The sequence below is a fragment of the Leptodactylus fuscus genome, chromosome 9 (genome assembly GCF_031893055.1).
Source record: "Leptodactylus fuscus isolate aLepFus1 chromosome 9, aLepFus1.hap2, whole genome shotgun sequence".
In the NCBI taxonomy this organism is placed as follows: domain Eukaryota; kingdom Metazoa; phylum Chordata; class Amphibia; order Anura; family Leptodactylidae; genus Leptodactylus; species Leptodactylus fuscus.
The window spans coordinates 11,263,486-11,407,664 of record NC_134273.1 but is presented as its reverse complement, the minus strand read 5'-3'; the positions used below and the strand labels follow the sequence as shown (position 1 = coordinate 11,407,664).

Genomic DNA, 144,179 nt, shown 5'->3' with positions numbered 1-144,179 from the left:
TATTACTACTATAATACTGTCCTCTATGTACAAGAATATAACTACTATAATACTGCTCCTATGTACAAGAATATAACTACTATAATACTACTCCTATGTACAAGAATATAACTACTATAATACTACTCCTATGTACAAGAATATAACTACAATAATACTGCTCCTATGTACAAGAATATAACTACTATAATACTACCTCCTATGTACAAGAATATAACTACTATAATACTACTCCTATGTACAAGAATATAACTACTATAATACTGCTCCTATGCAAAAGAATATAACTACTATAATACTACTCCTATGTACAAGAATCTAACTACTATAATACTGCTCCTATGTACAAGAATATAACTACTATAATACTACTCCTAAGTACAAGAATATAACTACTATAATACTACTCCTATGTACAGGAATATAACTACTATAATACTGCTCCTATGTACAAGAATATAACTACTATAATACTACCTCCTATGTATAAGAATATAACTACTATAATACTACTCCTATGTACAAGAATATAACTACTATAATACTACTCCTATGTACAAGAATATAACTACTATAATACTACTCCTATGTACAAGAATATAACTACTATAATACTACTCCTATGTACAAGAATATAACTACTATAATACTACCTCCTATGTACAAGAATATAACTACTATAATACTACTCCTATGTACAAAAATATAACTACTATAATACTACTCCTATGTACAAGAATATAACTACTATAATACTCCTCCTATGTAAAAGAATATAACTACTATAATACTGCCCCTATGTACAAGAATATAACTACTATAATACTACCTCCTATGTACAAGAATATAACTACTATAATACTACTCCTATGTACAAGAATATAACTACTATAATACTACTCCTATGTACAAGAATATAACTACTATAATACTACTCCTATGTACAAGAATATAACTATTATAATACTGCTCCTATGTAAAAAGAATATAACTACTATAATACTGCCCCCTATGTACAAGAATATAACTACTATAATACTACCTCCTATGTACAAGAATATAACTACTATAATACTGCTCCTATGTACAAGAATATAACTACTATAATACTGCTCCTATGTACAAGAATATAACTACTATAATACTGCCCCCTATGTACAAGAATATAACTACTATAATACTACCCCCTATGTACAAGAATATAACTACTATAATACTGCTCCTATGTACAAGAATATAACTACTATAATACTACCTCCTATGTACAAGAATATAACTACTATAATACTGCCCCCTATGTACAAGAATATAACTACTATAATACTACCTCCTATGTACAAGAATATAACTACTAGAATACTACTCCTATGTACAAGAATATAACTACTATAATACTGCTCCTATGTACAAGAATATAACTACTATAATACTGCTCCTATGTACAAGAATATAACTACTATAATACTACCTCCTATGTACAAGAATATAACTACTATAATACTACTCCTATGTACAAGAATATAACTACTATAATACTGATCTGGACTTGTTCCTATGTGACAGGAGTTACACTTGAGTATAACACGTATCTCGCACCTTGTATACTCTGTATACTCTGTACCGATCACTTTATCTCTGGCGGTTATTACACATTTTATCGCTACGTTACATGTGCTAAATGTTTATGTTGTACGGATAAATCCTCGGTCAATTTGACTCAATTATTTATAACTTTTACAAATAAATCTGAGGACCAAATCTCATTTCATCCCGGAGCCAAAACTATTTTTCTTCCTTTTTATAAAATCTGCAAAAAGTTTACAAAGTATCAAAGCAATGAAATGTTCTAACTGGAGCCGGAGCTATAAAGTCCACGCGCGGTTCTGTGACCTGACTTCATCTGTTACATGTGAGGGGTTATTGTTTTTGGCACTGGGCTCTCACCCATCTGTTCACTGAAGTGCTAAGGCTCTAGAACTGAAGATAAATATACATCCCGAGCGTGCGATACAATTGGATATCGCTGTTATGTGACAATCACAAGCACATTCTCTATAAACAATTTACTAAAAACAATTCCGAATCCCGGGCCGTGTCACTTTCTGTCTGCAAATCGGAATTGCTCTAGTTCGTGTGTCAAAATGTATATGGCTACTTACAGTACATAAGAGCTGAATTAAGTGGAAGTGGCAGTCCCCCGAGGTGAGGTCAGCTGTGGAGAGAGGGGAGGAGAATGAAGAGTCAAAATGCAAAAATAGGAAAAAAAAAAATTGCAACAAATTTGGGTAAAATTTACAATTAAAACTAAATACTTTGCTTTCTATCAGTCTTCCTTTGGTCCTTGTCAGTGTTGGACGAGGTTTCTTCGGACCACTAGATAAAGTGATTCAGGGACCCAACCTCCAAAATCCTTGGGAACTAGATTATAGCACCCCCCCCCCCCCCCCCAGCTGAGGGCACCTGCTGTTGTGTTAGATCCTGGGCCCACTGAGGGATCCTCTCCTACTCTGGTGGGTCAGTCCAAAACTGGTCCTTGTGGATTTTCTTCAGGATTAATGGACTATACTTTGGACTGAACATTGGCATAGAGGATAGATACGTTACAATAGGTGGCACTAGAGGAATAGTTATTTCCAGTTAGGAGAACACATATGCAACTATACATTCCCAAAATTCTCAGGGAAGAATTGCATGAGCTTTAAAGAGAGTCTGTCACCAGACCCAGCATATCACCCCAGTCCTGCAGATAGATAGGTTACTGTCACCAGAACCAGCATATCACCCCAGTCCTGCAGATAGATAGGTTAGTGTCACCAGAACCAGCATATCACCCCAGCCCTGCAGATAGATAGGTTACTGTCACTAGACCCAGCATATCACCCCAGCCCTGCAGATAGATAGGTTAGTGTCACCAGACCCAGCATATCACCCCAGTCCTGCAGATAGATAGGTTACTGTCACCAGACCAGCATATCACCCCAGCCCTGCAGATACATAGGTTAGTGTCACCAGAACCAGCATATCACCCCAGCCCTGCAGATAGATAGGTTACTGTCACCAGAACCAGCATATCACCCCAGCCCTGCAGATAGATAGGTTACTGTCACCAGAACCAGCATATCACCCCAGTCCTGCAGATAGATAGGTTAGTGTCACCAGACCCAGCATATCACCCCAGTCCTGCAGATAGATAGGTTAGTGTCACCAGAACCAGCATATCACCCCAGCCCTGCAGATAGATAGGTTAGTGTCACCAGACCCAGCATATCACCCCAGTCCTGCAGATAGATAGGTTACTGTCACCAGAACCAGCATATCACCCCAGCCCTGCAGATAGATAGGTTACTGTCACCAGAACCAGCATATCACCCCAGCCCTGCAGATAGATAGGTTAGTGTCACTACAAACAGCATATCACCCCAGCCCTGCAGATAGATAGGTTACTGTCACCAGAACCAGCATATCACCCCAGCCCTGCAGATAGATAGGCTACTGTCACCAGACCCAGCATATCACCCCAGCCCTGCAGATAGATAGGTTACTGTCACTACAAACAGAATATCACCCCAGCCCTGCAGATAGATAGGTTACTGTCACCAGACCCAGTATATCACCCCAGCCCTGCAGATAGATAGGTTACTGTCACTAGACCCAGCATATCACCCCAGCCCTGCAGATAGGTAGGTTACTGTCACCAGAACCAGCATATCACCCCAGCCCTGCAGATAGATAGGCTACTGTCACCAGACCAGTATATCACCCCAGCCCTGCAGATAGATAGGTTAGTGTCACCAGACCCAGTATATCACCCCAGCCCTGCAGATAGATAGGTTACTGTCACCAGACCAGCATATCACCCCAGCCCTGCAGATACATAGGTTACTGTCACCAGAACCAGCATATCACCCCAGCCCTGCAGATAGATAGGTTACTGTCACCAGAACCAGCATATCACCCCAGCCCTACAGATAGATAGGTTACTGTCACCACAACCAGCATATCACCCACAAACAGTGTTGTCCCAGCTCACAGGTTGTCTCTGGTATTACAAATCCTTTGTAATGAACAGGGTGGAACTACAATACCATAACTATCCAGTGGACAGGTGTGGAGCTCTTTTGGAGGAAAGCAGCCAATTTTTTTTTTTATTCTGTACAATCCCTTTAAGATAAGAGGTTCTCATAATAGTGTATATACTTAATATTGTAAAAGACTTGTAGACGTCAGAAATCTGTCTGTGTCCTAAGATACTTTATTGTGGTGAAAGAGAACTGATACAGCTGTTTGGCCGGAGCTACCAAATGGTTGAAACTCCTCCAGTTTGGTCATCTATATCTTTTGCTGTCAATTCTAACATTCAATTTTTTTGCTCAAAAATTTGGATATAAATTATTGAAAGTGATTAAAATTTTAAACACTATAATTAGAATACTAAAAGATAATAATACCGCAATAATAATCATAATGAATAAGGTAATAATAATAATAATAAATAATCCACCCATAGAGAAATGTCAAATTGCTGTAAAACTCATCCACCGATTCTGTCTCACATATATGTACAGGGTTTTGCCACAAGAGGGCGTAAAAGTACTTTGCCTTCTGTCCTATAAAAAGGTTCTCAGAGGCTACTTTTGGGTAGTGTACCTCTTTGTAAGAAATCATGGATTGTTAGACATGTCTCTACCATACACATGAAACCATTTTGCCCACTGAACAGACTTTGAGAGGGGACATATCAGAAGCTGGGCGAGTAGCAGGATGTTTGTTGCAACAAAGTGTCCGCAATCTAGGACATTGTTGCCCAGCTGTTAGAACCAAAAGATGCAAGTGGCAATGCAACCACAGTGAACAGGATCTGGATAGTCCGGACAGACCACCAGTAAAGAGGATTGTTTGATCCTCCAACAAGTACGAGCAGCTCCTGCAGTTTCTTTGACCACCTTCCGCACGTAGGGGGCACCTTCATTACTCCGCCTGTCTCTGCCAACACCATTTCCAGGCACTTTGCAAAAGGAAATTTTGTGTCATGGCCCATTACATGTCCTGCCATTAATGGAAAGCCACCATTGTCTTAGTTTGCACAAAACCTGGACTACTACAGACTGGGAGTGTATCATATTTAGTGAGGAAAATGGATTTTGTTTGGGATCTGATGATGGCTGAGTTGGTATATGGAGGTCTCGTGGTGTGGTGTCTATCCTGCCTTTGCTGTGTCGCACACACTGCCCCCTGCTGGTGTGATGATCTGGGGGACCATTGCGTATAACAGTCAGTCACCCCTAGTAGTGATATGAGGACACTAAGAGCTCAGTGATATGTACAGGACATTTTGTAACCACATGATGCCCCTTCCTGGCACGGCAGACAACTGGCATTTTTCAGCAGGATAATGCTCACCCACACACAAGGGTTTTCCAGGAATGCCCAGGAACCAGATTTATCTGCAATTGAGCCATTTATGGGACCAGCTGGGTTGTAGCTTCACCTGCTGGACGTGCGTAAGATCCATAGGCCCAGCTGTAACATATGTAGGACAAATGTGCTGCAGGATACCATAGAGAATCTGTATACCGCCATGTCTACGTCCTCAACTTGTAGGGGCAACCAACAAGGTCCTAGAACCCCGTTCAACTGTATAGTTTTCCCCAATAAACTTCCTATTTGGTTGTAATATTGGGATCTCTTCCATATATATATATATATATATATATACACTATATATATATATATATATATATATATATATATATATATATATATATATGTGTGTATCCAAATAATCAAATGTGCCCTTAAAGCTACAGAGGATATTATAAGACTGTCGTCGTCTAGCCAGAAAGTCAACATTTACAGAGCAGCTGTTGTTGATTTCTAGACCTTTCCGCAATGATTGACATGTTTTAAGATATTTACTGTACACCGTACTTTTGTGACTAGAACCGCACAGCCCAACTGTCAAAATAAGTCAACACAATGATTTTTTTTTTTTCCCCCTTAAGTCTAGGATTCGTTTTCTGAAAACATTCCCTGATGTGTGGCGGTGGGTGAGATCACCATTGTTCCCCAGGTATGCGAGAGCCACATTGATAGCATGTGTGCAACTCCTAAAACTTACATATTGAAGGGGAAGTCTCAGACCTACACCGGAGAAAAAAATCTCCTTCCCTTACATGAGCCGTCATCATGAGACGTCTTAATGAATCATCTTAGAATATCGCAACTTTTTTTTTGCAACTCTGTGTAAAATTGTGTCAAAAATAAACACATAAAAACTGTCGTACAATGATGTTTCGTGGCCGTGTTTGTTGGTTGGAAATTGGCTTGGGTTTCCCAAGAAGATAGTACTAGCCAGAGATGTCCCCTTGAAGTTAGGGCTGGGGTGGTGGGTAGTAGGTGTCCTCCACAAAAGGGAATATTTTTGTAAGGGTTTTTTAGGTTAAAAGATTGGAGATTACTGATCCTAAAGATGTTTTATAGGTGAAAAAAATTAAAATTCAAGATGGAGCACAAATAGGTTCAGTCTACATCGGCTTAGTGGCTTGTGTTTAGGACAGAGACCATGAGCCAGTGCTGGATCTTTCAGAAGGAATCCTATGGTCAGCCTCTCCATAATTCAGGGGCGCTCCCATGCTCCAGTTAGGATCTAGTGGGAGATATGGTAAATTTGTAGGGCCAAAGCGTCCTTGACCCAGCCCACTGTGGTGTGCGTGCCTCCCTCAATTTGCACATGTCCCCCATTGTCATTGTTCCCTCACTCAGGTATCCTCTTTGGCTGGATACAATTGGTTGGGGCTTGGACATGGAAATTTTTACTATTAGTTGCATTGACCTATGCCCTCCCTGTGTTACATGGGGATTTTTGCCTTAATTTATTGGAAAAATGATAATACATTTAAGTGGCAAGTGGGCGCAGAAGGAACAATGCGGAGCACCTCTGACCCAAGAAAGGGCCATGCAACGAAGATGTGCCACACTTCTACCCATCTAGATAAGTTAGGAAATTCTCCCTATTTTCTGTTTATTGCCACAAAAAGACAAGAAGGCAACTGGATGTTCCAACCATTAAAACAATAAAAACTCTCCTTGGATATTTTTTTGTCGAATAACCATTCAATTGTCTTCTAGAAACTTCTTACACTTATTTATTGAGTAAACACATCTTACCTTAAGAACTATCTAGACGTAGATGCAGAATTTTCAGCAGATCCAGACCTAATTTCCGAATTGTAACTTCATTCCAAAAAGTCATCAGCACCAAGTCATGTGATGACAAAAATTAGCACTTCGTTTCCCCAGTCGTAGCCCAGTTTTGGGTCACCACATTTCAAAGATTGTGCTTTACTTCATCTGGTTCTCCACATCATCTCTAGAACATTAAACCACGTAGAAGATGGTCAAAAGGAACAACAAGTTAGACTTCAAAAATAATAGGTAGTGGAGTGTCCCACCAGAAGATCATTGGCCTTAGGTTGTGACCCCCAAAAATGAGGTCCTGACCAAATTGGGCTGATGAAGTCCAGAAGAAGACAACCCAACGTGAAGATGATGTTGGCTCAGATGGTTTTCCACAATGGTCATCTCTTCACAAATCACTTAGTCCTAGTGTCTAGGTTCAATGCCTTGAAAAGAAATCTGTAATGATCGAACCACCTGTGCCACGGTACACAATGGCATCGCTTTGTAAAGAAAGTAACAAAATTGAACGGGTATGGCTCTGCCCAAACACATTGCTGTTGCCATCCTCCATTATAACACCATAACCCATGCATTTTTTTTTTTTTTTTTTAGGTGCATCTTATTCGGTCTTCGATCCCCTGGCAGGAGATCTCAAAAACTCAAACAATTTCTAGATGATCCAGTATGACTTGTATATGGTTGATGACAGTAGGTGATGGATGACAAGTTCATTCCCTCAATGGTTTCTCAACTATATTGGTCTGTGATCTGATATGCCCGATATAGGGTTGTCAGGTAAATAACTGGCCTACCCCATAGTTGATACCAGTGGGCCAATGCCAGTGTTACCAATGGAGCTGGATTTTGACTTCTTCAACGTACTAGACCATCTAGGATGTTGGCACTGGTTCTTTAGTCACCATAGACCACCAGGATTGCTGGTATAAACCCTTTCATTACGTTAGATCCCACCTTTTACCTGACTGGTAATTGTAAGGTGGTAACCCTAGATGGATAGCTTAAATATTTCAGGAGACAACATAAACGGAATGGAGGGCTTCAAGTCGGTTCTCCACTATGTGGCTTGGTGGTTAGCAATAAGGCATCGAAATACTGGGCTCATGTGTCTGAATCTGACCAGGATCACGTCACCAATAAGTAAGACAATATTCACTGCTCTTCTTTCAAGTACGACTTGTGAAATTGTGTCTAGTCCTTAAAGTCGGCCATACAATAGAGATGATCGTCAGTATGTGTGTACGAGGAGGAAGAGTAACAATCATACCCTCTAGGGAGATGTTGAGTAAAAGAAGGATTGAGCACATTTATATAAACATTCTTGGTTCCCGTGAGAGATAAGCTGGTGTCAGAGGGGTCAGATTAGTTACCTCTCTTCCTTTGAACAAATGTGCATGCTCTTCCAGCCAAGAGTGCATGTTTGAGATGAACAGACAGCTATTGCTTGTGCCCTATTGGCATACACCATGGCGGTTGGTATCATTATATTGTAATGCATCATTCCATAGCCGTCCCTCTATGGATTCTTACGCAGTTGGAAACTTTTCTCTAGCCCCTACCATTCCTGAGCTAGCGGTGCTGTTTTACCTTCCAATATGTTAATTAGGCTGTTTACTGTCAAGTGGGCGGTCCTACACATTTGTTACAGGACAGGACTGCCCACATGACATCGGAGAACCTAATTAGCATATAGAGTGCCAAATTTAACAGCCCTGATTGCTCAGGAATGGAGAGGAATAAAGAAATAATTCCAGCTGCTTTGGAATTGCTGGAGCGGTGTCTATTAAATGATGCAAAGAAATGGAAATAATGGAGGTGGTGAAAGGTCCAGGTGAACAGTGCAAGCAGTGTGAACAGACCCAGAGGTGTAACTAAAAGGCGCAAACTTTAACTGGAACCCCCCCTACCCCATCCCTACAGGGTAACCTTCATAGCAATGACTATGGATGCTGCAATGGTGTCCCACACATGATGGGGATACAACTATAGTGTAACCTCTGTTATCAAGACTACAAGGAGTAAGCAGCACAGTGTCTGGCATATAATCAATGCTGGGAGCTGCGTGCTGTGGGAAACAGCTGATCTGTGGAGGTCTTAAGAGCTGGACCCTCGCCGATCTACAATTGATGGCCTATCTTAATGGTAAGCCATTCATTTTTAAAAGGTGGATCATCCTTTGAAGGGTTATTCTAGATCTTTAGTGTTCATGATCTATCCTCAGGATAGGTCATCAATAAGAGATCAGTGAAGGTGCAACAGCCGGGACCCTTACTGATCAGCTGCTTGTGCCAGCAATGTGACCCCTTCTCTATGCAAGGTAATAACATCCTGTTCACATCTACCAGATGAGGCTGCTAATATATCACACAGCCACTATAGAATAGGCTCTGTAAATGGTGAAGGGGTCACAGCACTCACACAAGTGTTGTGGTCCCTTCAAACCGCTGATCAGCAGGGGTTGGGTGTTGGACCTCCAGTGACCTCTTACTGATGATTTATCTTGAGGACAGAACATCAATACCAGCTAAATGGAAAAACCTTTTAGAGGGGGTTATTTACTGAGGGGTCGCCACTCCAGCTCCATGACAGCAATTGGGGAAAGCCTTATACCCTGGGGCTGACATCTTTGTAAAGACAATACATCTCCGGCAGCAGGGATCGGCACACTTCCATGGAAAGAGTCACAGGCAGCAGAAGTGAGTGCCGATCTCCGCAGCCGGGGTGTACTATCTTTACAAGGGAGACGGTGGTTGGGCTATCAGGCTTTCCCCGACTGCTGTCATGATACTGTGGGGTCCTGGTCATCTCCAGTTGGCTGCCGGCCACCTACACCTCCAGGTCCAGTTGTGGCCATACCCCCTATGACTGCCATCATGAACAGACCATATCCACATTTTGTGTTACTTGGCCAAGAATTTGGCCTTGTTTCCCATAGCCATCAATCAGAGCTCAGATTGTTAGAATGTTTCACTGGATGGTTTTGATACATGATAACTAATGGTTGGAGCTCCACTAAAGGCCAGCAAGGTGCCATAGTCAAGTGCTGTGAGCGACAAGTCAATATCAGAATACACAGCAAATAAATAAAAGCCAATTAATATCAGATTTACCTAAAAAATAAAATATAATATACAATTTATTTCTTCCACGTAGATTGTAGGAAAGACATTGGAAAAACCAGATCTCTAGATCATCAATTGCTCACTTCATCTACACCTTAGCAATTATCGCTCTGTAATGTAGACGCTTAACCCCGTGACACCCATTTCCTTGCATTCTGTATTCAAATTACTCTCTGGGTAATTGAAATCAAAAAGTGACAGGAACCGTCCTCTCAAAAAGTTATGCAAATCAGTCCTCCCAGATGACATATTATTTGTCTCTGCGTTCTTACTATCTGTTATCATTTCCTTGATTTATCTAATGAGAAGATCACATATTAAACATCCGATAAAAAGCATTTAAAAAAAATCAATTAAAGGAACAGGTGTTTCTTTTTTTTATTTTTTTTAAATTTAGAGATAAAGAAATAAACAGTTTTTGTTTGGATTCCAAATAATATTTTTTATCATGTCATTTTTTAATTATTAATAAAAATGACACACTAATCTGGATATATTACATCATCAATTACATTTTTAAAAACATTTTGACATTAAGAAGCACGATAAGCTTTATCGTCATGTAAATGATTAATATTATTTTTTGATGATTTAGATACACATAAGATTATTTTTTAAGCTTTAGTTTAAGCTTGTAAATAATATTAATAGTAATTTGGATAAAGTATTGTATTATGTAAATGTGTTACGTCATTATTAATTTTATATAAATTTTGAATGATATAATTAAGCCGAAAATTCAATAATACTTTATAATATGTTCCTGAAATATGGTATGAAATTAATGGTTTTATTTGAATTTTTAATGATATAATTAAGACACAAATTTAATAATGAGTTATAATACGTATCTCAAATATGGTATGTAATTAATAATTTTCTTAGAATTTTTAATGATATAATTAAGCCACAAATGTAATGATACGTTCCTTAAATATGTTATGTAATTAATAATTTTATTAGAATTTTTAATTATGTACTTAAGCCACAAATTTAAAAATACCTTATAACTAGAGATGAGCGAATAGTATTCGAAACTCTAGTTTCGAATACCTCGCTCCCATAGGAATGAATGGAAGCGGCCGAACACCAAGGGGTTAAGCGCCGGCCGCCGCTTCCATTCATTCCTATGGGAGTGAGGTATTCGAAACACGAGTTTTGAATACTATTCGCTCATCTCCAGTTATAATACGTTCCTTAAATATGTTAGGTAAACAATAATTTTATTAGAATTTTTAATTTGAAAATTAAGCCACAAATGTAATAATACGTTCTTTAAACATATTATGCAATCAATAATTTTATTACAATGTTAATGATAAAATTAAGACACAAGTGGCATTAAAGCATCTCATAAATAATATATATATATATATATATATATATATATATATATATATATATATATATATATATATATATATATATATAATTGTCTAAATGTATATAGTATCTACTAAGTTGACCACCATGTTATTTATGCTATTTATGCTCTAATTTTATTGGTACAAATAAATTCTATAATATATATATATATATTATTATACTATATATATATATATATATATATATATATATATATATATATATATATATATATATATAGTATAATAATAATAATAATAATTATAACAACAACAATTTGCATGACATATTTGAATTAATAAATTGATAATATAATCATACAATAGCATAAACCCTATAATATTCTGTATTTTATTATTAAGAATAAGAATAACAATAATAAAATATATCGTTATTAATAATAATAATAATAATAATAATAATAAAATAATAATCAAATATATAATATCAGTAATAATAATACAAATAATAAAATAATAAAATATTTATCAGTAATAATAATAATCAAATATATAATATCAGCAATAATAATAATAATAATAAAATAATCAAATATATAATATCAGTAATAATAATAATAATAATAACAATAATCAAAATAATAAAAATCAAATACATAACATCAGTAATAATAATAATAATTAATAATATTAAAATAATAATAATATATAATAAATATTATTTGAAATATTTATCTCAATTAGTTTTGTGGCCGGATATATGAAAGTAAGCTATCCCTAAACAGGGTTACTACGTATCAGGGCAAACAAATAAAAAGAACACAGACCTCCCTCCCAAGCATCAGTCACCACTCTGCGTGAGAGCAATTACTCAGCCGATATCTACATTTCATTTGCCATAGTTAATTCATCAATATTCAGGCTAGTGAATTGTAACGCATATTGCTCCATAAAGAAAACAAAGGCCGCCCTTTTAAAATGTATTTAATGATAGGAGTTGAAAGGTGGCAGCTGCAAAACTAAGTAGTGGACCCTAAACCGTTAAGTAGGAGAAATAGTGAGGAAATCACTGATTGCTTAGAATACAGTAGTGAATATGTTCTCTCGACTGCAAATCAAGCCCCGGCTAAAAAAAGACACAATCAAGACTATAATGGCCTCCACTTCACAATCAGACAAGTGATTCTTACTTTAAAAATCCTACCATTGAAGGCTGATTGCTAACCCTGGCCCCATTTCTAATCTGAAGGGCGAGTAATAATTTGGAGAAGGAATTATAACAACTTCCCAACAATTTAGCAAATGGTTATTATTTTATGGGGCAGAGAGATGCCGTTTTCTGCTTGTGCGGCATTTCTCTCCCTATTCCTTCACATCCCGACCTTCATTTTTAGATCATGGCGTAATAAAGAGAAATTCAGGTAGGTGCTAAGAAAAAGTAGGAAAGGAATCCGATTCAATCTAGAAAAGTCTAAATCGTAAATTGGTAATTTTTACAAAATTTGAGTTTTTTTCAATTTGCATTCTTTGTATTCTGTTATTCAAAAATTGCAATTATTACAATCTTTTATGTTTTTCAGGGAGAAGAAGCTAAATGGTTATGAATCTACACAATGGTAGATTTTTTTTTTTTTTTTTAATAGGGGGTAGTTTTTGAAAAAAAAAAATAAAAAAATTCTTCTTTTTTGCAAAAATGTATTATATTCTTGGTAAAATGGGAGAATTTGCCTGAACCCCGAAGCCTATGTGTTATTTCACTTGAAATATTTTTGTTAAAAACAAAAGAAACAAAAATAAATAAAATAAACGATAAAAAAATAAGTTTTAATTTTATTTAACTAACCAGATATAATTTAGATAATCAAAGTCATTACAATTGACAATATAATTGTTTCTTCTTTAGATTCTGGAAATTTTAAATCCTAAAATAAATAAAAATCTATAGTAAAAATAAAAAAAAAAAAATACAATTTTTAATATGGTCATTGGATTGAACCAAAATTGTTCGTGTTTTTCCTTTTACTGGGGTTAAGTAAAGGAAGCCATCGAAATGAGACCATTATTAGGAAGCCTTGTGTGACCTTGTTCGCGTGTCTCGGCCTCTGACCTTCCTTCCATCCCTTTATAGATTTGTGCCAGTAGTACTTAAAATGAACATTTAGTTTGAAAAAAAAAACCCTATGCCAAATTGCTAAACTCTTTTACTGAAATCTTTTGTTTTATAAAAGACCGATAAGATCGATTTTTATGCTCGAATGTAAAATTTCAAAAATTTCAAAAATAACAGCCGTCTAATACATTTTGTGAAAAATTTGAAAAAGGAAAAAAAATTGGAAAAATTATTTACAATTAATACAATATGTGAATATATTAGTAAGTAATAATGATGAAGCCGGCCAGGTGGTCACTGTTACCACTGGGGGAAGGCGCATTTACAAGAATGCCCACGTGCATGCAATGTGTGGACAGTCTGGGTTTGCTACTCTTCCTACTGTATTTGGTCTCATAAATGGGTTCCCCAATCAAGATCATCTAAAGGGGTTGTCTAGTAGACCATTTTTTGGCTACAGGTGTCAAGTCAAATAGTATGATGTCAAGATCATACTGTTGAGTGGATCAACAGCGTCGAAATTGTGAAGAACGGGACTGAGCAAATTTTTCCAAGGAGCCACTTTTTGGGGGCCATAATGTATTGGACTACTTCATTTGCCATGTTAGAGATTTGCTTTTCCAGAGTTAAAGAGAATAATTGTCTACAGTTTTCTATAGCAGGCTATTTGCGGCTATATACAGTGGGAGAAATTTACTATTCCCACTATGGCAATGAAACAACGTTGATGGGAACAGTTGAGGGGTACCTTTGGTGCCAAAGATGCATCACTTCTCTCTTTCTACACCTTGCTTGCCACTGTTTAGAAAAGTGGGCCCGAGTCGGTGGAAGTTAAGTTGGACCAAGCATGGTTATGTCCAAGCGCGAGATCCATGCAGACTGTTCAGTGACTAGTTTTACGTTACCCATTCTCTTCTCGGCCTCCTCCTCATCCCACTTTCTTGGATGAAGTTACTGTAGATTCCCTTTAATCATGGATATCCTAATTTTACTGCTATGGAAAAAGATTCAAAGACTGGTGAAGTGTAGACACAAAGGACTGTCATCTGGAACGCTCCATGACCTCAGGCTTTTTTACAAACCAGTGTCCTAATATATCAATGGGTTCTTCTTTGTTGGGTCAAGGGTTTCTGTCAAATATTGAAGTTTTAGTAAAGTGGTAATACGGAATATGTTTGTAGTCCATATTGATGTCTATGGGTCCGCATACGGATCAGTCTCCCTAGTATGATGTTGTCAGATTTCTTCCAGTTAGCAGTATAGACAGATGAAGCATCAGAAACAATGAAAATGGAGTTGTTACCCTCGAGGTCATGTACATAGCCAATCTGTATGGAGGTCTAACAGAGCCGAGGTGCCTGAGGTCTCTATTGTAACCCCATGGGACTCTTATTCCCTATGAATGTTCCATTGGACGCCATGTGTATGGAGGCATAAAAGTTGGTCATGGAAGAGAATATCAATGTACATGTGTCATGGCCTGTACACCAGTGACTGGTGGCTCTCAAGCCTTCTGACGCCGTCTCCACCATTACAGACCACTTAACCAACAAAACTTTATTGATGAAAACAGTGCAACAACTGCTGTAGAAATATTACACATTCTTCACATTGCTAATAGACAGCTCTATGTCCTATATTATGCCCAGCCGCTCTATGTTGAAGGCAGGATCCAACGTATAGCAGAACCAAGATGGCTTAGGGGCAACCTAAATACAATGTACTAATATATGAATGGGCAGTACTGAGATCTTTCCAATGATCTCTTCATATGGAAGACTAAAACTGTGACAAGGGGGCGTCCTCGACTTCTAGAGGAATTTTTTTTACCATAGTCATAGATGGGGGAGCGGGGAAACTGTGAAACTTACTGCCACAAGACGTGGTGATGGCTGATAATTTGGACAAGTTAAAAATTTCCCAAAAGTGTAAATATCAGAAATTAATTGGTGTTCACACTACCGCCGCTGTCCGCCCCGGGGTTTAGGATGGAAACTGGACAGGGTGCGGCTTGGCGGCGGTCAGCTTTGAAACCCATTAATTTGAATGGGTTTTTAAAGGTGACCGCCAGTGTCCTTAGGCAGCCTCTCTGCCTGGAAATCATTTTTTTTGTATGGATACAAAGTCGGACATGTAGGACTTTGTGTATGTTCAAAAAAAATGGTTTCCAGACGGGGAGGCTGCATAAGGACACCGGGAGTCACCTTTAAAAACCCATTCAAATGACTGGGTATTAAAACGGACGTCGGCAAGCCGTTCCCTGTCCAGCTTCCCTGGGATTTAGGATGGAAAACCGGGGGCAGAAAGTGGCGGCAGAGTGAACGCCCCCTTATGGGAGCCCAAAATTTTTGGTATGGGATGTTGATCAAGGAGTTTAGCTCAATTTACATATTTGGAGTTAAGAAGGAATTTTTTTCCCCTAAAAAATTGGCATTCACCTCATGAATTTTATTTTGCCTTCTTCTGGATCAACTTGGTAGGTTTATAGGTTGGACTTGATAGACTTGACCCACATTTCATTCTGTATTGTGACTGTGTGTAACAGGTAAGGCTGTGGTCACACTTGCATTGGGTGACTCTTCAGGGACTCCATTCCCTTTTTCTGCTTAGGCACAGAAACCAGGAGAACCCCATTATAGTCCATGGGGTCCACAGGTTTCCACTTTTTAAGAAGTAAAAATGAAGTTATACTCACCTACCCCAGTCCTCTGTGTGTGAGGCATGTCCCCTTTTTCCCCTGGGGCTGGACCAGGACTAGAGGGAAGTGCTGACACTCTGGTGACTGTTGAGGTCCATCATTGGCCTCGGCAGTCATATGTGGGGTACCAGTGAGGTATCAGCAATGGTCTTGGGAGCCTCAGCACTTGTGGCTGGGACTGGCACTAGAGGAAACCGGGGACTCGCTACCTGAAAGGAGTAATGGAACGTAATCTCTTTTTATTTAATTTTTTACATTTTGTTTTTCCAACTAGAATGTCAGCTGTAAGAGTTTATCCACACCGGACAATAAAAATTTCTATAGTGGATCTTGCTGCAGACTTGGCTACAGATTTACAATTGCAAAGAGTGAAATCCACGGTGAAAATCTGCAAAAACAATTCAATGCTACAGATTTAAATCCACACTGTATGTGAATTTCTGTGCAGATTTTTTTTTTTTTTTTACAATCTTCTTCACATCAGTTTAACATTCTACAATTTGCAACCATGAAATCCAGACTGAACATGTCCTAGACATCCAAAAGTTCTCTAACACCAACTACGTGTGCCCAAATAGTCCAACCTTATACATATCAACTTTTTGACAAGGTTCCGCAACTTTCCTCAACTCCAGTTCTTTGCAAGCTTTAATAGGTGCTGCTCCACTGGCAAAGTTGGAATTTTTTTTCTCTAATTCACACCGCTCCTGAGCAATCAGAGTAGTTAGTTTTGGTGCCTGCTAAGCTGTTGGGTGGACGATCCCAAAGTCTCTGCTCCAGCCCAGGACAGGAGAGAACCTAATTAGTATATTGAAGCGAACGGATTGCTCAGCAACGGTGGGGGCTAGAGAAAAATCCCAAGTGAGACAGAATCGGAGGAATGAAAAAGAAGGTATTGGAGCTCACCGTGAATGGTAATCAGTCCTGGGCGGGGTGCACGATAAGTTTGTGGACCAACAAACGAAGGTATAGGATCAAGAAAAAGAGAAATCGGCATCACTCCGCGGACGTAGATAAAAAAAGTCCTTTATTCCATCTGATATAAACTTACAAAAACATCAAAAACAAAGACAAAAAAAGAATGAAAAACATTTAAAAAACGCCAACACGTTTCGGGACGCACAGTCCCTTAGTCATGGCATCACAGAATCGGAGGAAGGAAAGAGTTGGGGATGGTGGAGGTGGTAAACAAATTCTCTAATGAAACAGCTTAGATACAGTAGCTCATCTCTATGTATGTCAATAAAGAAATGCTCCATTTCCATATAGACATGCTCTAAGAATACGGTAACCCTTGTACTCTCTCCATGTGCATGTTTTTCCACAGCCTCCCCTCCTTGAGTATACGGTATATTGTCCTATTTCTACTACTTTTAGCAGAAAAAGGTTAAGGATCTACTGAAGAGGGAAGGAAGAACAAGAGGGAAGAAGAGGGACATATGGGACAGCCCGGGTATCATAAATCTCAGTAAAGAGAGCAGAGGAGAAGGTTTTAGGATACATGAGCTTCCAAAGAAGTACAAAGATCCTTAGGAAGGTGAGAGGGGCCTTTGAGCCCCAATGTACTATTGCTTTGAGACATTATTGTACACCAGAGTTTCCCAACCTCTTGAGACTTGGGTCACCCTAAGGACGCCAATGGAGTTGAAAGAGGACTGTCACGGCGCCCAGGTTGGGAATCACTGCTCTAGACCCATAACTTAAGTCCCCTGAAACATACAATAGCCAATGGTGATATCTGCGAATGATGGCTCTATCCTATCACACCAATAGACAGTATTCCAGTTTTGGTGGGATGTGAATATAAACATCACTAACCTTTATAAAACCCCTAAATCCTATTATTAGAGTTACAGAAATATCGAAGGTCTCGAATGCCAGTAGACAACACAGACAGCCTGCTCATAATCTAAACCAATGCGATTAAGAATGCAACCTCAGTGACTTGGCTGGGTCTGGTAAGAAAACAACAGCAACTTCCCCCAAAAAGGATATTAAGTTTATTGAAATAAATCCTCATAATTGAAATAGGACATTTGCCCGAAACTGGCTGCCGAAGCCTCGAAAGGAAACCGCTACAAGTATTAGAGGTACATGGTTGCTGAAAGGGTTGAGATCTTCATCTCCATGCATTGCCATCGCATTGTCTGGATCTTGGAACCTCTAGCGATCAGCTGTGATCAAGAAGGAAAAACTTATCTCAGCCATGCAATTCCGCTGCAGTGGCCACTACAGGAGAATAAGTGAATTACGAGTTGGCCATTCAAATAAGTGGTCAACAGGAGCCCGTGTCACTCAGCAGCTCCCTGATCTAGCACATAGTAGGACGACCCCTCTATGACAACCATACATCCTAACAGGGTGTGCGGACAGCGGTTCTCTTTATGAAGTAGGCCCTTTAAGGAATATTTGCATTAGCACAATCTGTAAGCCAAATGGAACCTGTAGTGTGTTATTGAGCTTTAAACATATGTATCATCGATTTACAGATGTGTCCACCCTTAATGGAGTTCCAATTTGGTTAAAGACACCAATTTAACATAAAACCAATCTAATCTAATATCAATATGTGTTAACAAAACCCTCGAAAGGCTGTATTTGTCAATATAACCACTAGTGGCCACACAAAGACTCGTACAGGATCTCAGTTTGTGACATAATGTAATGAAACAATATTGTCTTGAAAAGCTGGTCATCTTGTGACACACATATCTGCACATGGCCCGCCAAGAAGTAAAGTAAGGAAAGACACATATCTATGTACAGTATCTATCTAATATCTATCTATCTCCTATCTATCTATCTATCTATCTATCTATCTAATATCTATCTATCTATCTATCTATCTATCGAATATCTATCCATTTCATGGCTATCTATCCATCCATCCATTTCTCCTATATCTATCTATTGATCCATCTCATATCTCTCTATCTATCTAATATCAACAGTATCGATCTAATTTCTATCTATCCATCCATCCATTTCTCCCATATCTATCTATCTATTGACCCCATATCTCTCTAATATCTATCTACAGTATCTATCTATCTATCTATCTATCTATCTATCTATCTATCTATCCATCCCATATCTCTCTATCCATCATCTATCTCCTATCTATCTATCTATCTATCTATCTATCTATCTATCTATCTATCTATCTATCTATCTATTTCATATCTATCATCTATCTATCAATCTATCTATCCATCCCATATCTATCTATCTATCTATCTATCTATCTATCTATCTATCTATCCATCCCATATCTCTCTATCTATACATCATATACAGTCCTATGAAAAAGTTTGGGCACCCCTATTAATCTTAATCATTTTTTGTTCTAAATATTTTGGTGTTTGCAACAGCCATTTCAGTTTGATATATCTAATAACTGATGGACACAGTAATATTTCAGGATTGAAATGAGGTTTATTGTACTAACAGAAAATGCGCAATATGCATTAAACCAAAATTTGACCGGTGCAAAAGTATGGGCACCCTTATCATTTTATTGATTTGCATACTCCTAACTACTTTTTACTGACTTACTGAAGCACAAAATTGGTTTTGTAACCTCAGTGAGCTTTGAACTTCATAGCCAGATGTATCCAATCATGAGAAAAGGTATTTAAGGTGGCCAATTGCAAGTTGTTCTCCTATTTGAATCTCCTCTGAAGAGTGGCATCATGGGCTACTCAAAACAACTCTCAAATGATCTGAAAACAAAGATTGTTCAACATAGTTGTTCAGCGGAAGGATACAAAAAGCTGTCTCAGAGATTTAACCTGTCAGTTTCCACTGTGAGGAACATAGTAAGGAAATGGAAGACCACAGGGACAGTTCTTGTTAAGCCCAGAAGTGGCAGGCCAAGAAAAATATCAGAAAGGCAGAGAAGAAAAATGGTGAGAACAGTCAAGGACAATCCACAGACCACCTCCAAAGAGCTGCAGCATCATCTTGCTGCAGATGGTGTCACTGTGCATCGGTCAACTATACAGCGCACTTTGCACAAATAGAAGCTGTATGGGAGAGTGATGAGAAAGAAGCCGTTTCTGCACGTACGCCACAAATAGAATTGCCTGAGGTATGAAAAAGCACATTTGGACAAGGCAGCTTCATTTTGGAAACAAAAATTGAGTTGTTTGGTTATAAAAAAAGGCGTTATGCATGGCGTCCAAAAAGAAACAGCATTCCAAGAAAAACACATGCTACCCACTGTAAAATTTGGTGGAGGTTCCATCATGCTTTGGGGCTGTGTGGCCAATGCCGGCATCGGGAATCTTGTTAAAGTTGAGGGTCGCATGGATTCCACTCAGTATCAGCAGATTCTTGAGAATAATGTTCAAGAATCAGTGACGAAGTTGAAGTTACGCCGGGGATGGATATTTCAGCAAGACAATGATCCAAAACACCGCTCCAAATCCTCAGGCATTCATGCAGAGGAACAATTACAATGTTCTGGAATGGCCATCCCAGTCCCCAGACCTGAATATCATTGAACATCTGTGGGATGATTTGAAGCGGGCTGTCCATGCTCGGCGACCATCTAACTTAACTGAACTTGAATTGTTTGTCCAAAATACCTTTATCCAGGATCCAGGAACTGATTAAAAGCTACAGGAAGCGACTAGAGGCTGTTATCTTTGCAAAAGGAGGATCTACTAAATATTAATGTCACTTTTCTGTTGAGGTGCCCATACTTTTGCACCGGTCAAATTTTGGTTTAATGCATATTGCGCATTTTCTGTTAGTACAATAAACCTCATTTCAATCCTGAAATATTACTGTGTCCATCAGTTATTAGATATATCAAACTGAAATGGCTGCTGCAAACACCAAAATATTTAGAACTAAAAATGATTAAGATTAATAGGGGTGCCCAAACTTTTTCATAGGACTGTATCTCCTATCTATCTATCTATCTATCTATCTATCTATCCATAAAATATCTCAGAATGTGGCAAACTCGGCAATTGCCCTGGGATCCCATTCACTGGAAGTTTTCAAGGATAAGAAAGCTGCAATAAACAAAATCTACCTGCAATATTCTATGGGCTCTTAAAGGGGAATTATTTATCGACTACCACTGGTTTGGCATTGGTTGTATTATATATTATATTGCAGTCTTCTCTTATGACATATAGTCCAAGATTCCAATGGTAATTCTCATCATAGAAGGAATTGATTTCCAATGTTTAGTTATTTACCATTAGCCATAATGAAATAATTAGTATTTTTGGTAAAACATATATTTATACAAATTTACCCCCAAACCATTGCATCATGGAATGGACTTTGGAATAATATTCTGTAGACACCTCATGAAGGCTATACCATAGTTTAGGCAATCGCAATTTTCTTTCTTACCTACAGAACAAATTAGCTTTGTATATCCCTAAAAACAACACAACCATTTTTTGTTGGAGGTTTAATGAGTCAGGTGTTAGATCTTGACCCCCTTACCCAACGGATTTGCCCAATTAGAAGTCAAATTGGAGAAAATCTAAACATTTGGAAAGTCAGTTCCTGAAAAATTAGTATCATAATGTCTTTATAATTGCCTAGGAAAAGAATAGAGAAAAAAAATAGTTCCACAATTACAGTAAAGTTTTCAATCCATTCAAATAAAATAAAAATTTTAAAATTGGCCATTTTTCATAATTAGAAAAAAAAAAAAAATTTTTGTTCTACTAGCGTTGATGGGGAACTTGAATCTAATACTGGAAGATAACAGCAGCCTTGTGTTCTTAGGGATGAAAGTATTAGGGATGTTTGTTTTACATTATTTTATTGCGCTATCCCCCAGTGTTTTGTCATCACGTGTTTTATACTCTCGATGGTAAATTGGATGAGACAAAATAGAAGCAAAGAAAGTAACCGTACTAAATAAATTCAGCGTAGGGAGCGCGGCAGCCGACAGCGCAGGCTGTCACTAATCAGACCCGACTGAAATTAAGTGCAGCCGTTAAATGTTGGTGACAAATAAATTGTGTAAACTGCGACAGCTCATCTGCTCGCGCAGGAATAGACCAACGCCGAGTATTTATCCTAAACGCTTCCAATTGTCTATAATAACTCAATGTGCCAGCAATAGGCTGCCGAGCTCAGAGGAGGGAGAGTCGCTGCTAAATTCAGTCGCTGGGTGACGACTATAAATAGAATAAAAGTAAAAAAAAATTATAGGAAATAATAAATTGCTTAATAAAAACCTGCGTAAGTATTTTTATCAACTTTGATTAAATCGGAGTTATTGGGCAACCTGTAGACTTCAAGGTTTGGGGGGAGAACTCATGGCCACTGAGTGGATGGTCATATAGAAGGCTGGATGATGTAAATGGATACATTTTTGGAATTTTTTTTTTACGTTTTGGTGCGATGTTTTGAAATGGATTTTACAGTTGAAAAATTATATATCATGTTGTATATTTTTTCTTATAAGGATACATATAAATATTCTATATAGTGTTATATTTTTTTTTATAATAATACATATAAATATTCTATATATCATAATATACAATAATAATACATATATATAAACAATATAATAAAACATAAATATTCTATGATGAAGATGAATGAAGAGAGACGATCTGCGGACACTCCTCGAGCCTTAAAACATTTGTAGCTTTATTCCATATAAGTTAAAAAATAGTATACACAAAGTGTCCAAAAGAAAATACACACAGTGCGTTAAAAGAAGACGCTTACGCGTTTCGGGGTTACCCCCTTAATCATAGCTATGATTAAGGGGGTAACCCCGAAACGCGTAAGCGTCTTCTTTTAACGCACTGTGTGTATTTTCTTTTGGACACTTTGTGTATACTATTTTTTAACTTATATGGAATAAAGCTACAAATGTTTTAAGGCTCGAGGAGTGTCCGCAGATCGTCTCTCTTCATTCATCTTCATCAGCTGATTTCCTCTCCGGTCCGGAGGCAAGATCTTGCACCTCCATAGAAGCCACAGGTAGTGGTAAGACGCAGCTCCTTTACTTCATATATCATAAATATTCTATGTATCATAATATACATATACAATAATACATATAAATATTCTATTCTATTATGTTATATATTTCTATAATAATGCATATAAAAATTCTATATGTTATATATTTTTATAATAATACATATAAATATTCTATATATCAGTATATAATAATAATAATAATAATAATAATAATAATAATACTACATATAAACATTAATATATATAATAATACATATAATTATTCTATATATCATGATATTTAATAATAATAATAATAATAATAATAATAATAATAATAATAAAATATTAATATAATTAATTGTATAATTAATATAAATTCTAGATCTATATTTTTACAGTTCTGTTTATTAGCTCAATTTTTTTAAAAAAAGTTTTATTAAATTATTATATAAAAACCTAGGCAGCATCTGATACAGACTTTCAACCAGCAGCAAAAAACCCTGAAAAAACAGATTAAAGTTTTCTTGCAAAATAACATCTTCCCATTTAATTGGCGATTTACGTTCTTCGAGGCAGGCAGAAATTAATTTGCAATACAAGTGTTTTGCTCAAGTTAAAAAAAAAAAAAATTCAGGAATTAATTACTTAAATTTGCATAAATCAATGCACGTTATAGCATTTATGGATTTCAAGTTTCGCACATGGCGCCTAGGTTTATTCCGTTGAATTTTTTTGGGGTTATTTTTTTAACAAATATAAGGCATATGAAAGTAAGTTAGAAAAATAATAAACCTACCTGAGAAGCCGACGAGTAAACACGATGTCGAAAACAGAAATCTTCTAAAAATTCCGCTAAAATCTAAAAATTTAAAAAAAATTGAAAAAATACAAAGTTAAAAAAAATATTCAATAGAAAGCTGCAGCAGATCCATCTTCTTGGAAGACGCAGTTGTTCTTGGCTCTAGAACAGAAGATCTCGCTGGAGGTTTTATCAGAGATTAGCGCGTTGCGGGGACATCAGGGAGATAAAATATGTTTTTCCCGAGCGCGCTCCTTTTTATACATTTAACTATATATTTAAAATACTTCCCAATTCAAACTTGTGAAGGACCTGCTTAAAATCCCAGAGCTCAGCTGGAGACCGGCTCAGAGATAACTCAATTTCACTTTTCATATTTTTTTGCATTTTTTTTTTTTTTACTTTGAGATGTCTGCGAATCCTACTGTTAACCCATTAAAGCTCAGAATAAAAAAAAAAACAAACCCCCTAAAATAATAATAATCAGAAACCGAATCAGATCAATACAAACAATTCTTAGCCAAAGTCTATTTGGGTTTACTTATTATCCAAAGGGCTTATTTTTTGTGAAAGGTGGTCAAATTTTTAAGGGTTTCCTTTAATAATCATATTGGTGATTAATCCCATAGGTAATGAGTTGTCTATGACATAGAGAAGATATAGGGGTCTATTCACATGCAGTAGTTTTGTTGCAATTTTTTTTTTTATTACAGATCGGTCTCACATATATGAATGGAGAGGGGCAACACGGTGGCTCAGTGGTTAGCACTGCAGTCTTGCAGTGCTGGAGTCCTGGGTTCGAATCCCGCCAAGGGCAAAAAACCATCTGCAAGGAGTTTGTATGTTCTCCCTGTGTTTGCATGGATTTTCATCCCATATTCCACCCAAAAAAACCCCATAATGATGGGAATGGGGCCGATTCTGAGCCCCTTTTAGATAAATGGGCCAGACACCAAAATTTTTGAAACCAATCTGCCGCATCTGAATACGTCCTAATAGTAACCCTAACCCTAATATAGGCACTCGCTCACAATTTTAGTCCCTGTTCCCGGGGTAACACGTCTCACTAAAATAGTTTAAAAAGCCCAAAAAACTTTAGGTGCAAAAACCGTTGAACAATGTGATATAGATAATAGACCAATACAATATACAGTATGACAGTATGTAAATTTACTGGGCGTTGTGTGGCGAAGAGTGACCTGACTTCATATTTCATTAAAAAAAAATTCAATTTTTTTTTTAAATTTCTTTGCTTTTTTGTTTCATAATTTTTTTTTTTTTAATCGTGTGTAAAAGTTCCAAACTTTTTTTTTTGACGAACTTACAATTTCGAAGTCATTTCTCAAAAAAATATTGAATTTTTTTTTTACGACAAAATGTTTGAAAAAAATCTGTATATAAAAAATATAATTGAAAAATAATACAGTGTCGAGATCAGACCAATTTCCTTTACTTCTACCAGTTATAAGGTTATAATCCGGGTCCCTCAGGGAAAATTAGGTAAATTTCCAAGTCTCTGTCGGCCTAGTTGTAATTTTTGGCTCCTACTAGAGATGAGCCAATAGTATTCGAAACTGCAGTTTCGAATACCTCGCTCCATAGGAATGAATGGGGGCGCTGGCGCTTAACCCCTTGCAGTTCACCCGCTCCCATTCATTCCTATGGGAGCAAGATATTCGAAACTAGAGTTTCGAATAGTATTCGCTCATCTCTAGCTCCTACATCTAACGGGATCAAGTCCAATGATAACCTTATACTATGGACCATTTATATAAGGGCAGACCCCCAAAAAGGGCTGGGCCAGCAATAAATTTTTGATCCATAAAATTTCATTGGAAAATAAGAAATTTTTGTAGCGGAAAATGTAACCAATCATCATTCCCCCCCACCTAAAATGAACAGGAGCAAACATGGACAACTATCTTCCCCCCCTCCCTCTCCCGCCAACCCGACGCATTTCTTGCTTCGTTACGTTTTTATGTATTATTTTTACTTAATGGCCCCTATCTAAGCTTTCCGAACCTGGCAGTGTCCTGTTCCTTCAGACGGGAGGAGGCTGCAACCAGTAAAAAAAAAAAAAAAAAAAACCATAAAAAAAAAAAAAAAATGAAAAAAAATTCTACGTTAACCAGGGAGCCCTTAACTAAACCGAGAAAGACGAAGCAAAATAAACAAGTTGAACAGACCACGAAACTAATCTGCAAACACTAAATAAATGTTAGTGTTCTGGGAATTTATTGTACGAAAAACGGCTGCTAAACAAAAAATATAGAAATATACACAATCTATACGGGCCCGGCTTTAGTGGTTCCAGATACCGCCACGGAGGAAATCTACTGATGCATATTTCGGGACGTCGACTGCACCAGTATCCAAACACACATGCAACTTATTACACGCTCTTAAAGTAACCGTCGTCTTCTGTACTCCGACAGCAGATTACGGCCAACGCTAATTGAACATGTTAATCAAATGTTGAGTTATTAGATTTCATAAGTTCCACTTCAGAAGGGTCAGGACGGGCCCTCTCGCTCTCCGCAGACAGCCGTAGAGGAACACACGTGACGTATATGATTAGGTCCATACATACATATGGCGCTCGCATTCCTGGCCTATCATTTAGATCCAACATGCCGGCTATATTTAAGCTAAACACTTTCCCTCTGTAACTCGACACTGCGGGCTTGTATACGCATTCCGAATCTTTAATTTCATCAGTATACGCCATAATACAAACAAGGCTGCCATTAAACATTTATTACGGGCAGCAAATGAACACAACAGCAACGGTTAATTGCAGCCGCAGGCCGAAAACGTGTTGTAGTGTGCCACCTAGTGGTAGACGGAGGGACTCCAGCTTGTGTTTTTGAACTTTTTGCATTCGATGAGTGGGCTTTCTCGAGTTTGCATGTAGTCGGTTTATGTTTTTTGTTATGTTTTGCACCTGCACCGTTGACCGACATGCATAATGCAAAAAGGATCCTGCGGCGAGTTGCTTTTTTTCCCCACCTGCACGGCATGTGTTTACCGCATCTCATAGTTTAATCAAGACCATGCCTTTAGGGACATCCCCCTCCCCTAGGAGATGTGCTGGTCATCCCCCGTTTTTGGAGATGCCCACCACATAAAGTGCCCAAGTCATTCCTGAAAGGTCAGGGCCCAGAGATTTGTCAGGTCTTCTAACCCTGAGTTCAGATGGAGTTTTTTCAGTCGGGAATTTGAGGCGGAGGCCGCCTCAGATTCCGGACAAAAAATCAGTAGCCGTGACTGAATGCTGGTTCAGTGCAGCGGCATCCAGTCACGGCACTTTTGATCCGGATTAGGCCCAAATGAATGGGCCTAGCCGGGAGTGTCTTGAAGCGGACGTCTGAGGCTGAACCAGTCGCGGCATCCGCCTGAAGAATGAGCATGTTGCTTCTTTTTTCTAGGAGTCGGAACAAACAGCTCGCGGAAAAAAGAACTGACCGGCCCCCGTTGATTTCAATGGGAGCCCTTTATTTGGTTAGGATTTTGAGGCGGATACGGCCTCAAAATCCTGACCAAAATCTCTTACCCTAAGAGTCCAGCAGGTCATCCTTCTTATCCAGGACCCTCTCAGAATTTCTGGGAGACTTGGTAAGTATGGGTACCTTCCTGGAGTGACCATTATGTTTGGGGTCTGATGACGGGGTCATAGGCTCTACTTGGGCATTGGTCTAGGGGCAGTTTAGTAGGCCTGGCCTATACAAAGGAGTTTCATTTTACATCTACTGGCGAGCGCTGTTTTATCCTCGACCCAATCCCTTGAGGAAGTCGGTCCATTACATACCAGTATCCTACGTCCCTGTGGCGTCTACAGCTGCTGCCTCCGCTGCCTTACATGCTATTCTTAATGCACTAAAGGTTGTTGTGTCATTCACACAACCTTTCCAGGTGAGAGGCCAATTGTTTCTTCTTACCTACCAAGTGTTATTGATTAATGCACAAGGATCCGCTCGGTGTGGCCTTCTCTCTTTTTCTTGGCCTATACAAAGGGGTGGGCCACATCTATGCAAAAGTTTTTGCCATCTTTGGGCTCAGTATTATTCTACGATCACACTAGTGCTGGCTCTCTGTTATTCGTGTCTGTCGGACTACGGAGAGGCCACTAAAACAGCCACTAGACGTTTGCATTGCCTATAAGGGTGTCCATTGCTTTTATACTGAAAGCGCTAAGGGCAGGACTTTTTCCTCTGACAATTTTTGATGGACTCTGTTGAAAACAGATATAAACTTAGCCTCAAACTTGTCAACCATTGTTGTGACCGCCAATAGCTGCCCACTCAAGTGACGTCACTATGGTTGACACAACGACCAAACATGCCAAAAACTTATACCAAAAAACGATACGATACAACCCTATGGGTAATCTAAGTTTACTTTAGTAGACGTTCGGTGGGTTGGGATATTGGGCTTGTAAACTATAAGCTAAGGCCATGTTATGACCATGTGAGACCGTACTTACAAGCAATTACGCAGCAGTTTTACATGATGGCGGCAGCGCCCGGGGAGAGTGGAGGAAGTGAACGGCGTCTCCATAGGGCTCCGAGTTATTTCAGATGACTGTGGGCTGTAATCGCTGCGGCTACTTTTCTCCTCCAGTGAACTGCTGTAGATGAAACACTCAGGTGCTTCCAGCTTGTCCAAATTTTGTTGGTGGGGGTCCAGGTACTGAGACCGCCCCCGGCTTAACAATATCAGATCATTTGGAGGAGTGTTGTGCCCCTTTACTTTTGCAGACCTCCTCATTGAGCCGAGATAGGGGTGTACAGACTCATGGGGGGTGTAACTAAGCAGTTATGCCACTTTTGAGCCGAAAACTGTGACTTCTGGCGCCCTGCACGCCTCTTCTCCAATACGTGGGCTTGGTATGACCTCCCACTGGCCGCCAGGATTATTATAATGGACATTACTGCTCAATTTTATGCAAGCTCTAGCTGACAAGGGCTTGTTAAATTAGGCAGATCTCTACCCCAGGACAAAGGAGATCAAAACTGGATTAGGAAAGTTCATCGAAACTTTCATCTCCCCCCCCCCCCCCACCAATAGTCTTTCAATGGATATTTACAACACATGCCTTACTCCGAGAACCGATCACAGCCAAACGGACAAAGAGCTGCCCCTTAAAGGGGTTGTTCAGGAATTGGTCAAATTACAGAGGGGCCAGGACGGGTGTAACTATTAAAAAAAAAAAAAAACTTCTGTTGTCAGCCGCCATAGTCAGTTGGGTCAAAGGCTGCGGTCACTTTAGAGACTGCTTAGGCCATTGCTTGGTCTTATTGGTCACGTGGGGCGCAGGGTATTCAAGGATTGCGGCACGTCATGCGACCGAACTGACTGCAGCAGCAGATAATGGAGCACCGAGGACAGATGACTATGCTCATTATGGTTTTTTGGTTGTTACACCTACCCCAGGCCCCTCTGCAGTTTGTCCCAATTCCTGGATGACCCCTTTACTTTTCACAATTGGCGGGAGTCTCAGTACCCAGACCCATGCCATTCAAAACTTTTAACTTTTCCCTAAGATATGCCAATTTAACTTGTTCGATCTCTGATGCCCCAGACATGTCCTTGTAGTGGACCCCTGATGGCCTAGGGTAGATTTTCAATATTGCAAAGGTGGATAACCCTTTTAATAAGACTTATTGGACATAAGAAAGTGACCGCAGGATCAGACTACACACAAGGTTCCTTTGTAGTCTGTAATCATGGAGACACATAGATTTGTAAAGGACTCAGTTGCTAATATTGGGTCGGCCAGATTATGATACGACTTTAGCTTTTGACCTCCTCAGTGATGTCACCGTCATCGAACACCGGGCAAGGATATTGTATAACATGATGGCTGCTACACCTTTGTGACAAGGGACCGGGCTTGAGGCTCGCCACCAATGTCATCCTGTGTTCTTGTATTTTTTACGTAGTGATGAAAGTAAGCCTGTCATTCCTAATGGGTTTAACTGCATGGATATCTGATCCTCGTGTCCGTGCAATCAGTAGATTAAGGTGACCTAATCTCCCGTGCACACACAATGAAGTCTGCTATTATTTATTCTACACAAATGCAATTAGCGTGCTTGGAAAAAGTAAGTGAACCCCTGGCATTATCATCTCCTAACCTGATTAAGATTTACATCAGGTGCACCCAAACAGGTGGAAACAATTTGCAAATCATCTGAGATTAGACGAAAGGACCCGGCGGTACAGGGGGGATGAAGAACACGACCTTAGATACAGCTGCACTACACAATGTCATGGCGAGATCAACAGAGAAACATAGAGCCATTGATGCCCCGTGGAGGGGAAGGATTATGGGGCTGTTGTGGAGGATTTTCAAGGTAAACACCCCAGTAATATGAGATACACACAAGTATATAGCATGCATAGGTAAGGGTCTCGTAACTGGTTCAGGCACAGCAGCTACTGGAGGAATTGGGAATGCAGCTGCCTAAGGGAGCCTTCACACGGAGTAAACGCGCGTGTATTTTTGCAACATACACGTGTAAAAATAAGACTCCCAATGACTTCAATGATATTTTTTACACGTGTAAAAATAGGCCTGTAAAAAGTCATTGAAGTCAATGGGAGTCTTATTTTTACACGTGTACTTTGCAAAAATATATGCGCGTTTACTCCGTGTGAAGGCTCCTTAAGGCTCTGTTCACATGTAGTCAGCTGCTTTGCTATCCGTACTAATAATCCCAACAAATAGGATAAAAGAAGCCGCTATAAGCCTGTTGGCGAATCCAGCAAAGCATTGTGCAGAATGAACAAACCGTACGTAACCTTACAGACACGGAGGGGAGCAGCGCCACCGTGTGGACACAGAATGGAAGTTGGATTGGAAAGAATTTGATCGTATCTAAGCCCAGGATATTTAGGATTTTTTTTTTCATAGAAAAAAATATTTATTGGAATTAAAAAAAAAAATATATATATATATTTTTAAAAATAGTAATAAAACTATCACCCTAGAAGAGTATACAGTTGTACAGTGGGCGGCATCATACACAGTTCCTGACACTGTCTGAGAGGGGTTTTATTTGTTTTTTTGCTCCTATATACAGATGTAGCAGAGCTGAATTTGTTATTTGCATGTTTATAGTGTGCACCAAGGCAAAACGATCGGCTTAACCTGAAGTCCTTTGTAAAACTGCAGAAAACCAGGGCTGTGGAGAGGGTAGGCCGAACCAGCGACCACAACTCCTCTCTATCCACAACCTGACTCCTTCATAAGTGGTCAGAGAGGTGCAGCCAAGTTCCTCTACTTCCAGTAAAAAAAAGTGATTGTGACGACAAAAAAGAGCCCTGAGATGAAAGAGTCCGAACAAGGCCCTGAGAAGTCATCTAATAATATCAATAATTGTATAGTATAATAATTAAGAATTTTATATTCCACCCACAAATGGCCCTGACTCCGACTCCATGACTGATACAGCTCTGCTGAATACACACTGATATCAGAACGACGACCCGACAACGTCAGCGCTGCTACATCTGGACATACATAAGCAGTCATGTCATTAACCTCAGGTCGGCCTTATCCAGTGTCACGGCGCCCCCTTCTGGAGATGATACAGAATGTAAGGCTATGTGCATGATTCCTGCGCTTCACGCTCATCCTTTTATGATCTATTACCGTCTTAGTCACACTAAGGTTATAGCGCCATATCCTGAAATAATGAGATACTGGACTCTACATCGTCCACAGAGCCCTCACACCGGTCACTGTCTTGTCTCTTGTCCACGCCCTGTCTCCTCCGGCGAGTATATACCGTACGCACAGGCTTCCCATCACTGTCTGGGTCTTGTACGTGATTTCTCTTGTGTAAAGCAGCCTGGAGGCCACTGTAATACCTGCAGAGAGACAAGATGGCGGCTCAGTGATGTTCAAGGCTTACAGTCTTGTTTGTCCTAGACATACCCCTGCCCCATCATCTCTCATATAGTGTGCCACTCTACAATCCAGTCCCTGTGCCGCTCCCATACCATATATACTCTTACCGGACTATCCTCCTCTTGTTCTCTTCCAATTTCTGATTTGCAGTTTGCACTAGGAAGTCGATATATTCGTCGCTCACCAGACACTTTCCCTTGTGACTCAGGGGAACCTCCAGACAATGAGTGCTGCGTACAGCCTGCAAAATAAGGAGAGATCGCAACTTGTACACGTCTGAACATCAACTTGTTAGTACAGTCAATGGGCAACACAATGAAATCTTCTGTGACTTCTGCCAAATAACTTCTTACTGTATCTTTATAGCAGAGACTGCTCTTCTACATGAACCCCACTAGAGGGAGCAGTGATAATCCTTCCATATTGTCCTTCCTTCCTTGGTCATATGGATTGTATAGGATGTTACACTATCACACTATGTATTACACTTGTGACCCTAAGGGAGTATGAACAGGGTGCAAGGTGGATCTATAGAGAAACCTGGACACAGCCAGGATGACGACTCCCATCATCTACATGGCTGAGTGCACTGAGAAACCTGGAAAATGGTGCAAACAGAAATATATAGTGCACATCCCTAGAACCCCAGAGGTATCGCTTGGACTCTTACCATAATAATTTTTCCCTTCTTGCCAATTGTTATTCCAGAATTTCTAAAACCCGAATTAATGGCGACCCCGTGCTGTAGGACATAAGAGACAGAGTGTTAAAGGGGAAACAAGAACGCTCTATAAGTATACAACGGTCTATGGTAAGGAAAGATCTGTCGGCTCAGGTTAGGGTCGGGCAGACACTTGAGTCCGGTACATAACACTGACCCAAATATCACAAGATTTTCCCACCAATTCCCTGATACCGCCTCCTTTGTAAAGGGATCATGAGAACGATGGCTCCTCCGTCCTTTGTGTGAATGGCGTGACAGTGCCAACTCTGGACAACTATAATTCTCATAGGAATACATGGATTGGTGGCCAAGCGGGCACACCACGGGTCACCCAGGGATCCCTGGAGGGTATTAGAGGTTAGGCCCCAGCGACCACTGTGCATAGGGAATATGTGACATGGCAATACAGGCTGTCTGTTTGCGTAAGATGTGTAACATGACAAGCTTCTTTCTGCTGCATCTATGCATAGAATATAGTCCTATAGTTGTTATATTTAGGGTTTAGCTCCTACCAGTAACTGTGCATCCTCTAGTGTGCGACACTGTACATGGAGGACGAAGGGTTCGAACTTCAGCACCGCGTCTCCGGAGGATTTGTGAAGACCCGAAACCTAAAGACAAAGGGGGATTAATATTAGAGATGGACCAGATAAGAACAGCAGTGAATGGGGCGGTCAGGCAGCTCCCTGTACAGTGGATCGTGGGGGGTTCAGTCTCCCAGACCCCTGCTGATTAGGGAGTGCCGATATAGAGGGGGACCCTAAGATGAGCCATCCTTCGCACACACTCACCACATCTTCTTTTGTACATAAATCATGAGTTACAAAAAGCCACGAGCAGTTCTGTTTCTGTACGACGGACGAATCCGGATTCTGAGAGGAAATAGAAATTATTAGAAGATTAAAGACGTGAGCGCAGTTATATATATAGAACAGAAAATGTGACAACTGTGGGGATCAGTGGTGAGGAAAGGGGGAGTTGTTTTCAGCATGATAGGAGGAGAAAAACTGCTCCCAAAAATCAGCAGTCACATGATAGCCGCTCCAATTAGAGAACAAAGCAGCAGTCGCATGATAGCCGCTCCTATCAGAGAGCAGGCAGTTACAAAATTAAAGGGATATTCATCTCCTACCTTTAGATGTCTTCTCCGTGCCGCCGTTTGGCTGAAATCCCGGTTTTTGTCGGTATGCAAATGAGTTCTCTTGCAGCACTGGGGCATCCCCAATGCTGCGAGAGAACTCTCCAGCACCGCCTTCATCTTCTTCAGGAATGGGTCTTCTTCGCGTCTTCTTCTGGCAGTGGCTTCAAATTTTTAGGCTTCGGGTACAGCAGACTGCGCATGCCCGCGGCCACAAGAAAAATGGCCGCTTACACAGTAAGTCAGCGGCCATTTTCTTGTGGTCTGTGGGCATGCGCACTCGGCTCTGCCCGAAGCCTAGAGGACTGAAACTCAGGACAGAAGAAGATGAATGAAGAGGCCGTTCCTGAAGATGGAGGCAGCGCTGGAGAGTTCTCTCACGGTATTGGGGACGCCCCCAGTGCTGCGTGAAAACTCATTTACATACTGACGAAAAACCGATTATATACGGAACAACGGGGCGGAGAAGACATCTAAAGGTAGGAGAAGAATAGCCTTTCTTAAGGCTATTCCTATGTGGTAGTGAGAAAAAAAATAAGTTTTAATGATAGGATCCCTTTAAGTCTATGAGGGATTCGTGAACATGGATGCAAATAATGGACTGTTCCCCGTTTTTTTCATGTGAATGCAGTCTTAACAAGTCCACTTGAAAAAAAAAATAAAAAAAAAATAAAGACTTTTTGCAGTTTAGAGGTGACGTAATAACCTAGACGTATGTCAGAAGTCAGACATTCCCACACGCTGAACTCTTCTGATGTGCCTAGTATGGCGTCCTCACCTCATCTATAAGGATGATCCTCCCGGAGCAGGAGCTGGTGGTGAAGTAACAGTCCTGGAGGTTGATGTCCCTCACAATCTCCTCTATGTCCTTGTCCACACTGCCCTTCTTACTGAGGTCACTCTTACGGGAAGACTGGAGCTTCCAATGCGTGAAAAGTCCATGAGACTCGGCGGGGGAGGGCGGAGGCTGCAGGCTATCCTGGTGAGGGAACATGGTATGGGGGTGATCATGGGATTCCTTGAGATCAGATCTGAAGACCTCCATGATTTAGATTGTAGCTGCTGTGAGTCTAAGACTGAAGGAGACTCCTTGGCTGGCTGGATTCCTTTTCTCTCCTTCAAGGTTATTACAGGTCTTCACCTTCAGAATGAATGAGGATGCAGGAGGGGTTAGTCCAAATGTTCACCTGGATTGAAGTGTTCAGAAATAAAGAGTCAATGGATTTCACTGGCTCAGGATAGCAGGCTAGGGGTTTGGAGTTAGGGAAGAGGCGGTGCTAGGGGCTACCAAGATGCAGAGAGAGGGGTACAGGGGCTACAGGTAATGTCCTGTATATATGGAGGTCACTAGGCTGCAGGTAATGTCCTGTATATATGGAGGTCACTAGGCTGCAGGTAATGTCCTGTATATATGGAGGTCACTAGGCTGCAGGTAATGTCCTGTATATATGGAGGTCACTAGGCTGCAGGTAATGTCCTGTATATATGGGGTCACTAGGCTGCAGGTAATGTCCTGTATATATGGGGTCACTAGGCTGCAGGTAATGTCCTGTATATATGAGGTCACTAGGCTGCAGGTAATGTCCTGTATATATGGGGGTCACTAGGCTGCAGGTAATGTCCTGTATATATGGGGTCACTAGGCTGCAGGTAATGTCCTGTATATATGGGGGTCACTAGGCTGCAGGTAATGTCCTGTATATATGGGGGGGTCACTAGGCTGCAGGTAATGTCCTGTATATATGGGGTCACTAGGCTGCAGGTAATGTCCTGTATATATGGGGGTCACTGGGCTGCAGGTAATGTCCTGTATATATGGGGGTCACTGGGCTGCAGGTAATGTCCTGTATATATGGGGGTCACTAGGCTGCAGGTAATGTCCTGTATATATGGGGTCACTAGGCTGCAGGTAATGTCCTGTATATATGGGGGTCACTAGGCTGCAGGTAATGTCCTGTATATATGGGGTCACTAGGCTGCAGGTAATGTCCTGTATATATGGGGGTCACTGGGCTGCAGGTAATGTCCTGTATATATGGGGGTCACTAGGCTGCAGGTAATGTCCTGTATATATGAGGTCACTAGGCTGCAGGTAATGTCCTGTATATATGGGGGTCACTAGGCTGCAGGTAATGTCCTGTATATATGGGGGTCACTAGGATGCAGGTAATGTCCTGTATATATGGGGGTCACTGGGCTGCAGGTAATGTCCTGTATATATGGGGTCACTAGGCTGCAGGTAATGTCCTGTATATATGGGGTCACTGGGCTGCAGGTAATGTCCTGTATATATGGGGTCACTAGGCTGCAGGTAATGTCCTGTATATATGGGGGTCACTAGGCTGCAGGTAATGTCCTGTATATATGGGGGTCACTAGGCTGCAGGTAATGTCCTGTATATATGGGGGTCACTAGGCTGCAGGTAATGTCCTGTATATATGGGGTCACTAGGCTGCAGGTAATGTCCTGTATATATGGGGGTCACTAGGCTGCAGGTAATGTCCTGTATATATGGGGTCACTAGGCTGCAGGTAATGTCCTGTATATATGAGGTCACTAGGCTGCAGGTAATGTCCTGTATATATGGGGGTCACTGGGCTGCAGGTAATGTCCTGTATATATGGGGGTCACTAGGCTGCAGGTAATGTCCTGTATATATGGGGTCACTAGGCTGCAGGTAATGTCCTGTATATATGGGGGTCACTAGGATGCAGGTAATGTCCTGTATATATGGGGTCACTAGGCTGCAGGTAATGTCCTGTATATATGGGGGTCACTAGGCTGCAGGTAATGTCCTGTATATATGGGGGTCACTAGGATGCAGGTAATGTCCTGTATATATGGGGGTCACTAGGCTGCAGGTAATGTCCTGTATATATGGGGTCACTAGGCTGCAGGTAATGTCCTGTATATATGGGGGTCACTAGGCTGCAGGTAATGTCCTGTATATATGGGGGTCACTAGGCTGCAGGTAATGTCCTGTATATATGGGGGTCACTGGGCTGCAGGTAATGTCCTGTATATATGGGGGTCACTGGGCTGCAGGTAATGTCCTGTATATATGGGGTCACTAGGCTGCAGGTAATGTCCTGTATATATGGGGGTCACTGGGCTGCAGGTAATGTCCTGTATATATGGGGGTCACTAGGCTGCAGGTAATGTCCTGTATATATGGGGGTCACTAGGCTGCAGGTAATGTCCTGTATATATGGGGGTCACTGGGCTGCAGGTAATGTCCTGTATATATGGGGGTCACTAGGCTGCAGGTAATGTCCTGTATATATGGGGGTCACTAGGCTGCAGGTAATGTCCTGTATATATGGGGGTCACTGGGCTGCAGGTAATGTCCTGTATATATGGGGGTCACTAGGATGCAGGTAATGTCCTGTATATATGGGGGTCACTGGGCTGCAGGTAATGTCCTGTATATATGGGGTCACTAGGCTGCAGGTAATGTCCTGTATATATGGGGTCACTAGGCTGCAGGTAATGTCCTGTATATATGGGGTCACTAGGCTGCAGGTAATGTCCTGTATATATGGGGGTCACTAGGATGCAGGTAATGTCCTGTATATATGGAGGTCACTAGGCTGCAGGTAATGTCCTGTATATATGGGGGTCACTAGGCTGCAGGTAATGTCCTGTATATATGGGGGTCACTAGGCTGCAGGTAATGTCCTGTATATATGGGGGTCACTAGGCTGCAGGTAATGTCCTGTATATATGGGGGGGTCACTAGGCTGCAGGTAATGTCCTGTATATATGGGGGTCACTAGGCTGCAGGTAATGTCCTGTATATATGGGGGTCACTAGGCTGCAGGTAATGTCCTGTATATATGGGGGGGTCACTAGGCTGCAGGTAATGTCCTGTATATATGGGGTCACTGGGCTGCAGGTAATGTCCTGTATATATGGGGGTCACTAGGCTGCAGGTAATGTCCTGTATATATGGGGGTCACTAGGCTGCAGGTAATGTCTGTATATATGGGGGTCACTGGGCTGCAGGTAATGTCCTGTATATATGGGGGTCACTGGGCTGCAGGTAATGTCCTGTATATATGGGGGGTCACTGGGCTGCAGGTAATGTCCTGTATATATGGGGGGGTCACTAGGCTGCAGGTAATGTCCTGTATATATGGGGGGTCACTGGGCTGCAGGTAATGTCCTGTATATATGGGGGGGTCACTAGGCTGCAGGTAATGTCCTGTATATATGGGGGTCACTGGGCTGCAGGTAACATCCTGTATATATGGGGTCACTAGGCTGCAGGTAATGTCTGTATATATGGGGGGTCACTGGGCTGCAGGTAACATCCTGTATATATGGGGGTCACTGGGCTGCAGGTAATGTCCTGTATATATGGGGTCACTAGGCTGCAGGTAATGTCCTGTATATATGAGGTCACTAGGCTGCAGGTAATGTCCTGTATATATGGGGGTCACTAGGCTGCAGGTAATGTCCTGTATATATGGGGTCACTAGGCTGCAGGTAATGTCCTGTATATATGGGGTCACTAGGCTGCAGGTAATGTCCTGTATATATGAGGTCACTAGGCTGCAGGTAATGTCCTGTATATATGGGGGTCACTAGGCTGCAGGTAATGTCCTGTATATATGGGGGTCACTAGGCTGCAGGTAATGTCCTGTATATATGGGGGTCACTAGGATGCAGGTAATGTCCTGTATATATGGGGTCACTAGGCTGCAGGTAATGTCCTGTATATATGGGGGTCACTAGGCTGCAGGTAATGTCCTGTATATATGGGGGGGTCACTAGGCTGCAGGTAATGTCCTGTATATATGGGGGTCACTAGGCTGCAGGTAATGTCCTGTATATATGGGGGTCACTAGGCTGCAGGTAATGTCCTGTATATATGGGGGGGTCACTAGGCTGCAGGTAATGTCCTGTATATATGGGGTCACTAGGCTGCAGGTAATGTCCTGTATATATGGAGGTCACTAGGCTGCAGGTAATGTCCTGTATATATGGGGGTCACTGGGCTGCAGGTAATGTCCTGTATATATGGAGGTCACTAGGCTGCAGGTAATGTCCTGTATATATGGGGGGTCACTGGGCTGCAGGTAATGTCCTGTATATATGGGGGGTCACTGGGCTGCAGGTAACATCCTGTATATATGGGGTCACTAGGCTGCAGGTAACATCCTGTATATATGGGGTCACTAGGCTGCAGGTAATGTCTGTATATATGGGGGGTCACTGGGCTGCAGGTAACATCCTGTATATATGGGGGTCACTGGCTGCAGGTAATGTCCTGTATATATGGGGTCACTAGGCTGCAGGTAATGTCCTGTATATATGGGGTCACTGGGCTGCAGGTAATGTCCTGTATATATGGGGGTCACTAGGCTGCAGGTAATGTCCTGTATATATGGGGGTCACTAGGCTGCAGGTAATGTCCTGTATATATGGGGTCACTGGGCTGCAGGTAATGTCCTGTATATATGGGGGTCACTAGGCTGCAGGTAATGTCCTGTATATATGGGGTCACTGGGCTGCAGGTAATGTCCTGTATATATGGGGTCACTGGGCTGCAGGTAATGTCCTGTATATATGGGGGTCACTAGGATGCAGGTAATGTCCTGTATATATGGGGGTCACTGGGCTGCAGGTAATGTCCTGTATATATGGGGTCACTAGGCTGCAGGTAATGTCCTGTATATATGGGGTCACTAGGCTGCAGGTAATGTCCTGTATATATGGGGGTCACTAGGCTGCAGGTAATGTCCTGTATATATGGGGGGGTCACTAGGCTGCAGGTAATGTCCTGTATATATGGGGGTCACTAGGATGCAGGTAATGTCCTGTATATATGGGGTCACTAGGCTGCAGGTAATGTCCTGTATATATGGGGGTCACTGGGCTGCAGGTAATGTCCTGTATATATGGGGGTCACTAGGCTGCAGGTAATGTCCTGTATATATGGAGGTCACTAGGCTGCAGGTAATGTCCTGTATATATGGGGGTCACTAGGCTGCAGGTAATGTCCTGTATATATGGGGGTCACTAGGCTGCAGTAATGTCCTGTATATATGGGGTCACTAGGCTGCAGGTAATGTCCTGTATATATGGGGGGGTCACTAGGCTGCAGGTAATGTCCTGTATATATGGGGGTCACTAGGCTGCAGGTAATGTCCTGTATATATGGGGTCACTAGGCTGCAGGTAATGTCCTGTATATATGGGGTCACTAGGCTGCAGGTAATGTCCTGTATATATGGGGGTCACTAGGCTGCAGGTAATGTCCTGTATATATGGGGGTCACTGGGCTGCAGGTAATGTCCTGTATATATGGGGGTCACTAGCTGCAGGTAATGTCCTGTATATATGGGGGGTCACTGGGCTGCAGGTAATGTCCTGTATATATGGGGTCACTAGGCTGCAGGTAATGTCCTGTATATATGGGGTCACTAGGCTGCAGGTAATGTCCTGTATATATGGGGTCACTAGGCTGCAGGTAATGTCCTGTATATATGGGGGTCACTAGGCTGCAGGTAATGTCCTGTATATATGGAGGTCACTAGGCTGCAGGTAATGTCCTGTATATATGGGGGTCACTAGGCTGCAGGTAATGTCCTGTATATATGGGGTCACTAGGCTGCAGGTAATGTCCTGTATATATGGGTCACTAGGCTGCAGGTAATGTCCTGTATATATGGGGGTCACTAGGCTGCAGGTAATGTCCTGTATATATGGGGGTCACTAGGATGCAGGTAATGTCCTGTATATATGGGGTCACTAGGCTGCAGGTAATGTCCTGTATATATGGGGGTCACTAGGCTGCAGGTAATGTCCTGTATATATGGGGGTCACTAGGCTGCAGGTAATGTCCTGTATATATGGGGGTCACTAGGCTGCAGGTAATGTCCTGTATATATGGGGGGGTCACTAGGCTGCAGGTAATGTCCTGTATATATGGGGGTCACTGGGCTGCAGGTAATGTCCTGTATATATGGAGGTCACTAGGCTGCAGGTAATGTCCTGTATATATGGGGGTCACTAGGCTGCAGGTAATGTCCTGTATATATGGGGGTCACTGGGCTGCAGGTAATGTCCTGTATATATGGGGTCACTAGGCTGCAGGTAATGTCCTGTATATATGGGGGGTCACTGGGCTGCAGGTAATGTCCTGTATATATGGGGGGTCACTGGGCTGCAGGTAACATCCTGTATATATGGGGTCACTAGGCTGCAGGTAACATCCTGTATATATGGGGTCACTAGGCTGCAGGTAATGTCTGTATATATGGGGGGTCACTGGGCTGCAGGTAACATCCTGTATATATGGGGTCACTAGGCTGCAGGTAACATCCTGTATATATGGGGTCACTAGGCTGCAGGTAATGTCCTGTATATATGGGGTCACTGGGCTGCAGGTAATGTCCTGTATATATGGGGTCACTGGGCTGCAGGTAATGTCCTGTATATATGGGGGTCACTAGGCTGCAGGTAATGTCCTGTATATATGGGGGTCACTAGGCTGCAGGTAATGTCCTGTATATATGGGGTCACTAGGCTGCAGGTAATGTCCTGTATATATGGGGGTCACTGGGCTGCAGGTAATGTCCTGTATATATGGGGGTCACTAGGCTGCAGGTAATGTCCTGTATATATGGGGGTCACTAGGCTGCAGGTAATGTCCTGTATATATGGGGTCACTAGGCTGCAGGTAATGTCCTGTATATATGGGGGTCACTGGGCTGCAGGTAATGTCCTGTATATATGGGGTCACTAGGCTGCAGGTAATGTCCTGTATATATGGGGTCACTAGGCTGCAGGTAATGTCCTGTATATATGGGGGTCACTAGGCTGCAGGTAATGTCCTGTATATATGGGGTCACTAGGCTGCAGGTAATGTCCTGTATATATGGGGTCACTAGGCTGCAGGTAATGTCCTGTATATATGGAGGTCACTGGGCTGCAGGTAATGTCCTGTATATATGGGGGGGTCACTAGGCTGCAGGTAATGTCCTGTATATATGGGGGTCACTAGGCTGCAGGTAATGTCCTGTATATATGGGGTCACTAGGCTGCAGGTAATGTCCTGTATATATGGAGGTCACTGGGCTGCAGGTAATGTCCTGTATATATGGGGGGGTCACTAGGCTGCAGGTAATGTCCTGTATATAGGGGGGGTCACTAGGCTGCAGGTAATGTCCTGTATATATGGAGGTCACTAGGCTGCAGGTAATGTCCTGTATATATGGGGTCACTAGGCTGCAGGTAATGTCCTGTATATATGGGGTCACTAGGCTGCAGGTAATGTCCTGTATATATGGGGTCACTAGGCTGCAGGTAATGTCCTGTATATATGGGGGTCACTAGGCTGCAGGTAATGTCCTGTATATATGGGGGTCACTAGGCTGCAGGTAATGTCCTGTATATATGGGGTCACTAGGCTGCAGGTAATGTCCTGTATATATGGGGTCACTAGGCTGCAGGTAATGTCCTGTATATATGGGGGGGTCACTAGGCTGCAGGTAATGTCCTGTATATATGGGGGGGTCACTAGGCTGCAGGTAATGTCCTGTATATATGGGGGGTCACTGGGCTGCAGGTAATGTCCTGTATATATGGGGGGTCACTAGGCTGCAGGTAATGTCCTGTATATATGGGGTCACTAGGCTGCAGGTAATGTCCTGTATATATGGGGGGGTCACTAGGCTGCAGGTAATGTCCTGTATATATGGGGGGTCACTAGGCTGCAGGTAATGTCTGTATATATGGGGGGTCACTAGGCTGCAGGTAATGTCCTGTATATATGGAGGTCACTAGGCTGCAGGTAATGTCCTGTATATATGGGGGGTCACTAGGCTGCAGGTAATGTCCTGTATATATGGAGGTCACTAGGCTGCAGGTAATGTCCTGTATATATGGGGTCACTAGGCTGCAGGTAATGTCCTGTATATATGGGGTCACTAGGCTGCAGGTAATGTCCTGTATATATGGGGGGGTCACTAGGCTGCAGGTAATGTCTGTATATATGGGGGTCACTAGGCTGCAGGTAATGTCCTGTATATATGGGGTCACTGGGCTGCAGGTAATGTCCTGTATATATGGGGTCACTAGGCTGCAGGTAATGTCTGTATATATGGGGGGTCACTGGGCTGCAGGTAATGTCCTGTATATATGGGGGTCACTAGGCTGCAGGTAATGTCCTGTATATATGGGGTCACTAGGCTGCAGGTAATGTCCTGTATATATGGGGGTCACTAGGCTGCAGGTAATGTCCTGTATATATGGGGGGGTCACTAGGCTGCAGGTAATGTCCTGTATATATGGGGTCACTAGGCTGCAGGTAATGTCCTGTATATATGGGGGTCACTAGGCTGCAGGTAATGTCCTGTATATATGGGGGTCACTAGGCTGCAGGTAATGTCCTGTATATATGGGGGGGTCACTAGGCTGCAGGTAATGTCCTGTATATATGGGGGTCACTAGGCTGCAGGTAATGTCCTGTATATATGGGGTCACTAGGCTGCAGGTAATGTCCTGTATATATGGAGGTCACTAGGCTGCAGGTAATGTCCTGTATATATGGGGGTCACTGGGCTGCAGGTAATGTCCTGTATATATGGGGTCACTGGGCTGCAGGTAATGTCTGTATACATGAGTCCCCCTGCGAACTTCCGGTTGGCACATGCGCAATGGAAGGGCGGCAAGAAGACTTCCTGTTCCTTAGTGAATTAACCAGGGCTGGGTATGTACTTCAGGGTATGGTCCTCGGGTTACGACGAGCCTGCTGCAGAACCTCATTTTCTGAATGCTATACAGTGTATAGCATTCGGCAAATGAAGGCTGATTGTGTAGCAGGCTCGTCCTTGCTACAAGCAGGTAAGTATGCTGTTACCAGTTGACTTTTTCTCATTGAAATGAATAGACCAGCGTTGATTGGCCAGTTGCCAGTGATTTGGCCAATCAACGCTGGTTCTGCCAGAGGCTCGTCTGAGGAGGCGGAGTCTAACATCGGACTATTCATTCCAATGAGAAAAACTCTTGCCTGCCTGTAGCAAGGACGTGCCTGCTGCAGAATCAGTGTTCATTTGCCGAATGCTATACATATATATAGCATTCGGCAAATGAATATATATACTGTATAGCATTTAGCAAATGAGGTTCTGCAGCAGGCTCGTCGTAACCACGAAACAGTATGCCTATACCCCTGCTAGACATGGCAAACTCTCAAAACCGGAAAGAGATCTTCGACCGGAAATAGGAAGGGCGGGACTTAATCCTTTGTTATTGTTGTCAAAGGGGGACTCATGTATATATGGGGGGTCACTGGGCTGCAGGTAACATCCTGTATATATGGGGTGCAGTAGATAACACAGTAACTTACCCACTTCCTCGATCACTTATCACCTCTAAGGTGCGATGTTCTTGTCTTGATGAAGTCGGTAATTCAATGACCAGGACCAAAGGATTCTTTGCTAACCAAAACACATGGTGACAGGAAGTGCTGCTGTGTGTTCCAAATGCAGGAAGTATCTTGTGTTCCACAGACAGGAAGTACCTTGCGTTCCACAGACAGGAAGTCTGTTCATTCAAATGGAAACCAACCTGACACCAGATACCTACACAAAGGTTCCACAGTGTTTTTGGCTGTAACATTAGACAACTATTCAGATTACAAAACTACAATTCTATACTGTGACTATAAGGTTAAATAAATATAAATGTAATAAAAAGAACACAATAAAGATGCAAAAAATACACAAACACCATGAAAATGGAAATACATAAAACCAATACTTTCTAAGACTGTGAACTCAGCCCCGGATAGGAGTATAAGTCTGAGGCCCCACAGTGCAGAAACGCTGCTTTTTTAGTGCAAATTTTGCTGTGGTTTTCTTTTTTTTTTATTAGCCAAAGCAGCATTTCCGCACCGAGGGGGCCTTATCCTAAAATTGTGATTCACAGTCTGTCCTACTGGTATAAAGAAAATGTTTGTTTTTGTTCCGTGTTAGCCAGTGGGTAGGAAATATATAAAAAAAAAAACAAACTTGATAGTCTTCAGTAGTTGATACCATTTTTTAATGGCTAACTAATAATGATGACAGATTACAACGTTTCGAAGCTCCCGGTTAACTAAAAACAATTTCTGAAGGCTGCATATTTATGTACAAGAGGGATACATAGGAATAGAATTCTAGGAGGGACAGTAGAAGAAGGTTATTGGTTATACAACTTAGGGAGCGTTCACACTACCGTCTGTGTCCGACAGGTAGTGTCCGCTCCTAGTGTCCGTTCAAAATCTCGCACGGACACTAGCTGTGTCCGTGACACTTGTCATTCATTTAAATGGCCATTGGGTGCCAATCATGTAGGTTTTTTCTGTTCGCTTGAAGTCAGACATCTTTACAAGCGGACAGTGACAGACAGGCACGGAGTGCAAAAGAACGCACCCGATCACCATTTAAATGAATGACAAGTGTCACGGACACAGCTAGTGTCCGCTCCTATTGTCCATGCGAGATTTTGAACAGAGACTAGGAGAGGACACTGGCGGAAGTGTGAACGCCCCCTAAACAATTCATCAGTTTGTGATGTTCTTATCAGTTCACAGAGTGTCTTTTATGGCTGGCTGTCTCAGTTCAGTGATTTCTGTAGGATGCCATGAACCCATGTGAGAGGCCCATAGACTGTAAGCCCTCGCGGGCAGGGCCCTCTGCCACTCCGTGCCAGTCAGTCATTGTTAGTATTATATCTACCTGTATATTTTATGTACTGTATGTAAACCCTCAAATGTAAAGCACCATGTAATTAATGGTGCTATATAAATAAACAATAATAAATTCATCTCTCTCTCTCTCTCTCTCGAATGTTAAACAAGGTCATAAATTTGTACTCATAAATCCGTATCTCTTTCCTAGATTTAAAATTCCCTCTTAAAACCAAAATTTTCATGTCACTGGTGATATTATGATCTTCATTGCAGAAATGTTTTGACACAGGAAGGTCCAGTCTTTGTTCTCTAATTGTATGGCGATGTGAGTTTATCCTCATTCTGAGCTTCTGACCCGTCTCTCCAACATACAGATTTTCAGTGGACCTCTCCCGTCACTCCTCTCCCTCACAGACCGCTCTTCATTTCTCCTCTCTCTCACAGACCGCTCTTCATTTCTCCTCTCTCTCACAGACCACTCCCCATTACTCCTCTCCCTCACAGACCGCTCCCCATTACTCCTCTCCCTCACAGACCGCTCCCCATTACTCCTCTCCCTCACAGACCGCTCCCCATTACTCCTCTCCCTCACAGACCGCTCCCCATTACTCCTCTCCCTCACAGACCGCTCCCCATTACTCCTCTCCCTCACAGACCACTCTCCATTACTCCTCTCCCTCACAGACCGCTCCCCATTACTCCTCTCTCTCACAGACCGCTCTCCATTACTCCTCTCCCTCACAGACCGCTCCTCATTACTCCTCTCTCTCACAGACCGCTCCCCATTACTCCTCTCTCTCACAGACCGCTCTCCATTACTCCTCTCCCTCACAGACCGCTCTCCATTACTCCTCTCCCTCACAGACCGCTCTCCATTACTCCTCTCTCTCACAGACCGCTCTCCATTACTCCTCTCCCTCACAGACCGCTCTTCATTTCTCCTCTCTCTCACAGACCGCTCTCCATTACTCCTCTCCCTCACAGACCGCTCCCCATTACTCCTCTCTCTCACAGACCGCTCCCCATTACTCCTCTCCCTCACAGACCGCTCCCCATTACTCCTCTCCCTCACAGACCGCTCCCCATTACTCCTCTCCCTCACAGCCCGCTCCCCATTACTCCTCTCCCTCACAGACCGCTCCCCATTACTCCTCTCCCTCACAGACCGCTCCCCATTACTCCTCTCCCTCACAGACCGCTCCCCATTACTCCTCTCCCTCACAGACCGCTCCCCATTACTCCTCTCCCTCACAGACCGCTCCCCATTACTCCTCTCCCTCACAGACCGCTCCCCATTACTCCTCTCCCTCACAGACCGCTCCCCATTACTCCTCTCCCTCACAGACCGCTCCCCATTACTCCTCTCTCCCTCACAGATTGCTCCCCATTACTCCTCTCCCTCACAGACCGCTCCCCATTACTCCTCTCCCTCACAGACCGCTCTCCATTACTCCTCTCCCTCACAGACCGCTCCCCATTACTCCTCTCCCTCACAGACCGCTCTCCATTACTCCTCTCCCTCACAGACCGCTCTCCATTACTCCTCTCTCCCTCACAGACCGCTCTCCATTACTCCTCTCCCTCACAGACCGCTCCCCGTTACTCCTCTCCCTCACAGACCGCTCCCCATTACTCCTCTCCCTCACAGACCGCTCTCCATTACTCCTCTCCCTCACAGACCGCTCTCCATTACTCCTCTCCCTCACAGACCGCTCCCCATTACTCCTCTCCCTCACAGACCGCTCTCCATTACTCCTCTCCCTCTCTCACAGACCGCTCTCCATTACTCCTCTCCCTCTCTCACAGACCGCTCCCCATTACTCCTCTCCCTCACAGACCGCTCTCCATTACTCCTCTCCCTCACAGACCGCTCTCCATTACTCCTCTCCCTCACAGACCGCTCTCCATTACTCCTCTCCCTCACAGACCGCTCTCCATTACTCCTCTCCCTCACAGACCGCTCCCCATTACTCCTCTCCCTCACAGACCGCTCTCCATTACTCCTCTCCCTCACAGACCGCTCCCCATTACTCCTCTCCCTCACAGACCGCTCTCCATTACTCCTCTCCCTCACAGACCGCTCTCCATTACTACTCTCTCCCTCACAGACCGCTCTCCATTACTCCTCTCCCTCACAGACCGCTCCCCGTTACTCCTCTCCCTCACAGACCGCTCCCCATTACTCCTCTCCCTCACAGACCGCTCTCCATTACTCCTCTCCCTCACAGACCGCTCCCCATTACTCCTCTCCCTCACAGACCGCTCTCCATTACTCCTCTCCCTCTCTCACAGACCGCTCTCCATTACTCCTCTCCCTCTCTCACAGACCGCTCCCCATTACTCCTCTCCCTCACAGACCGCTCTCCATTACTCCTCTCCCTCACAGACCGCTCTCCATTACTCCTCTCTCCCTCACAGACCGCTCCCCATTACTCCTCTCCCTCACAGACCGCTCTCCATTACTCCTCTCCCTCACAGACCGCTCTCCATTACTCCTCTCTCCCTCACAGACCGCTCTCCATTACTCCTCTCCCTCACAGACCGCTCCCCGTTACTCCTCTCCCTCACAGACCGCTCCCCATTACTCCTCTCCCTCACAGACCGCTCTCCATTACTCCTCTCCCTCACAGACCGCTCCCCATTACTCCTCTCCCTCACAGACCGCTCTCCATTACTCCTCTCCCTCTCTCACAGACCGCTCTCCATTACTCCTCTCCCTCTCTCACAGACCGCTCCCCATTACTCCTCTCCCTCACAGACCGCTCTCCATTACTCCTCTCCCTCACAGACCGCTCTCCATTACTCCTCTCTCCCTCACAGACTGCTCTCCATTACTCCTCTCCCTCACAGACCGCTCCCCATTACTCCTCCCTCACAGACCGCTCCCCATTACTCCTCTCCCTCACAGACCGCTCTCCATTACTCCTCTCCCTCACAGACCGCTCTCCATTACTCCTCTCCCTCACAGACCGCTCTCCATTACTCCTCTCCCTCACAGACCGCTCCCCATTACTCCTCTCCCTCACAGACCGCTCTCCATTACTCCTCTCCCTCACAGACCGCTCCCCATTACTCCTCTCCCTCACAGACCGCTCTCCATTACTCCTCTCCCTCACAGACCGCTCTCCATTACTCCTCTCTCCCTCACAGACCGCTCTCCATTACTCCTCTCCCTCACAGACCGCTCCCCGTTACTCCTCTCCCTCACAGACCGCTCCCCATTACTCCTCTCCCTCACAGACCGCTCTCCATTACTCCTCTCCCTCACAGACCGCTCCCCGTTACTCCTCTCCCTCACAGACCGCTCTCCATTACTCCTCTCCCTCACAGACCGCTCTCCATTACTCCTCTCCCTCACAGACCGCTCCCCATTACTCCTCTCCCTCACAGACCGCTCTCCATTACTCCTCTCTCTCACAGACCGCTCTCCATTACTCCTCTCCCTCACAGACCGCTCCCCATTACTCCTCTCTCACAGCCCGCTCCCCGTTACTCCTCTCCCTCACAGACCGCTCTCCATTACTCCTCTCCCTCACAGACCGCTCCCCATTACTCCTCTCTCTCACAGACCGCTCTCCATTACTCCTCTCTCCCTCACAGACCGCTCCCCATTACTCCTCTCTCCCTCACAGACCGCTCCCCGTTACTCCTCTCCCTCACAGACCGCTCTCCATTACTCCTCTCCCTCACAGACCGCTCCCCATTACTCCTCTCTCCCTCACAGACCGCTCCCCATTACTCCTCTCCCTCACAGACCGCTCCCCATTACTCCTCTCTCACAGACCGCTCCCCGTTACTCCTCTCCCTCACAGACCGCTCCCCGTTACTCCTCTCCCTCACAGACCGCTCCCCATTACTCCTTTCCCTCACAGACCGCTCTCCATTACTCCTCTCCCTCACAGACCGCTCTCCATTACTCCTCTCTCCCTCACAGACCGCTCCCCATTACTCCTCTCCCTCACAGACCGCTCTCCATTACTCCTCTCCCTCACAGACCGCTCTCCATTACTCCTCTCTCCCTCACAGACCGCTCTCCATTACTCCTCTCTCCCTCACAGACCGCTCCCCATTACTCCTCTCCCTCACAGACCGCTCTCCATTACTCCTCTCCCTCACAGACCGCTCTCCATTACTCCTCTCTCCCTCACAGACCGCTCTCCATTACTCCTCTCCCTCACAGACCGCTCCCCGTTACTCCTCTCCCTCACAGACCGCTCCCCATTACTCCTCTCCCTCACAGACCGCTCTCCATTACTCCTCTCCCTCACAGACCGCTCCCCATTACTCCTCTCCCTCACAGACCGCTCTCCATTACTCCTCTCCCTCTCTCACAGACCGCTCTCCATTACTCCTCTCCCTCTCTCACAGACCGCTCCCCATTACTCCTCTCCCTCACAGACCGCTCTCCATTACTCCTCTCCCTCACAGACCGGTCTCCATTACTCCTCTCTCCCTCACAGACTGCTCTCCATTACTCCTCTCCCTCACAGACCGCTCCCCATTACTCCTCCCTCACAGACCGCTCCCCATTACTCCTCTCCCTCACAGACCGCTCTCCATTACTCCTCTCCCTCACAGACCGCTCTCCATTACTCCTCTCCCTCACAGACCGCTCTCCATTACTCCTCTCCCTCACAGACCGCTCCCCATTACTCCTCTCCCTCACAGACCGCTCTCCATTACTCCTCTCCCTCACAGACCGCTCTCCATTACTCCTCTCCCTCACAGACCGCTCCCCATTACTCCTCTCCCTCACAGACCGCTCTCCATTACTCCTCTCTCTCACAGACCGCTCTCCATTACTCCTCTCCCTCACAGACCGCTCCCCATTACTCCTCTCTCACAGCCCGCTCCCCGTTACTCCTCTCCCTCACAGACCGCTCTCCATTACTCCTCTCCCTCACAGACCGCTCCCCATTACTCCTCTCCCTCACAGACCGCTCCCCATTACTCCTCTCTCTCACAGACCGCTCTCCATTACTCCTCTCTCCCTCACAGACCGCTCCCCATTACTCCTCTCTCCCTCACAGACCGCTCCCCGTTACTCCTCTCCCTCACAGACCGCTCTCCATTACTCCTCTCCCTCACAGACCGCTCCCCATTACTCCTCTCTCCCTCACAGACCGCTCCCCATTACTCCTCTCCCTCACAGACCGCTCCCCATTACTCCTCTCTCACAGACCGCTCCCCGTTACTCCTCTCCCTCACAGACCGCTCCCCGTTACTCCTCTCCCTCACAGACCGCTCCCCATTACTCCTTTCCCTCACAGACCGCTCTCCATTACTCCTCTCCCTCACAGACCGCTCTCCATTACTCCTCTCTCCCTCACAGACCGCTCCCCATTACTCCTCTCCCTCACAGACCGCTCTCCATTACTCCTCTCCCTCACAGACCGCTCTCCATTACTCCTCTCTCCCTCACAGACCGCTCTCCATTACTCCTCTCTCCCTCACAGACCGCTCCCCATTACTCCTCTCCCTCACAGACCGCTCTCCATTACTCCTCTCCCTCACAGACCGCTCTCCATTACTCCTCTCTCCCTCACAGACCGCTCTCCATTACTCCTCTCCCTCACAGACCGCTCCCCGTTACTCCTCTCCCTCACAGACCGCTCCCCATTACTCCTCTCCCTCACAGACCGCTCTCCATTACTCCTCTCCCTCACAGACCGCTCCCCATTACTCCTCTCCCTCACAGACCGCTCTCCATTACTCCTCTCCCTCTCTCACAGACCGCTCTCCATTACTCCTCTCCCTCTCTCACAGACCGCTCCCCATTACTCCTCTCCCTCACAGACCGCTCTCCATTACTCCTCTCCCTCACAGACCGGTCTCCATTACTCCTCTCTCCCTCACAGACTGCTCTCCATTACTCCTCTCCCTCACAGACCGCTCCCCATTACTCCTCCCTCACAGACCGCTCCCCATTACTCCTCTCCCTCACAGACCGCTCTCCATTACTCCTCTCCCTCACAGACCGCTCTCCATTACTCCTCTCCCTCACAGACCGCTCTCCATTACTCCTCTCCCTCACAGACCGCTCCCCATTACTCCTCTCCCTCACAGACCGCTCTCCATTACTCCTCTCCCTCACAGACCGCTCCCCATTACTCCTCTCCCTCACAGACCGCTCTCCATTACTCCTCTCCCTCACAGACCGCTCTCCATTACTCCTCTCTCCCTCACAGACCGCTCTCCATTACTCCTCTCCCTCACAGACCGCTCCCCGTTACTCCTCTCCCTCACAGACCGCTCCCCATTACTCCTCTCCCTCACAGACCGCTCTCCATTACTCCTCTCCCTCACAGACCGCTCTCCATTACTCCTCTCCCTCACAGACCGCTCTCCATTACTCCTCTCCCTCACAGACCGCTCCCCATTACTCCTCTCCCTCACAGACCGCTCCCCATTACTCCTCTCCCTCACAGACCGCTCTCCATTACTCCTCTCTCTCACAGACCGCTCTCCATTACTCCTCTCCCTCACAGACCGCTCCCCATTACTCCTCTCTCACAGCCCGCTCCCCGTTACTCCTCTCCCTCACAGACCGCTCTCCATTACTCCTCTCCCTCACAGACCGCTCCCCATTACTCCTCTCTCTCACAGACCGCTCTCCATTACTCCTCTCTCCCTCACAGACCGCTCCCCATTACTCCTCTCTCCCTCACAGACCGCTCCCCGTTACTCCTCTCCCTCACAGACCGCTCTCCATTACTCCTCTCCCTCACAGACCGCTCCCCATTACTCCTCTCTCCCTCACAGACCGCTCCCCATTACTCCTCTCCCTCACAGACCGCTCCCCATTACTCCTCTCTCACAGACCGCTCCCCGTTACTCCTCTCCCTCACAGACCGCTCCCCGTTACTCCTCTCCCTCACAGACCGCTCCCCATTACTCCTCTCCCTCACAGACCGCTCCCCGTCACTCCTCTCCCTCTCTCACAGACTCTTCCTCCTCCTTACCACCTGTTCTCAGTCCTCACTTTCCTCCTCCACATCTTCTCTCCCTCCATACAGCAGTATTAGAGGTAGGCCCCGCCCCTTCAGTCCTGTCATGTGACCTGAGGCCGCCTCTGTCACGTGGTCCCTGTCAGTGTTTGCTCTTCACTTTGCTCCTCACTGGCCGAGCACCGGGACTGCTGACAGGACAGAGGGGTAAGCACTGACAGCTACTGCTGAGACTTCTAGTCCTACAAGTGCAACTGGGAACTACAAGCTTTACTGCTATCTAGCTGTAGAACTACAAGTCCCAGGATTTCTTGCAGCCAGCAGATCTGAGCTGCCTCTGTCTACAGCAGGGATCAGCAACCTTCTGCACTCCAGCTACTGTGAGACTACAACTCCCAGCATGCTTCATTCACTTCCATTAACAACAGCTGGAGTGCTCAAGGTTCCTGACCCCTGGTGTGCTGGACACTAAATCTGAGCTGCCATTGTGTGCGCTGCAGGAAAAAACAAACCTGAGGCTGGTCTTACACGACTGTATTGAATGTACGGTCCACAAGTTGCTGATCAGCAGCAGCACTAGTTGCTGATCGGCAACATAAGCTCCGCAGATGTCCGTGTCCTGCCGCACTCGCCCATAGAGTTCTATGGGCGAGTCCGTGCAGTGCCGCAATTCACGGCCATTATGGACATGTCCTATAAATTGCGGACCACGGTTGTGGCCCGGCCACACCACGGATAAAATATTGAATATAATGTGTCCGCAAATGGTCCGCAATGGTGTAAGACCAGCCTGAGATTGTCAGAAAGTCACTGGGGTTAGAGGGGGCGCCGCAGGCACCGTGCAAAGGTCCTGTGTACAAACTACTCTGCATAGTCTACATAGCACTGAGTAACTGATTAGTGATTAGTCATCTATATACTGTATATGCTGAGTCACATGGAGATATAACTGATCTGTATACTGTATATACTGAGTCACATGGGGATATAACTGATCTGTATACTGTATATACTCAGTCACATGGGGATATAACTGATCTGTATACTGTATATACTCAGTCACATGGGGATATAACTGATCTGTATACTGTATATGCTGAGTCACATGGAGATATAACTGATCTGTATACTGTATATACTGAGTCACATGGGGATATAACTGATCTGTATACTGTATATACTCAGTCACATGGGGATATAACTGATCTGTATACTGTATATACTGAGTCACATGGAGATATAACTGATCTGTATACTGTATATACTAAATCACAGGGATATAACTGATCTGTATACTGTATATACTAAATCACAGGGATATAACTGATCTGTATACTGTATATACTAAATCACAGGGATATAACTGATCTGTATACTGTATATACTAAATCACAGGGATATAACTGATCTGTATACTGTATATACTAAATCACAGGGATATAACTGATCTGTATACTGTATATACTAAATCACAGGGATATAACTGATCTGTATACTGTATATACTAAATCACAGGGATATAACTGATCTGTATACTGTATATACTGAGTCACATGGAGATATAACTGATCTGTATACTGTATATACTGAGTCACATGGGGATATAACTGATCTGTATACTGTATATACTGAGTCACATGGAGATATAACTGATCTGTATATACTGAATCACATAGGGATGTAACTATTTAGTGTCTGTATACTGTATATGAAGTCACATGACTATTATAGGGTGTGATTGGCTGAGGGTCAAATCACCCTAAAATTGCTTCCAATCACATTGTAGTCATGTAACCATGTTCATAATGATTATACAATATTACACAAGTGGTTAACTGTTATGCTTAGATGTAGCAGAGCTGAGTTTGTTGTGTGCACTGCTGAACATCAGATTTGACCTTGCATTGCTCTCTATCACCACTTCATTATGTGAGAAGTGTCCATGCTTCCACAGAATTCCTAACATCTTCATGTCTTCCACCACTAGGGGGTACAGTTCATATATAGGTGCGTACGGCTTCTGCAGATATGCATAACATATGTACATATATACACATCAGACCCACAAGAGATAGATATTAGCAGGATATCTGGCAGGATACTACACAGCACAGCGCCATACATTGTATAGTGGCTGAGTGTGGCATTGCAGCTTAGTCCCATTCACTTGTATGTGACTGAGGTACACACAGACCAGGTGATGACTGAATATGACATCCCAGGCCTGTGAAGTGATCCCAGCCCTATACCATCAGATGTAACTAATCCATAGGATATTGCGTAGATAAGGGAACAGCACCTGTCTCCAAAATAGGAGTCCACTGACACCTCCCCCCTTCCCACTTGATCGTGCATCTGCGTCTCTCTCCATTTACTTCTATGGGAGATCCAAAAACATACAAACTTACATACAAGTTCATGTGTGGCCACCGCTTCAAAAATGGTGGTCGTGGGCCAGGGATTCGGAGACCCCTGTGGGGAAGAAAGGTCCTAGAGATGGAATCCACATCTGTCAGACATGTATGGCATGCTGTAAATATCCATGATGGGAATACGGCTCTAGTCACTGTATACTGCAGGCAGGTATATTATGTATCATCACACTGAATGGGAACACTGATAGAACATTGGGATACAGTTTGATACATTGTGTCAATTTCCTATCTTGTCTATGATTGTAAATATTTCAGAGCAGCATGGCTTCCGTGGCAAGGTTCATGCGAACAATCCGGGTCTCGGAGTTTGGTAAATCTGATGTTCTGAAGCTCCTTACGGATGCGCCAGTGCCGTCACCGGGGGAGAAACAGGTAGACGTCTCGTCTTAAGAGAAGCTGCAGTTTAGAGCATAGTAGGGAACAACGTACTGATGACTGCTGTTAAAGGGATTTTAAGTGAACAGGGCTAGGTGCAGTACCAGGAGCAGCCTTAGTAACAAAAGTGGCGCTGTTTCTGGAAAAATGTAGACAACCCCTTTAACTGCAGTATCCCTAAGTCACACTTACAGAAGCGTTTACCATAGGTTTTTTTGGCACATTTAGAAATGAGACCCCTAGCTGGCAGCTGTACTGTACCCCAGGTGGCATCCCCCGCCCTCTAATGAAGACCCTTCCCAAAAAGAGCACGGTCTACAGATCATTGCCTGAACAAGTTGCACATACAGCATTCACTTCAGTCATTCTGTGTCTGTTTTCCTTTGTATTTTTTGGTACAAGGTCTTGATCCGGGTGCACGCCTGCGGAATTAACCCTGTGGACACTTACATCCGAGCTGGCGCCTATGCCCGGAAACCAAGCTTACCCTACACGCCCGGCAGTGATGTATCAGGAGTGGTGGAGGAAGTTGGTCAAAACGTCACTGCATTCAAGGTAACTGATATCAGCCATTAAAGGGATTGTTAGATCGAACCCTTGTCAATAAGCTGATCACAAAGTGGCACCAGGTAGTAACTCTGATCTATGGGAAACCTGGCAGTAAGTGTCCAGCTTACCAGCAGTGCCACCACTGGAGAAATAAAGCATTACACGGTGTCCATTCATATCAGTGGTTAGTTTGTGTAATGCAGGACAGGACAGTCGCTCCTTGTAACCTCTCTCAAATCTGACCTAGAGATCAGGACCCCACCCCCCTATTAACTCCTTCTTAAAGGGATATAAATATCAGATCTAAAGCAGATCTATTAAATAACCTTATCTATTCTATACAGTTATATGGCCACTTGTTGGCGCTATTCCATATAGTTAGTTTATCATTGATCTGTAGGTGAGATTAGTCTTTGCATCGATCATTAACTCTAAGAACTGAGTGAAGGGTAATGGTTATTGTTATGTGTAAACAGGGTGTCGGGGCGATTTGGGACACTGAGCTACCTACAGGTCCTAGTTGATGGTTTAGTGTCCCAAACTGACCTGTCAGGTTCTCTTTAATATTAATGATCCATCCTTAGTATCGATAAATGGGGTTCAATCTCTGAAGCATCTCCTGTGATCACCATATTTTTCAGAATGTTAACCCAGGCGCAGCGCCATACATTTGGTTGTGGTTGTCGCTGGTATTGCAGGTCACTTCTATTCATTTGATTGGAACTCCGCTTCAGTAGCAGGCAGTCACCTGTATGGACAAGCCTGAGTAAACCCTATTCTAATACGAGATCTATCCTGGTAGGTTTGTATTTGTAGCTGTCCTAGTCTAATCTTTGTAGTCATTTCTTTTCTTTCATATCTTGCACAGAAAGGCGATCGCGTCTTCACCACATCTACAATCACAGGGGGATATGCAGAGTATACGGTCGCCTCCGAAGAGACGGTTTATCAACTCCCCAAACAGCTGAGCTTTAAGCAAGGAGCGGCCATATCCGTTCCCTATTTCACCGCCTTCAGGGCTCTGTTTCAAAAGTAAGCGCCATAAGGGTGTATAGGGTGGGCACCTATAGGATAATAATAATAATCTTTATTTATATAGCGCCAACATATTCCGCAGCGCTGTACAAATTGTAGGATTCAAAGTACAGACAAAAAGATACATTACAAAGAAAGTCATTTCACACAATGGGGCTGAGGGCCCTGGCCACAAGAGCTTACAGTCTATAAGGAAAGGGGTGACACAAGAGGTAGCAGGGGCGGCATTGCTTATGCAGAGGTCAGGCAATTTTGTAATAGAGGTGACTGTCATGACACAAACATAAAGCAGTATGAGCCATCACCAGTCGTGTCCTTTGGTGTGCAGATTGTCCCTGGACATATAAAGTTACAGTCCAATACGGCATCATATCCTATGGGGTAATGCAAGAGCGTGAACAGAGGAGGGTTCATTTTAGGGATCCTAACCATGTTAGGGTTTACATTAGGAATTGGGATAGGCCTTTCTGAAAAGATTGTGCTTGAAGCTGTAGAAATTGGGAGTTAATCTGATTGTCCAGGGTAGAGCATTCCAGAGAAGTGGTGCAGTTCGGGAGAAGTCTTGTATACGAGCGGGGGAGGTTCTGATAATAGAGGATGTAAGTGTTAGGTCATTGAGTGAACGGAGAGCACGGGTTGGGCGGTAGACAGAGAAGAGGGAGGAAATGTAGGGAGGTGCAGCATTATGGAGAGCCTTGTGGAGGAGGGGGATAAGTTTTATATTGTATTTTGTAATGAATAGGCAGCCATATATATATAGTATATAGCAATAGTGAAATTCCTGCAACTTTCTGATCCATACGTTACTACATACTACAATCTTTCCTCTTTTTGTTACTTAGAGCACACGGTAAAGCCGGGGAGGTGGTCCTCATACACGGTGCCAGTGGGGGGGTGAGTATGATAAAGTACAATACAGAAGTACTGAAGTGAGTTGTATTAGTAATCACATAGGCAAGTACCATAATGGTAATAAAAGAAAGCTAAACAGAGCCCATAGTAAAAGGGAATTCCAAAATATAATCTTGTACAATTTCCCAATATACTTTCTGTATCAATTCCTCTCAATTTTCTAGATCTCTGCTTGTTGTCATTCATTCTGCTTACATGCAGTGGATAGAAATCAGTCGGTGGCCATGTGATGTACGGTCGGTGGCCACGTGATGTACAGTCTGTAGTCACGTGATGTACTGTCCATTGGTCACGTGATGTACTGTCCATGGTCACGTGATGTACTATCCATTGGTCAAGTGATGTACAGTCCATTGGTCACGTGATGTACAGTCCATTGGTCACGTGATGTACAGTCCATTGGTCACGTGATGTACAGTCCATGGTCACGTGATGTACAGTCCATTGGCCACGTGATGTACAGTCCATTGGCCACGTGATGTACAGTCCATTGGTCACGTGATGTACAGTCCATTGGTCACGTGATGTACAGTCCATTGGTCACGTGATGTACAGTCCATGGTCATGTGATCAGGTGCACGGCTTGTTACCAGGCAGATGTTTGTGACTGTAACAAGCCGTGCACCTATGTGTCCATCACATGTCCTTTGCAGTATATAGACAGCGGGCATCCATTGGCATGGTCATGGCCACTTTACCTTTCATTACCTCTCCCTGTAGGTGGGCATAGCGGCGTGTCAGATCGCCAGGGCCTATGGATTCAAGGTGTTTGGCACTGCAGGCAGCCCTGAAGGGTTAAATCTGGTTTTACAAAATGGCGCCCACCAAGCGTTCAACCACAGAGAGAAGGATTATATCGAGAAGATCCAGGTAAGTGTCCATATTGTCTCCATCCCAAACTCTTACATTTGACAATGTTGCATAGACCACGTGTCCAGTGTACATTGTAAGCGTGTCATAGTCATGTGTATACGGTGCATCATCCCCTGTATACTGTAGTGATAACATTATATGTGCAAACAGGATATTATCATTTATTATGGGGAGATTTTTTTGTTTTCTTATATTTAGGAGGCTGCTGGAGCTGAAGGGGTTAATGTCATCCTGGAGATGTTGTCCAATGTTAACCTCAGCAATGACCTGAAGCTCCTATCATATGGTGGCCGAGTGGTTGTAAGTAGCCTTACGTGGTGCCCTGCTCCTATATGGCGTGTCTACCCCTTCCTATCACATCTGCCCTCCGCTCATAGTTACCCAGCTCATCATATTCCCCGGGGGTCTCCTAATAATCTGCTCTGCTCTTCTATTCCAGATTGTCGGCTGCCGAGGCTCTATTGAAATTAACCCCAGAGACACAATGGCCAAGGAGTCCAGTATCATCGGAGTCTCATTGTTTAGCTCCACTAAGGTAATGGCAGGAAGCAATCCGTATCAGAATGGTATACGTTATATGTGTGTGTATATATATATATATATATATATATATATATATATATATATATATATATATCGACCATTTATTAGATAAATTGAGAAGAAAACCAGGTTTATAGTTGTATTTCCCTGTAAGTAAATGAGGTTCAGATAGTACTGCCTCCTTGTCTCTCCTTGTAAGTGATGTAGGTACAGATAGTACTGCCTCCTTGTAAATGATTTAGTTACAGAGGGTTATGCTTACCAGTCCATTCCTGTAAATTATGTAGGTACAGATAGTACTGCCTTGCTGTCTCTTTTTAATTAATGAAGGTACAGATAGTGCTGTACCTGTGTTTCTCCCTGTAAATGATGTAGGCACACATGGCTTCCTCCATGTCATGAAATAGCTTCAGACAGTACTGCCTCCATACGATTTCCTGTAAGTGATTTAGGTACAGATAGTACTGCCTACCTTTGTCTCTGGGAAAATTATGGAGGTGAAAATAATACTGCCTTCCTGTCTAACCTTTTAAATAATGTTAGTACAGATAGTACTGCCCATGTGTCTCTTCCTGTAAATGATGTAGGTACAGATAGTACTGCCTCCCTGTAAGTGATCTAAGTACAGATAGTACTGTCTCCCTGTAAGTGATCTAAGTACAGATAGTACTGTCTCCCTGTAAATGATATAGGCACAGATAGTACTGCCTCCCTGTAAGTGATCTAAGTACAGATAGTACTGTCTCCCTGTAAGTGATCTAAGTACAGATAGTACTGTCTCCCTGTAAATGATATAGGCACAGATAGTACTGCCTCCCTGTAAGTGATCTAAGTACAGATAGTACTGTCTCCCTGTAAATGATATAGGCACAGATAGTACTGCCTCCCTGTAAGTGATCTAAGTACAGATAGTACTGCCTCCCTGTAAGTGATATAGGCACAGATAGTACTGCCTCCCTGTAAGTGATCTAAGTACAGACAGTACTGTCTCCCTGTAAGTGATCTAAGTACAGATAGTACTGTCTCCCTGTAAGTGATCTAAGTACAGATAGTACTGCCTCCCTGTAAATGATCTAAGTACAGATAGTACTGCCTCCCTGTAAATTATGTAGGTACAGATAGTACTGCCTCCCTATAAATGATATAGGCACAGATAGTACTGTCTCCCTGTAAATGATGATGGTACAGATAGTACTGCCACCCTGTAAATGATGTAGGCACAGATAGTACTACCTCCCTGTAAATTATGTAGGTACAGATAGTACTGCCTTGCTGTCTCTTTTTAATTAATGTAGGTACAGATAGTGCTGTACCTGTGTTTCTCCCTATAAATGATGTAGGCACACATGGCTTCCTCCATGTCATGAAATAGTACACATAGTACTGCCTCCCTGTAAGTGACCTAAGTACAGATAGTACTGCCTCCCTGTAAATGATGTAGGTACAGATAGTACTGTCTTCTTGTCTTTTCCTGTATATTAACCATATGGATGTTTTTGGTTTCAGGATGAGTGGAAGGAGGCCGCAGCTGCTCTATATGGGGGAATGGAGAGCGGATGGCTAAAACCATTGATCGGGCCTGAGTATCCACTGGAGAAAGCCCCTCAGGCCCATGAGGACATCATCCAGACCAGCGGTGCCACCGGCAAGATGATCTTTGTACTGTGATCATAACTCCCAGGTGTGGAGGATCAGCCGGTGCTTTATTCTTCAGCTCTCTCGGTGCTCGATAAGAACCTAAAACCACAAATAAATGTGAATTCCAAAATTCTGCAAACTTTTTCATCTCTTTCTGAAAATAGTTCAAAGGTCAGTATCCCCTCCAACCCGCTGGCGTGCCACGGAAATCAGCAGGGCATAGGGCAAGAGACTGACCATCTGCCCTGGTCAAAACAGAGTCCATGATACTTTTTGACAGCTTTGTGATTTAAACCCCTCTCTCTGCCTTCAGAGCAGAAATCGCACTCTTGCCCCTATAGCATACATCACAGGGCTGGGTGAGGGGCTACCACTATAGCATTGGTATGAGGATAGTGTCACACCAACCCCTCTAATAAAATTCACCATAAGATGTGACCTCTGCTGCCACCTGCAGGTTCGTCTAAGGCACAACACACAGAATGCAAGAAACGACCATCAGGACACTAAAGGGAACAAACAAATTCACCTTACATTAGGACAAGTTATAGCAAAGCATGGGGGTACCCCTATACCTAGGAGCACACGTAAGGGGTGGAATATGAGGGTCACAGGTTCACCATAGACGATGAAGTGCCCGGCAGAAGGGGAAGGGTTGTCACAAGCACTGAGCAAAGGTTGCGTGTACAAAATGCTGCACAAAGGGCGAAGTAAATTATTACTAAATTTGCCTTCTCATTCTCTTTACTAAGTGTTGGAGCGGGTGCTCCTGGAAGGAGGCGGAGGTGTTAGTCAGAGGGGTCATCACTAGGGTTGAGCTTATTCCGATCGGCGATCGAGTAAATTTCACGATCGTGATCGGAGTTCCGATCCCAATCTTTTCCAGCGGGATCGAGGTCAGAGGTTATTTCCCACAATACTTGGCTACTGGCTAATCATTGTGGGAAAAGCTATAGTATCAGATGAGCGAGCACGCATCCATAGGAATGAATGGAAGCAGCTGGCACACAGACCTTGCCGGGGCCCGGACGCTTAACCCCCTGCGTGCCAGCTGCATCCATTCATTCCTATGGATTTACCGCAGCCTGCTACTCTTCTGCTTTGTCCCTGTTTCACCGTATACTCAACTCTGCTACATCTGAGATGTAGCAGAGCTGAGTATACAGTAAAGCAGGGACGAAGCAGAAGAGTAAATAGTATCTATCTACTCGCGAACTTCACTCAACTTACCTGCACAGAAGTGCTGTCGCTGCCGGTTCCGTTCTTCTCGCTCCTCTTATGTTAGAGATGCTGGGAGAAGGTGGGGCTTGTGGCTTAGGAGAGTGTGGATGGGTACTGGGAGAGGAGACGTGAATGATGCACTCACGTCTCCCTGCCCACACTCTCCTAAGCCACAACAAGCTCCGCCTACTCCCATCATCTCTAATAGAGATGAGCGAACACTGTTCGGATCAGCCGTTCCGAACAGCACGCTAACATAGAAATGAAAGGAAGCAGCTGGCACATACACTTTATCGGCGGCCGGTCGCTTAACCACCCGCGTGCCGGCTACGTCCATTCATTTCTATGGGAGTGTGCTGTTCGGAACGGCTGTTCTGAACAGTGTTCACTCATCTGTAATCTCTACCACTAGGCTAGGGAGCTGGGGGAGCGCACAATGCTCTAAAGGCATGTCAATGAGAGAGGACCAGGAAGAACGGGGAGTGGCAGCGACACCAGCGGCAGTGGACACCAGGGAGGCTAAGTAGCCGGGGGATTTTTTTAAATCACTACACAGCGTGGAGTCCAAAAATTGAAACAATGTTTGGACTACATGCTGTGTAGTGAATAGGATCGTTTTTAAAATCCGATCTTTGATTATTGAAAAAATTCCCATTGACTTGCATCGGGATCGGGTTCGAATGGAAAATGATCGCAAATCGGAGTTTAAAAACGATCCTGAAATTTCAAGATCGGCTCAACCCAAGTCATCACTGGTGCCCCCATATCTAATTCATTGGTGCACCACAGATCCTGGATGTCGAGTGTAAGAAGCAACTATTACATTCTGTGTGTTTGGCTCCTCTGGGAGTGCTTGTGAAGAGTAGAATTGGGCAAAGATCACAACTAAAGTGTTGTGCAAAAGTTTTAGGCAGATGTGAAAATTATACTGCACGCTAAGAATTGTTTCAAAAATAGAAATTTTTCAGAAATCCACTTGCACACCTTTCTCCCCAGCTCCTACGGACTGGGATAGGACCTGTCACATATATTGCAGCTTGGACTGTCGGCCCATACACGGGACCCTTGCTATATGGTCAAAACCCGTTTAGCACACTGACCATTTATACGGTGGTGTGCAAGATACATAACACAACAGTATATTACACAATCTTATCTTTGTCCATAAATTCATGGGCAGTCTGCAAAAAACTGGTGTCCCCCCTTGCAAATAGAGTCCTGCAGAAATAAACACCACCAATGAATGAAATATACATTTACACTGTACATCTGCAAAACTGACACGTGTGGTTCAGATAAGGCCGAGGAGCGAGAGGATTACAATCGCCCAATCCTTCTCTATAGAATGTGAATTCTGGGCAGGTGCTGGGAGATTCGATATATCAGGGGAGGAGGAGGAATGGACACAAATACAGGGACTTGGACTGTGCGCGAGCGACTTCTGGACGGGCTATCTGATGGTAATACTTCTTTCCAGGCTGGCTGCACCCTCTTGCTGGTTATACCCACTGAATAGCTGCTGGCACTTTTTATTTTTGCAGGGACGGAGCTGTCCTCTTGCAGGATGTGTTCACATGCTCAGGTTATGGATGCAGTATTTGAAGCTATAACCAACTGTGTATCATGAGAACCTATAAAGGACATGTTACTTCTCCTCCTTGCCTCAATTCACCCCTGAATTTTAATTGTAAAAACTGTATGCCAAAACCTGAGGGTGTGAACACGCCCTTCTTCTGCACAGAGGCCTCCGGCATTCTCTCCATGGAAGTTAAGTTAACTCTTTCTGTCTTATCTTCCTACTTGATCTGCTTGTAATGACGGTAAGTAGAGATGGGCAGACCCCTGAAGATTTGATTCCATCCGTCTTGGGTTTGGATGAGACAATCCTTTGGTTCCTTTCTTGTTCGGCTAGAACCGGATGTATTTATTTATTATGCTTACTTGTATAGCGCCATCATATTCCGCAGCGCTTTACAGACATTGACAGTCGCTGTCCCATATAGAGCTCACAATCAGTATGTCTTTGGTGTGTGGGAGGAAACCGGAGTACCCGGAGGAAACCCACGCAAACACTGCAGATGTTGTCTTTGGCAGGATTCGAGCCCATGACTCCAGCGCTGCAAGACTACAGTGCTAACCACTGATGTGAAATGATTGCACTTCAGAGCCCAGAGTATAATAGGAGGAGGCCCAAGGAGGTGCAGAATATAAATACCAGTTATGTTGACCTTCCCTCGCCTCTTCTGGGCATGCTCACGGTGTCCTGCACGCTCTCTCGGGCCTCTTCTGGCTTCTTGTGTGACATCACATGCCCAGGTCATGTGGGGCACACCAAGTGTCAGGATGAACTCCAAACTTTAGAAAATACAGGTTGAATTCATTTTATTCCAATCCAATTTGCTCATCTCTAACAGCGAGTAGTCTGTAGGGATTGTAGGGTTATAGGTTGGACTTGATGGACTAATGTCTTTATCCAACCTCATCTACTATGTAACTATGTAGTGTAGCATCTGGTCAGATTTCTTACTTGCTTTCTTATGCACTCGTAGCAGGATAGGTCATCGTAAATTATCTATAATTCGGAATCCGATCGCGAAAATGATTGCATTAAATAGTTAACTGCAAACTTAAACTTTAGTAACCAGTCCTTGGCGGCTGCTGACACGCGGCTAATAAAAAAAGAGGCGTAGATGCTAATGATGAGGATATAGTTTTGCACACGTAATATTGTATATAATATTGGGCACCCGTGTATAAGGATATACAGTACAGTAGCTGAACTAGAGTGGGTGCAAAGAAGAGCGACCAAGGTAATGGAGGGGATGGCCGGATTGGAATACAAAGGGTATCGAACCTGGGGTTGTTCAATTTGCAAAAGCGAGGCTATAGGGCTATGTGCAAATATATGACTGTAGCAAATGTAAGGTAACTGGGAACCTGCCATCAGGTTTGGGGATCCTAAACCAGCCATAGGTCCTTGTGCTGCTTCTGTGGAGGTGTCGCCAAACCTGCGGCAGAAACTAAAAGTTTTACTTTGACGGAACATAATGCTTGTAAGCTGCAATGTGTCCATGTCTTATTGCATATAAGGTCTGCCTTGTATGTTGTGTGCATTTCAGATAAACCAACATGGCTTCCGTGGAAAGGTTCATGCGAGCAATCCGGGTCTCGGAGTTTGGTAAACCTGAGGTTATGAAGCTCCTTACAGATGTGCCAGTGCCGTCACCAAAAGACGACCAGGTATACGTCTTGTCTAAAGTGAAGCTGCAGTTTAAAGCATGAAAGAGAATTGCTCAATGTGTAACTGTCATGTACATTTGTCTTCTGATATACTGATGGTATAAGTAATGTAAGTAATGATAAGAAACTTTGTAATATACAGAAAATGACCCATTCTCCCCCTATCAGACTCCTTTCCTCCTCCCTCCTGTATCCTGCACTCTGCTAAATCCTATATACAGGGGTCTGTGCACTCGTAATATTGCAGGTTATTATATTATAATTATAGGTTATTATAAGGTTCAATAAACGGAGGGTGTTGCAGCAAGAGATGGGTCAGGGCTTTTCTATTAAGCTGGTATCGATGTCTTCATCTCAGGTTTATGAACCGTTGCTTCACCTCTGTATTTCAATATCATGTCCAGCTGGTCCTTGGTAGTAAAAGTCGACTGTTTAATCTCAGCTCCAATCCTGACATGACCCCAGCGCTGCATTTTTGAGTAAAACTTGCTGCACATGTCCATGAGGGATCAGGTTGCAACAGCTGCAAGAAGTCTATGGAAAGCAGGAGCAGCTGCAAAACAGCAACACAGAAATCCTCATACTCCTATGGTGTCACCCTAGGGCCGGATTCACACCTACACCACTAATAACTGGAGGGATGTAAGACTGTATGTTCACACAATTCCTACCACTTCATCCCTCAACACCGTCCTCCCCAAATGATTCCTATAAATAGCCCCTGACAATCTGAATGGGCTGCAAAGACCCTGCCTTGACACTACCCCTTATTTCACCCTGCCTTGATGGCGGCCGTGAGGGTTGTGTCTGTAAATAGGGTTAAACTGCAATACTAGACATAACCCATGAAAAAATATCGCTCCAGTTTTTGTTGCCGGCCATTTCAGACCCGAGAGACTGACTATAGGGTATAATCTTTAGGAACATTTATATATATATATAGTGTCATGACTGCAGACTTTTGTGTGGTTTTCCATTTATATACAGATTTATTGCCCCTTTAAGAACATGGCCCGCTAGCTGCCCTCTGTATTGTACCCCAGGCGGCGACCTGAAGATTCACCCCTGAGAAGACCCTTCTCAAAAAGAGACCATCCCCAACAGAAGCTGCACACAGTACTCCCTTATATATGAGATCAGTGATTGTTTTTTTTTTCCTGTTTATTATTATGTAAAAGGTTTTAATCCGAGTGCACGCATGCGGAATTAACCCATTGGAGACTTACATCAGAGCTGGCGTCATGATGAAGCCAAAGCTGCCCTACACGCCTGGTACCGACGCCTCAGGGGTTGTAGAGGAAGTTGGCAAAGATGTGAAGACCTTTAAGGTAAATGCTGTGCTTTTTTATTGGTCCTTTTTGCTATTTTACATGCTAATATGGCCACTTGGTGGCACTGTTGCTTCCCAGTTAGACTGTCTATATGCTCTATTATGTCCCTGATTAGAGGTTGGCAAACATTGTTCCGAGTAGATGATGGAAATTTTTTCGTCTAACCTGGTGGATTAGTGTTTATGGTGATTCTAGTTTAACAATTGGTATTTTATTTATGTCTTTCATATGTTGGCCAGAAAGGAGATCGCGTGTTCACCAGGGATACAATCACTGGGGCATATGCGGAGTATACGGTCGCCTCTGAGGATACGGTTTACCATCTTCCTGAGCAGCTGAACTTTAAGCAAGGAGCGGCCATATCTATTCCATACTTTACCGCCTACAGGGCTCTGTGTACATTGTAAGCTCTCTCTCTGTATATAAAGATAGTGTGAATGGAGGTAGAAGCAGTGGTACAGACTCAACTAGTCAGAGACAGCGACACAAAACGTGCAGCAAAAAGCGGTTTATTTAAAAAATGCAAAATAAGCAAAATAAATGCATCCTTAGCTTTAGGCAAAATGCAAAACAAATCCTGCTCGTCTGAGCACTAACTAACCAGAAAATAATAACTATACATGTGGCTTACTACCAGCCACACGAATCAACCAAGAACACTGTACCGTAACACAGGGCTCTCAGTGTCAGGACAGACCTAACCACTTCCTCTCCTCCCAGGATCTGCCCTGAAGTGCAGGCTCTGCAGCCTTTTATGGCCCAGTAAGGAGCCCAGGACCCACACCTGGGACTGAGGCCTATTCAAGATCCGCCCTGGACGACACATATGTCAGGAACCTGGGGGAGATATATGAAAAATATGGGAACTTTCCAGGAGTCTGGTAGGTTTCTCTTTTTTTAAGGACCCTCCAGGACACTCTGGGAGGTTCTGGATGACAGGTTGTGGGAGGTCTGTGATGCAGGTTTCTTTAAGCTAGCAAATGGTACCTTTCCTACTTTTCCCTTGCTAAAGTTACATGTGTGCAGGGCCTGAGGTCACATGTCTGTTCCGTGCAGGGCCTGAGGTCACATGTCTGTTCCGTGCAGGTCCTGTAGTCACATGTCCATTCTCTGCAGGTTCTGTGGTCACATTTCTGTTCCGTGCAGGACCTGTGGTCACGTACATTCTCTGCAGATTCTGTGGTCACGTTTCTGTTCCATGCAGGACCTGTAGACACATGTCTGTTCTGTGCAGGACTTGTGGTCACATGTCCATTCTCTGCAGGTCCTGTAGACACATGTCTATTCCGTGCAGGTCCTCCATTCAGTAGGTGTAGTGGCATTATTAAAGGGTAGATGCTACAATGAAGTGGTTAAAGTAGGTTCTTCCTGGCCTGTAGTGGATCTAGTCAATGATGCTGCCATACGGAAACCTATACCCATTAAAAAGTGGTTACTTACTTTTCTCTGCGCATGTCTCGTGCGGAAACCACACAGAGCTCACTACAATCTATGGAGTCCGTGTGGTTTCTTAGCTAACCGCCTTTTAATGCGTATAGGTTTCTATTCGTGGAGTCCCTGATCGGAAACCCGAGCGCAGATGTAAACAGGCCTAAGACTTGTGTTCCGTTATTGCAGTAGTTCATCATAAGAGGTCTGTTCCATTAACACAACAGATCACATATTCTACAGTCAGTCTGCAGAACATTACAACTTTCTACATCTTTCTTTTCTTATATAGCGCACGCGGCAAACCGGGGGATCTGGTCCTTGTACACGGTGCCAGTGGGGGGGTAAGTCATGTGACCTTTTCTATTTAGCCAGCGAATTTAAGACTATGAGTTATCTTTTTTCGTTCAGTGTCGGACTGACCCATCAGAGTACCGGAGGGTCCCCGGTGAATCCAGGCTCTAACACAATGATGGTCCAGCAGAACCCACCCAAATGGGGTATTTCCTAGTGGTGGTTGAAGGGAGGGCCCCAGAATTGTTTTATCTGGTGCAGTAATGGGTTAATGTCTGCCATAATGGTCTATGGTAGGAAAGGATCTAATATTCACTTCTCCGATGATCAGTGTTATATAGAGAGGTTATGATTAGCTTCCCTTTTGACCTAGGATAGTGAAGGATTTATTTCCAACTTCCCTGGTGGGCTAGGATAGTGAAGGATTTATTGCTGGATTCCCCGGTGGTCTAAGGTAGTGAAGAATTTATTTCCAACTTCCCTGGTGGGCTAGGGTAGTGAAGGATTTATTGCCAGATTCCCCCGGTGGTCTAGGGTAGTGAATAATTTATTTCCAACTTTCCTGGTGGGCTAGGGTAGTGAAGGATTTATTGCCAGATTACTCGGTGGTCTAAGGTAGTGAAGAATTTATTTCCAACTTCCCTGGTGGGCTAGGGTAGTGAAGGATTTATTGCCAGATTACCCGGTGGTCTAGGGTAGTGAATAATTTATTTCCAACTTTCCTGGTGGGCTAGGGTAGTGAAGGATTTATTGCCAGATTACTCGGTGGTCTAGGGTAGTGAAGAATTTATTTCCAAGTTACTCGGTGGTCTAGGGTAGTGAAGGATTTATTGCCAGATTCCCCCGGTGGTCTAGGGTAGTGAAGGATTTATTGCCATCTTCCCTGGTGGGCTAGGGTAGTGAAGGATTTATTGCCAGATTCCCCGGTGGTCTAGGGTAGTGAAGGATTTATTGCCATATTCCCCGGTGTTCTAGGGTAGTGAAGGATTTATTGCCATCTTCCCTGATGGGCTAGGGTAGTGAAGGATTTATTGCCAGATTCCCAGGTGGTCTAGGGTAGTGAAGAATTTATTTCCAACTTCCCTGGTGGTCTAGGGTAGTGAAGGATTTATTGCCACATTTCCCGGTAGTCTGGGGTAGTGAAGGATTTATTGCCAGATTCCCCGGTGGTCTAGGGTAATGAAGGATTTATTGCCAGATTCCTCAGTGGGCTAGGGTAGTGAAGGATTTATTGCCAGATTCCCCGGTGGTCTAGGGTAGTGAAGGATTTATTGCCAGATTCCCCGGTGGTCTAGGGTAGTGAAGGATTTATTGCCAGATTCCCCGGTGGTCTAGGGTAGTGAAGGGTTTATTGCCAGATTCCCTGGTGGTCTAGGGTAGTGAAGGATTTATTGTCAGATTCCCTGGTGGTCTGGGGTAGTGAAGGATTTATTGCCAGATTTCCCAGTGGTCTAGGGTAGTGAAGGATTTATTGCCAGATTCCCTGTGGTCTAGGGTAGTGAAGGATTTATTGCCACATTTCCCGGTAGTCTGGGGTAGTGAAGGATTTATTGCCAGATTCCCCGGTGGTCTAGGGTACTGAAGGATTTATTGCCCTCTTCCCTGATGGGCTAGGGTAGTATAGAAGTTGTTGCTATTTTCCCTGATGGCCTAGAATAGTGCAGGAGCTAAAAACAATGCCCAATCTCATCTCATTTTATTTCCATTTAGACTGGGATAGCGTGTTGTCAGGTTGCCAGGGCCTATGGATTCAAGGTATTTGGCACTGCCAGCACTACCGAAGGGTTAAATCTGATTCAGAAAAATGGAGCCCATAAAGCATTCAACCACAAAGAGAAGGATTATATGGAGAAGATCCAGGTAAGCGTCCATATTGTCTGCACCCCAAACTCTTATATTTGACGTAGCAGAAAAGACGGCTCCTTGTCATGTGTGATACTGTATATATTATCCTGTATACTGCAATTGTCACAAAATATAAGGGGGCAGAATATTGTTATTTATTATGGAGAGATGAATGTGGAATTTTCTAAAATTTAGGAGGCTGCAGGAGGTGAAGGGGTTAATATCATCCTGGAGATGCTGGCCAACGTTAACCTCAGCAATGACCTGAAAATTCTATCATACGGTGGCCGAGTCATAGTAAGTATCTGGTGAGTAACATATTGGCCGCTACCTGCTGGAATAAGCCAATAGGCAGCGATGCAGAAAAAAAATGTCACCCCATTGCTTTGTGCTGTCGCCTCAGGTCAGGTGCGGCCATAGTGCAGTCAGGTTGGGTACGGTCATGTCGGGTGCGGCCCTGGTGCGGTCAGGTTGGGCGCGGCCCTGGTGCGGTCAGGTCGGGTGCGGCCCTGGTGCAGTCGGGTCAGGTGCGGCCCTGGTGCAGTCAGGTTGGGTGTGCGGTCAGGTCGGGTGCAGCCCTGATGTGATCAGGTTGGGTGCGGCCCTGGTGCAGTCGGGTCGGGTGCGGCCCTGGTGCAGTCGGGTCGGGTGTGGCCCTGGTGCAGTTGGGTCGGGTGCGGCCCTGGTGCAGTCAGGTTGGGTGCGGTCAGGTTGGGTGCAGCCCTGATGTGGTCAGGTTGGGTGCGGCCCTGGTGCGGTCAGGTCGGGTCAGCGTTTCATGGACATATTATAAATTGCTATACTTTGAACTCAAAGTATTACGTGGTCCCTTCCTTAATTCTCTGACAGAGAAGACTGTTCGGTGATGTCAGATTAAAGGAATATTACCGTACCCCTTTGGCATTGGTGTTTATCAGTATCAGGGCATGTTCGCGTAGCAGAATTTGAAGTATCCTGACTATAATATTTAGTGGCCCCATAGAATATTTCTTAAGAATTTTCTACTAACCGGCTGTGTTCCTTTTTTCTAGGTTATTGGCTCCCGAGGTACAGTAGAAATAAACCCCAAAGATACACTGTACAAAGACTCTAGTATCATTGGAATGGGACTCTATAACGCCACTAAGGTAGAAACAATGAGAAAACATTATCCAAGTGTTCTATGAAATAGAGAATCGCCTTGAAGTGTGCACATACTAGTACACTGAGAGAAAATCCAAGATCCTGGAAAGTCGAATAGTCTTTTCCTGTAAATGATGTAGGTACAGATAGTACTGCCTCCCTGTCTATCCTTGTAAATGATGTAGGTACAGATAGTACTGCCTCCCTGTCTATCCTTGTAAATGATGTAGGTACAGATAGTACTACCTCCCTGTCTATCCTTGTAAATGATGCAGGTACAGATAGTACTGCCTCCCTGTCTATCCTTGTAAAGGGTGTAGGTACAGATAGTACTGCCTCCCTGTCTATCCTTGTAAAGGGTGTAGGTACAGATAGTACTGCCTCCCTGTCTATCCTTGTAAATGATGCAGGTACAGATAGTACTGCCTCCCTGTCTCCACTTGTAAATGTTTTTGGCACAGATATTACTGCCTTCCTTTTTATTATAGTACAACCTTCCTTTCTGTTCATGTAAGTGAAATTGGCAGAGATTATATTGACTTTCCATCTCTCCTCGTAAATGAGGTTTAGACAGTTATCACTGTTGCCCTGTTTCTCTATGTGAAAGATGTCGCCACTGATAGTAGTGCTGCCTCACTGTCTCTCTTTGTAAAAAATGTGGACACAGAAAGTATTGTCTTTTGATCTCTGGAAATGATTTGCACACAAATAGTACTGCCTTCCTTTTCCTTTTTGGTTTCAGGATGACTGGAAGGAGATGGCAGCCGCTCTCTACGGGGGAATGGAGAGCGGATGGCTAAAACCATTGATTGGGCCTGAGTATCCACTGGAGAAAGCCCCTCAGGCCCATGAGGACATCATAGACAAGAGCGGGGCCACCGGCAAGATGGTCTTTGTGCTCTGAAGATCCGGTGTTTTATTTTTCATTTCTTTTTTAGCACTCCATCAAAAGTTGAAATAAAAATTTTAAAATGCTATTCCTTAAATTTTGCAAACTATTTACGGAGGCATCCATAATATGTCCATATTATATGTTCTGATGTCCTGATGGCGGTATAATACAAAATATGCACCGATACATTGTAGCAAACTATCTGGAATGAAGAGAGATTTGTGTTGCTGAGTTATCTCACAGAGGACTTTCAACATTGTATTCAGTTGCTTAGAACTAGGGTGGCAGGGATCATAAGAGGTGAGCAGCACCATTTTAACACATTGGTGGTCATAGTGTATACGTAAATCATACCTCATAAGTGTCCCCCTTCCCACCACATAGACACACATCTCAACTTTTGCAGGATACAAAAAGGAATAAATCTGTCCAGGGACAAATTCTTCCGGTTAAACCATATTCTAGCAATGCCAATGCAACTTTAACCCTGTCCATTTCCACCTAGTATAATGTCCCCTTATTGCTCACTATTCGCAGAGGGTATCGTCAACCACCATATACAAGCTTCACAGAGTGGCTGATGGACTCTAGATATCAGACCGATAAATGTACTAAAACATAACCTTTATTTAACGTGCCATAGAGGCTAAAAATGACCCCCCCCCCACCTACAACAGGCATTTACCCGTATATAGTGCAAAAACACAGACAGGATATGATGGCTCAGTCTGTGGGAAGCAGACTTAGTTATTGCCACCACCTGTTAGGTGCCTCAGGTAAGTAACATGTGCTGTTAATTACACAAATTAGAGAAGCATCACATGATTTTTCAAACAGTGCCAATACTTTTGTACACCCCCTTTTTTATGTTTGCTGTGGAATTATATCCAATCTGGCTTTTTGACAATTCTTTTTGTGGTTTTCTATTGAAGACAAATTAAATGAAGATAATAATACCAAAGAATTTGTGATTGCAATCATTATCTGGAAGAAACGAGAATTATCTGACAGAATGGCAGGGGTGCCAATACTTTTGGCCAACACTGTATGCAGTATGTTATAATGCCACTTAATGCCCCCACACAGTATAATGCTCCTTAGTGGATACCTCAATGTATAATGCCCCCCTATTGGCTCCTACACAATATGCTGACCCCGTAGAGGCCCATACATATTATAATGTGCCCTAGTGGTCCACACACAGTATAATGACCGCTTAGTGGACACCACAAAGTATTATGGCTCCCACATATGCAGTATATTATAATGCCACTTAGCGCCCCCACACAGTATAATGCTCCTTAGTGATCCCCACATATTTTAATTCCCCCGTAGTGGCCCCCACAAAATATAATACCCCTTTAATGGTTAGTATGATTCCCTTTAGTGAACCCTATAAAACAGTATAATGCCTAGAGTCCCCCACACAGTGTAATGCCCCCTTACAATATAACCTAAACAATATAATGGCCCTAAGTAGCCCCATATATTATAATGCACCCTTAGTGAGCCCACATGATATAATGTTACCTTGTACCTTAGTAACTCCACCCTTGGTGGCTCCACACAGTATAATACCACTTAGCGGCCTGCAGGTATTGATGCTCCCTAATGGCCCCCATACAGCATTGGGTCCCTTTTGCACCTCCCCCCCCCCACACACTCTTCCTGAGATGCCATCTCTAGCCGTCTTCTGGCTACAAATGTCATAATAAACTCTGCTACTCACGTACCTACCTACAGTGACTACTACCTACAGCGCAGATACATCATGTTACATGAGTATAGCCTCCCCACCAGCTACCCACCTACATAGGGTATACACACGCATTCACACTGGGGGTTCCGTCCACATAATAAATGTTACATAATAGCAGTGTAATAGTTTACATGGATACATTGTAAGATCATGGCCCTCCCCTGGCATCTCTCTGAAATTTGTGGGTGACCTCACCCTGGCATCAATCTTACAATCTGGGCAGAATTGGCTCTAATTTCTGGCTGGAATAGTTAATAAACGTGTCCCACAGCAGATTAGATGTTATTTTGGAGTAAAATGTGCCAGGAAAAAGGCGCAAACACACTGATAAATGTGGGCCAAAGTATATTTAGAAAGTTGCAGAATTTTTTACACCACAAAGAATCCGAACATTGGGGATTAGGTTACAAAGTGATACATTGTAAATTCCCCTCATTCTGTGATAGATTTTGGCCGACACATTGTGCAGTCAGCAGGTTCATGTGGATTTGGGAGGGTGCAGGGAGCCGTTTATAGGCTGTCTACACTCGGGTGCATAATAGGAGGATCTGGGGGGATTACAGTACATAATGGACGTCAGATGTAATATGTCAGTGCTTTGTGGCGTACTATATATGAGGTCTGCGCTGTAGCTGGGAGAGTTTCAGGTGCACCAGCATGGCTTCTGTGGAAAGGTTCATGCGAGCTATTCGCGTCTCGGAGTTTGGGAGTCCTGAGGTCCTGAAGCTCCTTACTGATGTCCCAGTGCCTTTACCAGCAGAGAACCAGGTACAGATGTTTTGCCTAAAGTGAAGCTGCTGTTTAGACCATAGCAGGGAACTGCTTAAAGTGTAACTAGCTTTTAAATTTTCTTTCCATAAAACGATAGAATAGAAAAGAAGAAACGATGTAATATATCCTATCCACTTGTCAGACTTCACTCCTACTCACTCCTGTACTGATCCCTCACTCTCCCACTCCTCTGCCTACTGTAATGGTCACTCTCCTACTCCTCTGCCTACTGTACTAGTCACTCTCCCACTCCTCTGTCTACTGTACTGGTCACTCTCCTACTCCTCTGCCTACTGTACTGGTCACTCTCCTACTCCTCTGCCTACTGTAATGGTCACTCTCCTACTCCTCTGCCTACTGTACTGATCACTCTCCTACTCCTCTACCTACTGTACTGATCACTCTCCTACTCCTCTGCCTACTGTACTGATCACTCTCCTACTCCTCTACCTGCTGTACTGGTCACTCTCCTACTCCTCTACCTACTGTACTGGTTCACTCTCCTATTCCTCTGTCTACTGTACTGGTCACTCTCCTACTCCTCTACCAACTGTACTGGTCACTCTCCTACTCCTCTACCAACTGTACTGGTCACTCTCCTACTCCTCTACCAACTGTACTGGTCATTCTCCTACTCCTCTACCTACTGTACTGATCACTCTCCTACTCCTCTACCTACTGTACTGATCACTGTCCTACTCCTCTACCTTCTGTACTGGTCACTCTCCTACTCCTCTGCCTACTGTACTGGTCACTCTCCTACTCCTCTACCTACTGTACTGGTTCACTCTCCTACTCCTCTGTCTACTGTACTGTTCACTCTCCTACCTCTGTCTACTGTACTGGTCACTCTCCTACTCCTCTGCCTACTGTACTGGTCACTCTCCTACTCCTCTGTCTACTGTACTGGTCACTCTCCTACTCCTCTACCTACTGTACTGGTCACTCTCCTACTCCTCTACATACTGTACTGGTCACTCTCCTACCTCTACCTACTGTACTGGTCACTCTCCTACTCCTCTACCTACTATACTGGTAACTCTCCTACTCCTCTACCTACTGTACTGGTCACTCTCCTACTCCTCTACCTACTATACTGGTAACTCTCCAACTCCTCTGCCTACTGTACTGGTTACTGTCCTATTCCTCTACCTACTGTACTGGTCACGCTCCTACTCCTCTGCCTACTGTACTCATCACTCTCCTACTCCTCTGTCTACTGTACTGGTTACTTTCCTACTCCTCTACCTACTGTACTGATCACTCTCCTACGTCTCTACCTACTGTACTGATCACTCTCCTACTCCTCTACCTACTGTACTGATCACTCTCCTACTCCTCTACCTACTGTACTGGTCACTCTCCTACTCCTCTACCTACTGTACTGATCACTCTCCTACTCCTCTACCTACTGTACTGATCACTCTCCTACTCCTCTACCTACTGTACTGATCACTCTCCTACTCCTCTACCTACTGTACTGATCACTCTCCTACTCCTCTACCTACTGTACTGGACACTCTCCTACTCCTCTGCCTACTGTACTGATCACTCTCCTGCTCCTCTACCTACTGTACTGATCACTCTCCTACTCCTCTACCTACTGTACTGATCACTCTCCTACTCCTCTACCTACTGTACTGATCACTCTCCTACTCCTATACCTACTGTACTGATCACTCTCCTGCTCCTCTACCTACTGTACTGATCACTCTCCTACTCCTCTACCTACTGTACTGATCACTCTCCTACTCCTCTACCTACTATACTGATCACTCTCCTACTCCTCTACCTACTGTACTGGACACTCTCCTACTCCTCTGCCTACTGTACTGGTCACTCTCCTACCTCTGCATACTGTACTGGTCACTGTCCTATTCCTCTACCTACTATACTGATCACTCTCCTACTCCTCTACCTACTATACTGATCACTCTCCTACTCCTCTACCTACTGTACTGGTCACTCTCCTACTCCTCTACCTACTGTACTGGTCACTCTCCTACTCCTCTGCCTACTGTACTGGTCACTCTCCTACCTCTGCCTACTGTACTGGTCACTCTCCCACTCCTCTGTCTACTGTACTGGTCACTTTCCTACCTCTGCCTACTGTACTGGTCACTGTCCTATTCCTCTACCTACTATACTGATCACTCTCCTACTCCTCTACCTACTATACTGATCACTCTCCTACTCCTCTACCTACTGTACTGGTCACTCTCCTACTCCTCTACCTACTGTACTGGTCACTCTCCTACTCCTCTACCTACTGTACTGATCACTCTCCTACTCCTCTACCTACTGTACTGATCACTCTCCTACTCCTCTACCTACTGTACTGGTCACTCTCCTACTCCTCTACCTATTGTACTGGTCACTCTCCTACTCCTCTACCTACTGTACTGATCACTCTCCTACTCCTCTACCTACTGTACTGATCACTCTCCTACTCCTCTACCTACTGTACTGGTCACTCTCCTACTCCTCTGCCTACTGTACTGATCACTCTCCTACCTCTACCTACTGTACTGGTCACTCTCCTACTCCTCTACCTACTGTACTGGTCACTCTCCTACTCCTCTGCCTACTGTACTGATCACTCTCCTACCTCTACCTACTGTACTGGTCACTCTCCTACTCCTCTACCTACTATACTGATCACTCTCCTACTCCTCTACCTACTGTACTGATCACTCTCCTACCTCTACCTACTGTACTGGTCACTCTCCTACTCCTCTACCTACTGTACTGATCACTCTCCTACTCCTCTACCTACTGTACTGGTCACTCTCCTACCTCTGCCTACTGTATCGTCACATACTCCCCTACTCCTCTAGTATTGCCTCCAGCACTGATAAAACCGAGTACCGGTAGAGGCAGAGAGACACAGACACTCAGAGCTGCTGCTGCTTCTATTGTCTCAGTGCTGGATTCACAGCTACACTGCTGTATAATGTCCTTCATGCTGCTGCTGTTGATGAGAGTGAGTTACAGAGACACATGGGAGCAGGATCTCCTCTTCTGTGCTTGCAATGTATGGGAGACATAATGTTTTATAATTGGAGGTATTCTGTAAAGGCAGTCTCTGAAGTTAGCTCTACTTTTTTTTTCTAGAAACAGCGCCACAGATGGTCATTGACTCTGTCTGGTATTGGATTCCTGGCCTAGTGAAGTAAATGAGGGCCTGGCTTCCATACCAGACACTACCCATCAACTAGAGTGCTGCTAAATCTGACTACTTTCTTTGTATTTTAGGGAACCCCTTTAGCCTCACTACCCCTCTCCCTTCATGTCATACAGTAGTCACTAGAGTCCAGGACGCTGAGATTTATGGAGCTGTTTGCTGGGATCTTGCTGGGATGGTAGCACAGTATATTATACCTTATATGTGAAATCGATATTTGTTTTCTACTTTTTATGGAAAAGGTGTTGATCCGAGTTCACGCCTGCGGAATTAACCCACTGGAGACTTGTATCCGAGCTGGCACCTTCGCATGGAAACCAACCTTACCTTACACGCCTGGATCTGACATCTCAGGGATTGTCGTGGACGTCGGCAGAAACGTGACTACCTTTAAGGTAACTGATGCTTTTCCTAATTGCCATTCTTCATGCTTATTTGGCCACTTGGTGGCGCTGTCACTTGTACTATCTATATGCCCTGTTGGCGTATATGGCGCAGACGATGAACATTTCTGTTACAATAGTTTTTCCCAGAATCCTCGCGGCGTTACATAACCTGGTAAATTCTATTTTAATATCTATTATTATTTTATGTCTTTCCTATCTTGTACAGAAAGGAGATCGCGTCTTTACCACCGCTACAATCACTGGGGGATACGCGGAGTATACGGTCGCCTCTGAGGATACGGTTTACCAACTTCCTGAGCAACTGAACTTTAAGCAAGGAGCGGCCATATCTATTCCATACTTTGCTGCCTACAGGGCTCTGTTTCAAAGGTGGGATCTATAGGTGTATACTGTATCATAGGAGTGTATATAATCTGCAGCAAGTCTGACAATGTCACATACACTCAGTCTGCAGAGCATTACACCTTTGTGTTTTTGTCACGCAGAGCACACGGTAAACCCGGGGAGGTGGTCCTCGTACACGGTGCCAGTGGCGGGGTAAGTGATGTCATCTCTATCTATCCAGTGAATATAAGACATGGAGTTATCCCTCTTTGACATATGGGTGTTATATCTTTCCCCCTCTCTGTTTTCAAAAAGTTTATCCAGGGATTATAGGAGACATAGGGGTGGTCACCCAGCTTTTCTTAAGGCCTGAAGGGTTAAGATAGCTCAATTTTACAACATGAAAATAGGACTATAGGATACACTTAATTTTAGTCAACAGAAAGGGCAAAATGGTTCAAAACAATTTCAATGTTCCCTGGTGCTCTAGGGTACCCCTTGCGTAATGTCTGCTTATATGATGGTCTAAGGTAGGAAAGGAACTAATAACCATCATTCTCTGATCATTGATAGTCTAGGACAGTGATAGGTTATTGTCAGCTTCCCTGGTGGTCTAGGGTAGTAAAGAAATATATGAGAGCTTCCCTGATAGACTGGGGTACTGGAGAGATGAATGAGGTTGTGGACTATAAGACAGTATATAGACAATGGGCACATGTTGGTATGGTCATATCCAGCTTACATCTTATTTCTCCCCCTGCAGGTGGGCATCGCGGCTTGTCAGATCGCTAGGGCCTTTGGATTCAAGGTGTTTGGCACTGCTGGCAGCCCCAAAGGGTTAAATTTGGTTTTACAAAATGGCGCCCACCAAGTGTTCAACCACAGAGAGAAGGATTATATCGAGAAGATCCGGGTAAGTGTCCATACTCCCCTATCTCTTATATAGGGAAACTGGAAAAATCTGATCTAAATGGGGTGGGGGGTCTTCTCGAAGATGTACGGTATTGCCCCCTATAAAGTAGATGTCACAGTCACCCCACATTGTATATGGACATTGGATATTGGGATTTATTATGGAAAGCTGAGTGATGTGCTTTTCAATATTTAGGAGGCTACCGAAGGAGAAGGGGTTCACATCATCTTGGAGATGATGGCCGATGTTAACCTCAGCAACGACCTGAAACTCCTTACAACTGGTGGCCGAGTGATCGTAAGTACCCTTACTGATTATCCTACATGGTGCACTGGATCTATTTGCCTATCTTACCTGTACCTATCATATCTGCCATGACAATGGTGACAAGACAAGTGTCCGAATGTCCAATAGAGAGTAGAGTATGATCTGCTGGAGACATGCGCTGTAGCCAAACCATACAATAAGCCATACATTACAAATGGCACCTGATAAGGTAGATTTTGGCAAACACAGACTGAACATTCAGTCCCCCCCTGACATATCTTGTGAGGTTCTGTCTATTTACAGGTTGTGTTCCTCTATTCCAGATTGTCGGCTACCGAGGCCCCTTTGAAATCAACCCCACAGACACTATGACCAAGGAGCCCAGTATCATCGCAGTGTCCATCTTCAACTCCACCAAGGTAATAGCAGACTATTCTGTGAAATAGGGAATCCCCTGTGCTTAACTTTTGCAATAAATTAATAGCAAATTCAAGATAATGGAAAGTTCCTTGGCTTCTCCCTGTAAATGACATTGGCACAGATAGTTCTGTCTCCCCGTTTCTGCTTTTAAATTGTGTTGGCACAGATAGTACTGTCTCCCTGTTTCTCCTTGTATATGATGTTGACACAGATCGTACTGTCTCCCTGTTTCTCCTTGTATATGATGTTGACACAGATCGTACTGTCTCCCTGTTTCTCCTTGTATATGATGTTGACACAGATCGTACTGTCTCCCTGTTTCTCCTTGTATATGATGTGGACACAGATAGTATTGTATCCTTGTTTTTCCTTGTATATGATGTAGGCACAGTTAGTACTGTATCCTTGTTTTTCCTTGTATATGATGTAGGCACAGTTAGTACTGTATCCTTGTTTTTCCTTGTATATGATGTAGGCGCAGTTAGTACTGTATCCTTGTTTCTCCTTGTATATGATGTAGGCACAGTTAGTACTGTATCCTTGTTTCTCTTTGTATATGATGTAGGCACAGTTAGTACTGTATCCTTGTTTCTCCTTGTATATGATGTAGGCACAGTTAGTACTGTATCCTTGTTTTTCCTTGTATATGATGTAGGCACAGTTAGTACTATATCCTTGTTTCTCCTTGTATATGATGTAGGCACAGTTAGTACTGTATCCTTGTTTCTCCTTGTATATGATGTAGGCACAGTTAGTACTGTATCCTTGTTTCTCCTTGTATATGATGTAGGCACAGTTAGTACTGTATCCTTGTTTCTCCTTGTATATGATGTAGGCACAGTTAGTACTGTATCCTTGTTTCTCCTTGTATATGATGTAGGCACAGTTAATACTGTATCCTTGTTTCTCCTTGTATATGATGTAGGCACAGTTAGTACTGTATCCTTGTTTCTCCTTGTATATGATGTAGGCACAGTTAGTACTATGTCCCTCTTTCCCCTTTTAAATAACGTTGGCACAGATAGTACTGCCTCCCTGTTGTGAAATTTCTATTTGATCATTTTGCTTATATGTTTACGGTCTTATTTGCAGATCTTTATGTTTGAGTATGTTACATATAATAACAAAAATTTATTTTTGGTTTCAGGATGACTGGAAGGAGGCCGCAGCTGCTCTCTTTGGAGGAATGGAGAGCGGATGGCTAAAACCATTGATCGGGCCTGAGTATCCACTGGAGAAAGCCCCTCAGGCCCATGAGGACATCATGCACAAGAGCGGGGCCACCGGCAAGATGGTCCTTGTAGTCTGAGCTGTGAGCTGTATTCTGATAAACCTGATTGCTTATTATTCCTGGGGGGATCAATTCAGCTCTCGTGGATCATCCCATGAGAACGCCTTATAGACAAATGGAAAAGATTGAAAGTGTATCAAAAAGTTTAAGAATCTTCCATTTATGGCAATAAAGCTTCATGTGCATAAAACCCGTATACGTGACTTTTTCACCTACACTTATAGTCGATCGAGCGATAGCATGTACATAACGGGACCGACAAAATGTGAAAAAGATCCCCAAGATATTACTTCCCCCCCTGCCTAAAACTTTTGCACAAACTCATTAAAAATATAAAACATGTCATTCATACGGCTAAGTTGACAGAACAATGTACAAGTCAGGGCAGGGTGCTGGAATATCGCCATCAGTTCCATAGACATTGAATGTATACGTAACCGCCGCTCCATCGCAATGGGGGACCTCGGACCCCGTACTCATGCCCTATAGATCAGACACGTATCCCCTGTCCTGTGCTAACGTGAACTCATCCTAAAATCTCGCAGAATGAATCCACAATGTATAAATCTTGTAAGAAATTTCCAGATGATTAGATGCCGGATTAACAGATATATGATGTCTAACAATCCGTGATTTGCCAGCCCTCCTGCACACATCCAGAAATAGATGGCAAGCTCCCGTGGAGCAGAGGGTGACGTGAGTGAAATCTGAGGCCTACGTCACGGAGACTTGTGAGTGTAAAGTGTGGGCCGGCGAGATCTTGTTGCAGGTTGTAAACACACCATTGTTGTGTGTGACTAAGGGAACAGATCAATGACACTGGCAGCTCAGCCCAGCGCCGGAAACATGGCTGCTCATTGGATGGAGACACAATGACTGGAGGGAGAGGCCGGTTTACACCATGATTGGTCGTGTAATCTCCTGCCCACCTTGTGCAAAAGCATCATTGTGTGTCTCACCCTGGCAACCAGGGTGCCATCCGTACCGAGAGAGTGAAGGAAGACATTGAGGGGGGATCCTGCACCTGACGGGCACCTGCAAACATGAGCCACCCCTATATAGGGTAAGTAAGTTACTGCTGCGGACGATGGGGCTCATCCTCCAGGACAGCCTTACTTTATCACTTGCATGTCTGTTAACCATTTATTTCAAGGTCACTTAGCGTGCACGTCCTAGAAGAACTACAATGCCCATCATGTCACATCGATGTGGGAAATAGGAGGGGAAGCCATTATTTAACTATTTAAGGGGCTTTGCAGAACGGTATAGAAAAGTAGAGAGTGAAAGTCTGTGCTGGACAATAGACCTCAGGGACGGCGGGTAAAGTGACAGCGCTGGGTGCTTATACAGGACATAGGGGCCCATAATGTCCCTCTAAATGATGGCTAGTCGGCAGCTTTGGTCACTATTCACATGGGGTCTTGCAAACTTGTTGTCGCCGCAGTCTTTGGATAGGATGCTAACTTTTTGGAGTTGTTCGTTGTAAGGGGTGCACCTTCCCCCTAAAACTGAAAATATGGGAAGAAAATGTGCATATACATATAATATACATATGATATACATAGAATATACATAGAATATATATTGAATAAACAGAATATACATAGAATATATATGCGATATACATAGAATATATGTATAGAATATACTTAGAATATTCATAGAATAAACAGAATATACATAGACTATACACAGAATATTCATAGAATGTACATACAATATACATAGACTATACCTAAACCATGCATAAAATAATCATAGAATATACATATGATATACTTATAATATACATAGGATATACATAGACTATACATAGAATAAACATATAATATACAGACGATATAGATAGAATATATATATAGAATAGTCATAGAATATACATAGGATATACATAGAATATACATAGATTATACATACGATATACACAGAATATACATATGATATACATATGATATACATATAATATGCATAGGATATATATATAGAATATAGAATAGAATATACAGAATAAACATAGAATATACATAGATTATACATAAGATATACACAGAATATACATATGATATACATATAATATGCATAGGATATATATATAGAATATAGAATAGAATATACAGAATAAACATAGAATATACATAAAGTAGGTGATAATAGTGAATAGAATCGGATTAGACTTTACATTCACTTTGTGCCTACAATGCAGAATGTATCAGGAAATTGCTTAAATACCAATTCCCAAATATAATACTGGCAATATGGCGTCTATGAATGGGATCACGTTATCATGTACAGACGCTTAGTAGTGCTGCTTTAACCATATGCGCTAGACCCTATGGCAACGGGGGCCCCTCAGGACAGTGCGAGACTCCTGTATTTTGGGTGCTGTTCCAGTTGCTGGGATTGGTGGGATTTCAACATTCTCAGGACACAGATAGAGTTAGATACAATTATATTATATTATATGGGGCCACTGAGTGTGTGTGTGTGTGTGTGTGTGGGGGGGGGCAGGTTAATGTGTTATGGGCTACTGGGGGGCAGGTTATATTATATGTGGCCACTGGGGGGAACAGGTTAATGTGTGTAGGCTAATGGGGGATATTATATTATATAGGGCCACTAAGTGTATGATGGGCTGCTGGGGGCCATTATATTATATATATTATATAGCAAGCCTAGATTCATTTCCTCAACATTCCGCAAATCCGCAAAAAACTTGTAAGACTTGTAGGATCCCCTACTCCTGTCTCTGCTGCCAATTTGTGGTCCTTGAATACGGCACGGACACACGGCCGCATAAAATGCAGTCACGTGTCTGGGACCATAGAAAGCCATGTGCCTGTACTTTGATCCACCATGGTGGTGTTCATGGGACTTAGACTGTCAAAAATTTGGCAAAGTTAGACAGTGGTCTGCATTTTTTAACAAATCCCATGGTGGCCATGCAATGTGGCCAGGTTGCCAGACCCGGCTTTATGGGAGGGTGCCAAAGTAGCTCCGTACCATCAAAGCAAAATGAGAAGGGGCACCATCTTGTTGCCCCATTACAGCTCTGTACAGAACAGAGTTTTTGGGCAGCCATATATAGTGTACAAGCCCTTACTCAGACCCCTCCAATTCCATACTCCGAATTTGCAAAGATTATTCCAAATTTTCAGTAACAGTCTTAGAAAATTTGGCTTGTTCTGCCCCAAAAAGGGACAGAGCTTTGACGACCCTCACCCAAAAGTGGTTGTTCCCTATTTATTTGGGAATAATCCCTGGCCAGGATTTACAAAATGAAGATACACAATATTGGAAGAGCCGTTGACTTGAATCATCAATGTTGCTTGAGACGTTGGTGGAGGTCGCAGACTTCGGGAGTGTTATATCAAACTTTCCAACATTGGTGATAGTTTTTGGGGATGACCACGACCCATTTTGGTAAGACCACCTCCCTTTTGATGCACCATGGCCCCTTCTTATGACATAACATGCCCAGACCACATACAGAATAACCAAATCTCTGGTGGCTATAAGAATATTCCGCAGGGTCCGAGAGATTTATCAGGTCTTCCAAGAATCCGGGAGGTCGTCCCTTATTTTGGGAAGAGTTGTACGGTTATATTCAGGCTTGTACCGGGGCCTAACTTTACCTAACACTAGTTGAGCACATAGGACGTCCTCGGTGTCTCTTACATTACAGAGGACTGCTCTAGTCTCGGATACGGATTTCAGCTGAACAGATCTACTCGCAGCGGTCACTCGATGTCTCAAGTATCTTGAGAATATTGATTGTCATATAACACCGTCTTGTGGGACGCTAATAAATAAATGAATGGAAATTTATCAGATATAGCACATGTCAGGGTCATACTACAGCCGAGGGGGGCTCACTACTCAGTCCCTGGACCCCTTACTGAGTAAGGGTGATAGACTGTATGGGGGCATTATAGTGAGTGGGGTCTGAGGACTATATAGTATATGGGGCTGGGGGCATTATACTGTGTGGGGTCTGGGGATAATATAGTATATGGGGCTGGGGGCATTATAGTGAGTGGGGTCTGAGGACTATATAGTATATGGGGCTGGGGGCATTATACTGTGTGGGGTCTGGGGATAATATAGTATATGGGGCTGGGGACATTATACTGTGTGGGGTCTGAGGACTATATAGTATATGGGGCTGGGGGCATTATACTGTGTGGGGTCTGGGGATAATATAGTATATGGAGCTGGGGGCACTATACTGTGTGGGGTCTGAGGACTATATAGTATATGGGGCTGGGGGCATTATACTGTGTGGGGTCTGGGTACAATATAGTATATGGAGCTGGGGGCATTATACTGTGTGGGGTCTTGGGACAATATAGTATATGGGGCTGGGGGCATTATACTGTGTGGGGTCTGAGGACTATATAGTATATGGGGCTGGGGGCATTATACTGTGTGGGGTCTGGGGATAATATAGTATATGGAGCTGGGGGCATTATACTGTGTGGGGTCTTGGGACAATATAGTATATGGGGCTGGGGGCATTATACTGTGTGGGGTCTGGGGACAATATAGTATATGGGTCTGGGGCATTATACTGTGTGGGGTCTGGGGACAATATAGTATATGAGGCTGGGGGCATTATACTGTGTGGGGTCTGGGGACAATATAGTATATGGGTCTGGGGGCATTATACTGTGTGGGGTCTGGGGACAATATAGTATATGAGGCTGGGGGCATTATACTGTGTGAGGTCTGTGGACAATATAGTATATGGGGCTGGGGGCTTTATACTGTGTGGGGTCTGGGTACAATATAGTATATGGAGCTGGGGGCATTATACTGTGTGGGGTCTGGGGACAATATAGTATATGGGGCTGGGGGCATTATACTGTGTGGGGGCTGTTCTGAAGCATTACAATGTGTAGGAGTTACAAGGAGGGTGTTGTAGTGTGCACGGGGCTCTATAGGGGACATACGTTATACTGTGCTGCAGAACATGGGGCACTTCCTCTTCATTGTGTGAATTACCCCATTTGATAGTTTCGGTTTTCCGGTGCGTTCTACACCCGCTAATGCCCTGATACAACCACGATAATACCCTGAGCCCGCGGGCGACTTACTGACACTAATCCATCTCTCCAGATAAACTGTTGTCAAGTGGCCATCATGTCTCAGGATTACGAGGGCAGGTCGGTGTCCCTGGAGATCGTTGTTATAGTCGGCTTTATAGTAGGATCATCAATATGAAGTGGACACGTAGAAACACGTACCTGCCCTCACCCCTATAATGAAGGTTCATTCTGTCTTTGTACAGAGAGTCTTCATTATAGTGAACTGACCTTCAGTGTGCAAATACAGTGTGCTAGTATGTGAGTATCCAAATATCCATAAGTATAAGCGCCATATAGTACAGGGTATATAGACAACAAGTTCATGTTAATGTCTCTCGAACGCTTGTGGTTTATTGCACCAGACCTGTGCAAGGGAAGTCTCCCTCACATGGTACTTGTCACACTGTTACTATGACCGTCTCCTTCTCACGTCCGCCATCATCCACCTGCTGGGCACCGAGCTGTTGTTGCACACGTCTCCACCTTAGGCCTCCCTTCTAGGGCTCTCCTGATGCTCACTTGTGATTTATTGCACCAGACCTGTGCAAGGGAAGTCTCCCTCACATGGTACTTGTCACACTGTTACTGTGACCGTCTCCTTCTCACGTCCGCCATCATCCACCTGCTGGGCACCACACTGTTGTTACACACGTCTCCACACTTAGGCCACACTTCTAGGGCTCTCCTTATGCTCGCTTGTGGCTTATAGACACCAGACCTGTAGAAAGGAAGTCTCCCTCTCCGTCACATGGTACTTGTCACACTGCTACTATGACCGTCACCTTCTCATGGCCGCCATCATCCACCTACTGGGCACCACACTGTTGTTACACACGTCTCCACACTTAGGCCTCCCTTCTAGGGCTCTCCTGATGCTCGCTTGTGGCTTATAGACACCAGACCTGTGCAGAGGAAGCCTCCGCTCCCTCACATGGTACTTGTCACACTGATACTGTGACTGTCTCCTTCTCATGGCCGCCATCATCCACCTACTGGGCACCACACTGTTGTTGCACACGTATCCACACTTAGGCCTCCCTTCTAGGGCTCTCCTGATGCTCGCTTGTGGCTTATAGACACCAGACCTGTGCAGAGGAAGCCTCCGCTCCCTCACATGGTACTTGTCACACTGCTACTATGACCGTCACCTTCTCATGGCCGCCATCATCCACCTACTGGGCACCACGCTGTTGTTGCACACATCTCCACACTTAGGCCACACTTCTAGGGCTCTCCTGATGCTCGCTTGTGGCTTATAGACACCAGACCTGTGCAGAGGAAGTCTCCCTCTCTGTCACATGGTACTTGTCACACTGCTACTATGACCGTCTCCTTCTCACGTCCGCTATCATCCACTTGCTGGGCACCACACTGTTGTTGCACACGTCTCCACACTTAGGAACCCCTTCTAGGGCTCTCCTGATGCTCACTTGTGGCTTATAGACACCAGACCTGTGCAGAGGAAGCCTCCCTCTCCCTCTCTATCACATGGTACTTCTCACACTGTTATTATGACCGTCACCTTCTCATGGCCGCCATCATCCACCTGCTGGGCACCGAGCTGTTTCCATCTTTGTCTGTGCAGAGGGTTTGGAGCTTTGTCTCATAAAACGTCGCCCTGACAGATTGATAGGAATAAGTCAGCGCAGAATATTGATTGAACATGGAGGCTGCAGATAGCTGCTATGGAGATTGTCTTCTTCCTGCTTGGTTATTGCTCATGGTCATAGAGGTGCGGTATGTTTTAGTTACACGTGTCAGGCGACGTTTCTTGTCCTCTCTTTGTTTCGCAGCACTGATATTCCAAGGATCCATTACCTGCGTAACCGTGACCAATGCACAGACCGTAAAGGTGGCCATACATATTACATAGGTCTCCTTCAAGATTTATGGTCCGTGCAATGTGCGTGTGTGATTCTACTGTTACCTTAGGTGATAAGCGGCATCATGGCTGCTCCAACGCCGCTTATCTCCTTAGCTTTATTGTCTTGGCCAGAGATTAAGTGGCGATGTTTACGAGGATCGGTTACAAAGTTGTACACAAGGAAGATCTCAGAATAGAACTGAAAATAAATATGGAATAAAAAACAGATTAGAAAAAAGTGATAAATTTCACTGGTTTCAGTAAATAAATCATCAAAATGGTAATATCTCTTCTATGAACTCCCTAATTCCCTAATAGGGGTTTTCTAAACCAAATAACATCTTTAATGTGGTTGTATTGGATGTCCAAAAACAGCGCCACGTCTGTTCTGTGGCTGTTCCTGGTACTGCAGCTTAGGAATGGACCTGATCTGAAGTCCACCTGGGACCGGTGGATGGTTATGGTGCGCGACAGCTCAAGAAACCACATCTTGGGGGTATTAGTCGAGATTTCGTCCAGATCTTGCAGCTTCCTGATCTCTTCTTTTCTAGATTGTCTATATCCATCCCAGTCCTGGTGTTTTTCCATATTTCTGAGCACAGCCTCGATCTCTCTGCTTGTTCTGAGTCATCAGTTTTCCGCTGCCTGCACAGCGATGTCCTTACATTGGCGCTAGTGACTGCCGTATAATGAGAAGTGCCAGGGGCAGCTCCGGGCATTGGCATGTAGACAGGTTACATAAGGCAGAACTCCGCAGAACACAGTCAGTGGGAGGGGGTCACGACCTCAGATTATTGCTGCTACTTTGTTTTATTGTTAGATTTTCTTCTTATCGTCATACTTTTAGTTTACTTTCCAGCTGTCCATGAAGATGCCCATGTGTGGACATGGCGGCGTACGGGTAGGCTACCTGCCTATACCATGGGGCGGTGCTTAAAAGGAACGTAGCACCAATTTTTTTTATTAATTTATTAAAACCAGATAGTGAAGTCTATCACATTTTCTAACCTGTTTTTGTTTTCTGATTGTAGATTTTTTATTCTATTTTCTGTCCATGATTATGGGGGTGGCCATCTTGCCTGAGCTCCTCCTCTGCTTTGTTAACAGCATTTAGTGATCTGCTTTCCAGCACGGTCATAGGCAGCAATAGTCTGGAGCCGACTCATTGAGATCTATGGGACAGTTTTCTAGACAAGCGGTGACATCATCTACTGTCAGTAGTGATGTAATGATGGGTCAGTGGTATTATCTATAGAGGTGTTATCTTCTATTGTAACATGTAATGTAAATGAGCTGCAAAAGTGGCAAAAGTAGGTCAGTTATGGGGATAATGCAGGGTATAGTACTATTTTTTTCTTCAAAACACACATGCAACATGGCAAAAAATTCTCAAAAATTCTTCTAAATATGGAGTCAGGTCCTCAGGACTACACCAGGCCGTAAAGCTGAAAGGTCCTCCCTACTAAATAATAGCAGGGGTCAATATAAGACTATGATTTTACCAATCAGGTCCTTTGTGTCCATGATTTACTGAGGGTCCTTGTCCTGGTAGTAGCAGCTTCCTGGTGGGCTTGTGCTTATAAGATAAGATAAGATAATCCTTTAATAGTTCCACAGTGGGGAAATTTCAGCATGTTACAGCAGCATAGTAATACAGATACAGGATAATACACAGCAGCCAGCCTGAGCAGACCAAGTTACTGTATAAAGCATGAAGAGACAGAACAGCAAACTAAACTACTGCTGAGTCCAGGGTGGCTTTAAAGAGGAACTGGCACCAAGTCTGTAATTCCCAGTGACATCCCTCATCTGATCGACGCTGTCACCCTGAGCATTTTGATGTTTTGTTTATCCAAATCCGTTCAGCCATTCCAAAGATATAAGCCCTTTTAACATTGTGGTTCCTCTGGGGACGGGATCTCAGTGTGCTGTCATGCATTGTCACCTCCCACTTGGCTAATAGATCCTAAAAGGGCTTATATCTTTGGAATAGCTGAACGGATTTGGATAAAGAAAGCACCAAAATGCTCAGGGTGAAAGCACTGATCAGAGGATCAGGTCCTTAGACTTGTCCAACCTGATGATACATCCTTTGTAAGACTGTGTCCGGTGCCCTATAATCTGTAGTCAGCGGCCATAGCCCTATTCTAATGTATAGTGAGATGACAAGGAAGAGAATAGAGAGAAAGCATACGCATCACCCATAGACAGCGATTTCCATCTAATATGTAGGGCCACAGCTGCTCATCTGCTCCTTGTTCCTATAATAGTACATAAGGGTTCCTCTCTATACCGAATGTAATATGGCAGGAACACAACTACCTGGAAAGCCGCGCTCAGCTGACAAGGAACAATCGCCCAGGGACACTTGATCAACCCATTAAGCAGAAAGGCGATGCCGGTGTCGTCAGGGTTTTAATTATACCTTCTTTTCACGAACGTCTCTTGAGCGCCTTCCAATAGGGTCATTAAACTCCGAGCAGAGGAAGCTGCGGACAATATAAATATTCAATGGACACGGCAATTTTATCCAACAATGAACAGAAAGCCTATAATTATAGGTAGGCGACGGCTTTGATCTATTTTTTCGGGTTCCTATTTTCATAAACATTTACAATCTGGCACTGGCGGGAGGTAGAAATGCGACTAGGCCATAATATAGTGCGCGATGGTGACCCGCCAACTGTTACCAACATCGGATATATCATCGGAAAATATAAAATCCTGCTTTTTTATAATATATTTCATGATAATAATAATAATAATAATAATACATATTTATTTATATAGCGCCAACATATTCCGCCATTACAAATATTTTCCTCATCATCGACTCCGAATTCTCCATTTTTCTACATCCTGACAGTCAGGGTCACATAGGAGCAGTAAAGCTCCTCCAATTCAGTGATTGAATTTCTATGACAGTAACTATGTAACAAATTATACAATATTAAAATTTGTATGATATAATTACAGATAATTCTGAATTTTATTTTTAACTTCGATTCAGACTCCATCATAAAACTTGGCCCCCACTCCACCACTACGACTATACAGACCTAATATTTTATTTTCATTACCTTTTCATATTACAGTCTGTGTCGATGAATCTGTTTCCTTACATTGTTGATACTATGGTGTCTCTCTATGAACTGGCTGTAGGTCCATGCCTATATGATCATCCATGTGGAGGTGGCACCATAAAAAGTTTAGATTCTGACTACCATGCAACAGGTTATCCTTTCCACATGGTAATTTTAGGCAATGTTCACTTGTATTTTTCTTTATTATATAGTCACTGTACTTTATGTTCTGTAGCCATGTCCTCAGCAGGGGAGAAGAGAGAAGGAAACCAAAGAATGTTGGCAGTAATTATTCCTATTGCTCACTGCTATTACATTTAATTATTCAGCAATTGTATTAGATTAATTGTTTATTCATCCATGAGCCCCAAACATATATATACAAAGAGATTCATACTGTCCCCGATGTACAAGACTATAACTACTATAATACTACCTCCTATGTACAAGAATATGAATACTATAATACTGCTCCTATGTACAAGAATATAACTACTATAATACTACCTCCTATGTACAAGAATATAACTACTATAATACTACCTCCTATGTACAAGAATATAACTACTATAATACTGCTCCTATGTACAAGAATATAACTACTATACTACTACCTCCTATGTACAAGAATATAACTACTATAATACTGCTCCTATGTACAAGAATATAACTACTATAATACTGCTCCTATGTACAAGAATATATCTACTATAGTACTACTCCTATGTACAAGAATATAACTACTATAATACTACCTCCTATGTACAAGAATATAACTACTATAATACTGCTCCTATGTACAAGAATATAACTACTATAATACTGCTCCTATGTACAAGAATATAACTACTATAATACTACCTCCTATGTACAAGAATATAACTACTATAATACTACCTCCTATGTACAAGAATATAACTACTATAATACTACTCCTATGTACAAGAATATAACTACTATAATACTGCTCCTATGTACAAGAATATAACTACTATAATACTGCTCCTATGTACAAGAATATAACTACTATAATACTACCTCCTATGTACAAGAATATAACTACTATAATACTACCTCCTATGTACAAGAATATACCTACTATAATACTACCTCCTATGTACAAGAATATAACTACTATAATACTGCTCCTATGTACAAGAATATAACTACTATAATACTACTCCTATGTACAAGAATATAACTACTATAATACTTCCCCCTATGTACAAGAATATAACTACCATAATACTACCTCCTATGTACAAGAATATAACTACTATAATACTACTCCTATGTACAAGAATATAACTACTATAATACTACTCCTATGTACAAGAATATAACTACTATAATACTGCTCCTATGTACAAGAATATAACTACTATAATACTGCTCCTATGTACAAGAATATAACTACTATAATACTACTCCTATGTACAAGAATATAACTACTATAATACTGCCTCCTATGTACAAGAATATAACTACTATAATACTGCTCCTATGTACAAGAATATAACTACTATAATACTGCTCCTATGTACAAGAATATAACTACTATAATACTACTCCTATGTACAAGAATATACCTACTATAATACTACCTCCTATGTACAAGAATATAACTACTATAATACTGCCTCCTATGTACAAGAATATAACTACTATAATACTGCTCCTATGTACAAGAATATAACTACTATAATACTGCTCCTATGTACAAGAATATAACTACTATAATACTGCTCCTATGTACAAGAATATAACTACTATAATACTGCTCCTATGTACAAGAATATAACTACTATAATACTGCTCCTATGTACAAGAATATAACTACTATAATACTACTCCTATGTACAAGAATATAACTACTATAATACTTCCCCCTATGTACAAGAATATAACTACCATAATACTACCTCCTATGTACAAGAATATAACTACTATAATACTACTCCTATGTACAAGAATATAACTACTATAATACTGCTCCTATGTACAAGAATATAACTACTATAATACTGCTCCTATGTACAAGAATATAACTACTATAATACTGCTCCTATGTACAAGAATATAACTACTATAATACTACTCCTATGTACAAGAATATAACTACTATAATACTGCCTCCTATGTACAAGAATATAACTACTATAATACTGCTCCTATGTACAAGAATATAACTACTATAATACTGCTCCTATGTACAAGAATATAACTACTATAATACTACTCCTATGTACAAGAATATACCTACTATAATACTACCTCCTATGTACAAGAATATAACTACTATAATACTGCCTCCTATGTACAAGAATATAACTACTATAATACTGCTCCTATGTACAAGAATATAACTACTATAATACTGCTCCTATGTACAAGAATATAACTACTATAATACTGCTCCTATGTACAAGAATATAACTACTATAATACTGCTCCTATGTACAAGAATATAACTACTATAATACTACTCCTATGTACAAGAATATAACTACTATAATACTGCCTCCTATGTACAAGAATATAACTACTATAATACTGCTCCTATGTACAAGAATATAACTACTATAATACTGCTCCTATGTACAAGAATATAACTACTATAATACTACTCCTATGTACAAGAATATACCTACTATAATAATACCTCCTATGTACAAGAATATAACTACTATAATACTGCCTCCTATGTACAAGAATATAACTACTATAATACTGCTCCTATGTACAAGAATATAACTACTATAATACTGCTCCTATGTACAAGAATATAACTACTATAATACTGCTCCTATGTACAAGAATATAACTACTATAATACTACTCCTATGTACAAGAATATAACTACTATAATACTACTCCTATGTACAAGAATATAACTACTATAATACTGCTCCTATGTACAAGAATATAACTACTATAATACTGCTCCTATGTACAAGAATATAACTACTATAATACTACTCCTATGTACAAGAATATACCTACTATAATACTACCTCCTATGTACAAGAATATAACTACTATAATACTGCCTCCTATGTACAAGAATATAACTACTATAATACTGCTCCTATGTACAAGAATATAACTACTATAATACTGCTCCTATGTACAAGAATATAACTACTATAATACTGCTCCTATGTACAAGAATATAACTACTATAATACTGCTCCTATGTACAAGAATATAACTACTATAATACTACTCCTATGTACAAGAATATAACTACTATAATACTACCTCCTATGTACAAGAATATAACTACTATAATACTACTCCTATGTACAAGAATATACCTACTATAATACTACCTCCTATGTACAAGAATATAACTACTATAATACTACCTCCTATGTACAAGAATATAACTACTATAATACTGCTCCTATGTACAAGAATATACCTACTATAATACTACCTCCTATGTACAAGAATATAACTACTATAATACTACCTCCTATGTACAAGAATATAACTACTATAATACTGCTCCTATGTACAAGAATATAATTACTATAATACTACTCCTATGTACAAGAATATAACTACTATAATACTACTCCTATGTACAAGAATATAACTACTATAATACTACTCCTATGTACAAGAATATAACTACTATAATACTACTCCTATATACAAGAATATAACTACTATAATACTACTCCTATGTACAAGAATATAACTACTATAATACTACTCCTATATACAAGAATATAACTACTATAATACTACTCCTATATACAAGAATATACCTACTATAATACTACCTCCTATGTACAAGAATATAACTACTATAATACTACCTCCTATGTACAAGAATATAACTACTATAATACTGCTCCTATGTACAAGAATATAATTACTATAATACTACTCCTATGTACAAGAATATAACTACTATAATACTACTCCTATGTACAAGAATATAACTACTATAATACTACTCCTATGTACAAGAATATAACTACTATAATACTATCTCCTATGTACAAGAATATAACTACTATAATACTGCCTCCTATGTACAAGAATATAACTACTATAATACTACTCCTATGTACAAGAATATAACTACTATAATACTACTCCTATGTACAAGAATATACCTACTATAATACTACCTCCTATGTACAAGAATATAACTACTATAATACTGCTCCTATGTACAAGAATATAATTACTATAATACTACTCCTATGTACAAGAATATAACTACTATAATACTACTCCTATATACAAGAATATAACTACTATAATACTGCTCCTATGTACAAGAATATAACTACTATAATACTATCTCCTATGTACAAGAATATAACTACTATAATACTGCCTCCTATGTACAAGAATATAACTACTATAATACTACTCCTATGTACAAGAATATAACTACTATAATACTACTCCTATGTACAAGAATATACCTACTATAATACTACCTCCTATGTACAAGAATATAACTACTATAATACTACCTCCTATGTACAAGAATATAACTACTATAATACTGCTCCTATGTACAAGAATATAACTACTATAATACTATCTCCTATGTACAAGAATATAACTACTATAATACTGCTCCTATGTACAAGAATATAACTACTATAATACTGCTCCTATGTACAAGAATATTAATACTATAATACTGCTCCTATGTACAAGAATATAACTACTATAATACTGCTCCTATGTACAAGAATATAACTGGTATAATACTGCTCCTATGTACAAGAATATAACTACTATAATACTGCCCCTATGTACAAGAATATAACTACTATAATACTGCCCCTATATACAAGAATATAACTACTATAATACTGCTCCTATGTACAAGAATATAACTACTATAATACTACCTCCTATGTACAAGAATATAACTACTATAATACTACCTCCTATGTACAAGAATATAACTACTATAATACTACCTCCTATGTACAAGAATATAACTACTATAATACTACCTCCTATGTACAAGAATATAACTACTATAATACTGCCTCCTATGTACAAGAATATAACTACTACAATACTACCCCTATGTACAAGAATATAACTACTATAATACTGCTCCTATGTACAAGAATATAACTACTATAATACTACCCCTATGTACAAGAATATAATTACTATAATACTGCTCCTATGTACAAGAATATAACTACTATAATACTACCCCTATGTACAAGAATATAATTACTATAATACTGCTCCTATGTACAAGAATATAACTACTATAATACTGCTCCTATGTACAAGAATATAACTACTATAATACTACTCCTATGTACAAGAATATAACTACTATAATACTGCTCCTATGTACAAGAATATAACTACTATAATACTGCTCCTATGTACAAGAATATAACTACTATAATACTACTCCTATGTACAAGAATATAACTACTATAATAGACCTATTATACCCACTCCATCTTGTTGGGCTTAGGTTGCGGCTGATGTACACCGAGGGCTTGTCACACATATGATAGCGATAAGAGCATGTTAGGAATGTTGTTTACATGTAGTATGGCGCCATTTTTTTTTTTATGTATATTTACTCATTGGGCTGTGCGGTCAGTTCTTGACTATTTCTGATTATATAACCAGTCTTAGCACACAGGAGATCAGGCGCTGACAATACTGGGATTACTTGTGCACTAATAACCCCGATATCTTATATAAAGGATTGGACATTTCTAGAATTATTTCCTCTTTATTCAGATATAATGTAAACACTGGACAATTCCTGGCAACCTGCAAAGCAGCACCAAGGAAACTCTATACTGTTGCTATAGTGTCTGAGCAATCCATACACAGTGCAGAGCAAACATTGTGTATTATTAAAGGGGAGGGTAAGGTCACAGGCACCCCGGGTGTTGTCTCCAGCCAGGAGCTATATACTCCATCCAGCCAGACGCTATATACTCCATGCAGCCAGGTCACTGTCAAGGCAGAAGAAAGAAAGAGCAAAATCTCAGTGGAAATGTCATGTTGATCCTGGATTGCTGGAAGTCTGATCTCTGGGACCCCCACCGATCATGACAGTGGGGGGTCCTGTGTCCCCTGTCTGAATGGAGTGGTGGTCAGGCATGCAGTATGCCACTCTATCCAAAGCCTATGGGAATAAGGAATATAGCTGAGAGTTCTAGCCACATTTCTCACCAGTCCCATAGAGACTGAATGGATATAGGATCCCGATTTTTGCTATTATTGGGGGTCTCAGCTAATCACCTAATTTAAGGGAGATAAGTTATGACTCTGAGGACACCCTGTAATACTGACACCAGGGAGAATGTCAGAAAGATCGGATCATCACTGTAGGAATAATTTGAAGGGATTGTCCAGTTCCATGGACATTTCATGTGCCTATCTCACATCTATTCTTCTCATATCTATCTATCTATCTATCTATCTATCTATCTATCTATCTATCTATCTCCTATCTATCTATCTATCTATCTCCTATCTATCTATCTCCTATCTATCTATCTATCTATCTATCTATCTATCTATCTATCTATCTATCTATCTATCTTTATCTCCTATCTATCTATCTATCTATCTATCTATCTATCTATCTATCTATCTATCTATCTCCTATCTATCATCTATCTATCTATCTATCTATCTATCTATCTATCTATCATCTATCTATCTATCTATCTATCTATCTATCTCCTATCTATTTATCTATCTATCTATCATCTATCTATCTATCTATCTATCTATCTATCTATCTATCTATCTATCTATCTATCTATCTATCTATGGTATCTATCTCCTATCTATCTATCTATCTATCTATCTATCTATCTATCTATCTATCTATCTATCTATCTATCTATCTATCTATGGTATCTATCTCCTATCTATCTATCTATCTATCTATCTATCTATCTATCTATCTATCTATCTATCTATGGTATCTATCTCCTATCTATCTATCTATCTATCTATCTATCTATCTATCTCCTATCTATCTATCTCCTATCTATCTATCTATCTATCTATCTATCTATCTATCTATCTATCTATCTATGGTATCTATCATCTATCTATCTATCTATCTATCTATCTATCTATCTATCTATCTATCTATCTATCTATCTATCTATCTATCTATCTATGGTATCTATCTCCTATCTATCTATCTATCTATCTATCTATCTATCTATCTATCTATCTATCTATCTATCTATCTATCTGTCTGTCTGTCTATTCATCTACTAAAGCCCTATCTGTGGTCTAATAGTCTGACTTATGCATATTGCCTCTGGACAATAGATACTGAACCCACAGAGTCCCCATAGAGGTATGAGGTCATGCAGACAATGCAGAGACTTTGAATGCAGCTTTGTGTGTGAATGGAGGGTTAGACTTGTTACAAAATCTCTTTAAGCCTGAGATATCATCTACATTGTGTGAATATGCTGATGATACACAATGCGTTCCATTAAACCTGACATGTTATAAAAGAGACTCCAGTCTAACAAACCAGTGCAGAGAGGAACATGCAGTCCTAGGCACATATACTGTATGTGATACGTTACATGATGTTATCTGCCATGCTGTAATTTAATATTTAGCTCACACATTTTCAGCAATCTCATGTCCTCTAGCCTTCCAGAAATCGTGATTCCCTAAAATAACCCTCATTGCGTCAATAAGTGGTAGAAATGATAACCAGGCAGATTATATCCCACCTCCACACTCCTGGCTCACGATTCTCTGATGGAGATGATTACTTTTGTGATGGAAAAAAAGAAGATTCGGGGAAAACTAAAGATGGAGAATTCTTCATGTGCCAATCTACAGAATAATACACAGGACAGGTCTATGAATGTAATACACAGGAGAGATTGCCCCGGGGACCAGATTCATAGGTGTAAATTATACCGCATCTTTATTGTTTCTTTGATACAGGTGACAACTTTATTCTTGGAGTGGATGACAATTTATCAATCTGTCAAATCTGCTAATAGATTACTATAATAATCTCTTCTACTGTATGTACAAGAAAATAACTCCTATAAAACTGCCTTATGTATAAGAATATAACTACTATAATACTACCTCCTATGTAGAAGAATATAACTACTATAATACTACTCCTATGTACAAGAATATAACTACTATAATACTACCTCCTATGTAGAAGAATATAACTACTATAATACTACTCCTATGTACAAGAATATAACTACTATAATACTACCTCCTATGTAGAAGAATATAACTACTATAATACTACTCCTATGTACAAGAATATAACTACTATAATACTACCCTATGTACAAGAATATAACTACTATAATACTACTCCTATGTACAAGTATATAACTACTATAATACTACCTCCTATGTATAAGAATATAACTACTATAATACTGCTCCTATGTACAAGAATATAACTACTATAATACTGCTCCTATGTACAAGAATATAACTACTATAATACTACTCCTATGTACAAGAATATAATTACTATAATACTACTCCCTATGTACAAGAATATAACTACTATAATACTACTCCTATGTACAAGAATATAACTACTATAATACTGCCTCCTATGTACAAGAATATAACTACTATAATACTACTCCCTATGTACAAGAATATAACTACTATAATACTACTCCTATGTACAAGAATATAACTACTATAATACTGCCTCCTATGTACAAGAATATAACTACTATAATACTACTCCTATGTACTAGAATATAACTACTATAATACTACTCCTATGTACAAGAATATAACTACTATAATACTACTCCCTATGTACAAGAATATAACTACTATAATACTACCTCCTATGTACAAGAATATAACTACTATAATACTACTCCTATATACAAGAATATAACTACTATAATACTACTCCTATGTACAAGAATATAACTACTATAATACTACTCCTATATACAAGAATATAACTACTATAATACTACTCCTATGTACAAGAATATAACTACTATAATACTGCTCCTATGTACAAGAATATAACTACTATAATACTGCTTCTATGTACAAGTATATAACTACTATAATACTACCTCCTATGTACAAGAATATAACTACTATAATACTGCTCCTATGTACAAGTATATAACTACTATAATACTGCTCCTATGTACAAGAATATAACTACTATAATACTACTCCTATGTACAAGAATATAACTACTATAATACTACTCCTATATACAAGAATATAACTACTATAATACTACTCCTATGTACAAGAATATAACTACTATAATACTGCTCCTATGTACAAGAATATAACTACTATAATACTGCTTCTATGTACAAGTATATAACTACTATAATACTACCTCCTATGTACAAGAATATAACTACTATAATACTGCTCCTATGTACAAGTATTTAACTACTATAATACTGCTCCTATGTACAAGTATATAACTACTATAATACTACCTCCTATGTACAAGAATATAACTACTATAATACTGCTCCTATGTACAAGAATATAACTACTATAATACTACTCCTATGTACAAGAATATACTACTATAATACTGCCCCCTATGTACAAGAATATAACTACTATAATACTGCTCCTATGTACAAGAATATAACTACTATAATACTACCTCCTATGTACAAGAATATAACTACTATAATACTGCTCCTATGTACAAGAATATAACTACTATAATACTACCTCCTATGTACAAGAATATAACTACTATAATACTGCTCCTATGTACAAGTATATAACTACTATAATACTGCTCCTATGTACAAAAATATAACTACTATAATACTGCTCCTATGTACAAGAATATAACTACTATAATACTGCTCCTATATACAAGAATATAACTACTATAATACTACTCCTATGTACAAGAATATAACTACTATAATACTGCTCCTATGTACAAGAATATAACTACTATAATACTGCTCCTATGTACAAGAATATAACTACTATAATACTACTCCTTATGTACAAGAATATAACTACTATAATACTACTCCTATGTACAAGAATATAACTACTATAATACTACTCCTATGTACAAGAATATAACTACTATAATACTACTCCTATGTACAAGAATATAACTACTATAATACTGCTCCTATGTACAAGAATATATCTACTATAATACTACCTCCTATGTACAAGAATATAACTACTATAATACTATCTCCTATGTACAAGAATATAACTACTATAATACTACTCCTATGTACAAGAATATAACTACTATAATACTACTCCCTATGTACAAGAATATAACTACTATAATACTGCTCCTATGTACAAGAATATAACTACTATAATACTACCTCCTATGTACAAGAATATAACTACTATAATACTACCCCTATGTACAAGAATATAACTACTATAATACTGCTCCTATGTATAAGAATATAACTACTATAATACTACCCCTATGTACAAGAATATAACTACTATAATACTACTCCCTATGTACAAGAATATAACTACTATAATACTACTCCTATGTACAAGAATATAACTACTATAATACTACTCCTATGTACAAGAATATAACTACTATAATACTGCCCCTATGTACAAGAATATAACTACTATAATACTGCTCCTATGTACAAGAATATAACTACTATAATACTACCCCTATGTACAAGAATATAACTACTATAATACTGCTCCTATGTACAAGAATATAACTACTATAATACTGCCCCTATGTACAAGAATATAACTACTATAATACTGCCCCTATGTACAAGAATATAACTACTATAATACTGCTCCTATGTACAAGAATATAACTACTATAATACTACTCCTATGTACAAGAATATAACTACTATAATACTACCCCCTATGTACAAGAATATAACTACTATAATACTGCTCCTATGTACAAGAATATAACTACTATGATACTGCTCCTATGTACAAGAATATAACTACTATAATACTACTCCTATGTACAAGAATATAACTACTATAATACTGCCCCTATGTACAAGAATATAACTACTATAATACTACTCCTATGTACAGGAATATAACTACTATAATACTACTCCTATGTACAAGAATATAACTACTATAATACTGCCCCTATGTACAAAAATATAACTACTATAATACTGCTCCTATGTACAAGAATAGAACTACTATAATACTACTCCTATGTACATGAATATAACTACTATAATACTGCTCCTATGTACAAGAATATAACTACTATAATACTGCTCCTATGTACAAGAATATAACTACTATAATACTGCTCCCTATGTACAAGAATATAACTACTATAATACTACTCCTATGTACAGGAATATAACTACTATAATACTACTCCTATGTACAAGAATATAACTACTATAATACTGCCCCTATGTACAAGAATATAACTACTATAATACTGCCCCTATGTACAAAAATATAACTACTATAATACTGCTCCTATGTACAAGAATATAACTACTATAATACTACTCCTATGTACAAGAATATAACTACTATAATACTACTCCTATGTACAAGAATATAACTACTATAATACTGCTCCTATGTACAAGAATATAACTACTATAATACTACTCCTATGTACAAGAATATAACTACTATAATACTACTCATATGTACAAGAATATAACTGCTATAATACTACTTCTATGTACAAGAATATAACTACTATAATACTACTCCTATGTACAAGAATATAACTACTATAATACTGCTCCTATGTACAAGAATATAACTACTATAATACTGCTCCTATGTACAAGAATATAACTACTATAATACTGCCCCTATGTACAAAAATATAACTACTATAATACTGCTCCTATGTACAGTAGATTTATACTGTCTTTCTATGTTTCTATTACAGTCCTCTGTCGGGTTATAACAGCCTGACAGATAAACACCTCACAGGATATTTCAACAACACCAGGATAAGGAAACATCTACAGAGAGCTGGACTGGTAAGAGATCTGGATTAATAAAATGTCTTTATCACTGTTAATAAATCTAAGTGTATCAGACGTGTGATATCCCTTTCACCATCTTCCACATGCCCGGTGTCTTCGTCTGTGGTCACATCTGTTCTTGCAGTTCCATCTTTCATCTCAGTTACAGTAACAGAAAACAAAAGTATTTAAAGCGCAAAACCCGTCCCATGTAAGTGCCCCAATGGTGCCCCACAGACCCTGTTGAGTATAATGGGGTTCATGGTGGCGTCTCCGTCATTTGTTTGGAGATAACTGCACAGCTGTATTTTGTAGCTTTCTTCACAGAACGTGCGACAAAGGCTCATAATGGGGTCTCAAACACAGATATGAAGCTAAGCTTTTGTGTATAGGGGCAGGGCCGGCGTCAGCGCACGGCATAGTCGGGCAAGTGCCGGGGCCCACAGATCCTCTGGGGGCCCCCCAGCACTTGCCTGTCACGATTTCAGCTCATCGGCGTCCGTCCGCCGATGAGCTGGAATACATACGCGATTAAAGCAGGAGCTGTGAGTTCAGCTCCTACTTTAAAGCTCCGGCCCGGCTTGCGTGTTTAGGCGCGATGACGTCATCACGCCTACACACGCAAGCCGGGCCGCAGCTAAGCAGGAGCTGAACTCACAGCTCCTGCTTTAATCGCGTATGTGACTGGAGAGAGGCGCGTCGGGGGATCGATGGAAGGTGAGTGATAGAAGGTGAGTGTGTTTGTTTTGTATTAAATATAAAGGTGGAACATAATGAAGGGGGCCCATGAAACTGGGGGACAAATGAAGGGGAGGGGGGAACGCATGACACTGGGGCAGATGAAGGGGTTGGGGAGAGAACAGCATGACACTGGGGCAGAGACGGGGGACATGAAACTGTGGGCAGATGAAAGGGGAGAACGTGATGAAACTGGGGACAGAGATGGAGGGGGGGACATGAAACTGGGGGCAAAGGAAGGGTGTATATGAAACTGGGGGAGAGATGGAGGGGGGGCATATAATTTACGGGTGACTGTAGGAGGATTGTACTGTTTGGGAGCACATGATAAATGAATGAGAATGGGTGGAATCAACAAAAGTGGGTGGAGCCAAATTTGCCGCGGCGCGCAGAGCGCACCGCAGATTTTGCTCCTCTTTCTTCTCTTTAAAAATTGTGAGGTATGGCGTTGGTGACGCCACACTCCTGCATGACGTCACTCGCTTCATCTGCGACGCACAGTGTCTCAACTCCCCCGCCTCCTTTACAAGGGGGCCCACTGAGGCTCTGTCGCCCAAGGGCCCATAAAAACCTGGAGCCGGCCCTGTATAGGGGTCTTGTGACTCTGCCCTTAACAGATGATGTGACTCTCACTGCTCTCACTCTCTGTGTACCCCTCCCTGCTCCACTCTCATCTGTGCACATTCCCTCCCTGCTACAGGGTCTCTTTTTATTTTCTAATTGTCTCTTTCTGACCTTGCAATAAATCCCTCCAATGAGAGGCCCATTTGTGGTCACATGCTGCCGTGACGTTTCATTTGCAGGCTGAACTGCTAACAGGGAGGGGTAGTGAGTTTGCAATTGAAACGTCACAGCTGCGGTCAATTGTGTAGATATTGACGGCACTCAGTCTCCCATCTAAGTGGGTATCTGTATATGGAACGCCAGGGTCTGGACCATTGTTATAGGCCATGACGGTCAGGACCCCTGATGTTAGTCACATACTCTCCTAAAACAGAACCTGAGCAAGTGTTACCTTATATTTCAGATCACAAGGAGCGGGAGAATACTGACGGAGAAGGAATATCGGATCAACGCCATGAGGAGAGACCACCAGAAATACATCCGGGAATGTCTGGCCCAGGCCATATTTCACAAGGTCCTGGATATGGAGGTAAGCCCATTACCCTTGACTAGACAGTAGGGGGCCTCGTCTGAAGATGATGCTGGACCTCCTACTTTAGGGGGTACAAAGACCCCATGATCTCCTTATTCATTGCACACAGTAGATTTCGGTTTGGTCGGTATATTCTCCGGCATCTTCTACAATATTAGCTACCAGGTAGCGTGCCGCTCGTATTCGTCTCTGATTTATCAGCCATCTGACTCACTGCTATTAATCCCTGAGGGGGCGCTATATTTTAGGAACGAAATTCCCAGCAGGCGTCGTTCTATTAACTGCATACAATTTACTGTAGCCGCCTGCATATCATTGTGTACGGGCCGTTGCGTTTCGCTCCCCAGGCAGGAGACTTTGCAGCTTGCGATGTGAGACAGGATTGAAGTGTTACTTGACTCCACTGTCAGAGACGGCTCAGAGAGAAGCTTGGGTGACACATCCTGTCATTGAGGGATTGTTCTTCCTGTAAATGGGATCTCCGTGTCCTCACAAACACCTATTATTGGACCGTCGTTAATAATACATTGGCGTCAGCCATCGCTACACGTCTATAGGATCTTGCTGCATCTGATTTACATCTCAAGTTATGCTTAGAATCCACTTGGAAGAAGTCTTACGGAATCTTAAAGGAGTTGCAACAATTAATCCCATATAAGTAAATGTTATAGAGGTAGAAATACTGATTACAACAAAGGGTTAACCATATCTGGGGATCGCTTTATTGTAAAGTTATTGCATTTCATAGATCGGTGTCAATCAGATATCAGCCTGTAGATGAAAGCACTGCTGCATTCTAGTCTATTGCCCCCAGTGGTAAGACGTGGTACTGCACCGATAGATAATTTCATACAGAATTTATAGCATTTTATTCACCTATAATAGTTTTATAATATTACATATCAAAAATGATGGCGTTTCCCGAGAATGATCTATATGGTGAAAGATTGATGAAATATGGAGGTGATAACAGTGGCCTCTCCCAGGTCCGAAATGGCTGATAACAGAGGACAATACATTTTGGTCCAACACGCATTGATTTTCCAAATCTCGCCTTCCGCCATCTACGGTTATATCTGCGCCTCACCTGTGGGTGAATATGGACCCCATAGTAGCTCCTGGTTTTCACCATATACTGACATCACGTGATATATCTTATGTCTTCCCAGAGACGCCACCAAATTGACATTAAGAGAAAACTCGAAACATTCGCCAGGAGAGAACGAGTGCAAAAACTGAAGGTAAGATTGTTAGCGACACCCTGAAATGACATTCTGAGCGGGTGTAATTCCCTCTGCCACCACTAATGGCGCTATTGCTACATGCAAAATATATATATTTTAGTATACCTTGCAGAACATAGGGAACCTGTCAACAGGTTTGCGGCCACTACATAACCAACGGGTCCTAGGAACAAAAAATATTTATCTCCTAACCCAACCTTCTATGGGAGCAGCGGAGATACCGACACTCCCATTGTGGCGAATGGTAGGGGGGTCCGTCTGCGTCCACCAGGGGTTCAGCTGCTGCACAATGTGGATAAAACACCAGTATAGAATATACGGGAAACCTCGGAGAACCCCTTTATACGTCAGTAGGGCCCTTCCTGTGCTGTTGGCTTGTGTCCTGTATATACTGATCATACAGTATATATAAGACACCAGATGGCGGTTCTCATATCTCTAGGCTCATGCACTGACTTGGCCTCAGTCTCCATCTCAGTCTTATTCTCGTAGACTTTATCACATGAGACAGAATCGAGTAACAACACCTCCAGCCCTGAATACGGTTACAAAACATATATGTAATCCCCCATACGGCCACTAGGGGGCTCTCATGCCACATGGAAACCAAAAAGTTGCAATTTTTTTTACTGACTTTAGCGTTAATGACCAAACACCTATAAATACTGCAGTCAATGCCGAAAATGTTACCAGGTTTGTGTTACAGGTGGATCATTCCAAGAAGGCGGAAGATGAAACGTTTCCAGCTTTCTCCCCTCGCCCTCCTACAGGACCTAAAAGCGGGACCTACAGGCGTCTGGGGCATCACGAGCGATCCGATTCCTCCGAATCTGTAAGTGATGAATTCAGATTAATGCACCAAATAGGACTGAGAAAATAAAATAAATCTATACAAATAATATAAATCTATACAATACAATAATACAATAAAGGAAAAAATAAAAATAAAATAGAAAGAAATTCATTAAATAAATAAAAAGAAAAAGTAAAGAAAAAAAATAAAAGAAATAAAATAGAAATAAAAAATAAATAAACAAAATAAAAAATAAAAACAATTAAAATTTAAATAAGCAAATCAATACATAAAATAAAAATTAAAAAATAAACAAATCACTGCTTACCAGAACTTTACCTGTCTGAGGTGCAAACTTCATTTTCTGGACCCCCGAATAACCAGGCCCCCCGGATTGATACGTCTTCTAACTCGGCACCCCCCTCCATCGTTACACTTGCCATTGACCAACTTTCCCTGAGAAATCCTAGCTGAGCGTCCTCCATCTTCCTTCCTCATCATTGGCACTTCTGATGGTTGGTAGGTGACATTGTACCTGCTGCCAACATACACAGATACTGCCGAGCCAAGAGAACTTATGAGAAACTTTAATTAAAGAGAGCCTTCCATCACCTCCTCCATCTTGAGCCCTTTTAATAGGTTTTGCTTTACTGATTCTATCACAGTTGGATTTTTTTCTCTAGCCCCCACCATTCCTGAGCAATAAGTGCTGTTAGTTTTGGGGCCTGATATGCGAACTAGACTCCCTAATGTCAAGTGGGTGGTAACAGAGAGGAGCAGGCAAAGAGGCGTGGCTCAGAACTCTGACATTGTCTGCCTCTTATTAGAGCTCTCAGTCACTTCCCCTTGCCTCCTGTCTGATACCACCCACTTGATATTGGGGAGTCTAGTTAGTATAGTTAGTCTAGTTAGGCACCAAAACTAACTGCACTGATTGCTCAGGAATGGTGAGGGCTAGAGAAAAAATCCCACCAGTGCCAGAATCAGTGGAGGGCGCCCCATAGTGGCCACTGAACTCCAATCGGCAGGATAGGGCAGGTCGTCCATAGAATAGGAATACTCTCTGCCTACGATATGAACTTTAGAATGTGCTGATACAATATAACAAACAGCAACAATCTCCACGTTCCGGCTCCTTCCTTGATACCTTCTGACTAATTCCTATGACCGGGGTCTGTCCACAAAGATTACAACACCCAAATAAATATTTACTCCTCTGCTGCGTAGCGGAACGTCTCCATACTATAATGGTGACAAGTGATCAATGTCAACACCGCGACATGTCAAATACACAGACTGATCCCATCTCTATTCTAGAAGTCACTTCCCTAACCAACCGCCATATGTCCTGATAAGATAAATGTGTTGTTGGAGACTGGAAACCCCATTACAGAGGTCTCCGCCCCCGCGGGGGGAATGAAGGGGTTTTCCCATTGTAGTAATTCCTTCCTTATACAAACCTGAAGGGACAAAGTGCAGATAGATAAGGAAGGGAAGAGAATAGTTATATATTAGGAAAAGCCATTGTCTTCTCTGCCCCCTAGTGGTCATAATGGAAAATACAGGGGATACAAACAGGTAAAAAAAATCTGAAAATAATCCAATGCACAGCGTTACATGTATGTAATATGTATTATGTTATTGATATTTTTCTACCAATTTGACAGGCGTCGTCTCTCCGTCCAAACACTGCACCGGGTAACATGCAACGTCCAGTCCGTCTACAGCCGCTGCCGGTATACTCATCTTCTGGTAATGTACCCAAAATGTCTACCGGTCCACGACAGAAACATTCAGCAGACGAGGGAGAACAACGGATAAATGGCACGGTAAGAAAATCCTATATATGAAGATAAATAGATATGTACTAGAATGGCTGGTATACAGGTAATATAGATATGATAGATAGATAGATAGATAGATAGATAGATAGATAGGAGATAGATAGATAGATAGATAGATAGATAGATAGATAGATAGGAGATAGATAGATAGATAGGAGATAGATAGATAGATAGATAGATAGATAGATAGGAGATAGATAGATAGATAGATAGATAGATAGATAGGAGATAGATAGATAGGAGATAGATAGAAGATAGATAGATAGATAGATAGATAGATAGATAGATAGATAGATAGATAGGAGATAGATAGATAGATAGATAGATAGATAGATAGATAGATAGATAGGAGAGATAGATAGATAGATAGATAGATAGATAGATAGATAGGAGATAGATAGATAGATAGATAGATAGATAGATAGATAGATAGATAGATAGATAGATAGGAGATAGATAGATAGGAGATAGATAGATAGGAGATAGATAGATAGATAGATAGATAGATAGATAGGAGATACATAGATAGATAGATAGATAGATAGATAGATAGATAGATAGATAGATAGGAGATAGATAGATAGATAGATAGATAGATAGGAGATAGATAGATAGATAGATAGATAGATAGATAGGAGATAGATAGATAGATAGATAGATAGATAGGAGATAGATAGATAGATAGATAGATAGATAGATAGATAGGAGATAGATAGATAGATAGATAGATAGGAGATTGATAGATAGATAGATAGATAGATAGATAGATAGGAGATTGATAGATAGATAGATAGATGATAGATAAATAGGAGATAGATAGATAGATAGATAGATAGAAAGGAGATAGATAGATAGATAGATAGATAGATAGGAGATAGATAGATAGATAGATAGATAGATAGATAGATAGATAGATAGATAGATAAATGAGAATTACACGTCTGTTTCAGGTTTCTCTCAGGTATATTTTGGTCTCTATTTGGTCAGAGATATTTTTTGTTTTTCCTATTTGCAGACAGACAAGGAGATTATGCGGATCATGCACACGACGGACCTCTCTGTGGGAATATCGCCTTATCGTCTTCCTATCATTAACAATTTCGTCATACCTGTCCCCCCACCTCCCCAAAAGCACCCTAAGCAGACAATGAGCACGTCCTCCAGAGGGAGGCGATACCGCCCCACCACTGCCCCAAATGATCTGGACGTCCCTGTAAAGGTAAGAGGAAAATTACAGCTGGAGATGTAGCGGAGCTGAGACAGGTCAGCAGACAGCGCCGTACACTATGTAGTGGTCATTTGGAGGTACTGCTGTTCAGTTCCTGTTCAAGTGAATAGAATGGCCACTGCACAGAGTAGGACGTGTCTGTTTCTGGCTCCATATACTGTGTACATGTGCTTCGACAGCTCATCCATATGGGTGCCAGGTCTCAGACCCCCACCAATTTGATACTCATGACCTATCCTAAGGATAGGCTGACAATATCAAGTCATGGACTTCCCCTTAAAGACTTTTTGTCATAGCATACAGCCTGTAGGAATCTATTGCTGATATACACTCGCTCGTTCCATCTCCAATGTGGCGGTACAACTTTTTTACATGTTCCCTCTTCCGAAAAAAAAATAAAAAAAAAATCCTGTAAACTGACAAAAAAATAAATCACAGGGACCATATGACAAGATTATTAAAGTTCCCTGGAGCTGGTGATCTGAGACAGAGCTGGAGCTGGTATGTGACACGTTGCGATGCTATACGGCGGTGCCCACCACTGTGGTGATTTACTGGTAGAACAGACTGATTTATCTCCCGTTCTCTCTAGGACACGGGGAAATTTCATAAAACGTCCTTGCACAGTAACGTGAAGATTACCATGGTTTACCGGGGGAAAAATGTCCATTTATCACACGAGGACAGCGACTACCGAGACGAAATCAAAGTCTTCCAGCAACACTGTGGGGGTGAGAACCTCTGCGTGTATAAAGGAAGACTCCTGGAAGGAGGTGAGGAATCTAAAATATACATGCATATGTGGGCTTAAAGGGGATCTGTCATCAGGACAGAAAAGCCCATTGACTTACCTTATCTGATCGGCGCGGTCACCCTGAGCATTTTGGTGTTTTGTTTATCTAAATCCGTTCAGCTGTTCCAAAGATATAAGCCCTTGTAGTCTTGATGTAAATTAGAGTCTACTAGCTGAGTGGGCGGTAACACTGTATGACAAACACACAAAGACCACGCCCCCAGAGAAGACACAATGTCACCGCCCACTCGGCTCTACTTTGTATCAACACTACAATGGCTTATATCTTTGGAATGGCTGAACAGATATAGACAAATGAAACACCAAAATGTTCAGGATGACAGTGCTGATCAGATGATCATTAACCCCCAATGGGTTATATCTCGAAGAGGGTGCAATGCTGATAATAACATTGGGGCGGGGTACGACTGATGCCCCACTGATAATCCTACCCCAGGACATTAGACAATTATTATTCAGGCACTTCTCTATTATACATGTGGCGCCTCCTATGTGTCACTCAGTGAATTTCGGAGTATTAGACGTCCTGTTAATGGGTAACTCTGGGAATGTGTGAATTGCATTAATCCCTTTTTTATAATCCTGCCGTTCTGACTTTGTTTTTTTTTTTGCAGAAACGTTCAGTTTGGTCTCCAGACGTCACCGCGGTTTTCCGTTCAGCCTCACATTTTACATTAATGGGATCCAGGTGGACCGGCTAAGCTCTTGCTGTGAATATAAGCATCGCAAGGGAGCGCGGCTTGGGGGCAAAAATGGATATTTTGGATTCATCAATATTGAGGGAGCTTCTCCGTGTTACAGGTATTATACACCGGGGTCCTGCACATGCACTGATGTATAAGCCAGGCCGGAAACACTACTGAAATATCCATCGCAACGTTCACAACAATGAGAATTTATGAGCTCGGGCCCCCAGCGATTCTTGGGCCGGGGGGTGGGGGGGTGGGGGCAGCACCTCCTGCTATTAGTATTAAATGCACCAAATATCACAGTACCCCATAATATAACCAGGATCTGTGTACCCATAATGTAATAACATTCACATAATAATTAAGAACCGCCATAATGTCAGCCATATCTGTTCTGTTACAAGTCTCCAGGTCTCCATTAATTCCTGGGGAAGGAGAACCGAAGACTTACAAGAAGTGTTCTCTGGATTTAACCCCTTCTTAGAGTATGGCCATGTGCGTGAAGTGCAGTGTTACCATAATGGTTTCCCATCCTAGGTGCATCATCTCCATGGGACTGGATAAGAAACCATCGCCTCCTCCAAGGAGTAAGATCAAGGAGAAAGACAGAGAGGACAGTGAGGAAGAGCAGGGTGATGAAGACCAAAATGACAAGGAAGAGATGAAAGAAGAGCCCGATGAGAAGAGGTACTATGATGAAGTTGATGCCAAAGTTGAAAAGTCAAAATCGGTTTGTGATGATGATGGTGAAGATGAACCAAAGATTGAGGATAGATCAGCGATGGAGTATGAAGAGGACGGAGAGGAAGAGGAAGTGGAGAATAAAGAGTGCAAAACAGATGAATATGAAGCCGATGATGAAGCTAAGGATGGTAAATTGTACAAGGGAATATTACATATATGTGCAGTCACTGTGTACATACATTACATTACTTATCCTGTATTATACTCCAGAGCTGCGCTCACTATTCTGCTGGTGCAGTCACTGTGTACATACATTACATTACTTTTTTTTTTTTTTTTTTTTGAAATTCTTTATATTACATTACTTATCCTGTATTATACTCCAGAGCTGCGCTCACTATTCTGCTGGTGCAGTCACTGTGTACATACATTACATTACTTATCCTGTATTATACTCCAGAGCTGCGCTCACTATTCTGCTGGTGCAGTCACTGTATACATACATTGCATTACTTATCCTGTATTATAGTCCAGAGCTGCGCTCACTATTCTGCTGGTGCAGTCACTGTGTACATACATTACATTACTTATCCTGTATTATACTCCAGAGCGGCGCTCACTATTCTGCTGGTACAGTCACTGTGTACATACATTACATTACTTATCCTGTATTATACTCCAGAGCTGCGCTCACTATTCTGCTGGTGCAGTCACTGTGTACATACATTACATTACTTATCCTGTATTATACTCCAGAGCTGCGCTCACTATTCTGCTGGTACAGTCACTGTGTACATACATTACATTACATATCCTGTATTATATTGCAGAGCTGCGCTCACTATTCTGCTGGTGCAGTCACTGTGTACATACATTACATTACTTATCCTGTATTATACTCCAGAGCTGCGCTCACTATTCTGCTGGTGCAGTCACTGTTTACATACATTACATTACTTATCCTGTATTATACTCCAGAGCTGCGCTCACTATTCTGCTGGTACAGTCACTGTGTACATACATTACATTACTTATCCTGTATTATACTGCAGAGCTGCGCTCACTATTCTGCTGGTGCAGTCACTTTGTACATACATTACATTACTTATCCTGTATTATACTCCAGAGCTTCGCTCACTATTCTGCTGGTGCAGTCACTGTGTACATACATTACATTACTTATCCTATATTATATTCCAGAGCTGCGCTCACTATTCTGCTGGTGCAGTCACTGTGTACATACAGTACATTACTTATCCTGTATTATACTCCAGAGCTGCGCTCACTATTCTGCTGGTGCAGTCACTGTGTACATACATTACATTACTTATCCTGTATTATACTCCAGAGCTGCGCTCACTATTCTGCTGGTGCAGACACTGTGTACATACATTACATTACTTATCCTGTATTATACTCCAGAGCTGCGCTCACTATTCTGCTGGTGCAGTCACTGTGTACATACATTACATTACTTATCCTGTATTATACTCCAGAGCTGCGCTCCCTATTCTGCTGGTACAGTCACTGTGTACATACATTACATTACTTATCCTGTATTATACTCCAGAGCTGCGCTCACTATTCTGCTGGTACAGTCACTGTGTACATACATTACATTACTTATCCTGTATTATACTCCAGAGCTGCGCTCTCACTATTCTGCTGGTACAGTCACTGTGTACATACATTACATTACTTATCCTGTATTATACTCCAGAGCTGCAATCACTATTCTGCTGACGTTTTCCTCTGCCGCTCTTCCTCCCCTCTCACAGCATGCATCCCTTCACATACACTGAGGGAGAGATACTGAAGCTCCATCCCCCTCCTCCCTCGCTTCTAGTAATAGCGACTCTTGCCCTCGCTGGATACAATACTGATTTAGAATGTGACATTTGGTCTCATAAATGATTTTTAATGGTTTTTGTGCCTGCTGAGAGTATTTTCAGTTCCTATGGTAAATTAGCAGATGGTGATTTTAGAAATTCTCTACATATTTAAGCAAAATAACAAAAATCAAGGCGCTGTGCTTTATAGGAGAACAGTTTGTAATCTCTTCCTGCCAGCTACATTAAGGGAGTCCGGGGGATGTTTTACCCTAAAGTTATTGCACCTTGCAGATCAATATTTAGTCTCGATCTGGTCCTCTTGTATTGAAGTCTGCGGAAAGGATTTGCTATGAACAAAATTGTGAGAGACGGCAATTACATGAGAAGTAAAAAGACTCCCCAGGAAGAGGAAATGGTGATTGTAATCTGCAAGAAGAGTCAGTGATACAATACAAGGCTTCTATATACAGAGTGCCGATGGCCGATTGATCAGAATCAGCAGGGGTGGGCATATAAGGAATATAGAAAAGATCTTCATGTACTGTAGACAACGCAATGTAAGTGCCCTGAGGTCAGATCATGCCCCCCATTAGTCAGAGCAGAGCTAAGCATGACCCTGGAATTATTGAGGATCAACACAAATAGGGAGGGATAACCTTGCTGCAGTCATGTCTGTAGCTGTAGGAGTAGTGTAGTACCAGGGGTAGCAGACACACCCAAGTCCTGGGGCCAGGAGGGGGGCTAAAGGTAGTCGCTGGGGTAGCTGAGATGCCAAGGTCCTGGAGGAGGCCCAATATTGCAGCTGGTGTAGAAGACATACCCAGGTCCTGAAGCTGGTTCAAGGGTAGTAGCTGGAGAAGATGTACCCAGGTCCTGGAGCTAGTTTGAAGGCAGTAGCTGGAGTAGAAGACGTACCCAGGTCCTGGAGGTGGAACCAAAGTTGTAGCTGGTGTAGAAGATGTTCCCAGGTCCTGGAGGTGGTTTGAGGGTAGTATCTGGTCTAGAAGATGTACTCAAGTTCTGGAGGTGGTTCAAGGGTAGTAGCTGGTCTAGAAGCCATACCCAGGTCCTGGAGGTGGAACCAGAGTTGTAGCTGGTGTAGAAGACATGCCTAGCTGGAGTAGAGGATGTACCCAGGTCCTGAAGGTAGCACCAGAGTTGTAGCTGGTGTAGAAGACATGCCCAGGTCCTGTAGCTGGTTCAAGGTTAGTAGCTGGTGTAGAAGATGTTTCCAGGTCCTGGAGGTGGTTCAAGGATAGTAGCTGGTATAGAAGACATGCCCAGGTCCTGGAGCTAGTTCGAAGGCAGTAGCTGGAGTAGAAGATGTTCCCAGGTCCTGGAGGTGGAACCAGAGTTGTAGCTGGTGTAGAAAGTGTTCCCATGTCCTGGAGGTGGTTTGAGGGTAGTATCTGGTCTAGAAGATGTACTCAAGTTCTGGAGGTGGTTCAAGGGTAGTAGCTGGTGTAGAAACCATACTCAGGTCCTGGAGGTGGAACCAGAGCTGTAGCTGGTGTAGAAGACATGCCCAGGTCCTGGAGGTGGTTCGAGGGTAGTAGCTGGAGTAGAAGATGTACCCAGGTCCTGAAGGTAGCACCAGAGTTGTAGCTGAGTAGAAGACATGCCCAGGTCCTGGAGGTGGTTCGATGGTAGTAGCTGGTGTAGCAGACTTACCCAGTTCCTGATACATGGAGGAGGCTCCAAGCAAGTAGCCTGGGTAGCAGAAACATGTCCTGTAGAGTCAGACCAAACAACTGCTTTTGAAAAGAGGTTAGTTCATTGGGTAGCGATAACTTGTGAAGGACACTTCTAAAACATCACCAAACAAGGATGTGGAGAATCAACCCATATATTATGTAACGGCAAAGGTGAAGTACAAGCAGTCACTGATCGCGGTAGGTTTTTTCTATTACTATTACTGGACATGTCCTAGTTGTAGTCATTGCTGTCCATGATCCCATTGATCTGGCCCAAATAATGAGAACCTAACCTTGTAGGGCAATACAATATCATTTTCATTGATACAGTAGAACATTGCCATACAATATCCTAAAGATAAGGAGCTGGTGCCTTGGCGCTTGCTTATAGTCGTGGTAGTAAGTGAGTGCTACATCTGTGACGTGTAGTCTCCATGTTCGTCCTATGTTCTTGGTCCGACACAAGACACAAGCTCCTTCTGCTTTGAAATGAAATAAACCTTGAGTCACCTAAAATATACATGTTTTTTTTCTGAGCGCAGCTTGCATGTTTTTTTTTCTCGTAGACTATGATGAAGATTTTGAAGTAGAGGAATACAAACCAGATGAGAAACGTAATGAAGAAGGACAGGTGGATGATCAAGTGAATGAGAAGTCAAAGTCACCCTCGGATGATGAAAAAGATGATTTAAGCCAGGAACGGAGAGGTAGCACGCCATCAAACGCGGCGCCAGAGGCTTCTGACAGAGACAGAGATGAAAGGGACGGGCGTAGTGACAGTGACTATGAGGAGGATAAACAAGGTTGGTTATTTTCTTACTATTTAATGCATCATTACCAAAACCTATATATTTCCTCATACATTTATGTACTGAGATATTTCTTCCGAATAAAAAGGGAAAAGTCAACTTCTTAACACTGTCATTTTTTAGGTCTAAAGTCTCCGTCCCGATTCATTTCTTATATATCGTCATAGGGCATAAGATTGGGTTAATTGATAAAATTCTATCTGACTGGAGTCACCACTAGAGGGAGCTCACGAGCTTACTACATACTCAAATATCATAGAGTTCAGTGTATAAACAGTCTGCAGGCAACTAATGAGCTCCTTCTAGTGGTGGCTGCAGGTAGACAGGATTTTATCAGCCGATTCTATATCTATGTACTGATGCATTAAAAAATAAACTGGCAAAAAAATTTCGACTTGGTCTCCAAAGGTGGACAAGCGCTTTAAAGGGATTTCATAGTAGTGCGGTATTTTTGGCTCAACAAGTGTAACAATAACCTAAGGTGCAGGTCGCAAGTAACAGCTTTATAGGGGTTTAGCTCTTATTCGGGCATACTGAGGTCATAGAGTAGGGGGTTGTCATAGATTTGGAGACAAATGATGGCTCCTGCTTTAGTAGACTCAGCACAGTTGCCCCCCATGTATGGATCTGTGGGGTGTCCTAGGTGATAAGTCAGACTCCTTGTAATTCAATAGAGTTAATGAGGCCAAGACAGCGCCGCACCTCCCATGGGGCGACCTGAAGCGACTGCTTCAGGCGGCGCTATGCCAGGGCCCCGGGGGTGGCGGCATTTTTGCTTACCTAAGCCAGTCCAGGACAAGCTTCCCTAGACTGGCTTAGCGTCACCGTCTCGGCGGCCCGGCACGGGAAGCAAGCAGTGGATTGGGGAGGCCCTGTGGACGCAGCGGCCTCCCCTCACACTCAGGCAGAGAGCAGGTCCTCTCCCTGCCTGCTCTCTGCCTGTTAACGCCGCTCCGCCCCGCCCCCTCCGCTCCGTCACGCCCCCTCCGCTCCGCCCCCTCCCCTGGGTCAAGGTGACTATGAGCTAGGCAGAGCCTGTATAGGGCGCCATACATTGAATGGCAGACAATGGGTTATATAAGGTAGCGGCTGTTTCCATGCCCATTATCATTTGCTAAACTACCCAGCATCCCTCTAGTATTTGTCTGTATGATATACATGCTTCCCCATTTGCATCTCTTTATCATATTTATTGCAATTCTCAAGGCTCGGTATTGACACGTCTAATGATGAAGGGTTCACAGACTGTTCAGTTTTCTTTCATTACTTCCTTACATAAATTCTCTTTCCTTTGAACTCGGCAGCTCCCTTTGATATTGTATTTTCCATATTGAATAGGAAAACATAGCATAGCTGACGAGGAAATGAACTCAGCTGCGAGAAAGATCCAGACTGTCTATAGAGAGCGGCAGCTGAACAGTCAGAGGAAGAAAGGTTTGGAATCAGAGAATTGGGGAAGGTGGGGGGGCGCCGAATCCGCCTTTGATTGCGTTGGCTTAATTGACCTGGAGTTTGGGGGCCGATCTCGTCATTTTCTTAAATTCCTAATCTGAGCCGACTAAATCTGCATGTTCTACAATCAGCATTTCTCTGTGATTAAGTCTTTGGCTTATTTTAATTATCCAGTTAATTAAAATCCTAATCATAACTGGAAATAGCAGATGAGAAGCGATGCTGAGCACTAATACCCGTATGATTTCTGCTCCGTACACACTGAAAGCAGAATTGTTGTTAAACTGGATAGATCGTGGGGTCTGGTAATGCGCCTATTAGACCTCAGGGGACTGAATTATTTTCAGATTGACCATTTCAGGTAAGTTACCGTACAATTTTCTTTAAAGAAGGGCTTCAGGTAAAACTGTTACACTATAGAATGCTTAAAGCAGATCCTCAGGGGCGGAGCATAACACAGGAATTCTTAAAACAACCAATAGAAGATGCCTGTCTTATGCTCCACCCCCACTGATCCCATAGTAGCCATAGCACAGTGTTTAAGTTCTGCCTGCGGTGTTCCTATAGGTATTTCTATGACTTAGAGATGGATTTCTGAACAAATACACATTCTGCTAAATGTTCTACTAGAGGTAATAGATTCATGTCTTCTATTTAGGCCTGCACAGGCCAAGACAAGAGCCATGCTTGATGGGTGGCGCTCATTGACATCAGTGGATGCTGATTGGTTTCAGTGCCTAAAAGTAATATTGGCATGACATTTCTGCTTAGTATGAAAGTTGGTTCTTCAACTTAGTCAATCCCTTTAACATTTTGAGTTGAAGAGGACCTTTCACCACCTCCATTAATTCCAACCCTTTGCATCGATAGGTGCCGCTCTACTGATTCTGGTGCAGTTGGAATTTTATCTCTAGTTTCCATCACTTTTGAGCAATTCATGTCGTTAGTTTCAACACCCAATATGCTAATTAGGCTCTGTACTGTCAAGTAGGCGGTCCTAGACTACAGCAGACAGGTAAGGACCACCCAGCTGACAATAGAGAGCCCAATTGGCATAATAGGTGCTGAAAACCAGCTGCACTGATTGCTTGGGAATGGTGGGGCTACAGAAAAAAAATTCCAACTGTGCCAGAATCAGTGCAAATGTTGCAAAAAAACGATCGAGGTGGTGAAAAGTCCTCTCTAACTCTATATGTGATCAGGGCAGTCAGCAATGACCGCACCCAGAGTCACCAGAGGCCATCAAAACATATTTGCCAAATGATATCAGGCCAGTAGAAAATAAAAGAGGTCAAAGGTGGCAAATCTACAGGATCTTATTTTCCAGAAACAGCGCCACCCCTGCCCATGGGCCGTGTCTGGTATTGCAGTTCAGTCCCATTTACTTTAAAGGGACAAACTACATTGGCCAAAGCTGCAATACCAGACACTGGAAAAAAAGAAGACAACCCCTTTAAACTCCTCAATGGAAAAAGACCATGCGAAATACTATGGAGCAAGTGGTCTATAGAAAGTTCTCTCCAAAATGGGCAGTCAGATGTGTATGTGCCAATGGGGCAACCAGTCAGCCATAAATTATCCAAAGTAGCCTTTGTGTCTGATCCATTAGTATAAGGGGTACAATTGGATTCTGGTTGGTGTAAGTTACTCATGGACAGATATAAGGTCCAACAGGATTTGATGAAATTTCTGCTGCCGTAGAATACAAGGCATTATGGGTTAAGGTGACCTTCGACCTGGACCTTAGTCAGAAAAATTGTATATATTGTAACCCAAGAGGCGCCATGATCAGATCTTTAACACTTTTTGCAAATGGTTGTGAAGGCACATTAAGATTTCACATTTCTTCCCCCCTTGTAGATAGGAAACGCAGAGACTCCGTTTCATCTAGAAGTTCAGTAGATAGCTCCTCAAGTGAAGATGACTCCGACCATGATGGTAATGTTAATAAAGATGGCGACCATGAAACAGAAAGCGACCAGGAGAAAGAATATAAGGCTGTTATTGAAGACATGGACAGCCATGATTTAGACAAGACACCTGAAGTAGAAGAAGCAGACAAGGAGGGACGTGAGACCAATGAGGAGGAGAACATTGAAGGTCATGAGGATGTAGCTGAACCAATGTCTGATAGACCAGAAGAGGACAGGAAAACAGACTGCGTGAGTCCTGATAATGAGCAGGTAAATGATGGTGGAACCTTAGGTCCCATGGATGAGGAGGAGAAGGAGGACAAGTCTGAGGCGGAAGATGGCTTAGAGACTAGACACACCAGTGATGATGAGGAGGGTGGTGAGTATAGGCAGTGATCTGTGGTGTGCACCTCTGACCTCCTGCATGCCACCTGTGCCGTGTTACCAACCAAGCATGCCGTGTCATTCTCTTCCATCTCTCATCTGCAAACATGTAAAATAAACATTGGAGTATGGATTTAGAAAACCCAATAGGAGTTAACAAATGGGGTCATGAATGGAGGACCTCACTATGTTGGTGTGGCCATCTGTGCTAGGTGTATGTTGGACGAAGGCACCACATTTAGTGAGGCCACCTAACCATCTAATGTGATCGGGGGTCTCCTGACTCATTATTTTAGGTTGGCTATCTGCCTTAGATTTTTGTTGGATGAAAATACCAATTTTAGTGGGACCAACTGACCATCTAATGTGTTCTGCCTCCGCAGTCCCTTAACAGTAAATACTAAGTAAGAGAAGCGTCAGGCATGTTGAATTTTAGCACACAATGGTTTTGCTCTCAGAGGTAACATTATTCCCCTGGTGGGCCAACAGGTATATCATGTGTATGACCAGCCGTAGCCAAAGCACAGAAGTACACAGACAACTAATTTCATCCAGAACTGTGTAATACTTTACTATTCCTGCGGAGGCACTGCAGGCAAACTGAACACTTGTTATGCAGTTGGATTTCCCCATACAACAGCTTATGACCAGCTTATTTTTAGGAGACCCAACAAACAAGGATTGTTCAAAGTGGACAACTCTTTTAGCAACTCGGCTACATAATAAAAATTCTAAATGTAATTTTCATTGTATTTGATACACAAGCCTCCAATGCAGATATTAAAAAGAGCATAAAAATACTTAGAAAAATCATTAAATATATTTCAATCTTAGAAGTGAAAATTCGGCTTGTAGCACCTCGTCATGACCTTCTTAGAACGGCATGGTCCAAACGCAGAGGTGAACTGGGTCTTAGCCATTGGCTGAGACCTGTCACCAGTCTGACCAGTGATTGGTTGAAGGACCAGGATCAGAGAGAGGCGAGTAACTTCTGACCCCTCCCCCCAAAAAAACCCAATGGATCCTATCATGCACCCCATTCGTAGGCCACTGTAATAAATGCAAAGTTTGGAGAGAGACTTGAAGAATAAACCTGCACCAGCTTGCTGATACTTTCCAGGTAGCAACAGGAGATTTTTTTTTGCAAGTGAAAAATAATATAAAAATAAAACACTATAAAAATAATATTAATTTAACACTACAACTCCCAGCAGGAGACTTGCCGATTCTTCTCCAGGCGTCATACAGACTTCCTGGGAGACTCGGTAAACCATCATTTACATTCACTGTGGATTTAGTTTCTTCAAAAAAAAATAAAAAAAAATTCAATTTTCAGCCATTATAATAATTGTGATAAATAGGTTTTGTCGCCTACCGGTATATTCGGGGTTAAATCGCTGTCGCACTTTATAAATTGCTATGCAAATGTTATGTAATCAGCGGCTTTGTGTTGTTGCGGCTCCACGGTTACGTTGTTACCGCATTGTACGGCTTTTCCTTTTGTTTGCTCTTTTGTGTGTTATTGTTCTTTCAGCGTGTTGGAATTAGTACGCCATGTACGGAATAAATTATTGAGTGGCGTGCCATTTTCTTGCCATTAGTTTCTCAGATTACACAGCCCGTGTTGTGCCGTCCTCTGGTTATTAGCGAGGCAGGGAAAGAGAAAAAAGGAAAAGCTTTCATAGATATAAAAAATAGAAAAGGAATACAGTAACAGAAAAATGTACAAAAATTAACAAAAAAAAAATTGTTTCCAAGATCTCCCTGCAACTTATAACCATATATATCACAGAGCTCAGCTTCTCTCCTCTATCATATAATCCTATATATCACAGAGCTCAGCTTCTCCCCTCTATCATATAACCCTATATATCACAGAACTCAGCTTCTCTCCTCCATCATATAACCCTATATATCACAGAGCTCAGCTTCTCTCCTCTATCATATAACCCTATATATCACATAGCTCAGCTTCTCTCCTCCATCATATAACCCTATATATCACGGAGCTCAGCTTCTCTCCTCTATCATATAACCCTATATATCACAGTGCTCATCTTCTCTCCTCTATCATATAACCCTATATATCACAGAGCTCAGCTTCTCTCCTCTATCATATAACCCTATATATCACAGTGCTCATCTTCTCTCCTCCATCATATAACCCTATATATCACGGAGCTCAGCTTCTCTCCTCTATCATATAACCCTATATATCACAGTGCTCATCTTCTCTCCTCTATCATATAACCCTATATATCACAGAGCTCAGCTTCTCTCCTATATCATATAACCTATATATCACAGAGCTTAGCTTCTCTCCTCTATCATATAACCCTATATATCACAGAGCTCAGCTTCTCTCCTCTATCATATAACCCTATATATCACACAGCTCAGCTTCTCTCCTCTATCCTATAACCTATATATCACACAGCTCAGCTTCTCTCCTCTATCCTATAACCTATATATCACACAGCTCAGCTTCTCTCCTCTATCCTATAACCTATATATCACAGAGCTTAGCTTCTCTCCTCTATCATATAACCCTATATATCACAGAGCTCAGCTTCTCTCCTATATCATATAACCTATATATCACAGAGCTTAGCTTCTCTCCTCTATCATATAACCCTATATATCACATTGCTTAGCTTCTCTCCTCTATCATATAACCCTATATATCACAGAGCTCAGCTTCTCTCCTATATCATATAACCTATATATCACAGAGCTTAGCTTCTCTCCTCTATCATATAACCCTATATATCACAGAGCTCAGCTTCTCTCCTCTATCATATAACCCTATATATCACAGAGCTCAGCTTCTCTCCTCTATCATATAACCCTATATATATCACCGAGCTCAGCTTCTCTCCTCTATCATATAACCTATATATCACAGAGCTCAGCTTCTCTCCTCTATCGTATAACCCTATATATCACAGAGCTCAGCTTCTCTCCTCTATCATATAAACTACTGTATATATCACAGAGCTCAGCTTCTCTCCTCTATCATATAACCCTATATATATCACAGAGCTCAGCTTCTCTCCTCTATCATATAACCTATATATCACAGAGCTCAGCTTCTCTCCTCTATCATATAACCCTATATATCACAGAGCTCAGCTTCTCTCCTCTATCATATAACCCTATATATCACAGAGCTCAGCTTCTCTCCTCTATCATATAACCTATATATCACAGAGCTCAGCTTCTCTCCTCTATCATATATCCCTATATATCACACAGCTCAGCTTCTCTCCTCTATCATATATCCCTATATATAACAGAGCTCAGCTTCTCTCCTCTATCATATATCCCTATATATCACACAGCTCAGCTTCTCTCCTCTATCATATATCCCTATATATCACACAGCTCAGCTTCTCTCCTCTATCCTATATCCCTATATATAACAGAGCTCAGCTTCTCTCCTCTATCCTATAACCCTATATATCACAGAGCTCAGCTTCTCTCCTCTATCATATAACCTACTGTATATATCACAGAGCTCAGCTTCTCTCCTCTATCATATAACCCTATATATCACATAGCTCAGCTTCTCTCCTCTATCATATAACCTATATATCACAGAGCTCAGCTTCTCTCCTCTATCATATAATCCTATATATCACAGAGCTCAGCTTCTCTCCTCTATCATATATCCCTATATATCACAGAGCTCAGCTTCTCTCCTATATCATATAACCTATATATCACAGAGCTCAGCTTCTCTCCTCTATCATATAACCCTATATATCACAGAGCTCAGCTTCTCTCCTCTATCCTATAACCCTATATATCACAGAGCTCAGCTTCTCTCCTCTATCATATAACCCTATATATCACAGAGCTCAGCTTCTCTCCTCTATCATATAACCCTATATATCACACAGCTCAGCTTCTCTCCTCTATCATATAACCTATATATCACACAGCTCAGCTTCTCTCCTCTATCATATAACCCTATATATCACAGAGCTCAGCTTCTCTCCTCTATCCTATAACCCTATATATCACAGAGCTCAGCTTCTCTCCTCTATCATATAACCCTATATATCACACAGCTCAGCTTCTCTCCTCTATCCTATAACCCTATATATCACAGAGCTCAGCTTCTCTCCTCTATCCTATAACCCTATATATCACAGAGCTCAGCTTCTCTTCTCTATCATATAACCTACATATCACAGAGCTCAGCTTCTCTCCTCTATCCTATAACCCTATATATCACAGAGCTCAGCTTCTCTTCTCTATCATATAACCCTATATATCACAGAGCTCAGCTTCTCTCCTCTATCATATAACCTATATATCACAGAGCTCAGCTTCTCTCCTCTATCATATAACCCTATATATCACACAGCTCAGCTTCTCTCCTCTATCCTATAACCCTATATATCACAGAGCTCAGCTTCTCTCCTCTATCATATAACCTATATATCACAGAGCTCAGCTTCTCTCCTCTATCATATAACCCTATATATCACAGAGCTCAGCTTCTCTCCTCTATCCTATAACCCTATATATCACAGAGCTCAGCTTCTCTCCTCTATCATATAACCCTATATATCACAGAGCTCAGCTTCTCCCCTCTATCATATAACCCTACATATCACAGAGCTCAGCTTCTCTCCTCTATCCTATAACCCTATATATCACAGAGCTCAGCTTCTCTCCTCTATCGTATAACCCTATATATCACAGAGCTCAGCTTCTCTTCTCTATCATATAACCCTATATATCACAGAGCTCAGCTTCTCTCCTCTATCCTATATCCCTATATATCACACAGTTCAGTGTCTCCCTCCCCCATTATATCCCGCTCTCAGGTGATTTCTGCCGCCCTATCAGGTTCCCTTTAAGGATGAGCTAAGTCGCTAATTGCTGTAATTCTTCCCAGTCATCTCCTCTCTCATTAAACCTGCAGTCTTATCTCTATGATTGATTCCTTAAGACATTTTTATATTGCTGAATTTACCAACTGAATAAACCCATAAAGACACAGCAGATTACACACAAATGAAGCCCTGAAATATACGGCTAAAAAACTAAAGCAACTGCCGGGAAGAAATAAAAAGAAACTTTCAATGAGAGATTTTCTGGTTATTGTTAATGATTTTTTGGTAAACTGTCTCATGAAAAAAAGAAAATAAAAAATATTTTTTAAAATCTATTTAATTCTATTTATATTATTATATTCTCTATGTATTGATTCTTATAAATATATAAGGGATTCCTTATGTTCCATCTCACCGTCTTTGGAGCCAACTCAAGAGTAGAACACAAATCGCGATGACCTGATACAATGTTATTATCACAATGGGGTTCCCTATTATTAATAAGACACAACCATTCCTTATTGATCCAGCGCATCTACAAGAAAGAAATGAAGCAATATCACGATTAAAAAATCTAACATCAAGGTAGACCGATGCGTCTCCATGCTTACAGACTACAAGAAACGCTATGTAGTCTGATCCTACAGTCATGTGTTACGTCTCTCCCTCTGTCTTTCTTATTGATGTTCTGTAGGCAGAGGAAAAGAGAGGTAAGCAACCGGAAGAGAGTATGGCATGACCACAAGATCAGACTACACAGAGTTCCTACAAATTCCTCATGTAGAGCTGACGCGCATGCGCAGCCAATGCTCCATCCACTTCTATGGGACTTTGAGAAGAATGATCTATAAGTGAATGGAGCATGCGCACGACCTCCACTTAAGAGTAAAGCTTGGAATTGAGATTTCAGGATCGATTTTAAAATCCGATTTCCGATCATTTCGCGATCGTGAAATTTGCTCGATCGCCGATCGGAATCCGATCTTTTCCGATCCCGCTCGCTCAACCCTAGTCAATGCTTCTCTATGGGAAAAGTCACTTTTAGGGTTGAGCTGATCGTGAGATTTCAAAATCCGATTTCCAATCATTTTCCATCGTGATAGTGAAATTTGCTTGATCGACGATCGGAATCCGATCTTTTCCGATCCCGATCGCTCAACCCTAAATAAAGCTTTTCCTGTGCAGGGAATACACTGTTGAGCTGTACGATTCCTAGGATAATCTCTTTAAGACATTTCTCCTCTATCCTGCAAATGGGGATACATGTTATTAGTGGACAGACCCCTTTAAATCCCACATATTATACATCTGGTTGAGCCGATCTTGAGATTTCAGGATCGATTTTAAAATCCGATTTCCGATCATTTTCCAGCCAATCCCCATCTTGAAATTTGCTTGATTGCCGATCGGGATCTGATCTTTCCAGATCCTTCAACCCTAATTATACTTTGTGGTCCAGTATCATCACAAACTGCATCGCTGAGACCAACACGCGAGCAAACACGTATCAGCCCCATATCCTGCTATCTATGTGTTGTCACGTTGCCTCCCAGTAGCAGCCATTGACTGACGTCTCGGTCGAGTACGATTCTTTATCCTTTGTGTTTGCCCCGTAATTACCGATAGAACTTGTAATTATGTACTTGGAGGGAAAGATTCCGCTTAATCGCTTTCGTCAAGGAGGATAATAGGTAAAACTTCAGCAACAATTTGGTAACGTTGTCAGCTCTCTACCTGGAATACTAAAAGGTCACGGAAATGACATCCTCTAAGTAGCGTTTCCAGCTTCTTTGTGGGTGTGAAATGCGCTGGAATATCCTGTATCAGACACTTAAGTTATAGCGAGATTCTTATAAAGGGTTTGGACACTTTTCCAACCATTTTCTATTGATCTGATACATCTAAACCTAAAGAAAAATCAACTGGAAACATTTTGTATAAAATTCTCTTATTTGTTTATTGATTTGTGCGCACAGCTTCTATGCCTGCTTATGTCCTGTAGTCTGACATCGTAGTATAACATGTTACTATATGCTATATGTCTGTAGTTTAGTCACACAAGTGATGTTTGTAGTCTGGAACTAGTGAGACGCATAGGACTGCATAGGGGCTGTATACACAAAACGGTAGATGTTTACCTGTTTGCAAAGTTTCTTCGTATCATTTGGATTCCTAGAGGTACGTACCCATATTAAAGTGACTCCTACTCTTGATATAATGACTGAAAGCAATACAAGAGGTGAGGTGAGTATTCCAGACCCTTCCAACGCAGCCAATCATATGAATCAACAGGCGGCACCAGGGGGCGCTGATTCCAGAGATTGCTCTGCATGGTTTGTGCGTGAACTTGCTTTTGCCTCCTCCCCTGCATGGATGTAACATTGGCGCGTCCCCCGCAGATCTGCTGCTATGCTTCTGTGTGCAGTGTGTACATGTACCCCGACCACTTCTCCTCCTCTGCCTGCTGTGAAATTTGCTATTTTTCTTAAAGACTGCAAATCAGTCCAGGAAAAGATAGCAGAGGCCATTGACAATAAGCCAAGTTTGGATTCGGAGCCTGAACCCAGCGACTCCAGTACGGATGAAGAGGACAATCTTAAAGGCACATATACAAGTAAGATCAGAAACAGTTCACGTTTTGCAATCTTGAAGTCACTAAGAAGCCCAATAGCAAAACTTTAAATAGGGCCACATAAACAGACCAAATTTAAAGGGGATTTCAGGAATCATTTTATTTTTGGCCAGTCTTTATTTTGAGAGGTGACAGTCTGGACAATGACAAAGTATAACCCCCACCGCTTGTAGTTTACACCCAAATTCTGATATTCACTGTAAGAATACTTCCATATAGTGTCCATACCATACATCATACAGTGCCGACATAATAGTGTACACATGTAATATTCAAGGAATACTGCCATACGGTGCCCATATATAATGTTGTCATACGGCACCGTAGTGTCATTCACTGCCCAAATACTATTACCAGACCCACTGTATAGTAGTTAAATGGTTTTTGGTGGTGTAAGGCAGTGTAGGGGTTAATGGTGAAGTCCTTAATAGTCTGTGAAGCTAAGATGCTCAATCTTCAGATTGCTCCTGGTGATCTGGTTCCTAGGTCTTCCCCCCAATAGTGTAAGAGGTGTATTACAGGGCAGTTACCAATAATATGCTGGAGTAGAGCAGACTGGAGATGTCCATGTAGTAATGATGTGATATGTATTTCACAGACTTGGTGGAGTCACCTGGTAGACTTCTCCACGATGAACCGGAGCAACTGGGGAATGACCAAGAACTGATGTTGGATTTCTTAATAGATGAAGAGATTCTGAAGGAAACTAGAGCTGAGATGGTAGAAGCAGAAAACCATAAAAATGCACCTGACGAAAAGGATGTGATAGAAGAGGAGTCACATGAAGTGCCTGTCGAGGAGACATGTGAAATTGAGAGTGTGATTGTTGAGAAGGAAGATGCACCTGGTGAGGAGACTGCTGAGAATGAAGAAGTATCTGGTGAGGAGACTGCTCAGAAGGAAGATGTACCTGATGAGGAGACTGCTCAGAATGAAGAAGCACCTGGTGAGGAGACTGCTCAGAAGGAAGATGCACCTGCTGAGGAGATTGCTCAGAATGAAGAAGCACCTGGGGAGGAGAGTACTCAGAATGAAGAAGCACCTGGTGAGGAGACTGCTCAGAAGGAAGAAGCACCTGGTGAGGAGACTGCTCAGAAGGAAGAAGCACCTGGTGAGGAGACTGCTCAGAAGGAAGAAGCACCTGGTGAGGAGACTGCTCAGAAGGAAGAAGCACCTGGTGAGGAGACTCCTCAGAAGGAAGAAGCACCTGGTGAGGAGACTGCTCAGAAGGAAGAAGCACCTGGTGAGGAGACTGCTCAGAATGAAGAAGCACCTGGTGAGGTGACTGCAGAGAATGAAGAAGTATCTGGTGAGGAGACTGCTCAGAATGAAGAAGCACCTGATGAGGTGACTGCAGAGAATGAAGAAGTATCTGGTGAGGAGACTGCTCAGAAGGAAGATGCACCTGGTGAGGAGAGTACTCAGAATGAAGAAGCACCTGGGGAGGAGAGTACTCAGAATGAAGAAGTATCTGGTGAGGAGACTGCTCAGAAGGAAGATGCACCTGGTGAGGAGAGTACTCAGAATGAAGAAGCACCTGGGGAGGAGAGTACTCAGAATGAAGAAGTAGCTGGTGAGGAGACTGCTCAGAAGGAAGAAGCACCTGGTGAGGAGACTGCTCAAAATGAAGAAGCACCTGCTAAGGAGACTGCAGAGAATGAAAAAGCACCTGGTGAGGAGACTGCTAAAAATGAAGAAGCACCTGGTGAGGAGACTGCTCAAAATGAAGAAGCACCTGGTAAGGAGACTGCAGAGAATGAAGAAGCACCTGATGAGGAAATTCCTCTGAATGAAGAAGCACCTGGTGAGGAGACTGCTCAGAATGAAGATGCACCTGGTGATGAGACTGCTGAGAATGAAGAAGCATCTGTTGAGGTGACTGCTGAGAAGGAAGAAGCACATGGTGAGGAGACTGCTCCAAGTGAAGAAGCACCTGGTGAGGAGACTGCTCAGAATGAAGAAGCACCTGGTGAGCAAACTCTTCTGAGTGAAGAAGCACCTGGTGAGATGACTGCTGAGAAGGAAGAAGGACCTGGTGAGAAGACTGCTCTGAATGAAGAAGCACCTGGTGAGGAGACTGCTCAGAATGATGAAGCACCTGGTGAGGAGACTGCTCAGAATGAAGAAGCACCTGGTGAGGAGACTGCTCAGAATGAAGAAGCACCTGGTGTGGAGACTGCTCAGAATGAAGAAACACCTGCTGTGGAGACTGCTCAGAATGAAGAAGCCCCTGGTGAAGTGACTGCTCAGAATGAAGAAGCACCTGGTGAGGAGACTGCTCAGAATGAAGAAGCATCTGGTGAAGTGACTTCTCAGAATGAAGAAGCAGCTGGGGAGGAAACTCCTCTGAATGAAGAAGCACCTGGTGAGGAGATTGCTCAGAGTGAAGAAGCACCTGGTGAGGAGACTGCTCAGAATGAAGAAGCACCTGGTGAGGAAACTCCTCTGAATGAAGAAGCACCTGGTGAGGAGACTGTTCAGAATGAAGAAGCACCTGGTGAAGTGACTGCTCAGAATGAAGAAGCACCTGGTGAGGAAACTCCTCTGAATGAAGAAGCACCTGGTGAGGAGACTGTTCAGAATGAAGAAGCACCTGGTGAAGTGACTTCTCAGAATGAAGAAGCACCTGGTGAGGAAACTCCTCTGAATGAAGAAGCACCTGGTGAGGAGACTGCTCAGAATGAAGAAACACCTGGTGAGGAGATTGCTCAGAATGAAGATGCACCTGGTGATGAGACTGCTGAGAATGAAGAAGCACCTGGTGAGGAAACTCCTCTGAATGAAGAAACACCTGGTGAGGAGATTGCTCAGAATGAAGATGCACCTGGTGATGAGACTGCTGAGAATGAAGACGCACCTGGTGAGGAGACTGCTCTGAGTGAAGAAGCACCTGGTGAGGAGACTGCTCTGAGTGAAGAAGCACCTGGTGAGGATACTGCTGAGAAAGAGGATGCACCAGGTGAGGTGACTGCTGAGAAAGAAGATGCACCTGGAGACGTGACTGCTGAGAATGAAGAGCCACCTGTTGAAGTAACTGCTGACAGTGAAGAAGCACCTGAATCAGTGACTGCTGAGAAAGAAAATGCAACTGGTGAGGAGACTGCTGAGAATGAAGATACACCTGAGGAGGTGACTACTGAGAATAAAGATGCACCTGATGAGGAGACTGCTGAGAAAGAAGATGCACCAGGTGAGGTGACTGACGAGCATCAAGATGCACCTGATGAGGTGACTGCTGAAAATCAAGATGCACCCGGTGAGGAGACTGGTGAGAAAAAAGATGCACCTGGTGAGGAGACTGCTGAGAAACAAGAAGCACCTGCTGAGGAGACTGCTGAGAAAGAAGATGCACCTGGTAAGGAGACAGCTGAGACTGAAGATGCAACTGGTGAGGAGACTGTTGAGAATGATGATGCACCTGGAGAGGTGAATGTTGAGAATGAAGAAGCACCTGGTGAAGTGACTGCTCAGAATGAAGATGCACCAGTTGATGTGACTGCTCAGAATGAAGAGGCACCAAGTGAGGAAACTGCTGAGAATGAAGATGCTTCTAAAAATGTTAATGGTGAAGAATCTGAGGAACCTGAAATTCAGCCAGAAGAGAAGACAGAAGAAGTTGGTGTTGAGCACACGGTCACTTTAGTAGAACCTATAAGTAATGAAGATGATGACGCAAAATCAAACAATGCTGAAGATGAACCAAAAAATGAAGAGGTGGGTCAAGAATCTATAAATATTGAAGATGACAGTACTAAAAAGGTACTTGAGGAAGAGTCAAGTGATGGACCTAGAGATGATAGGATGCATGATCTACCTCAAGAGGAAACCAAAGATAAAGCTGAGGAGATTACACCACTAACCCCAATGGAGCCAGAAGAGACAACAAACAATGAGACTGACATCAGTAAAAATAAAGCGGTGGAAGAATCTGGTAGTCCTGAGCTGGCTAGATCTGGGGAAGAAATGAGTCACTTGGAAGAAATCGAGGGATAATAAAAAAAAAATGAAGAGGACATAAGGTGTGAAGAATGTAAGTATGGAGGTATTTCTAAATAAATTATGTCATGGGAACGTCTGAAGTGTTGTAGATAGAGATGAGCGAACACTGTTCGGATCAGCCGTTCCGAACAGCATGCTCCCATAGAAATGAATGGAAGCACCTGGCACGTACACTTTGCCGGTGGCTGGTCACCGTGCCAGGTGCTTCCATTCATTTCTATGGGACCGTGCTGTTCGGAACGGCTGATCCGAACAGTGTTCGCTCATCTCTAGTTGTAGATATTCCATCCATTGTCAAATACCCAGTTAGGGTGATCCGTCTCATGGAACCATTCTCTCTCTCTCTTGGACTTGTTTACTACATCAGGGCCAACTCCATCAACTTCAGGTCTTTACATTTCTTATCAGGCTCCACTTCACTGATTCCGGAGCAGTTGGATTTTTTTCACTGATTGCTCGGGAATGGTGAGGGCTAGAGAACAAAACTCCAATTGTGCCGGAATCAGTGGAGCGGCGCCTATCAATAGATGCAAAGAAATGGAGTTGGCGATATTTATTTTACTCATTTAGATAGCGCCAACTTACTCCATAGGATTGTACGCCATTGGGGCTCAAAACCAAAATACTGAATGGATCAATGAATTGTACTCTCTCCTCCTCCCCTTAGGAATGGCTCACGTCTGCGTTCGGGCCATTCCATTCCCCTTTCCGCATGAAAAATGTGGAGAGAAAAGAACACTTTTCTTTTTGCATTTTCGTACGGAAACCACATGGACCCCATTATAATCTACGGGGTCTGCTGGTTTCCTAAGGTAACTGCTTTTTTATGCGGATTAGATTTACATTCGGGGGGTTCCCAAGTGGGCTCCCTAAACGGAAACCCATGCGCAGATGTGAACCGGGCTTTAGACCTCTGACTAATTCAATACTTCTGTGACCTGCAGGCCATCTTAACACTGTAGGGATTGTAGGGTTATAGGTTGGACTTGATAGACTAATGTCTTTATCCAACCTCATCAACTATGTAACTATATATGTTAATACAGTTCAGCAGAGATTTCAGAGTGAAAGTCGATTTAGAAAAGACTTGGAGTTGAAGAGCCTGATATGTGGAGAAAAAGGCATTTTTCTCTGCTAAGATCTATTACAATGTTCCTTATAGTCTCTTGTATTATTGATTTATGCAAAGTTTGCTGAAATGTTAGTGACCCCTTTAAAAAAAAAAGAGAGACTAAAATTATTCATTTGTTTATTCGCAGCCTCAAAAGCAAAACCATCAGGATGGAGATAAAAGAAGAAGAGGATTCTGTGTTGTTGTGAAGCATCAGATAAACTAGACGGAGGGGGAAGCGAAATCAGGAAAATATTTTTCTATGTATTTATAGATTGTTCGGTTTACAGGGAAAACACGAGAAATTATAATATATAAAAACTCCCCCGTCTTTGTATGAAACCACAAACTTACAGCACTTTCTATATGTTTACAAAATCCTCATGTGTTTTTCTATATAAAGTCTATATCAGGGTCAACTATTGAAATGTGAATAAATGAATTTATAGCAGAACTGAATGAATAAATCTATACAAATAATACGTACGGTATGTGATCTCTAGATATGTCAGAATTATTACAAAAACTCCTTTAAGACAAAGGCAAGACTGGCTACAAAAGGAACGGGGAATATCTAGGAAGCTTCTTATACTTCTTCCTTCTACTCAATCCACTCCAGGCTCTGGCTCAAAAAACTGCAGCAAAAATATCCAACAAAAAAAGCAGCTTTTCAATGACGTACTGTAGCTTTAATTTGGCATTTGATAATCCAGAAAGTGTGAAAATACCGCAGCAAAACTACAAGAAATCGGACGGAAAATACAAGATATAGTGGTGGATTTAGTATAAAAAAATATTCTTAAAGTAATCTTTTTTTCAAATTCTAAGCTTTTTGTGACAATGCAAACACTAGTCACTATTAAACTGAACAAACAAATGGTATAGCTACTATAATACTGCCCCCTATGTACAAGAATATAACTACTATAATACTGCTCCTATGTACAAGAATATAACTACTATAATACTACTCCTATGTACAAGAATATAACTACTATAATACTACCTCCTATGTACAAGAATATAACTACTATAATACTACTCCTATGTACAAGAATATAACTACTATAATACTACTCCTATGTACAAGAATATAACTACTATAATACTACTCCTATGTACAAGAATATAACTACTATAATACTGCCCCTATGTACAAGAATATAACTACTATAATACTGCTCCTATGTACAAGAATATAACTACTATAATACTGCTCCTATATACAAGAATATAACTACTATAATACTGCCCTTATGTACAAGAATATAACTACTATAATACTACTCCTATGTACAAGAATATAACTACTATAATACTGCCCCTATGTACAAGAATATAACTACTATAATACTGCTCCTATGTACAAGAATATAACTACTATAATACTACTCCTATGTACAAGTAAATAACTACTATAATACTGCTCCTATGTACAAGAATATAACTACTATAATACTACCTCCTATGTACAAGAATATAACTACTATAATACTACCTCCTATGTACAAGAATATAACTACTATAATACTGCTCCTATGTACAGGAATATAACTACTATAATACTGCTCCTATGTACAAGAATATAACTACTATAATACTACTATCTACAAGAATATAACTACTATAATACTGCACCTATGTACAAGAATATAACTACTATAATACTACTCCTATGTACAAGAATATAACTACTATAATACTGCTCCTATGTACAAGAATATAACTACTATAATACTACTCCTATGTACAAGAATATAACTACTATAATACTGCTCCTATGTACAAGAATATAACTACTATAATACTACTCCTATGTACAAGAATATAACTACTATAATACTACTCCTATATACAATAATATAACTACTATAATACTACTCCTATATACAAGAATATAACTACTATAATACTGCTCCTATGTACAAGAATATAACTACTATAATACTACCCCCTATGTACAAGAATATAACTACTATAATACTGCTCCTATGTACAGGAATATAACTACTATAATACTGCTCCTATGTACAGGAATATAACTACTATAATACTACTCCTATGTACAAGAATATAACTACTATAATACTACTCCTATGTACAAGAATATTACTACTATAATACTGCTCCTATGTACAAGAATATAACTACTATAATACTACTCCTATATGCAAGAATATTACTACTATAATACTGCTCCTATGTACAAGAATATAACTACTATAATACTACTCCTATGTACAAGAATATAACTACTATAATACTGCTCCTATGTACAAGAATATAACTACTATAATACTGCATCCTATGTACAAGAATATAACTACTATAATACTACTCCTATGTACAAGAATATAACTACTATAATACTACTCCTATGTACAAGAATATAACTACTATAATACTACTCCTATATACAAGAATATAACTATTATAATACTACTCCTATGTACAAGAATATAACTACTATAATACTGCATCCTATGTACAAGAATATAACTACTATAATACTACTCCTATATACAAGAATATTACTACTATAATACTGCTCCTATGTACAAGAATATAACTACTATAATACTACTCCTATATACAAGAATATAACTACTATAATACTACTCCTATGTACAAGAATATAACTACTATAATACTGCTCCTATATACAAGAATATAACTACTATAATACTGCTCCTATGTACAAGAATATAACTACTATAATACTGCTCCTATGTACAAGAATATAACTACTATAATACTGCTCCTATGTACAAGAATATAACTACTATAATACTGCATCCTATGTACAAGAATATAACTACTATAATACTACTCCTATGTACAAGAATATAACTACTATAATACTGCATCCTATGTACAAGAATATAACTACTATAATACTGCTCCTATGTACAAGAATATAACTACTATAATACTACTCCTATATACAAGAATATAACTACTATAATACTACCTCCTATGTACAAGAATATAACTACTATAATACTGCTCCTATGTACAAGAATATAAATACTATAATACTGCTCCTATGTACAAGAATATAACTACTATAATACTGCTCCTATGTACAAGAATATAAATACTATAATACTGCTCCTATGTACAAGAATATAACTACTATAATACTACTCCTATGTACAAGAATATAACTACTATAATACTGCTCCTACGTACAAGAATATAACTACTATAATACTGCTCCTATGTACAATATTCTCACTATTATTGCCTTCACTTGTAAACTTCCCCTGTGTTGGGTCTATAAGGACATGTTCGATGCTGATGAATTTTTCATGCTTGACCTTGTGTGACTTTCCTCCGGTGCTGGGAGCACATAAGACATTTTTGACACTTATGGTTTATTTCTTAATTATATTAAACAGGCGTTTGCTAGAATTGCCGTCCTGTCACTACATATACAATAATATAAAGTGATATCCATCTCCAGCATATTCATTAGCAGCTGTCACTGTTATATATCTTGGATTGGGGCCAATGTTCTGTCGGTTTCTTTATACAAAGCTCAAAAAATATTTCAGAACTTTTTAAAAATAAATTGTCTTCTGAGTAAATAAAAGAAGAAATATGCAGAACATAAAATAAATGACACAACGATCTTAAAGGGCCCCTACACCCAAAGTCATGATACTGTACAAGGACAGGTTGTAAGATTATAAGTTCCACTGATGTATATAAATGTATATGGAGGTTGTCGGAGGGGAGGATATGCCACATAATATGGGGATCAGAAGGCAGAGATGTCTTAGACTCAAGCACTCGCGGACTCCGGTTTTCAAGATCGCCGGGATCCTATACTGAGGACAGGGACTATGTGTTTGTAGTGGGAATTCCACTTTAAAGTTGTATGTCCCTTTAAGATTCAGTACCACAGTACCATACAATGCTTCAACATGATTCTGATAAATTGCCTGTTTGTGTTCGGACCAAAATGTAATTAAAATACATTAAGGTCCTTGGACAAAGCATTCCACTGCAGCCCCCATAATAAAACAGCATAATTACAATAATAGTCTTATAAAACTCCCATATAATGCTCAAATAAGGCGGCCTTATAGTGATCAAATAATGCTGCCATATAGCACTCAAGTAACGGCACCGTACAGTGCTCAAATATTGTAGCCATACACTACTCAAATCTTGCGTCCATACCATGGTCAAGTATTACTGTTGTATAGTGTTCAATATAATGCCACCGTACAGTGCTTAACTAACACTGTCATATAGTGATCAAATAATACTGCCGTTCAGTGCTCAAATAATACCAGCATACACTGCTCAAGTATTATAGCCATACAGTACCAAGATCAGGCCACTATACAATGTTCAAATATTACTGCTGTACAGAGTTCAATAATGTCACCATGCGGTGCTGACATAACACTGTCCTATAGTGCTCAAAAAATGGCAGCATAAAGTGCTCAAATAATACCAATATATGGTACTAAAACAATACTGCCATGCAGGCTCAAATAATATTGCTATACTGTGCTCAAATAATACTACCATGTAGTGCTGAAATAAAACCAACATACAGCGCTCCAACAATGATGGTCGTACAGAGAATGATGAAGGCCTGGTCTTATTCTTCTGCTCATTCTGCCCCCAACAGGTCGACCATATACATTTCCTCTCCATTCATTGTATATGGGACATAGGGATCGGTTACCTCCAGCAATCCCATAGACGTAAGTGAAGCCATTGTGCATTTGTAGACAGTGGCTCCATTTAGACAGAGGTACAAGGGACCCCCTTTCTAATGATCATGGGCATCGCGACCAGTAAGAACGATCCCCCATATCCTGTGCATAGGGGTTAACCTATTAAAGGGGTTGTCCAGCTAACAATGGAAAACCCTCTTCACTTTTATGTGAGTCGGGGGCATTGAAAAAAAACAATGCAAACTCACCTCCTGCATGTCCCGGTTCTTCTGCCCCGACAGCTTCTCCCGGGTCTCTTTAAGAGTTCCACTGAAACCGCTGATTGGTCTCAGTGGTCACGTGACCACCAGTGATGTCACAGGTAATGACATCACAGGCCCTTCACTGATTGGTGCATTACCCAATGCGGTCTGAGGTGCTGACATCTTCATCCTGTCCCATTAGAACACCATGTTGGGGTTCTATACTTCCACCATGCTTTACACTACATCGTTACTCACTCAGAATCGGTGCTGTCTGTAAATACAAGCTTTAAAACCAGAATGTCAGCGCATGAAGATGTCACTTCTCAACCATAAGAGATAAATAGAAGATAATCAGGCAACCGCTGGGATGAATGAGCCAAAATAAGGGGAGATGGGGAGGGGCTGCAAATCTGCTGTAAACATATTGTGCATTATGTGTATAAATATTAGATTTCTATATTTAGGATGTTATGTTGCTGTGCACATGATCAGCCTGAAGGTATCTGATTAATTACTTATTCTCCATATATTTTGGCATGTGTGTGTAGGAGGGAGCGTAGGAGAACATATTGTAGCATTCACTAGAAATGTCAAGTAATCATGTCTAATTCTGAAAGCCGTCTCATTTATGCAACTTTGTCTTGCGCATTTCTGAAATACTCTCCAAAAACTAAACTAAAAGCCTTTAGAACTTTTGAAACGCGGCCAAAAAATAATGATAGCGAAGTAATACAAAGCCGGACCACCATTATACAAGGACTAAACCTGAGAGAAAAGAAACCTATATACCTATACCAATAACTACAACTATACTATTGCTCCTATGTACAAGAATATAACTTCTATAATACTACCTCCTATGTACAAGAATATAACTACTATAATACTACCTCCTATGTACAAGAATATAACTACTATAATACTACCTCCTATGTACAAGAATATAACTACTATAATACTACCTCCTATGTACAAGAATATAACTACTATAATACTATCTCCTATGTACAAGAATATAACTACTATAATACTACTCCTATGTACAAGAATATAACTACTATAATACTACCTCCTATGTACAAGAATATAACTACTATAATACTACCTCCTATGTACAAGAATATAACTACTATAATACTGCTCCTATGTACAAGAATATAACTACTATAATACTACCTCCTATGTACAAGAATATAACTACTATAATACTACTCTATGTACAAGAATATAACTACTATAATACTGCCCCTATGTACAAGAATATAACTACTATAATACTGCTCCTATGTACAAGAATATATCTACTATAATACTACTGTTATGTACAAGAATATAACTACTATAATACTGCTCCTATGTACAAGAATATAACTACTATAATACTACCTCCTATGTACAAGAATATAACTACTATAATACTACTCTATGTACAAGAATATAACTACTATAATACTGCCCCTATGTACAAGAATATAACTACTATAATACTGCTCCTATGTACAAGAATATAACTATTATAATACTACTCCTATGTACAAGAATATAACTACTATAATACTACTCCTATGTACAAGAATATAACTACTATAATACTGCTCCTATGTACAAGAATATAGCTACTATAATACTGCTCCTATGTACAAGAATATAACTACTATAATACTACTCCTATGTACAAGAATATAACTACTATAATACTGCTCCTATGTACAAGAATATATCTACTATAATACTACTGTTATGTACAAGAATATAACTACTATAATACTGCTCCTATGTACAAGAATATAACTACTATAATACTACTCCTATGTACAAGAATATAACTACTATAATACTACCTCCTATGTACAAGAATATAACTACTATAATACTGCTCCTATGTACAAGAATATAGCTACTATAATACTGCTCCTATGTACAAGAATATAACTACTATAATACTGCTCCTATGTACAAGAATATAACTACTATAATACTGCTCCTATGTACAAGAATATAACTACTATAATACTACTTCCTATGTACAAGAATATAACTACTATAATACTACCTCATATGTACAAGAATATAACTACTATAATACTACTCCTATGTACAAGAATATAACTACTATAATACTACTTCCTATGTACAAGAATATAACTACTATAATACTACTCCTATGTACAAGAATATAACTACTATAATACTGCTCCTATGTACAAGAATATAACTACTATAATACTACCTTCTATGTACAAGAATATAACTACTATAATACTGCTCCTATATACAAGAATATAACTACTATAATACTGCTCCTTTGTACAAGAATATAATTGTATACATATTTATTACTGCATTCATATACATCACATTACCTTCTTTATTGTACATTATACACCACATATTGCGCCCCCTGTCATTCAGGACAATATGACAACTGACAACCAATATAACTTCTTTCCCTGTTGTAACTTTTTCTAAAATAAGAAATGCTAATAAATAATCCCCACTGACCAGACTTCTTCTCATTCTATAACATAGGGATCAGTTTGAGGTTTTGCATATTTATTTTCAGCAGGACTTCTAATGTGCAGATGAATCACCATTTCCGGAGGCTAGGGGGCGCTGTTGATGTGAGAGACATCTCGTTCTTTCTGTCTTCCTGACATGTCTAGCCATTTGGTTAATTAAATGTGAATGATAATAAAAGACAGAAAAAAGGGATTCGGAGGGCGTGTGGCGCGGCGGCTTTCATGTTACATAGCGTGGTTTGTTTTTGATGGGCAAATCAATCAATTTACTGTAAATGTGTCTGTCTGTGGAGATAGCTGCGCGGCAGCGTGGGATTCATGAAAGCAAATACAACACTCCATACAAATCATCCTACTTGTATATAGTCAACACTGAAGCCTAAGAGTACCCGGCACCTAACAGGTTACTGGCAAGGGATCAGGAAGCTGAAGCACCTAACCTGCTCTCTCTGTCACACTGCCATTCCTGTATCCACCACTAGGGGCAGCTCACTGTATATCTATTAGATATTACACCTCCCAACTGCTTCATAGGGACCTGTATAACTCTCTATGATGTGAGCGCCACCTAGTGGTGACTGCAGTCAGCCAGATTTATATTATTTTTCTGTGTGGCAAAGAAAGGGGGTGCAAATTTTCCAATGGATATATACACTTGTGTACACTGCTGACAAATATGTAGGTAGTAAGGAGAAACTCCCCTTTCCCTCCGTTCTAGTTGGTCAAGTTAGTTTATGTACTTTTTGTATTATGTTATGTATGCAAACACTTTTCATATGGACAGCGCCACCAAATAATAATAATAATAATAATAATAATATTAATAATGTGCTGGCTATTTGTTTGACCCAGGACCCATCTCTGCAAGGCACCAGGGCTGTCAGTGTTCCTATGGCAAGGTATTTCTAATGACAGGTAATAATGCGGAGAGCTCCTCCTCTTTCTCTGTGTCTGTCACAAAGAGACTTGGGAAGCTAAGCTCCTCCTCTCTCTGTACTTGTCACAAGTGATGGTTAAAGCTCCTCCTCCCTCTCTCTGCACAGTCACAGAGCATGGGGACAGCTCCTCCTCCCTCTCTCTATGCACAGTCACAGAGCATGGGGACAGCTCCTCCTCCCTCTCCCTGTACAGTCACCGAGCATGGGGACAGCTCCTCCTCCCTCTCTCTATGCACAGTCACAGAGCATGGTTAAAGCTCCTCCTCCCTCTCCTTGCACAGTCACCGAGCATGGGGACAGCTCCTCCTTCCTCTCCCTGCACAGTCACAGAGCATGGGGACAGCTCCTCCTCTCTCTCTCTCTGCACAGTCACAGAGCATGGGGACAGCTCCTCCTTCCTCTCCCTGCACAGTCACAGAGCATAGGGACAGCTCCTCCTCCCTCTCTCTCTATGCACAGTCACCGAGCATGGGGAAAGCTCCTCCTCCCTCTCCCTGTACAGTCACAGAGCATAGGGACAGCTCCTCCTCCCTCTCTCTCTATGCACAGTCACCGAGCATGGGGAAAGCTCCTCCTCCCTCTCCTTGCACAGTCACAGAGCATGGGGACAGCTCCTCCTCCCTCTCCCTGCACAGTCACAGAGCATGGGGACAGCTCCTCCTCCCTCTCCCTGTACAGTCACAGAGCATAGGGACAGCTCCTCCTCCCTCTCTCTCTATGCACAGTCACCGAGCATGGGGACAGCTCCTCCTCCCTCTCCCTGCACAGTCACAGAGCATGGGGTAGCTCCTCCTCCCTCTCTCTGTACAGTCACAGAGCATGGGGACAGCTCCTCCTCCCTCTCCCTGTACAGTCACAGAGCATGGGGTAGCTCCTCCTCCCTCTCCCTGTACAGTCACAGAGCATGGGGACAGCTCCTCCCTCTCCCTGCACAGTCACAGAGCATGGGGACAGCTCCTCCTCCCTCTCCCTGCACAGTCACCGAGCATGGGGACAGCTCCTCCTCCCTCTCCCTGTACAGTCACAGAGCATGGGGACAGCTCCTCCCTCTCCCTGCACAGTCACAGAGCATGGGGACAGCTCCTCCTCCCTCTCTCTGTACAGTCACAGAGCATGGGGACAACTCCTCCCTCTCTCTGTACAGTCACAGAGCATGGGGACAGCTCCTCCTCCCTCTCTCTGCACAGTCACAGAGCATGGGGACAGCTCCTCCTCCCTCTCTCTGTACAGTCACAGAGCATGGGGACAGCTCCTCCTCCCTCTCCTTGCACAGTCACCGAGCATGGGGACAGCTCCTCCTCTCTCTCTCTCTGCACAGTCACCGAGCATGGGGACAGCTCCTCCTCCCTCTCTCTCTCTGCACAGTCACAGAGCATGGGGACAGCTCCTCCCTCTCCCTGCACAGTCACAGAGCATGGGGACAGCTCCTCCCTCTCTCTGTACAGTCACAGAGCATGGGGACAGCTCCTCCTCCCTCTCCCTGCACAGTCACCGAGCATGCCCACTACTCTCCCATTTTCTGACTCTTAGCAGGGTTCTGGCAGCTCAGTATTGCCACATCACCTGTTTCTAGACTGTAGTCAGATTATTTCTATCTGTTCCAGTAGTAAAATATGAAGTGCTTCTAACATGACCAAGTAGAAATCCTTTGAAGTGTGTGTTATTGTCTGTGAGATAATTTGTATGAGGCCGCCATCGGCAGGGGAATGGTTTTATGTACATGCCAGGCAGGGTTTATGGTATCATTACTTTTCTTTATTTCAGACTTGTTCTGCTTTTATTTTACATAGCCGTCCGGATCAGGAGATGAGTAAGTACATAATGATTTGTACTGGATTTCATGTTTAGAACAAAGTAAGTCCATTCCTCTATGGTAACATCAATAAAGTGTATAGGTAAGAAGATGATCTCATGGAAAAAAGATCCGTCAGGTTATCATTTATCATGTGCGTGCATTTGATACTGGTTTATACAGAAATTTATGTATACGGCTCTCCGCTGGCTTCTAAAAGTGTCTGCGCACGGTCTAAATTCAGTGTATTTGTATCCGGCTCACACGTGATTATCCTCAGTTTGGTGTAAGTTTAACTTAAAAAGTTTAATGGAAACAAAAAGTACCCCTTTACGTGATATCGAGGCTTAAAGGGCAACTCCACACAAAATTGGGGCATTACTTTAATACTTTATTAAAGGTTGGC

General features: G+C 42.1%; 5 protein-coding genes across 5 annotated transcripts; 4 read left to right on the top strand and 1 right to left on the bottom strand.

Annotated features, from left to right (window-relative positions):
- Nucleotides 1-31,843: 31,843 nt before the first annotated feature.
- Nucleotides 31,844-35,113, bottom strand: TYW3 (tRNA-yW synthesizing protein 3 homolog). The gene is made up of 6 exons (XM_075287957.1): nucleotides 34,767-35,113; nucleotides 33,642-33,722; nucleotides 33,363-33,461; nucleotides 32,797-32,868; nucleotides 32,234-32,367; nucleotides 31,844-32,086 (listed from the first exon to the last, which is right to left on the bottom strand). The coding sequence occupies exons 1-6, from the start codon at nucleotides 35,031-35,033 to the stop codon at nucleotides 31,888-31,890; spliced, it is 852 nt and encodes a 283-aa protein (XP_075144058.1). The 5' UTR covers nucleotides 35,034-35,113; the 3' UTR covers nucleotides 31,844-31,887.
- A 17,626-nt stretch (nucleotides 35,114-52,739) lies between these two features.
- On the top strand, nucleotides 52,740-61,107 carry LOC142218842 (quinone oxidoreductase-like). Its single transcript, XM_075287804.1, has 9 exons — nucleotides 52,740-52,824; nucleotides 55,308-55,424; nucleotides 55,830-55,982; nucleotides 56,845-57,008; nucleotides 57,854-57,905; nucleotides 58,644-58,793; nucleotides 58,995-59,096; nucleotides 59,236-59,331; nucleotides 60,846-61,107. The coding sequence occupies exons 2-9, from the start codon at nucleotides 55,314-55,316 to the stop codon at nucleotides 61,005-61,007; spliced, it is 990 nt and encodes a 329-aa protein (XP_075143905.1). The 5' UTR covers nucleotides 52,740-52,824; nucleotides 55,308-55,313; the 3' UTR covers nucleotides 61,008-61,107.
- Nucleotides 61,108-65,317: 4,210 nt separating this feature from the next.
- On the top strand, nucleotides 65,318-72,363 carry LOC142218849 (zeta-crystallin-like). Its single transcript, XM_075287813.1, has 8 exons — nucleotides 65,318-65,438; nucleotides 66,617-66,766; nucleotides 67,009-67,172; nucleotides 68,490-68,541; nucleotides 70,202-70,357; nucleotides 70,532-70,633; nucleotides 71,368-71,463; nucleotides 72,201-72,363. Exons 1-8 carry the CDS (start codon nucleotides 65,328-65,330, stop codon nucleotides 72,360-72,362), a joined length of 993 nt encoding a protein of 330 aa, XP_075143914.1. The 5' UTR covers nucleotides 65,318-65,327; the 3' UTR covers nucleotide 72,363.
- A 2,357-nt stretch (nucleotides 72,364-74,720) lies between these two features.
- Nucleotides 74,721-81,876, top strand: LOC142218691 (quinone oxidoreductase-like). The gene is made up of 8 exons (XM_075287576.1): nucleotides 74,721-74,877; nucleotides 78,307-78,459; nucleotides 78,677-78,840; nucleotides 78,957-79,008; nucleotides 79,559-79,708; nucleotides 79,904-80,005; nucleotides 80,299-80,394; nucleotides 81,543-81,876. Exons 1-8 carry the CDS (start codon nucleotides 74,767-74,769, stop codon nucleotides 81,702-81,704), a joined length of 990 nt encoding a protein of 329 aa, XP_075143677.1. The 5' UTR covers nucleotides 74,721-74,766; the 3' UTR covers nucleotides 81,705-81,876.
- Nucleotides 81,877-82,719: 843 nt separating this feature from the next.
- Nucleotides 82,720-133,989, top strand: ERICH3 (glutamate rich 3). The gene is made up of 18 exons (XM_075287169.1): nucleotides 82,720-82,749; nucleotides 103,641-103,734; nucleotides 105,485-105,610; nucleotides 106,783-106,854; nucleotides 107,564-107,689; nucleotides 109,318-109,479; nucleotides 110,510-110,713; nucleotides 111,315-111,495; nucleotides 112,151-112,337; nucleotides 112,763-113,097; nucleotides 117,002-117,238; nucleotides 118,583-118,678; nucleotides 120,557-120,988; nucleotides 128,332-128,454; nucleotides 129,071-129,258; nucleotides 129,358-129,616; nucleotides 129,908-132,502; nucleotides 133,731-133,989. Exons 1-17 carry the CDS (start codon nucleotides 82,730-82,732, stop codon nucleotides 132,463-132,465), a joined length of 5,400 nt encoding a protein of 1,799 aa, XP_075143270.1. The 5' UTR covers nucleotides 82,720-82,729; the 3' UTR covers nucleotides 132,466-132,502; nucleotides 133,731-133,989.
- Nucleotides 133,990-144,179: the final 10,190 nt, after the last annotated feature.

Excerpts from the sequence above, each read along its gene's own strand:
- LOC142218842 (XM_075287804.1), top strand. The coding sequence starts at position 55,314 with ATGGCTTCCGTGGCAAGGTTCATGCGAACAATCCGGGTCTCGGAGTTT. Across the intron at positions 57,906-58,643 it reads TACACGGTGCCAGTGGGGGG|GTGGGCATAGCGGCGTGTCA; the intron begins GTGAGTATGATA and ends CTCTCCCTGTAG. Across the intron at positions 58,794-58,994 it reads ATTATATCGAGAAGATCCAG|GAGGCTGCTGGAGCTGAAGG; the intron begins GTAAGTGTCCAT and ends TCTTATATTTAG.
- LOC142218849 (XM_075287813.1), top strand. The coding sequence starts at position 65,328 with ATGGCTTCCGTGGAAAGGTTCATGCGAGCAATCCGGGTCTCGGAGTTT. Across the intron at positions 65,439-66,616 it reads CGTCACCAAAAGACGACCAG|GTTTTAATCCGAGTGCACGC; the intron begins GTATACGTCTTG and ends ATTATGTAAAAG. Across the intron at positions 66,767-67,008 it reads AAGATGTGAAGACCTTTAAG|AAAGGAGATCGCGTGTTCAC; the intron begins GTAAATGCTGTG and ends TATGTTGGCCAG.
- TYW3 (XM_075287957.1), bottom strand. The coding sequence starts at position 35,033 with ATGGAGGTCTTCAGATCTGATCTCAAGGAATCCCATGATCACCCCCAT. Across the intron at positions 33,462-33,641 it reads TATGTACAAAAGAAGATGTG|GTTTCGGGTCTTCACAAATC; the intron begins GTGAGTGTGTGC and ends CTTTGTCTTTAG. Across the intron at positions 32,087-32,233 it reads AACAAGAGGAGGATAGTCCG|GTATTACAGTGGCCTCCAGG; the intron begins GTAAGAGTATAT and ends GTCTCTCTGCAG.
- LOC142218691 (XM_075287576.1), top strand. The coding sequence starts at position 74,767 with ATGGCTTCTGTGGAAAGGTTCATGCGAGCTATTCGCGTCTCGGAGTTT. Across the intron at positions 80,006-80,298 it reads CAACTGGTGGCCGAGTGATC|ATTGTCGGCTACCGAGGCCC; the intron begins GTAAGTACCCTT and ends CCTCTATTCCAG. Across the intron at positions 80,395-81,542 it reads CCATCTTCAACTCCACCAAG|GATGACTGGAAGGAGGCCGC; the intron begins GTAATAGCAGAC and ends TTTTGGTTTCAG.
- ERICH3 (XM_075287169.1), top strand. The coding sequence starts at position 82,730 with ATGAGCCACCCCTATATAGG. Across the intron at positions 105,611-106,782 it reads ACAAGGTCCTGGATATGGAG|AGACGCCACCAAATTGACAT; the intron begins GTAAGCCCATTA and ends ATGTCTTCCCAG. Across the intron at positions 110,714-111,314 it reads ATCTGGACGTCCCTGTAAAG|GACACGGGGAAATTTCATAA; the intron begins GTAAGAGGAAAA and ends CGTTCTCTCTAG.